At 37.0% G+C, this 142,717-nt stretch overlaps 6 protein-coding genes across 8 annotated transcripts; 4 read left to right on the top strand and 2 right to left on the bottom strand.

Moving 5' to 3' along the window:
• Positions 1–3,842: 3,842 nt before the first annotated feature.
• LOC129258909 (nephrin-like) lies at positions 3,843–8,281 on the bottom strand. The gene has a single exon (XM_054897147.2). The coding sequence runs from the start codon at positions 7,551–7,553 to the stop codon at positions 6,006–6,008; it is 1,548 nt and encodes a 515-aa protein (XP_054753122.2). The 5' UTR covers positions 7,554–8,281; the 3' UTR covers positions 3,843–6,005.
• A 3,298-nt stretch (positions 8,282–11,579) lies between these two features.
• LOC135153889 (uncharacterized) lies at positions 11,580–18,269 on the top strand. Its single transcript, XM_064098532.1, has 4 exons — positions 11,580–11,638; positions 11,954–12,446; positions 14,082–14,132; positions 15,051–18,269. Exons 1-4 carry the CDS (start codon positions 11,618–11,620, stop codon positions 15,059–15,061), a joined length of 576 nt encoding a protein of 191 aa, XP_063954602.1. The 5' UTR covers positions 11,580–11,617; the 3' UTR covers positions 15,062–18,269.
• Positions 18,270–28,611: 10,342 nt separating this feature from the next.
• LOC129258910 (kin of IRRE-like protein 2) lies at positions 28,612–48,616 on the top strand. 2 transcript variants are annotated; one of them, XM_054897148.2, is made up of 3 exons: positions 28,612–29,353; positions 38,231–40,161; positions 45,411–48,616. In XM_054897148.2, the coding sequence occupies exons 2-3, from the start codon at positions 39,601–39,603 to the stop codon at positions 46,557–46,559; spliced, it is 1,710 nt and encodes a 569-aa protein (XP_054753123.2). In that variant the 5' UTR covers positions 28,612–29,353; positions 38,231–39,600; the 3' UTR covers positions 46,560–48,616. The 2 variants fall into 2 exon arrangements, with proteins under 2 accessions (XP_054753123.2, XP_063954601.1); XM_064098531.1 differs by lacking the exon at positions 28,612–29,353 and adding an exon at positions 37,679–37,812.
• A 5,122-nt stretch (positions 48,617–53,738) lies between these two features.
• LOC129258911 (uronyl 2-sulfotransferase-like) lies at positions 53,739–70,566 on the top strand. Its single transcript, XM_054897149.2, has 8 exons — positions 53,739–54,142; positions 59,165–59,628; positions 62,187–62,339; positions 63,227–63,306; positions 64,639–64,774; positions 66,395–66,492; positions 66,964–67,121; positions 68,218–70,566. The coding sequence occupies exons 1-8, from the start codon at positions 53,920–53,922 to the stop codon at positions 68,385–68,387; spliced, it is 1,482 nt and encodes a 493-aa protein (XP_054753124.2). The 5' UTR covers positions 53,739–53,919; the 3' UTR covers positions 68,388–70,566.
• Positions 70,567–75,662: 5,096 nt separating this feature from the next.
• On the bottom strand, positions 75,663–96,963 carry LOC129258368 (peptidyl-prolyl cis-trans isomerase-like 4). Its single transcript, XM_064098529.1, has 13 exons — positions 96,585–96,963; positions 95,551–95,618; positions 93,987–94,051; positions 92,951–93,068; positions 91,718–91,860; positions 90,440–90,536; positions 85,038–85,154; positions 83,423–83,547; positions 82,247–82,313; positions 79,058–79,169; positions 77,880–77,949; positions 77,161–77,293; positions 75,663–76,547 (listed from the first exon to the last, which is right to left on the bottom strand). Exons 1-13 carry the CDS (start codon positions 96,652–96,654, stop codon positions 76,125–76,127), a joined length of 1,608 nt encoding a protein of 535 aa, XP_063954599.1. The 5' UTR covers positions 96,655–96,963; the 3' UTR covers positions 75,663–76,124.
• A 4,806-nt stretch (positions 96,964–101,769) lies between these two features.
• Positions 101,770–132,918, top strand: LOC129258912 (uncharacterized). 2 transcript variants are annotated; one of them, XM_054897150.2, is made up of 14 exons: positions 101,770–101,850; positions 105,799–105,915; positions 107,795–107,941; positions 114,619–114,729; positions 115,659–115,778; positions 117,149–117,282; positions 120,181–120,360; positions 120,817–121,192; positions 122,797–123,511; positions 124,987–125,072; positions 125,683–125,790; positions 125,974–126,015; positions 126,534–126,602; positions 129,556–132,918. In XM_054897150.2, exons 2-14 carry the CDS (start codon positions 105,808–105,810, stop codon positions 129,709–129,711), a joined length of 2,352 nt encoding a protein of 783 aa, XP_054753125.2. In that variant the 5' UTR covers positions 101,770–101,850; positions 105,799–105,807; the 3' UTR covers positions 129,712–132,918. The 2 variants fall into 2 exon arrangements, with proteins under 2 accessions (XP_054753125.2, XP_063954598.1); XM_064098528.1 differs by having other exon boundaries at positions 101,785–101,850; positions 107,779–107,941.
• Positions 132,919–142,717: the final 9,799 nt, after the last annotated feature.

Here is a 142,717-nt window from a genome sequence, read left to right as displayed (position 1 = left end):
CATATTTGTGGTAAAATTATTTATCGTTATAATATACACTGTTAACTGAATGGATATTGTAATATTTAAAGTGCATAATGTGTTTTGTTCATATTTAAGGTCAACTTCTTGCATTTCCAAATTGACACTTTACACACTTTAGTATTCAATCATTCATTCATTCAAATAAACATTTATTTTCTTCCATTTAATTACATTTTTCATAAACATAAATTAATACAAAAATCAGTTTGTTACGAAGAAGATGAATATTTACCTGTTAGGTTTAAAGAAGAAGGCGTTTACCCTAAAAGCTGAGGCTTGTGGCGGGATACGCCTATAGACAAAAATACAATACAATAACAATACAAAGGAAAGGGCAGAGAAAAGAAGAGAAGGAAAGGGAACGAGAGAGGGAGACGAGAGTGAGAAGGCGGACATGGACTACTTACTAATACATTTGTTAAGCATTCTATTTTAAAAATAGAATGCTTAACAAATGTATCAGTGGGGGCAAAATACAAATGCCGCAACAACAATTGTCTATGGTTCATAATTTATATCATGTTAACTTAAAGTCAAAAGGAAACGTATGATGGAAAATATTCATGTATAAGATGACAGAAGCTATTTTTTAAAGTATTTAAAGTAGATGTTACAATTTCTAGTTCTGTGAGAGAATAAAACAAAAATATTTGTATCATTTGCAAAGAGGATAAAAGATAGGGGCGAGGTATATGATATATTATTGACATATGATAAGAAAAGGAGCGGCCCCAAAATTGACCCCTGGGGTACTACCCATCGGACAATTTTAAAGGGTGAATCTATCCCATTGTTGTATGTGTGTGTGATAAATAATCTTCTGACCAGCGGTGTGCATGCGTTTCCGAATATTTATATGTTGTTTATGAAGTAATATTTTGTGATTAAAAGTATCGAAAGCTTTGTTCAGGTCCACAAATATTCCAACAATATGTTCTTTATTAGCCATCGCTTTCGTAATTTTGCCTTAAATATTTATACGCGCTAAGTCTGTGGACTGATTCTTTCTAAAACGGTATTAATCAGATTCGCATTCAATAAAATGCATTGTAAATTTTTTTTCAAAGGGTCAATATTGATCGCTCGCTTGGGATTTTAAAGATTTGAAAAACTTTTTTTTTTACATACGTCATTTGTGCATCTCAACTTTTTGGGCCCATTACGCTAATGCATTCATACAGGGCACCCCAATCTCTTTTGGTATGTGTGTGTGTGGGGGGGGGGGGTACAATCTCTCTGCACTAACTTTTAACATCATACCAAAACAAAAAACACCATACCTTTAGCAACCCTTTAACAGACTGCTACATTCCTTGTCCTACTAAATACATATTTCCCATCGTATCACACACACACAGTGATTTTTCTATTCTTCATTGTTCGTCACACCTTTTTGTTTGTGAATGACCCTGACTCTCACCAATGTACAACGCCCCTGACTAAACACAAATTTACCAATCTCTGGTAAACATTGATAAAAAAAAGAGCTCTCAACATAAAGGCAGGCAGGCATGCCTGTACGCCTAAAAATAACTAGGGTTTTTTGCAATCGGGACGGTAACGGATTCTACAACTTAGAAAATATATTCTCAAACCCTTCATAACAAAGCAGTCTTTGTCATAAAATTGGTAAATCTGCAGCAGTTTTGTCCTGGAATCTGGACAAAAGACATATTTGCAATTTTTCGTCAACCCAGAGTCTTACGACGATCACTCAACTGTGCCGGTTCATGAATTTGCGACAAAGACCTCTCAGCTGTTCATTGGGATTTGACGGGCATTTTCAATAGATTTTCTATGTTGCAGAATTAGGCACCATCGCAATGCAAAAAACTCTGTAATATCCAATGCCGCAGTCAGACTCCTGCATAAGTAGTTCCCCATGTTCCAAACGATCCGTCGAGCCGTAGACACATTTAAACGTGACCTAAAGACGCGTCTACTTAACGTTTCCTATTCATAATTATCAATGACTGTTTCTTGATTTTATCATCGCTTACGTATACTTTCTTTCTTTCATTGTTGATCTCAATGTTTCTGCTCTCATTGGCCCATATTCTTAACTCTGGTTTAATTGAAACCATAAACTATAAAGTCTGGTTTAAAATTATGGGAAGCTATGAGTGTCAGAAATGCTTAAAATTGAATTCTTAATGTGTTTACTGCATGGTTTAATGGTGAAGAGGTCTTTTGTAATTATCATTTCATTTTTTTTTACGATTTGAATGCCAAATGTGATGATATATTGATCATCTAAGTATAGAAGTTGATGTCACATTTGGCTTTCCATAGTTAAACCACAACTTTAGACTACGGTTTATGTTAAACCAGAGCTCAGAATACGGGCCATTAAAACCAACTTGATGGAAGACCTTCCAAGTTCTTTTGTATGACTGAACCATAGAGGTTGAGCTTATTTTATCCACCTCTATGGACTGCACAATGCTTACCCCCAAACCACGGTGTAGGCCTATTCTGTAATTAGTCAATATAGACTGAGTAAACCACCTTGAATAAATCTACATAGACAGTGAATTCCACTAGTGTAGAAGGTCCAAGCCACCCATATGTAAATATAAACAACAGTGGTTTTAATGTTTAAGAGAGAATCGGTGAGAAGTAATATTTCGTTCATAGTCAAAAACAATTTATAAGATTCCTCAAACAAGCCAGAATAAGACGGATGAATATCTACGGAAATAAACTTTATTCCAGACTTGCAAAACTGTAATCAGTTTAAAACAATGTAACAAAGTTCACGCATGGGCGTTATTTCGTCTTATATTTTGGGGGACACCACTTGCTTTCCCAAACCACCTTGTTTTAGATTTTACGAGTGAGCAGAGCAAGGGAGAAAAAAATAAGTAATTTAGAGGGAAAAGTCGCGACCTCGTAATTGATACGAGTCTAAATGCTCGTGTATTGCATATGTAATCACACGTCATAATTATGGAACTTTTGTTTTAAGGAACGAAATATGAAATGTTTATTTTTCTGAATTTTTTTCAATAGTTGATATCATTCACTTCATATTAAATTTAGTTTCATACGTCCATCCCCAACATTTTCATTGCCAGTTGATTCAGATCGGATATCGAGAACCATAGTAATTATCGTTATCATCATATTCATCCTCATCATTACCATTCTCATTATGATCATGACCACCATCATCATCACCACCACCATCATAATCATCAACATCGTCATCATTTTCAATATGATCATCATCACCATTATCTTTTTATGATCAAGATCCTTTTCACGATCATCCTCACTATCCTCCTCCTCATCATCATCATTCTCACTATAATCATCATCATCATCACCATCATCGTCATCATCATCATCATCATCGTCATCATCATCATCATCATCGTCATCATCATCTTTGTCATCATCATCACTACCATCATCATCGTCTCATCATTACCGTTATCAATCTCACCATCATAACCCTTATCAATAAAAAAAGTCATCACTCTCACTATCATCGCCATCGTCATCATCATCACCACCACCACCACCATCTTCATCATTATAATCATCATCATCAGATCATCATCATTATTATCGTCTTTATCATTCTCACCATCATTGCCGTCGTAACCATAATTATTTACATCGTCTCCGCTATTATTCTCACTAGAGTCATCATCATCATCATTACCGTTGTCATCCTGATCATCATCACCACTCCCATCACCACCACCCCTAACACCACTGCCATATTTGTTTTGTCGTCTTGACTCGCTAATCATCAGGAACGTGATTTAACAAATTGACACCTAAAAACCACAACAAATAAAAGACAAACATTTCTTCTGGACCAAACATTTACGACATTTAATGAATAATTTCTTGTAAGGCCACTTTGAAAATATGAACATAATGTATACTCAAAATATTACAAACATCAATATTGCAATTTTGAAGCATAAATTTGAGAATTAACACATTAATAAAACACGTTGAAATATACAGAATGCTTAATTCAAGCATATAAATTTTATCTACAAAACACAACGAAAATAAAAGAAAATTCTGGTGCTGAAATTGTTGTCTCTCACTGCTATCTAAAAATCACGATAATTATTTACTATGCCTTTTTACCTCGTGGTTATCTTACTGCTTTATCATCGTAGATAACAGTAAATCTTTAAGAAAATATAAATCAAATAAAATTCATATACATATATTTCAAAAAGCATATTTCATACCGTATACCATATCTGATTGTCAATATTACTCAACGAGTATTGATACAATTTTTTTCTATAGAAAATGAATGATGTACTGTGTTATTTTATTTGTAAAGCATTCAATGCTAAAATGCAATGTCTTGAAGGAGACCATTGAAGTGTTTCTTCAAGCCAAGTCATTAGTTTTTACTGACAAATTTGTTCTGAGCCAATCAGATGCAAGGATTTCAGTAGCTTATAACCGCTGTCATAAATGACCGACTATTTATTTCATGAAAATGCTCCAATGGGATTCATCAACACTTTCCAAAACTACTATCACCATTGTGACACGTGCTTGCTGTAAAAAAAGATAGATCAAAGCCCCACAGCCACGTGACAGATTATAAATTAGCTTTTTATGATTCGATCATTCTTTCTGGGTTGGTTACGTAATGAATACATTTAATATGGCAACGCATCTTTGATGTCTTGACAACAGTACATTTTTTCACCATTCAAGGTGCGTAGTATGGGATATAGGCATACATAATACGTACGTGTTGTGAGTAGTGGTAATGAAAAAAAAAACGACTTCTCACAATTTGATATTTATACATCGATGATATATATTCTTTGCAGAAACATCAATACACATGATGTTTTTAAAGACAAGCTGCCTTTATGAAACATGACTAAACAAGAATCAATCTAGACAAAGTTGAAGAAAAACACCCCCAGAAAATCGGGTTGATCGAGCTGCGTATCTGATGTCTGTGATTAATCAGATTGAAGCATTTGGAACGAAATTAATTGTAGTTGAATCGTACCCGGATATAATTTTTCTTCCGATAACTACAAAAAATCTTAACAACCCTAAATCTTGTTTTCTTTTAACGTTTCGGCAATACTGTCTAAAAAAAAACAGGGTTTGGGAATTTAATTTCGTTCAACCGAGTCTTTTGCCATGTAATTCAGTCTGATTCAACCTAACATGTCTTCTTTTGACAGAGAAACATTTTGATATTTGCGTGTTGTCTCGCTCTGTTACATTTCATTTTTCTCTTCAACCTTGTTGATAACAATAACGCGTAATCATTTTCCCATTAAAGAGATATGATTACATTATACCTATATGGTGGATAAAATCCTAAATGTTCGTAAGGCATTTAAACATTAGGTACTAAAATATAACAATGAAAGACAAGATAAAAGTGAAAGAGGACCTCAAACGGAAGGGAAAAAAAGTGCGTTAGTTGTTGCACTTTTGAGTAATCAGTTCTCTGGAATTTATACCTAACGGCTGACGCCCCCTCCCCCTCATTATGAAACATTAGGTGAATGTGAATTTTGCTTGGTGAGAATCTAGGCCAATGCTACAACCACGCGGGACCGTGTACACTATACAAACATTCTTTGTATTGTTTTGAGTTTGAAAGGAAAACAATCATGCAAATATCTCCTAATTGCAATCAATACAATGATCAATCAACTGTGATGACGAAATTCTATTGCTGCATAATTGAAATTGAACTTCAAAATAAGATAATATGGGGAGACGACAAAATGTTATATCCGAGACTAAATCAACTGCTAATTAATGCATTTTTACATTGTTATTAAACAACTTTCGTGTAACGCATCAATAGAATATATATTTTGATTTTACATAGAATTATTGTTGATTGGACACTCAAAGAATCGTCTTAACAAAACCAGTATTTGTTGGTTTATCCAAAATCATAAAAAAACAATGTTAAGGAGTGAAGAACTCCAAAATGACAAAGTAGCATTGTGACATCATTCGTCTTCGACGATTGGTATAGGTTTAGGCGGAGCTAGATCGAGAGACGGCAGAGGAGATGGGGCCAGATTCATGTCATCAGGTTTGAAGGATGATATCCTCTTTTCACCCATCAGATGCTCGTCCTCGATCATAGGAGGAAACCTGTCTTCAGCATCCGGTGACAGGTAACCATCATTGACCTCGCCGGTTTCGTGGTCATTGAACCCGGTGGTGGTGTCGGAGACGGGAGGAGGCGGGGGATACTCCGTGTAATCGTTCAAGGGCATATCATCGAAACTGTCGCCGTCGTTGTTGATGGGACGCAGGTCGGTGCCGTTCAAACCGTTGGGCTGGAACACGGATGCTGATCGAGATTCGCTGACGTCGTACCCGGCAGCCTTGAAGTCGCCGAGGTCAGGTTGGTCATCGGCTGGCTTTGGTTTGCAGCCGTTGCAGAAACAGTAGCAACAGCAGAGGGACAGCAGCAGAACTATAAGACAGGCTATGATCATAAGAACCACCAGAAGCCAGACTGGGAGAACGGGAGTGAGTTCGATCTCGAGCGTCGTAGTCGTGGTCCCCATCGCATTTGTGGCGGAGCAGTTGATGCTTTTGCCGACGTCGGAACGTTGGGAGATCCGAATGACGGCTTCAATGGCCCCTTCCTCCACGAGTGTTGTTTCAAGAAGCATGCTACGATCGGAGAAGGTGAGCTCGGGGACGTTGGAGATTAAGCCAGGGTAAGCGGTAGCTGTGCACCTGATCGTAACGTTCTTAGTCTCAAGGTAGTGGACGTCAAGACGAGGACCGAAGTCGATGATGGGGAAGTGCCTTACGATGAGCTTCGTCGAGCCCGATGGGACAGTACATGTAGCATCTGAGTTGAGGCTCGGATGCGTGAGCGAACACGCCAACTGGGACTCGTGATCTGCCGCTGTCATCGTGTACGAGCTCGACGTCGCCGTTATTGAGGGCGACGAGTCCACCTGCGTATCAAAATTCACATCAACAAGGGTTTGATCCGAGCGGAGCAAGCTCCATTTCAATTCCCCAAGAGGCCGACCCCCACTAGACCGACATCGGTAGTTTCCGAGCTCGTCTCCCTCATCCAACACGATCTCATTAGCAGTTGTATCTAGACATGACGGGCCCGCTGGCGCTTCGGCTGGATTGACGACGCTCAACGTCGCCCCCGCTTCGAAGTTCGATCCCCCACCTTGAGCATCGACCAGGCAATCGTACTGGAAAGCGTCGTCGAGCGTGACGTTTTTAATCCTCAGGTTGTAGTATCCGTTTGAGGGGTTCCCGAATATCTCGTACTTCGGCAGTGCTTTGTTCCTGTTCACGTTTGGTCCTACCGCGATGGACCGGTCAACGATCCAGTAGACGATGAGTCCCTGGCCTGTTCGCACCTTACAGTAGAAGACTGCATCTGTCCCTTCTGCGGCTTCGGTGTCCACAGGCCCCATTACAATCGGATTGATCTGCTGGAGACTGTGATGAACGAGACACAGCTCTATCAAAACTACAATATAGCACAGTGATCCAAAGCGAGGCGCCATTTTAACTTTCCAACTTTCGCTATGTCGCCAAAACCAATACTAGCGCCACGGGTTCAAAAAGCCTCTGAAGCTGATGCGGCTTCTGATATTAATAGGTCATAAAGTATCACTAAAGACGGGCTTGTCTGTCGCTGTATACGAAAACTAGTCATTGTCCATGGATGAATGCTTAATCAAATGCGATTTAAAAACAAATGGGAGTTATTCTGTGTCTATGCAATTGCATAGGAAATGCAGGTTGACTCCATAAGAAAAAAGCAAGGTATTTTCTTTTTTTCTACTGTTTACTTAAGAATGAATAACCAAACACGTTCCCTCCATCGGAATGAGAGGCGGGTTAAAGAAAGGGGAAATAAAAGACACCGGGGTGCGGTCCTTGTCAAAAATCACTCTTGCTCATCGAACTTTTGAATAAGAACATACCATTCGATATGAGGGGTGCATTCGAACTCTCTTCCGCTGAAGCAATAGCTGAGCGCACTGAGTGACCAGGTTTTCCTCGAGTTTTCAATCTATCTACCACTCTACTAAATGCAAGACTTTATGCATGCATACATACTACAGTCGTCCTTGGTATACTGATAGAATATTATACTGACTTATAGTCAAGCGTAAAATTTCACATCTTCCGCCATCAAAGCCAATCGATATCCTTCCACTTGCTAAAGACGAGGGAAGGGATCCCGAGTTAGGAATGGTTGCGTCTTTTCGTGACGAAATATCTCTCTCTCTCTCTTCAAATTGACAAATGCATCTCATGTGTGTACAGTGCGGCCAAGCAGAGGACAATCGAGGATACAATGAAAAGAGGGTTTAGAAGAAACTACTGCTGTTTTTTCTCCCTTTACTCGGTAGGATAATGAATAAAAAGGATACACACCCATCATTCGTACATGTCGGTATGTGGCATACTAAGATCACTGCCAAACAACTTCCGCGTGTCAGGTAGAATAACAATGTGAAACAAAATCATAATCGACATATCTTCTAAATTAAAGGTCAAATCCATCCCAGAAAAAATATCGATATGACTCAATTGGTTGAAATTAAACAAGCACAAAGCTGAACATTTCAGCAAGTTCGGTTGTGAAATAAGAAAGAAGTGACATTTTATATTTATTATAATTGGACAAAACGGTTATGAGCACAACTTACTAATATTCAAATAAGAGAGTCAATGATATCCCTCACTCACCATTTCCCTTTTTTCTTCACTGTTTGAATTATACAGTATTTCAATTTCTACAGATTTCACAATAATGACCAACTTGAATGAACCACGGAATGTTAAAACAATGGTAATTCCACATGTACATGGAGGAATAAAGCTTGCTTCGCATGGCAATTAGGAGAAAATTACACTATTTCGTATCATGAAATTCAAAAGAAATAGTGAGTGGGCGATGTCATCAATCCCACCATTTACATACAGACCAGGATGTGCATATAAATCATTTGTGAAAATTACTAGTAAGCGAAACTTTAAAATGTCATAACTTCCTTATTTTCCATCCGATTTTGAGAATGTTTTTATTGTTATGCTTGTTGGACTTCTCTCTTTTTATTCTAGTAAAGTTTTTGTTGGAGTGTACTTGTCCATTCAGGGTATACTCATATCTCCCTCCCTCCCACTTTTCTTTCAATAAACGTGGGCAAAAAAAATTGTGATTTTTTTGTTGCATAGTTAGCCCCCCCCCCCCCCTACTTTCAAAAATTTTCTTCGGCCCCGAGAGGTACGGCTTGGTTGCGTAAAATGTCATGGGCCTATCCGTTTAACTTAAAGAGTATTATTTAACTTATATCAAACTCCCCTTTTGGTCAAACCTCTAACACCAGAATAGATTGATCAACACCATATTGTAATCAAGAGTGTAATTATCATTATTATCACCATTATTATTATTTTATCATTATTATCATTATTATAATTTTTATTATTATTATTATTATCATTATTATTTTTATTATTATTATCATTATTATCATTATTATTATGTTAAGTTTTTTTTACGTTGACTGCTTTTGAAGGATTTTCTCGTTGGTTCTTGGATTAATATAAACTGTGGATATGCTCTTCTTCGTTCTTTTAATCAGCTGTCACGAGATGGCGCACCCACTCAGTTGTTTGGCTCATTGATTGATATCTACTGTCCTTAATTGTATATATTTCAATTCATATTTATATGCATATCAATGCAGGTTCGGAGTGAAAAAAAGGTAATTGGTATAAAATCAAGTATAAAATCGACGCTGCTCTGTTAAATAAAACAGATTATAAAAACCCAGAGTTTTACAGAAAGTAATAACAGAATCATTCTGTAAGTCGCTAAAACAGGACCTTTTCTGAAATTCAACAGAACAGGTCTATTATATAAAAAAAAGAAAATACAGTTTTATTTCAGGAAATTCCTAAAGTTTCATTCACCAAATACCAGTTTTCTGAAATATTACCAAATGAATGTAAGATTGCACAGTGCAGTAAGAATACAAGTCTTTATCCTGTAGCAACAACTAAATTAATTAACGGCTGGTTGTACACTATTAGGGCACATTATCTTGTTAATAGCACTTAATCAATTACTGCTGAAGCGCTCTACCGTAAATAAATGCAGCTTAAATGAAACTGGTATTCCTGCCTGGTTTATCCCTCACCCGGGTTGAGTGAGGCACTGTATGGATACATTTCTTGCTAAATAATTTATTCAGATTTTGAAAATGTTCACCTTTTTACTTGTTTGTCGTGTTTTCTCGCCATCTAAATGGTAACAAATATCGAAATTAGCCATAAAGAGATTGAGGGGTACAAGATGGCGCGCGTGGCAAATTATTTTTGAAGTCCCGAGAAAGCGAAGCGAGTGAGCAACAATTGTTTGATTTTTAAAACGAAAATCTAATTTTGTGATAGATATTTGACATAATATTCAGAAAATAACTCATCTTTCTTTTCTTTCATTTTGTCTTCCGAAATTTCCCCCCTTTTTTTGAGGGGGGGTCGTATTTTTTTTGGGCGGGGCATGCCCGCAAGTCCCCCATCTTTACACTGGTATTTTAGCAGCATCTCGCCCTGTGACACATCCTCCTATCTGTTTTAATAAGCCTATTACGTCACAGTTTAAACGAAACTTGTCGTTTTTTAAGGTTTGTAGAAGAGACTATTATGTCCTGGTAATACATAAAATCTTGCTGGTGACTGCCGAGTAAATATTATTCCCTAAGAAATATTCATAAGAAAATGACAACGGCTTACAGTTTCAGAAGAATTTTATTCTTATCATCTTGCCTATATATATATATATAGTTTTACTGTTAATATCTCAGTAAATATTATTCCATTCCATATCTCAATATATTGTTTACTTCACAAAAGTTTTACGTCAAGCCATTTATTGAATTTAGACTATAACATATTTTCATGAACATCATAAAATCGGATATAAAATTCAAGACATGCAGCCATAAGTTACAGGTATATAAAACGTGCAACGGGCTGCATGGAAACCTCGTACTGACTGGACTTTTTACTCTTGATCAGTTTATTTGTAATACTGTCATCGAAGATATTGGCCCAGCACAAGCAGGAGTTGAAGAAAAAAATCATTCAAAACGCTTCAATCATTCAAAAATTATCATGAATTATTGTTGACCAGGATAGATTCCGATAGATGGACAGCTGAATAATGTATAACAAAGGAAGCATGGACAGGGGCATACAAATATATGTAAAGCTGATCGTCACCCGTGTGTATAGCTGAGTTACCCCCCCCCCCTCCAAAAAAAAAAAAAAAAAAAAAAAACAACAATCAAACAGACAAACCAACAAACAAACAAACAAACAAAAAAAAAAATCGAAAATGGCAAAATTGTCCATGAAATAGAGCAACTAACATAAACCGTTTTACATAGTTATATCGTACAAGATACGTCTGGAGGATTGCCTTGGGACGATTTTTATTATTGTTTGATACCAAAGGTTCGAACATTTACGACTCCATGTTAAGTATTAAATCAGATAATAGACGCAAAGGCATTTGGTGTATTTGTGCTTACGTGAATACTATTCGGAAATGGAGGACTCACAGTTCCCGGTAATATTAATTAATTAATTACAGATTTGATAATTGCTTACTAGACAGAATTTTCTGTAAAATTACAATAATTTGACTATACATCTCTGTTATGATACATTCTGACATTGATGTCATTAAAGATTACAAGATTTGCATTTGACTGTGATGGTTACATTAGATTATATATATAAACGAAACTCTATTTTGAATCTGAAACGTCAAGTATAAGCCTTTGAATCGAGAATACACTAGGGTTTGTTTTTCTTTTTTGCAAAAATTATTTCGAAAGGTCTTCTTTTCGACATTCTGTTTTTCTGTACATTGTGATATTAGGTTTACATTCCCGATGCTGATTACGATTTGGAGGACGAAATCGGCAACGATACGTCATCGCATTTGGAAGAGGAAGAAGTGTTCGCTAATCCGACCTACGAACTCGACGTCCAAGCCGACAGAGTAGATCGAGATGAAGTGGAGAACGATGACGATGTGAACACCAATCATGTCAATGAACCCGTTGAAGTCAGTGACCACCAAGAAGAGGTAGCAGTCCTCGATGTCGTAGCCGTGGAACACAACGAGACGTCGTCCGAGAGGTCTTCGGAGGTCGAACATCGAGGTCACGATATGATGAATGGAGCCATCCCAACTATCCCTGCTCGACCGAACGGAATGGACGTCGAACGGGCGGGCGATTTCCCCACGACGAGGCACGACCTCACTGCTGAAGGAAAACGGATACGTGAAAGAGAGCTAACAATTTGCATGTCTATGTTCGTCGTCACCATTATCCTGCTCGTCGTCAGTCTCGTTATTTACTTTGCCGGTAAGTCAATATCATAAGAGGGCATCTATGAATGACATTTAATTATGTATCCATGGTTACCAATACTTTATTCTATGTGCATTTTTTTTTACATTCCCTTCCCTTTACCATTAATTTGGAGGAAAATATTGTTCTATTACCTGAACTGCTCTATTCAAACAATCATGTTTTTTTTTTTTTACATACATGATATTCCGTTGTTTAACCATGGTAACGGAATTTCCAGAAAATTTAGTTTTTTTATCGAACATAATAATTTAGTTACACCTGTGCTGATTCTCATGGTGCCATTTCTGCATGTAACTCATCGATAAAGTAATTTTAATTTTAGGGTTCGGGTATTCGTTTTTCTATCTCTATTTCTATTTCCAACAATGTATTTTTATAACGATAAGTAGACAATAAATATATTTTAAAATAAAAAGAAAGGAGAAAATACAAAATAAGCAAGATAATTATGTATATTGGGTATTTTTGTCATTCTTTATTTACTTGCTTAGTTAACATATCTACCGAGAGATGGCGTGGTTGAGTATAGGTTTCACGCGCGCGTAAAATATATCCCATAGACTCGTGTGTGAAAATGGAACTGTTAAAAAAAATCATTGAAAAAACTAAGGATGAAATTAGAGGGTCGATTGTTTACTACCGGCGGATAGGATATATATCTGGTATTCCACAATTGACCTGAAAAGGGTCCCACACCCTTTTCATTTTAAAAATAAATCTGCATTTATGAAGACATCTCTTGACGGGAACAAAATCATCACTTGAAACAGTAAAACAGCCCAAATTCTTCCGCCAGTCAAAGAGTTCCAAAAGTTAAGTAAATTTCCCATTGGGGAAAAAGAAGTTCAGTTGTTGCCCAGCCTTCATAGAATCAGTGTTACATAGCTAATCATATGCAAACACTATCGTCAATCTTCTATATCAAATTAAAATTTGGGGAATGTGTTGGTCGAATTAATATTTTTTGCCTCCCTTTTGGAATTAGGCTCGTTGCATCTATAGCATCCACAGGGACTGGCGTCCGTAGATATTATCGATCAATAAAAAACAATTTTGGTTTCTAGCCCGTCTTAGCGTCATTCATTTCTTGTTAATAATAATAATAATATTAATAATAATAATATAATAATAATAACAGCATATTTACCCAGGGTAGCCACTTCAGTTCCGAAAACTGTTCTCCCAGGTGGCCCTGCTATTATTATTATTACCCCGGCTTTAGCACGGCTACCTTGATCGGGCGCTGGAGCATTCCCACCGGTACCCATTCACCTCACCTGGGTCGAGTGCAACACAATGTGGGTAAATTTCTTGCTGAAGGAAAATACGCCATGTATGGGATTCGAACCCACGTCCCCCTGATTGGAAGACGAGAGTCTTAACCACTAGACCACAGCGCCTCCTCTCTTTACTGTTCTTTTTGATGCCACAGTCATATCAACGAAAACGATTCCAAACCGACCAAACCTTTTATGCTATTTCTGATGACAAACAATTCTGGGTTTTTATAGGATTCGGCTTCGTTGGCCACGTGACTGTAGTATAACTAACGATTTATGGATGGAGAATACAGTTGTTATTTTTCTGCTCATTCTCAGTTTTGACACCCCTTTATATTCGTTGTAGTATCATCAGCCAGAAGCCTGTCCACGACAACGGAAAGTCCCATGTCATCAGGTATGAACTGAAATCATGGTTGTATTTTGTCGTATTACCACTCTTTATTTACTATTACCTTATTCTTTATATTACAAATGATGATCTGTCATGAGACAATGATTACAACGGACACGATGAAAGCAACATTAAAACTCGACAGAATTGGGGGAAAAACAACGAATCAAATCAGATTTTAAAAATATTAATACTTTATCGATCATGAATCTTTGACTTCAAGTACATTAAAAACTACATTATCATGAAGACCTAAAAGGCATAGAAGATGTTTGCAACCATCAAATATGTTACAGTTAGTAATTTAAGTTGTATTCGATTTGTATTACTTTGTATAATGTCTGAATGTACATGAAGTAGACAGACTTGACTTGTCTTGACTCATTGGCTCGTATTCTAAAGTCAGGTTTATCTAAGACCATGGTCTCACTCTGTGCTAAAATTATGGAAAGCCAAACATTTCAAAATGTTCCTTACATTGTATATTTCGAATGTTTACCGTGCTCTTTCCTAACCTGTGAATGGTGAAGAAAGCTATCTTATCTATCCTTCCGAAACAGTTAAGAATGATTTGAGAGAGAAAAATTTGCTCATACATTGAAATTCTACTTTCGGAGATTTATGCCACTATTACAATAATGCATAAAGCATGTTTAATTCATTAACTTCAGTATGATGAAAAAAAAATCAGTACAGATAAAATAATGAGAGTGTTTAGTCTAGTGCCCTAGACCGCTCGGCCACGACGCCTCAGCCGGAACTGCAGCGTGACCCAACTGGCCCTCTCTTGAGTCCCGTCTTGAGTACGCATGCGTACTGATGAGATGTGAAAAAACATTTCCCCAGTTTTGCTAATGAAACTTTTGTTATAGATATAGATATAATAATAATTTAACTTTTAATTTATATCTTCTTTTTCAGCAACACCATAAGAACTCAACACCATGGATACGTTACACCATCCGCTGACATCTGCACTGTGATATTTACACTTGGTATAAAATAATATCACTTACTTCGAACAAACTTTACACCATTCCGGAAAGGTCAATGATTATGCAATTCAATATATTGTTCGAACGAATGCATTTTCAGACATTTATTGTTAGTGTCATAATCATGTTTAGCCACAGTTACACGAGTTTCAAATTATTTGACAATCATTGTCGAATACGAGATCCTACTCAATTCAATTGTCAATCTTTAATCACGTTAATGCATTCACCAAATCTCTTAAATTTTACATTTTCGGGTACCATAAAACACGAAGAGAAGATCCAACACCTCGTGAACCTGTCATGTTTTAGGTCCGAGAGTGCGAAAATAATTGAATCTGACATCTCTTCAACATGTTCAACCCGGCTTGTTGGGGTCCGAGAAGCTGGATGACGATATTCTGCATCTCAATGACTCAACGTTATAAAAAAATTAAGAAAGCAAAAAAGACAAGATGCGGTAACCCATCGGTTTTTCTAGCTCGGTATACACTGCAAAAACTCCGGTGTTTATTTAATACCAGTCCAGAATCTATATATATCCACACCAGTCACCAGAGAAGTGTTAAACAACACCAGTTTGGTTTTGGTCTAACACCAGATATGTGTTTATACAACACCAATTAGTATTAAAACAGCATCGCTTTGATTCCAAACTGGTGTTATTTCAATACTTCTCTGGTGTGAACATATATAGATTCCGGGCTGGTGTTAAATCAACACCGGAGTTTTTGCAGTGTAGGTGAAAGGGCGGGCTCTTACATTATGCCAATCCGACTTTTTGGATCCGTGAAGGCAGCAGCAAAATAATTTCCGATATTACGTTAACTCGACTTCCTGGATCTGCGATATTATGTAGATGGCAAGATAACTTGACCCGGCAACTCTTCAACAGTGACCTCGGAGTGGTCCTAAAACATACTCAATGAGGCGCAGGAATGAGTTCCGCCATTCCACCAACTCTATTGGCGCCCCCTATGTCGAACATCAATTCGGCGCCCCTAGATTGAACATCAATTTGGTGCCCCTACATGTATGTCGAACATCGATTCGGCGCCCCTATGTCGGACATCAATTCAGCGCCCCTAGGTCGAACATCAACTCGGCGCCTCCCGAGGTCAAACATCGATTCGGCACCCCCCCCCCCTCTTTTTTTTTCCTTCTATCCCCCTTTTTCTCTTTCTCTTCTTCTTTCTCTCCTTTTTTCTTCCCCTTTTCTTTCCTTCTCTTTGCTTCCTCTTTTTGGCACCCCCTTTACGCCTACCCGGGGGGGGGGGGCGGGCCCCTCCCCCCCCCCCCCTGAATACGCGCATGTCTATGTTTTGGCCCTTGAAGAGGACGAAGTATACAGAGTCAACCAAACAAGCTTTGTGGGGCCTGAGAAGGAGCGGTGACAGGATTCGGCAGTTGTTAACCCAACGTTACAAACACGGTATATATTCAAAATCTTTAATCCGGGACGGCAAGAAGAATGAATCCAGCACATCAAGCCATGGTCTAAATCTCTGCTACAATAATTATGGGAGGCCAAAATTGACGTAATTTTGACTTCATTGTATAATTCTGATGTTTACCGCGCTCTTTTTGTGCTTTGATGATGAAGGAAGCTGTTTTAGATACTATTTCCAGATGACTCCTGAAGACGGACAGTCAACCTGCCCGAAACGTCGAGTCTCTCTTCTACTCATCATCTCTACTCGCCGACTCAAGCCAGCATCTCCTCATTAGCTCTACTACTCAAGCTGTTCTCAACTCATCAATCTTTCCTGGTTTACAGTCCTTTTCAGGACTACTTTCAAGAAAGAATATTCTACTCTCAAATCTCCACTTTCTCGCCTATCAATTTCTTCTCTTCTTCTATCAACTGTTTCTATAACACTTCACATGGTGTACCGTAAACCACATCAGCGATTGTACATACCACCATGCAAACCTTCAAACAACATCTATTTCCAGATAGTTCTGAATTATATATTTGAATGTTTATTATGAGTTGACATTTTTAACCTGTCGTTTGGGATCAATTGTGTCACAATTGGCTATCCATTGTTAAACCTCATCTTTAAACAATAGTTAAACCTGTTTCATAATGATTTGTTATGACAAATGAACCGTTTCTATAACAAATTTAATCTCAACCAATCAGATTGAAGGATTTCAGTAGCTTTTAACTGTTATTGCAAATGTGTTATGATAAAAAGTTTTATGAAACGGATCCCATGCGGGCGGGAGGGTCTATAAAAACTTTAAAAAGTGATAAGATGAGATACGGCATCTCATCAACACGAAGTGACAGTCACTGAGCGGAATCGTCGAGTTCTCGAATCCTTTCCGCGCTATTTCAAGAATGTAAAGATTCATCGTTGACATTTTATTTGGGAATTCGTCAATGTGGCGTTACCTGATGAACAATAGTGATTTTTTTATTCCACGATATACGACGGATTTAAGAACATGGAAAATGTATTGCAAATTCCCTTCAATGGCAAGGGACAACCAAGAAGTCTTTGTCGATTCTTAGTGAATCAATACAGGAGTTTGGGCCTGGACTCTGGAATAAACGTCATATTTTTAATTTGTCATCAGCTCCGAGACTTAGGACTAAAATGCTGTTTCGGTCCACACATTTTTGACAAAGACCTCGCAGCTGTTTTTTTTTGTCATTACATGGGCAATTTCGATCCATTTACTGTTTTCTTGAATTCGTCGACGTTGCAGTTGCGAAAACTCGCGATTGTAAGGTTTCCAATTGCAGCTAAGGGAATGTATCATCTCCAAGCATATAACGCCAAGGAGTGGCATGATGTGTGAAGCGGATGAAATATATTTTATGTACATATATTAATATGAACGTTTGATTGTTGAACATAGGAGTGATTTAACATTCACAAAATCATTTTTGAATGAAAATATATTTAGGTATGTTACAGATCAATAACGATGTTGTGGTAACAGTTAAGAGGTTAAGCATCTTATCACCGATTATGATATATATTGTATAATAGCTACATTTTCTCAATTATGAGAGTGAAAAGTTAAATACATGTAAGTCAATAATGGTAAACATATAAATAGTACTTCACATCATACAGATGTTGCATTGATTAATTAATTACTCTATACAAATAAACATTTAACATAATGTAAATATCTGCTGTTATGTTTCCTCTCTTCTGCGTTATATATGACAGCTGTTTACCACCCACTAGCGCCTTGAGCACCTAACAAGGTGGATATGTGCGCAATATAAATACCCTATATTATTATTATTATTATTATAATTTTATATGACATATATACATGATATATATGTATATGTAATGATAATATGGTCCATTCATATAGCGCAGCTTCTATATACATGTATTCTACTGTGCTTGACACTTGGTATCATGTTATTATTATTATTATTATTATTATTATTATTATTATAATCATCATCATCATTATTGTCATATTGTTATCATTATTACCATTATTATCATCATCATTATCATTATCATTATTATTATTATTATTATGATTAGCAGCAGCAGTAATTATCCGTGGCAGCACAGGGAGTATAGGAGTCATTTTTCTTTATCAAGCTGTGTGTGTGAGTGGGGGGGGGGGGGTGACATTCTTGTCTGCATATAGCTATACTGCCTATTCACACTGAAAGCCAAGCAGTTTATTGATGAAATATATCTAAACAACTGATTTATAGCAGACTTCTCTTTCAATATAGATCGGAAAAATGTATTAGAACACGGTGTATTCAGTAAACAGTCAAGAGGCAATTATTGTGATATCAAGAAATTTTTGATTTTGGGCTTTGGAACTAAGCACTGAGTTGATTATCAGACTCAACCAAACAACTTCATCACATGTTGGAATTTGGATTTACAATCATTCAATATTACATTAACGTCAAAATACTAACCATGCACTGAACTGTGTACAACAGAGCACTGGCACAGTTTTATTTTGGAGCGTTGAGTAGCAGGTAGCCCAATCTGTTAAAATATAGGATTAAATACAATTTTGTAAATGAAACCGGGCAGAAACATTAGATTTAGACCCTCACCCCCATAGGCGGCGGAAGCGGGGGGCGGGGGGGGGGGACGTGTCCCCCCTAAATTTTAGGTGGGGGGACGATCCCCCCCCCCTAATTTTTTTTGTTGATTACCTTTCCCCTCCCCCAGCAAACCCCCAGTCAACACTTTTTTTCAAAAAGCCAAGTCAGAATAGGGTTAACCTCTTTGTGACAACTGCCCACATTTTGTGCTTTGACTCAATAACTTACGATTCAGAGCCTTAAAGGGATGGTCCAGGCTGGAGATATTTATATCTCAACAAATAGGGTAAAATTCACAAAGCGAAATGCTGAAAATTTGATCAAAATCGGATAACAAATAACAAAGTTATTGAATTTTATAAGATATGCATTATTCCGATGAAACAGCTCTAGGCATGTCTTTGTGAATATTCATTAGGTGGGCTGATGATCCCCACTTGTACTTTTGTATTTCATTATATGAAATTAGGTTTATTCAAAAATTTTCTTCCAAGAACTAAAACAATTTAATTGACAACTGATTAAGTGCATTAGTTATTTATTGCCGCAAATTTGACGAGCAAAAAATGTTTTATTTCGATTTTGAATGATGTAACTCTTACCATCATAAAAGACCAAAAATAGTAGGGGGACATTTGATATTGTGTCCCCCCTACTATTTTGAGTAGGGGGGACACGTCCCCCCTGGGATTTCCGCCCATGACCAAAAAAATCCAGCTCGATTGAGTGGAAAACCACGGAGAAAAGCGCCGTCAAACAAACGGAAGGACACACAAGATTAGCCAAATTATAGTAAGGATTATATTGATACACAATGATTTATAGTGGATTTATCACACTGAACATTACTTCTGACTCAAAAGCATGTAGTATACTATAACTCATCCCGATATACATAAATACCAAAATGAAAATAACTGAGTATTTTACATTTAAGAACAAAACAATTTTCTCCCCAGTACATGCATGGGTAAAACACATAAGGTAATAACTTTATCTTTAGGTTTTTTTTAATGTAATTACATAATTTGTAAGTAAAAGTATTTTTCAAGTAAAACTATTAAGGAAACATCCTCAAATCTATTTGAATAGGAACGTGTGGCTTTATTTGTATTCAACTGAACTTGTGTACCGGAAATGGCTTGATAAGTACCTATAACCTATTACGTTATTATTGTATAATGAAGGAAATGCCAACTGATAATATAATAGACACGTTACGCAATTTCTTATTTCAACTCGGTTTTGGAGTAGATACTGTCATGTCCATTTTGTGATAGAGAATTGCTTTAGAATTGAATCATTTTCTCCACCCAAAACATTTTCACAATAATTCTTGCAATCAATCTGCTTTGTATCGCTCAGAATAATCTACTCGTATTTGAATAGAAACTTATAAACCCCTGTACAGTTACTTTAAGAGACTTGTTGTAATCGGGTGCGGATCCATTGATGATATGATAAACCAAAAGTAGAATTTTGAAGACTATGCGATCCTTTATGGGCAACCAATGGAGGTCTTTAAGAACAGGAGTGATGTGATTGTGTTTATTTGTAATAATAAAACCGAATAAGTTTTGTATGACCGCAAATACCCCAAACAATGTTGCAATATGGTATGTGAGGGAGTACCAAGACATTATAAAGAAGAAAAAGAGTTTTTTGGGGTAATAAGTATTTTAATTTGGAAATTATCCCAACACCTCTGGATACGGTAGTGGTGATTTGGCGTATCATTGACGTATAATAGGAAAAGAAGCGGCCCCAAAATTGACTCCTGGGGCACACCACATTCTACAATTTAAAGGTTGAATTTATTCCATTAAATATAACATAATTGTCTAATGTCTATTTGATAAATAATCTGCTGACCATCAATGTGCGTTGCCCCGTATTCCGTATAAATCTTTTGTGATTAAGTGTATCGAACGCTTTGCTTAAGTCCAAAGATATTCCAATAACATGTTCATTGTTAGCAATCGCTTTTGTAATTTTGTAATAAATATTTACTAATGCAAGTATTATCTTGTGTATATTATTTTTTCTAAGAATTTTGATATGCTACAAAATATAGAAATTGGGCGGTAATTAATTATATAATAAGGATCATCTTTTTTTGTAGATTGGGGTAACTTTTGTAATATTGAGTAAATTCGGACAAAAAAATACGTGATGATATAGATTGATTAAAAATATAAGTTAATGGATCAACAATATCATAAATAATTTCTTTAAGCATGAGTGTACTTATCTTATCATGTCCTTGTGACCTACTAGAGTTCAACTGTTTTGTGATATTAATTATTTCAGTGGGGTCGGTGCACTCTGAATTCCAAAGATTTTAAATAAATCCAAATCGGCTGTGAATAGTGAACAGCCGAATTTAGAATTTATTTTAAATCTTAAGGATTTAATTTTAAATCTCAAAAGATTTAAATTCAAATCTTTTAAATCTATATCTAAATCAACAAGGTTTAAATCTATATCTAATATTTGGCTGGTCACTACTCACAGCCGATCTGGATTTATTTTAAATCCTTGGAAGTTGGAGTGTGGGATTTAGAAAAAGAGAATTTTCGAATGGCGTTGAAATGAAATCAGTAAAATGGGCGTTGTTGCAATTTCCTATTTGATTGTCTGGTTACGATCGTCTGCGTTTGCGGAGCGAGGATAGATCTGGGATGGCCGCACCCTTTCGAGAAAAGCTCCCCCGGTTTTTTAGGAGTTTCTTATCTATAGCTGGGAGATGTAGTTGATTTATTTTAGATGCGTCTGTTTCGGAAATGGTGAATATTGGTAAATGATCTGATACTTCTTAGTTAAGCAAGCCGCCAATAATTGTTTCATTATGAATAATATAAAAAAATGTTATCTATCAAAGTCGCAGAGGCTGAAGTGATTCTGTTTATATATGGAGAGAAAGTATAAGAATCAAGTGAATAAATCTTTCGGTATAAGAATGATTTAAAGTGAGAAAATAAGTATTAAAATTACACATGAAATAAATGTATTTATTCTCTGTAGAGAGTAACTGTTAAGCAAGACACTACTTAAAATTTGACAAAATATATCGAATTCAACATTATGTGGTTTGTATATAAGGCCAATACTGATATTTTTACCCTTTGGGATATCGATCTCAATAAACAATGTTTCAGTTAGATAAAATCTTATTTCATTTCGAATTTGGAATTTCAAATTGTCGGAAAAGTGAAAAGCAACACCACCCCCTCTCCGTCCAAGGTCAGCTCTAATCAAAGAATATTTTGGTAAATTAAACTACGGAGGAGAGTTTTCATTAAACCCGGTTTCGCTTGCACCAATAACTGAAAATAGAAATTTATTGATGGCACAAAGGAGGTGTTCGAGGTTTTCAAAATGTTTGTTGAGGCTTCTAGAGTTAATATGTAGGCCCCTAAAATGCTAAAGCTGTTTGATTTCGAAAACGTATCATTAGATTCTGCCACTGTATGATATTTACTGTCATAATAAAAATCTAAGAGAGATAATTTTAGGAGCAAGAAAAAAAAGAAACGTCTGTAAAGAAAAGAAACAATATGAGTTTTTAGGACTTTCATAAGTGATGTAAGATAAGAATGCTCGATTGTGTGTCAGTACAAGTTCATTCCCCTTTCCTGGAGTTCACAAATTTGTACGAGACCTCTTTAAAGGTTATCGACACGTATTGTACATAGATGAAAGATTAAACAAGGATTCAACCTACACGCACACTGCGATTATCCCAATCTATATCAGGCGCGGATCCAGGAGGGGGCCGAGCCGGCCCCGGCCCCCCTATTTTTTGACAACCTGCAGAAAAAGTGTACTCTTTAACTTGATAGAAACTACGAAAAACAGAAAGAAAAGTAGGAAAGAGGTAGGTACTTTACAGCCTCGTAAAAACCGGCCCGACCCCGAAAGGAAACAAGAAAAAGATAAGGGCAAGAATTGGAAAATAGACTTTATATAAAAAATTTCGCTCGCGCTTCGCGCTCGCATTGCCTGTGTAATGAATTCCATTCAAGAGGATTAAATGACACTTAATATATCTAGTTCTGAAATCAATTTGCACACAATATTTTAGCTCGCACATCAAGCTTTCATTATTTTGTTTGATTTACACAAATTGTTATATCAAAATTTTCAGCTCGCGCTGCGCGCTCGCATTGTTTAATTTGTGAGATACCTATCCTCTTTGGAAATTCTTTCAAAAATTTGTCAAAATGCTCCTTTATCATGTGAGTATATCAAAAAATCAAGCTCGTGCTTCGCGCTCGCATTTAATTGTTTGAGACACACAGCTTGTTCTTCATTTAAATAAAAACGCGCTTAGACTGTCCAGTTTTCAGGTCGGAATATCAAAAATTTTGTGCTCGCACTCTCATTATGTAATTGGTGATACTTGTATCCTCTTCATTAATCACTAAAAACAGTCCTAATTGAGTCCCTTTTCACGTTACTATATTAAAATTTCGGCTCGCGCTTCGCGCTCACATTGTTTAGTTAGATACTTATCTTTGTTCATGATTATAAAACATGCTCAGAATCTTCAGTTCTAAGGACATAAAATATACAAAAAAATTAGCTCGCACATCGCGCTCGCGTTATATATTAAGACCACATGAGATACCTTATCTTGTTTATAACAATAAAAACTAACATATACCTAAAACTTCAGTCTATTGTTAGGACTATCCCCTGAAAAACCAACAAAAAATCAGATTATAGCGGCCAATCGGGAAAAATGTTGATGAAAATATTTTTCGGCCCCCCCTATTGGCGAAAGCTGGATCCGCCCCTGTATATAGTCTCTTACATATTCCACTATCTAAAAAATCCTGGGGCGATCGAGCCTTTGCTCATCCCGGACCAGCCCTGTGGAATTCACTACCACGCCCACAGGAGCTGAAGAACTCAAACTCTGCAACATCCTTTAAGGGCAACCTAAAACTACATTTGTTCACCACCAGGTACTTGGTTTGAAGACAGACATTTTTCCTCATTTGTAATTTACCCTTTCTTGTACTTCTCTTAGTTTTCTTTACTTTTATGTTTTGCGCTCTTCTAAGCGCCTTGAGCATTTAGTCAAAATGGAAAAGACGCTATATAAATCTGTGTATTATTATTATTATTATTAAAAATAGCAGTTCGTATTTGCACAGGATCACAATATCTTGCTAGATCCAGTTCTTTATTTTTTTAATTAAGAACATTAGAAATTTCAGATATAAAAACATTCCAAGCTGCAATCTTCATGTTCAAATACAAACAACGGGATACTTACCCCTTTCTTTCAGAATATGTTCACAATCAACAACACCATCCACATATCCCACACGAAACTGCAAAATTTAAAAATCCGAAACAAATAATAGCACATAAATCAATTAGATTATTTAGATATTACGGTGCAGATTTATGGAATTATTTATCACCTGACATTAAGTTATGCTCTACACTTTATTCATTCAAAGCTGTTTTGGAGAGAAATAAACTGTTAATATAATACCTAAAATCTCTGTGTGTTTCGTACCAACCGATAATAACCTACACTCTCTCACACTTGCGCTTGCACTTTCACATTTATCAACATTATGATTATGACTTTCTCATTTGAATTTTTTTTCCCTATATCTACTTTTTGGGGGGTAATATTCCTGTTATTATGTACAATAAAAGATAAGTCTCTTTTATTGCACTGTTTGTTTGGTATTCTTACCCCTTTCCTTTCGAGGCCTTTATCAATTTCAAGCTCTAAGCTTAAGATGGAGGTCTTCCACATTTCAAAATGTATTATGTCGATATATGTATATACTTTTTCGGCTATTTGTTTAAATAATAAAAATATATCACAGGTAAATCTATATTTCAATTAGAATGTTAGAATGTATGTATGCATATGTCATTCATTATGTCATTTGCTTATTGTCATGTTATGCTGAGAAAAATTATTACACTTGTATATACTTTTGTTATTGGAATGTGAAAATAAATCAAAATCAAATCCATTTTTTTTATATACCAGATGAACTAAAGTAAAATAAAATCACAGTCACAACACTACTGCAAGAATAATAATAATAGTGTTATGAATTTTACATAATCGAATCTTTACCAACGCTTTAGCCAGGCTTTAACGATTAAGATCGTTTCTATACTTTTAGAAATACATTTTAGTCTCGCCTGTTCACTTTTTAATAGATGTGAAAAAATAAATATGAAAATCCATTACACTTGAAAAAAAAAGTCTACACTCCAAAATGAAACAAGAAACATACAACTCTAAAAATGGGATCGAATAAATTGAAGAAAAAAAATATTAAAATAAATAAATAGTGCCTAAATAACATCGGGCATATAGTCAGTTGAATCTGGTAACAAAACATATGCAAACGAATAAATAATGGAACTGAACAGACAAATTGTGAATAATGAGGCAATTTAATCAATGAATAAAGTAAAGTGATTAAAACACGAAGTGATATTAAACAAAGGCTAAACATTACACGGATGGTTGGATACTATATGGTAAGTGATAAGACCAAAAGTAGTCAAATCTCAAAGCGAATAAAGAGGAAATTACCGAGAAAAAATATATAGGAAACAAAAGAAATGCAGTTTGACCTTCACAGCCGAGAAACGATAAATCCAAGCGTTTCCATGCGCTAGCCGTAGCGTAGTCGCATGCTTTCCGAACGTTGCTTCATCGCGCATGAGTCGCCTCGCCGTTCGTCATTTCATTTGGATGAGATGAAAAGGCGCAAGCAAAGCTTTGCACTTTTAAAATGTGTGCTTTATAAGAAATCAGATATCAGTATACCCATCTAAAGCGGTAGACCCATCTCTGGCGGTACATTAGGACAAGAGGAGTTAACTTCGACTGTTGTTGGACGCTGACTGTCTGACTTTTAAAATCAGGGCCGATCTTGCGGAACAGTGATTTGAGTCGAGCATGCATCAGTCGGCGAAACTTGGCAGCGCGGTGATGCAGAAACAAGCATGCTTTGATCATTTCCATCACAAATTTGACAAAAAGAACACACCAGACTGTGTTTATTCAAGCTAATTCCTGGAATACTCACAATTCACCTAAAGCGCTTCGAGCCATTAAATGAAAAAAAAATGCGTTTTGTGTATCTTTTGTTAAAATAAAACTTAAGCAGGCCAATAATATGGTTTAACTCGATTTTGAGTATGATCATTATTATGGATAAATACAAAACTGACATTTCCATCTCACTTTTCTTATATCATACATTGGTCCCATTCAAAATTTAGCTTTAGGTGCCCGTTTAAGTACTCTCGATGTTAGATCAATTTCTCGTGTATAAAAAAAAAACCTCGAAATATTTTTTGCGCCTTACAATTTTAGATTTTTAGATACAATTTTCTAACATGTGTGCAAAAAAAGTTAAAGGGATGGAAATACTGAAACCGAAGGCTCAGCTGTGAAGCGATGAAAATTAGCGGAAGAAGGTTTCAAGTATACAACTTTTGCTTCACTAACACTTATGCAGATCACCTTTCCTACACATGATACTTTCCTTGTCTTATCAAATACAGTGTTGACGGGAGAGGGAATCTGGAGTTTCAAAACAATATTCTTTTTCCTACATGCTCTCTCTCAATACAAGAGAGCAAATCCGGGGAGTTTTTCATCCACACTTTTGTCGGACAAGTTGTCAGATCTGACAACTTTCCTTGAATCTGATTGGCGGTTACTGAGGTGACTGTCGGATAAAACGTCCGACAAGTCCTTCATGAAACACTCCCCTTGTCCCTATTCACTCTCCTCTCAGAGTGTGATGAGGGACCGGTGATGGTGGAATGAGATTTCAATCTTTCAAGAGTGAATTTTTACATTTTTTGGAGTGAAAGTGCTTTTTTTTTTTTACACTTTCACTCAAAAAAAGGTAAAAATTCACTCTTGAAAGATTGAAATCTCATTCCAAGGCCATGAAGGAAGGACTGGTCCCTCATTAGCTCATTTGCATTAACAGAGTATTTCAGTTGCTCTATGGTGTATTTCAATTTGCTCGTATCCAAACATGTGATGTTCAATAATTAAAAAACTGCTTCCAAATCTACTCAAAGGTCATTTGGCTTTACAACAAAGTATTCTAATAAAAATTATTTTGTTTATAGATGTGCACGTATGATGGAGCCTTGCCGTTGTGCAGCTGCTCTGCGGAAATCAAGTTCCAAAAGACCTAAAACATATTTCATCATTAACATGATTAAAGAGACGGAAATGGAAAAGGATTGTCGATCCAGAACATGTGGGGTCCATGAAGGGGAGGGGTCAAAAAGGGTTCAATTCTCTTTGCTTATTTTTATAAAAACAAATGTTACCGTTGGTCGGAAATGACGTATTTATCAAAGGAAAACGTTTTCCAACAAAACAGGGGGCATCACGGATTCAAGGAGCAAGGGACACCCCACCCCACTCCACATCCTGGATTCGTAACTGACTGGATATCTCATAAAGGTTTTAGAAGCAGACGTATGATGTATTTTCATCAAATCCCTTAAGACGATGCAGCAAAGAATTTTGTAAGGTTTCTTTTATTCATTAAGAAACGCCCAAGGAATGATATAAAGCAAATCATTGCATGGCATCTTTCACCTCTGAAGAAAATCTAATTTCATCCACCAACGAAGCCATACATGCAAACCAGAGATGGACTAAATGTAGACAAGTGTGGTTGTAGACGAAACGGTCTTTGTGAAATTAATCTAAACATGCTAAATGAGAATGAAGATAAAGGTATGATGACTACATGAATTCAGTCAACTGTATTTTTCTCATGTTTTGATTTGGCAAAAAGTGTTTGGTTATCATCTTCTTCTCCTCATCGTCCTTCTTCTTCTTTTCGAATAAGAATAAGTAGTTATTATTATTATCATTATTATTATTAGTAGTAGTAGTAGTAGTACTACTACTACTACTACTACTACTACTACTACTACTACTACTACTACTACTACTTCTCCTGCTACTACTACTACTACTACTAGTAGTAGTAGTAGTAGTATAGTACTACTACTACTACTACTACTACTACTACTACTACTACTACTACTACTACTACTACTACTACTACTACTTCTACTACTACTAATACTACTACTAATACTACTACTACTACTACTTCTACCACTACTACCACTAGAAGTAGTAGTAGTAGTACTACTACTACTACTAGAATACGAGTTACTACTAGAATACGAGTTCAAAATCCGGGCCATAGTTTTTATAGGGCTGCGTTTATTACCTTCTACTTATACGTCAGAACCAAGAAAATAAGACAAATCATGTCCTCATATGTGTTGAAACTAAACATATCATTAGCTCGTTGAAGGTGTGTACAATGGAAAGTAAGCTCTATTGATTATTCAATAAACCTATGTAACTGTCGGCCGCTAACCCATTCTTAAAATAGTATAATGGAATGGTGCGCACTCGATCCATTTACGGAGGGGGGGGGGGGTACAGCTAGAACAAACTGACGTCATTATAACCTTTCTTTGTCTGTATATTCTTGTGCATGTATTCTACCATAGCAAGATTTGTGGCCAGGAAAATGGCCATATAATATTATGGAGAATTTGCACCTTTTGCCATGATGTACATTACGACAAAAAGGTAGGGTTAAGTGATTCGATTGTTAGAACGCACGGCGGTGCGTGCGTACGCTGTATCGTGGTGTCACGGACGCCTCCCCTCATTTGCAAATGAAAAGCGTGAGAATTATGGATTCCACAATAGCGCGGCGGTAAGGGTTTATCGACTAAATCATTGGCAGTCCTTGCAGTATATAGATTTATATAGTCCATACCCTCTCATCTAATAAAACCACAACGATGGAGTGTCTACGAGTGCGAATTACCCTTCCTGCTCCTTCGACGGGGGTAGAAAAGACTCTGTGAGCACGTGTAGTTTCAAATGCGACGCCTGTTACCATGGTAACTTGTTATTTTATGTTCTGCTTCATGCCGATGGAATAGCACGTAAAGCGACTGAGGAGGCGCCACGAAAGAAAAAGGTTCACTCTATCCACGAGAGTTCGCTCGATGCGGTGGACGGGGTTTTTTGGAGTTTGCTCAATCAACGCGTACCCCAAAGCATCAAGTGTTATTTTCATCTTATGAACTCTTTCAAGAACAGGAAGGTACGTATACGTAGAATATTTCTTTTGTTAATATTTCAAAGGTATGACTTAAAAAATATGATGTCTTGTATTTGACATATTGTTAGTACTCTCTTCATGTTTCTCATTGTCTATTCAGTTATCTCTTTCCCACTCTGTTTTTCACCCCTCACTCTATCTCTCTTGTTCTTCTTTTACCTCTTATTTGATGTTCGCATCATTGAATGTATCCTTTTAGCAAATGTATAATTTTATGTATCTATGTATTTTTCTTGGAACATCGTTCTCATGCTCATAGAGCTAACGATGCTCCACTCATGTATATATATATAATATGAATGATTATGCTAATATGAATATTATGTAATGTTGAAAATGATGTGTATATATATATATATATATATATATATATATATATATATATATATATATATATATATATATATATATATATATATATATGAATAAAATCAATCAATCAAATCAGTCAATCAAAAGAAATACAATAGGACCCAGTGACTGTTTAAACATAATGGTGTATATGTCTTCTTAATCAAACACAAAGTAACCAATCTATTGGTTAATATGATTGTGTCGGACAGATAAAAAGGTAAATTTCAACCAAAATCCTAATTGATTCTCCTCCCTTTCACACGGTAAAAAAAATCGTAATTTGAATGATGATTCCAATGAAAAATAAGGCTAATGACAAATTTTTTAGCACGTGTGAAACCAAACCAGAACATGATTAGAAACGCGAACGCTAATCACAAACACGAATTCAAATTCTACTCCGGAGGTGAATTCCAGTTGGGTATCACTCAAATCACAGTTTTCGAGTGACATGTGAAAGGTCCGATGATTCTAAAGACGAATTACAATCATCGTCACAATGATAATTCAAGATTCACGTGTAAACAGGCCCTCTAACAAATAAATTCGTTGATTTTTACCGTTTCCGTCGTTCGGGCACATACTCACCAACATATTAATGGATATTTTGAACAATCCTTCTGAAGGGCGCCGTACAATTAATGGTTAAAAATGATTGTGTGAACATTTTAGATTTGATAGCTCAGTCGGTAGAGCGGGGGTTTCGGATTCCGGTGTCCCGGGTTCGATTCCCAAATGGTGCGCTAGTGCCCTTTGGTAAGACATTTACCCTCATTACCAGGTCCCTCGGAGAGGATCTTAAGCCGTTGGTTGCTTGCTCACAGGCATTCGTGCTTTCTTAGCAGTCAGGTAAAAAACCTCGGTATAACAAATAACAAATTTAAATATGGTGCTATCATTAGTGAATGCGATTAAATCTGTTAAGTTGGACGGATCCTCTACTAGTAAATGAATTGATTTACAGAAAACAGCATTTGAGTTTGATACTTAAGATTTTTGTGATTGGCCAAGGGTTGCAGTTATTAATTTCTACGGTATTCAGAAATCTGTACTTGATTATAGTTAAACCATGGCTAAGATCTAAAATTTAAGTCTAGTATCGTCGTAAGCCAGGTGAAAATTAAAGCCTGATACTTTTGGCTTATCTTAATTCTTTCGTTGCATCTTCACTTATCCCCTCTAATGATAATATTGCCACTATCACCATGACAACCATTACTCCTATATTGATATCATCATTATATCATCACCATCAAATTCATGATCACCGTCATATTCACCATCATCGTCGTCTTCAACGTAATCATCGTCGCCATCATAATCATCCTCACAATTACCACCATCGTGGTAATCATCACCATCGTTGTCGTAATTACCACCGTCATCATTATCGACACAATCACCGTCACACTGTAGAAATCATTGTATCCTTATACAATGATCCCATATTGCAGTGTTTTATCAATGTCCAGCAACAAGTTCATCTTTGCCAATGTTTGCCATCATCTTGATTATCGCCATTACCATCATCATCGTCATCATCATCATCATCGTCCTCATCATCATCACTATCATAATCATCCTCATCGTCATCATCTGCTGTAATAGAGATCGTCTATTCCTCACTATTGCCACATTGAAATATCTTAATCGTACAATGATCACCATAACTATCATCATCAAATTCTCATCTCTCTTCTTAAAAAAATCGAACTTTCACATTTTCATCATCATGATCATTGTCATTATCAATTTTGTACGTAACTATCTGGCTTAACTTCATTAACTTATGGTTAATCATCAAAGCTAGAATGTTTTTATCGCTATTATCATCATCAGCAGCATTATTAGAATCATGACAATCATCATTATCATCACCACTTCTACCTCCATCATCATCATCATCATCATCATCATCATCGTCGTCGTCGTCATCAGTTTTAAAATCCATTTCAACAGTATCAACCATGTCTACCATCATAATTAAAGCAATTACTAGTATTGGTATTGCCTCCCTAATCATGTCTTACTCATTCTTTCTGATTCTAAGTATTATCCTGTACCATTAGTATTTGCAATGGCTAATTGAGTGCCATTGTTCTCGCCATCATCTTAATTACCAAGCGCATTGCCGTTTTGAAAGTCGATTCTTCGCAAACAGAAAACAATATTCCAAAACTATAATGCCATAAGTTAAATGTTCAAGATAGAGAATACGCAGAACATCATGGAGTTAAGTCTGTTTCCTTATTTTCAATATATATTACCCTCCACTTAATTAAGAAATATTTTATGTGTATTTCTCCTGGCATACCGTCATTTTTCTTATTGAAAAGTCGTCCTTGTAGCCTCTCGGTTTGTTAGTTATCGGATGTGATCAGTTTATTTGATATTGTTTGTAGCGGTTTAAACAAATAAAAACACCTGCTTGAACACCCTCGTTCAACCTCTAATTTCGCATAATTTAATTTATTTTCCATATCCAAGAAATAAAGAATATGCATCCATCATCAACATAATATTTTTTTAATAATCTGATATTCAGGTGATAACTAATATACATTAATGGTAAGAAGAAGAAGGGATGTGAAATGAGGAAGACAAAGAACTATAAGCTATAGTGTATGCTTGCTTGATGAGGAGCCGTCGGGGGGGGGGGTACTGCTGCTGGAGGCGAAGCCGCAGAGGGGGGGGGGAGGATGAGCAAAAGGGGGGGGGGGCAGCACTAGATGATGGCATGGGGTTCTCTCTCTTCTACTATAATGTTACTTTATGCGAAACCTGACAACATACACACACAGGAAAATAAGAAAATGGTGCAACTTTGTAGACTTCTATCTCGTATTGAAGTCTGCAGACTTTAATCTTGTATCGTAAGTAACGTTTTTTTTATGTTTCAAGAAGATGTAGAAGAGGGGGAAGATGGGAGAGAGGAGAACACAAAAAGGAGGAATGGATATCTACGAAACGTGAAATTAAAATGAAGAGAACACTTGGATGGGTTAAAGTCGCGCATCGGAACGTATCATGCAAATAGAATGAGAGTCTCAGCAAGCCAAACAGACAAGTGACAAAGGACGACAATTACTAAGTGTGCTTAAATTGAAAAATCTCATTAAGGAGACTTTACAATGATTTTAGCAAACACTTCTTGAATCCAAGTCACACTGCCGCATCCCGATTTAACATCATCAGTAGAAGAGCTATTTCTTTAAAGAGAAATCAGATTTGTGCGTATAGTTGGGCATGATGAGGTTGGTGAAAAGGTTTCAGAATCAACCCATCAAGAGCACGAATATTAGACCTGATGTTTAATCAAATGTAGTACAAATCTTTATGTAAAGAGCCTCGGGAAGGGGAGCGAGCGGGAACGGGTCTGTTTACCACCCGTCCAAAAGTCATATAAATTATTGTAGGGGAATGAAACCTCATACCTTCATACCAGCCCGTGTAGATACACTCAAAATTTTAACATTTTAATATCAGAGGGACTTTCCATTTTAAAGAAATTGATTATTCTGTCAAGAAATGAATAGATTCTATTCGCAGAATGGCAAAATACTTTTCTTATTTACTATAAATCTGTGCCCCTGTGTTTTCATTTAAATTTTAGTAGATTGTTTGAAAATGCAAATATTAAGGTCCTTTATTTGTTACCTTGACTTTTCTTTGATTATAAATAGGCCTTCGTTGCCTATATTCAAGATATTTGTGACAGGACTATACTTGGGTGACGGAGGTGATAAAAATTTAATATCATTGTGTTCCTGATTGGTCAGAAAATCAAGTTTCGATTAATTACAATACTCTCTGTAAAGAGGCCCCTAGCCTTCCTGGTTGTACCTTCAGTTAATTAAGGAGCTTGGGGGCAAATGAACCTCTTGATGTGGCCGGGGTTATGTTTAATCTGCATTAGTGAAACTAGAAATAGAGGGCCGGGGTTGAACAAAGCGGAAGGTGAGAAACAAAGGAGACTTGAGCAGGTCATCTTCTCACCTCCATGTTAAGAAAGTCGATGGGATTACCAAGAATACCGCCGACTTTTCTCCTTCGGCCTGGTAGGTAAATCAGACGGATGCGGTGTGGGGGAACAACCGGGCTGATACCCGCGGACGGAAGTCGACCATGCGACAGAAGCTAATTATGTGGAGCGCATCCTTTAGCAGTGCGTGTCCAATTAAACAAGGACGGTTGATACTTTGTTTCTTTCAGGGGTAGATGTTGACGTTGTGGTGTCAAAAAATTTAGGAAAAGTAAGCAAACACGGATTTTCTTTTATCAAGATCCGGCTCTACACTACTGTCTTATTAATTGGAACGTTGGGAGAGTTCATGTTGGTGACAAAATAATTTAATAACAATAAAGTTTCTATCTTGCATAAGGCCTAGGGTACTATAAAATCAACTCCTCGCTCACTTGTTTAAATACAAAACAAAGCAGTAAAAAATGTTTTGATGCGGGTAACCACTGTCCACTGCCAGTTCGCCCCTTTCTCTGTTTCTTCTTTTATCTATTAGTCTCTCTTAGCCCCCTTTTATTGCCAGATTCATTTGGTATGGGCTGGGCGGTCACCCCTCCTCCTTCTGTATATGCATTCTCACATTCTGTTTAAACTAACCAACACAGGTTATTAAATGTAAACCATTCAACGACTTTTTAAATCAATAATTATCTCGACTGGTTTTACACGATAATTTGTTTTAACCAACAGTAATATGTCTTGTTAAACAATGTGTAAAACAATCCATTTTCTCGCTGTAAAGACTACATATATATTCTGTGTTATCGCTGCTTGCAGTTGCAATTATGTCTCGAATCTATATTTTCAAAAGAGTGCATATGTGATTGTCCCCCCCCCCCATCGCAAATGCTGTTTGTAAGCTCCTGTTGACCTTGTATCCTATTGTGTATCGTTATGTTCATTGTCTATCCTAACGATTCGAATTGTAGCTATCGATCAGCAGCAGCAGCTCTGATTGCACGCCGGTCGACGTCACAATCCCTCGCGATATCAGAGGGCGATTTAAAGGGATTATAGATGGATCTATAAATATGATTGAAATTACATGTCGCTGGCTTACTTAGCCTAGTTTGCGTTTTTACGATGGTATTTCCTTTAAGTTATCAAAAGGTCATTGGGAATGGTTGTCCCTGGTTAGGCATTTGTTGAAATGCATGACAATTGTTACAGATCATAAACCATGCTATTTTGTTGCCGTTGTTGTTTAAATATTTTTTATATTCTTTTGATCAATAACTTCAGACAATCTATCAACTATATATTTTGACAGTGTTTTTAAACTGGTGCAAATATATTTATATATAAAAATCATCATTATCTTATTTGTATGTGACTTTAACCCCTCCCCCCCCCCCCCCCATCGTTTCATCATGTTCATACTGCCCTTTAATATCCAATTTGATATATACATGATATCAAACTCACCATCATTGCTTTCGTATGGAAATAATCTTCATAATATTCAGTGATGGTTATTCCTGTCGTATGTACAATCCCACGTTCTAGGTCATATCTAATCATTTTATAGTAGATCGTTTTTAGAGTTTGGGAGAATGTTCCAAATATCCTGTTTCATAATGAATCTGATATTTTCTCAGGGAGGTTGTTTACTCTCAGACCCATATGTCCGCGTTCTCTCCATTGTAATTTTCACCTGCATTGCTTCCCTACAGATGTATTGGTACAAACAGACATAAATCAATCAGTGAAATATTAATGCGAAGCGCAATGCAATTCTTGTAGACAATACTAGTCCGTAATACGTAGGGCGGTGCCACAAGGATAGCAGGGGCGACCCCTTAGTTTTTTTAAAAGGAAAAGGGGTATTAAAACAGGGGGAGGGAAAAATAAAAGAAAATAGTGAAAAGGGGAAAGGGAAGAGAAATTTGTATAGTGAAAGGTGCTACTCGTTCCTACAACTATTATGATACATTTCATTGATAAAAAGAATGGTGTCACCATTAGAGCCCCCGCCCCTCTTCCCATCATACCACGGCGTCATTCCTGCTATTACGAGGAAAAGAATGTTATTTAAAAAAAACGCAGAGACGGGAGCTGTAGAGTGCATAGGCAGTTACAGGTACAGGAATTCATCAGGATGGCCGAGCTATAACATGAAAATTACTAAAGACCGACTTGAAACATGTCTCAAGTCGTTCTAGTTTTCACGTGTCCTTCTTGATATTCTTTCCTTTTCTTCCATTTTTCTTGCACTTAGAAGCATTTTATTTTTGGGAACATTACAAATAGTTTTGTTATTATCATTTATAACGATGATCGAAATATCCTTCAAATGATTTTTATCTCAATTTACAGCAAAAATTGTTTAAATTCAACACTTTTACAAGAGATCAACTACAAAAAAATAAAGTCTAAACAAAATGACCAAGAAAGCGACAAATTTTCCCGCAATCAGTGCAGGTTCTGACAATCCACCTAATCCTTTGTCTCTTTTTACGCAATGTGGTATCTGCTCTGAGACCTCGTACAGATTTCTTCGTAGAGGAAGCCATGTAAGAACACCATTACAAGGATGAAACTGTCAATCATTCAAACCTTACAACACTTTACCATTGATGTAATACTTTGATCTAAAAAAGGCCTTTCTACCGAAGATATGAAACTTCTTTGTCGTTGATGAAGATGATGGAGGGCCTATGGTGGGCTCTTAGACCATCAAGGACCGACCCAAGAGGAAGGACCAGCGGGGAGACCCCAGGTGGCAAACGCCGGTTTCGATTGTGCTTTTTAACCCGACCAGAGATTATCGGATTGTCAGTCCATACTATAGGATTGGATGCTGGTTATACCACTTTATGAGAGGATTGTACCTCTTAACATGCTTAATCGGACTAAACTCCCCAATCCCACTCTCTTTCAGATGTTAGATTGCGATACTATTCTTCGAATACCCTGCAATTTACTTTTTACTTCCTCAAGATTTGTCCTACCCTCTTCTTCTACGACTTCCCATCTGTCGCAATCTTCCATGGTGACTTAAGTAGCACTTGAATAGCCATCCCCCTTTGAATTCATCCTTTCCTCTGTAGGCTGTGTTGGAATACAGGTATACAATTTCCTGAAAAAGAGCATAAAATGCCAGGTTTTTTTTTTACATTAACATCGTTGAACCAACCATTTGCCGATTAAATCAAAGTGCACGCAAACCAAAATGGAAACATTCATTACGTTGCAAAAAAAATTTTTTTATTCCTTTTCATATTACATTAACAAAACATAAGCAAACATATAACATGACATAGTAAAACATATTACAACAATAAGACTTTAGTTTGTAGAATACATAGTAGATGCTGAGAAAACGCCCTGTTAACCGAGTTGAATATAAAAGTAAAACGGAGGAGCTTGCCAAAAAAAACCAAAGATTTCATACGAGGCTATAGCTGCTAGCAAGTCCATTTTTCTAAATATCTGCTACATTTAATTCAGTACTTCAATATTTTTAACAATTTCGCGTGCAAGAGGAGAGACCTTTGTTGCTCTGTCGAGAAATCATTCCGTCATTACCAAGTTTACCAAGCGACAACATGTAAAAAGAATGAATGTATGTAAAAGATTGTATGTAAAAGAGTAATGTAAAGTAATTTGATTCGTTATTGTTCTGTTTATATTATGAAATAAAGGTTCTTTTCATTCTCTGGAATAATTCTCTGGAATAAAAAGGAGAGAAAGAAAGAAGAAGAAAAAGTTTTCCAAGCGAGATAATCAAGCCATTTCACTTCCTCATATCGGCTTATCCACATGCTGTAATCTGTCTCATCCACTTAACTGTTGTTCGCTTAACGCACCAACATCTCCTTTTGTTGAACATTCTGATGGCTCAAGTCCTTTCAAATGAAAATAAAGGGAAGTAAATCAAAAGCTTGTCCTTGCCATCATGCGTAAAATTGACTAAAAAATAGTGGGATAGTGCGAAAATGGTGCCAGTATCATTTTTGTGCAGGTCGTTGTCTCGTTGTTGTACATTGTACTTTTTGTGGTCTCAAATCGTGTGCCTTTTGCATGTTTAACTTCTACTACTTGTCTTGTTCAGAATGTAGTCTAGGTATGCCTGTAATGCGATTGATGTAACAATTTGGATTGTGATATATTTTATTTCTTTCACACAGAAAAGTGGAATCTTACGCTAATTACTGTTTGTGTTTGATATATATATATATTGGGACAGATACAAAATGTTGTTTTATATAATTACTTCGCGATGTAATAAAGCGATGGTTTCGATCAACTTTAATATTTCATTCTCATTCGTTGAAGTGGAGTATGTTCATACTCCGCGTCACATACCATTCATGGGATCTGCTACATGTGTATCGTGGGAACAGCGTATGGTGATCAATATCATTTCCAATCAAACGTATTAATATACAGTATATTTATAAATTCAAGGTTTACTAGCGTTTGCTATTAAATAGTTAACATTACTGGGATTTATAATATATCTTCTCTCTTTTTTTCAACAGGTATTTTTCATCATCATACCCAACCCGTGTTTGCTCGATTTGGCAATCTGCATCTGATCACACATTTGTATATACCAAGCGAATCTTCCCCGCGACTCTTTGCTCCTGTGTGTGACCAATAATGCGTCTCTTTCGTGTAAACTTCAAGAGAAATATCCAGCTTCTCTTTTCCTCTCCTGCCATAAATGATTGAGCATCATCACATCGTTGGAATAAAAAAGAAAGAAAAAGCATACATCGTGAGCAAATCACTGCGTGTGGTTTAACCGACCATTCAACGCACAGTTGAACGAACACACAATACAAACGCAAACAATAATAATAATTTCATTTTTTTTTCTCTCTCCCGCTCTCTCTTATGAATGGCGTCGCGGCCATACATCGGTTGCTGGGGTGACGATTCTTTGTGTTGGAACCCCAGATAAAAGGACCATCCATTAAGGGGGTAAAAATACACTGTAGAACGTGGGAAAACGTTCCTGAGCAAACCTGTTGAAACATATTTCCACAAAGATGAAGGGGCTGCTTCATAATAGAACTACACCTGTTGAATACGCCGAGATACAATAAACTTTTCTCCCCTCGCGCCGAGGCTGTTTCCAAACCGGGTGACGATTACAATCAGTGTGTATGTTTTCGTAAATGCGACATCGAGGAATCGGCTGCGACTTTAGAAGGTCTTGCTCGGATTAGTTTACGCGGGAAAAGTACACATTTGCTTCCATTGACATCAAAGTCTAGATTACTTTCTTCTGTGCATTCGTCTTTGTGAATTTTGGACATCATTTTGTTGAAAGGAATCATATTATTAAGGCGACGCTGGAATTAGTTTCTGGACAAAACATCTTGACGCCGCACGTCATCATATCTCCGTAGTGTTGTTTTGCATTAGTTGGATAGCGTGCAGTTCTATAGCTGTTCATAGTCGCATTTAATGACAAAGCAGGAAGTTATAGAAGAAATATTGCCCCTTTAATAATTTTGGGTAGGAACTATACCCAACATTTATTAATTTAGCCCATCCCCGCCATTTGGAAATTGATGTTTTCAAGATTTTGAACTCCCATCTTTAGCAGTCGTATTATGCGTGAATCATATCGTGGGCATAAAGGCTACAGCCCAGCAATAAACCTCTTGTCTCATTTACGGACTCAAGACGCTGTTTGCAAATCCTCCTCTAGAACCGAACACAAAGGATTTATTTGAGTTTTTAGGAGAAGTTCAAACTAACTAAATACCGCTCTGCTTGGGGGTGTTTACATTCGATTGGAGAAGAACCTTCTTCAGATTGTCCGTCCGTTGAAATAATCTTTCTTATTGACACAAATTCTGTTTGGTAGATCGCTATAAAACTTCTTGAATAGATATTAATGGGAAGTAAGCTTATGAAAAATAAAATGGCGGGCAAATATGTATTGTTCATGTACTTCATTCTGATGTCATTGCTGTGCCTTTTCGGTTACGATAGTCCTTCGGCGCAGGCGGTAGGAAGTCGGCAAGAAATCACCGTCGACCCGAAGGACACGAACGCCATACGAGGAGAGCTCGCGACGCTGTACTGCACCATCGCCAACCAAGTGGGCGTGCCATCGTGGTCAAAAGACGGCGACATCATCGCCGTCAAGCCCATCGACGACACCGGGGACGCCGGCGAGCATCGATGGGCGATCTTCGGCAATGAGTCGGCGGGCGAGTTCAACCTCCAGATCGTGGACGTGGATGACTCGGACGCCGGTGTCTACACGTGTAATATTTCCCAGCCGTCGTTGCCTGGTGGGTACCTGTCTTCCCAGCCCGCAGCCCTTCACGTTCTCCCACCGCCCGAAGGTGATTTCCCAGAGTGTCTCATCAGTATTGAAGGTACTTTGGACGTCGGGGAGGCTGTAGAGTTCACCTGTGCATATAAGACAGAGAGCACACACCAAGTTCAGGTGAGTACTCCCTAGATAAAATGTCTTGTTTAGTACCGCAAAAAGGCGGTCATTGACAAAAGGAAGCGCAACTATGTGGAATAATGAGTTTCTTTGTAAAAAAAAAGAAAATGTGTCATTATTTATAAAAGCGTTGTTTAGAGTTACTTGCTTTGTATCTTCTGAATTGTCTGTATTTCAGAAATGGGAGGGGATGACTCCAATTTCCTTAGCAACATGTAGAATATAAAAAAATATCCCAAGTCAAGAAAATAAAGCAATTTTGAAAAAAAAATCATAGTTGTTTCCTGTTGTCAAAGGGAGCCGGCAGAATAGCTCTCTCACTTTTCAAAGAAACACGTTTATGTTTCATTAAAATGACGAGTTGCTTATGGTAGGCCTATTTCAAATTACGTTCATACTTTCCAAAGAGGAATTAAAATATAACAAAAAGAAAATTTTCAGCATATGCTAATAAAAGGATCCCTCATTGACCACGAAGTAAATGTCACTAAATTCTAAATAAACAAGTTTTGAACAGGGCCCTGGAAACGATATTTTTACTGGGGTGCTGATATAAATTTGAAAAGCAAACAAAATAAATTTTCACTACAAAATGGAGCTCAATCTGGTCCAGAGGAATTTGAAAAGAAAAAAAAACTACATCCCCGCTTCACAGGGCCATGGTTTTGAAATAAATTTGATTGATAATGCTTTCTTACATATTTCGTCACACTCGCGCTTCTTTTTATTGAAATATAAACAATCTTACAATTCATTATGCAAGTAATTAAGTAAACCACATTGACGTTATTTGCAAACGGACAGAAAGATCTAATAATGTTATATCGATACATTTATGTATAGTTATCGATAAAGGTATTTCTGCATACAATCTCCACCCAACGTCATCTCTTCCATCAATGACATGTAACTAATATAAGTAATCTTTATGAGTTTTTGATTACATTTACGGGCTCGAAGGAGAACAATACCCACGGCGCACTCTATTCATCCCATCGTATACAGGTATTGTGTCGAAACCTCCGCCATTGTCCGTTTGTATCATTCATCCAGTAGTTCTCTGAAGTTTAATATAGTTCCTTTCTCATTTGAACGTGACAGTTGAAAAGGGCAACCTTCAAAATCTACTCAAATATTCATTGAAGTACAAAATTAGTATGTGGAGAATGTTTTGTTGCTGTAGTTGTTTTTACAACGTGCGGATATATTCTCCACCGGATCGGCCGGCATGAGCCTTGGCTCATTTGCGCAATGAGCTAAATATTGTTTTTTTTTCGGGGGGGGGGGGGTGAGGGGCAGATATGACAGATAGAGAAAAGTTTTTAAAATATGAAAGCGAAGCAAGCAATCAAAACAAATTGACCTTTTCAAGACAAAAACATCTGAATTTTGGATTGATTCTGGCTTGATTTTCAGAAAATAATATAATATTTCCCTTTCCATTTCTTCCCTTTTCTCCTTTTTTCTTGGTCGCAATATTTTTTTTTTTTTGGGGGGGGGGGGCATGGCCCCCAAGCCCTCCCTCTATCTGTAAGTCCGCGCCGTAGCTCGTATATCGGAGGCTTTACAAGTGAAAAATGATTTGTCCAAATATCGAAGTTTTTATTCTCGAATTACTGCCAATCAATATATAGATAATCAATATTTGCTAGATCAACATTACATGCAAGGCGGCTCAGAATAATGTATATTATGTGTGATATATCACCTTGATATTTGTCCCTACAAGAATAAATTAAATAATGTATTTTCATTATTATCATTATTATTCTTGGCAAAGACTAACGATAATGTAATGCTTCATCACCACCGAATGGAAAATACGTATTTGCATATAAGCACAAAAATATTATGTGATATATGGTCTATAGCTATTGTAACAATGTTTAATTTCTCATTTCTTAAACTTTGTGTTCGCTGAATTACTTTCGAAAGGGTTTATATGAAATATGTCTCGTTTTTTCGTTAAATTTGAATTCTGTTTTATTTCTACATTTAACCAAAGGTAATGGTCATCGTTTTATAAACACGCTGAGTATTTTTTTCTCTGGTATATAGGTGAACATGATGAAGGGGGAAAACAAAATTATTAATTTTCTTTTCCCAACATTAAAATTTGCAACATTTTGCGTTTGTGCAAAAGTATTTTCATTATCATGCAATCTCATGATTATGATTGCAAGGGCGGCGGAGCAATATTGAAAGTGGGGAGGGGGGCACGGGGGAAAAAGGCACATTTTCTTTTGAAAAGGGCACTATCTTAAAACAAAGAAAAAATAATTATCCACAGTTGCGTAATGCGTAATTGTTTAGGAGGCTAATTATGTCGTATCATGTAAATTTATACGAAGCTGTGAGCGAGCGAAGAGAGCGAGCAAAATTTTCGACATTTTTATACCGGAAATCCAATTTTGTGATAGATTTTGACAACTAATATTTAAAAGATAATATCATATTTCACCCTTCTCTCTTTCCTTTTCTCTTTTTTCTTTCTTGGTCGTGGAAAATATGGGGAGGGGGCAAGAGCCCCAGTCTGTACGCCTCTGCTTATCTACCCCACTCACATGACTCATGAAGCTTAAAGGCACGTAGGATTATCCGATTATCCTTACACGATTTGTAGTAACATAGAAATAAGAATATTGTTTTATTGTTTCAAAGGGGCACTCGTTAACACGTAAAGTTGGTCCTCGGGTAAAAGAGGCATAGAACACGTTCTCGTTTAAAACTGACACTTATACGAGACGAGAAAGGGCACTTGGTAACACCTAAAACAGATCCTCATGTGAAAGGGGCACATTACACAGTCGTGAGGGGGCCTTTTTCTTGGCGTAAAAAAGGCGCTTGTTCAGTGCTTCAAAAAAATGGGGGGCATTGTGCCCTCGCCCCCAGGATCGCCGCCCCTGTATGATTGATATTATTATAATCTTTATCACTTTAATGTTATTATCATTATAATTATCATCATTATGCCTTTTATTAATAACTTAATTGTTCATCATTTATATCATTATTATCATCGTTGTCATCGTCATCATCATCACCATCATCATCATCATCAGCTTTATCTTTATTATTACTATATATTCTAATCATAATCATTTCAATATGCCTTTGCAACAGAAAAAAGGCATGGAGGGGTATTCAACTTTATTTTACACATTATCTGGTAATCATAACCATCACTATGTATCGCGGAGCAAATACAGAACGCGGATTTTAGAAAAAGACTCGGACGTTGATAGCGCTCAAGATTAATTTCTGCTCAGTCAGTATTAGAGTTGTTGAAAAGAAATTAGCCAGAGGTACAGTATATAGGATATAGGCCTATAGGCTGTTACCGAAAATGAGATATATTATATTCCAGACACAGAGCGCGAGTTCTCTATTGCAAAAATTAATTAGATGGGGTGTAGAAGATCCCAAGGGCCTTTTAAATTTCATTAAGAGATTTAAAAGGAAAGACAACGAATATAATTATTAAAGGCAATATCGCAGTCACTGTGACTAGACCCAGTCCTCATGATTATAGTTCTGAAGTATTTACACTCTTCAGAGTTCCTTTAGAATGCAATATTTTGATCAAAACACCGGGGGCAACGTCAGGGTTTCTGACGTCGCCCCCCCCCCCCTCGTCCTAAAGAGTGCATAACAAAAAGGTTCTTCAAACAAATTTTCATGAGTATGGGTTCACTGACATGACTGATATCATGCGGTCTCATTTTTTGTTAAATACCTGCCTTTCTTACTATCCTAGATTTTGATAGATAATATGAAAATGCCCCTTACACATTTCACATTTCCATGAATTCTATAAGCGCATGTTTAAAAACGAGTTGAACATTTTTTTTTTAAATAATAATTTCGCGCTTGTTCAAAGTGAACTCTTGAACATCTAAAAAGTGGAAAATCTTTGGTACCCCTCACGGATATTTTTAATAAAAAAAAATCACGTAATCCACCACGAGAGTGCGACAGCTTCTTCATGTTATATCTAAATGCATGAAAATCGACAAACCTATAATGATAAGCTGGGTCGTTTCGTTTTCTCACTTACATTTATGTCTTCAAACATTCTATCCTTCACCCTCTGAATGAAACACGGCGATTAACACACAGGCAAAGCTATAATACGGTAATTGGCGGCTTTTGGTGCCATTTCAAAGTGGGCAAACTGCGATGAGAGTACAGGAGCATCAAGGACATCGGTTTTGCCTTGATATAGCCCACTTTTTACATACGTGTGATAGCAATGACCATGAACGTTCTAATTTTTCGTCTAGATAGATAATTGAGTGAAAATAGAGTGTATTGATTAACAAGGTTAATAATAAAATGCTATCCACTAGAGTGACCTGTAGCCATGATAGACCAAAGCCCAGATATCCCAAATTGCAACCCTCATACATGTACATAATTATATTTGATTTGACGACAGCGATCAACCTATATCACATGACTACCAAACTATTTTTAAAACAATGACATTAATAAAATTGATATGAATGAGAATATTATACGGTAGGAAAAGTTGATATTAATAAGGACCTGGCAATTGTTGGTAAAAAGCGAAAGTAAATATACCCATTATTTTGTTTCTGCACGCAGCAGTCTCAAAACATGACTTGTAAAACAAACAATGTGTGTTGGCTCAGTTGGTAGATCGTCCATCTCACAACCGGGAGGTCGGGGGTTCAAGTCCCGGTCGCGTCAGACCAAACGACGTTAAAAGATGGGTGTTGCGCTACCCTGTTTGACATTCAACAATCAAGGGATAGAGCACAGTGGCCGCCGGGCCAAAGATTCGAACAATAAAATATGGATTTTCATTTTACCAGATAATAGATTCAATGGTTTTCTCTGAGAATATATAAAAAGTACGAGAAGTGTTCTTTTACGGCGGGGTTGTAGAAATCGACAATTTCTTTACATTCTTTGGATTAAGAACAGCAAGTCCCGTTTACAATTAATTCGGTTTGTTCAAAATCATCCCATCGATTTTATCTATGAACAGCCAGCGACACCATCATTTCAAAATGTTATAAAAATGCTATAAATAGTTATGCTCAGATATCTGTTTTAACCAATATTCTTCTCTTTTTGCGGGGGGGGGGGGGAGTACAAGACTATTACGTTCATCTCCGAGATGAAGAATGATATAGATGCTTTCACAACTATTTGTAAGACGACCTCCAGCTATGTTACATTACGTTAATGATTTTTCCTTTTTTTATTATTTATTTCAGCTCTACTGGACGAAACAAGACGACGCTGCGTTCGAGCCTACAAGCCCAGAAACACACATCCGTGATGGTTTTATCGTCACTCAATTCTACCACAGCATCACTCGAGATGATCACCTCTCAACCTTCCAATGTATCGCCGATAGCTCCGATCTCCCGTCCGCTCGCTCCTGCACGACGGGCTTTATCGTCGTCCGTCACGCCCCCGACGTTATGATAACGCCTGCGGCGCCGTCGGTACGCCGCGGTGACAGCGTCAACTTCACCTGCCTCATTAGGTCGTCGTATCCGGCGGATTTCGTGTACTCGTGGACATACAAAGGATTACCGCTAGATAGCTTCGGAGAGAAGATTATTGCAAGGGGGACGCAGGTATCTATCTCTGATATCGGGGATGATGATAGTGACGCCGAACTCACGTGTGAAGCGGTAAATGACGTAGGGTCAAGCCGTGCCACCGCGGTTATAGAAATCGTCACATCCTCACCGCAGAGTAACATCTATACATGGGTCATTCCCATCGCAATAATTGTGGCGATTATTTTGATCATTTTGATCATCGTATCGATAGTCTTTGAATGCAGATGCTGTTGCAAGAGGTACGTTCGTACCAAGAAACTCACAGCAAACGGGTGGTCCGCCGAACAGTTTATCATGGAAACTCGATTGCATGTCCCCGAACGACGCAACAGCGACGCAACGACGGACTTCTTCATGGCGCGGGACATTGCGACACCAGCGAGAGCGCCATCAAGAGTCAGCCAACAGCGGAACCAAAGAGCTGACATGAGGTTCATCCAAGAAACAGCCATCGACAACATCAACCAGACCCGTCCCGATTACGGTAGCTTTGGAATCGAGCAGCGGAAACAGCAACCACGCAACGCATCGACAAGCCCTTACCAACCCGTCGGTTCCAAGATGGAAGGATACACCGAAGTCGACGACCCGTCTCCCGAAAGGAACATAAGCCCAGGGTTCAGTGACTCCGGGCTCGACTACCAGTCGTCACTGGACGGAAGCGGGAGCCCAACGTCAAGGGCGGATTCGACGCCGATCTATGCCCAGGTACGGCGAGGTGGACGAGCATCGCGTATCGGAGGATCTCGGCCCAGTGTTCAAGAAAGGCAAAATATAATGGACCAACTATGATAATGGGCCTTATTTCTATATAACAAACTGTGCAATATGCACCTGTCTTTATATATGCACGACGTGCACGATTTCACTTGCTTATTGCTTTTTCGTTTTGATAACCGCATGGAAATTTTGATGCATTTTGGTGTGACTTGTTAATCATGATTGTTATTATTTTGTCTTATGGAGTTTACAGTTTTCCTGTGAAGTTTTATTTTACTGTGTAGTATTTTCGGGTCTACCATCCTTAAGGATGATCTTTCGTCCACCCCTAAGGACGTATAGCTCCAGTCAAATGATCAGTCTGATGACCCCCTCTTTTCCCCAAACAATTCTCCAGGGGCTAAATTTACCACGTTTATGCCGAATAATGATAACAAACAATATTTTTAATCAACGAACGTAGAAGGCAGCAACACTTCGCAGTCACTCTGTTTACAGTGTGTTGCTGCCCTCTAAGTTTGTTGATTTTTATTTTTATTGCACAAAGGTATATGCACGAAAGTGTAGTTAGCCCGGCGCACACTATGCGATCCGATACGACGCGATTTTTTGATAAAACGCATTTCGAATTAAATATGACTTTTCCAAGAAGCAAACTTATTTTATTTGAAGTTCGGCATATTGTTAAGAATAACAAAATCATAATTTTGCTTTGCGGCAAGCCCTGTTTTTGGAATAAAGTCCAAATCGGCTTCAAGTCGCAGGCGATTATGACGTCATTACGATTTGAAATTGAATTTACTTTTATTCCTACAAGGAGGCTCCAACTTCAATAAATTTCGCATTTCGGTAGTCTTGTCACAATTCTGAATTCTTATTGCTGCAATTTTATTGGTTAGAATGTTCTTTTTTTCAAATGTTATTGTGATTTCTTTGAAATTCGAATCGCTACGAATCGCAATGTGCGCGCACTACAGAACTCCAAAGATATTCACTGCGTACAATAGTCGGCCTGTGTGCGCTTCAAAATATTAAAAACAAAGTGAAAATCATCAAACAAGTCGTCTAGTGAAAATTATATACGTGAGTGTTTTCATCACTGATAAGTTTGTAATGTCTTCATAGCGAAGGAACGTTTTCCACTTTTACAAACGAGATCAATGATTTCATTTGAGTTCTCGATAAACGATCGGAAGGATAATTCTGTATCCATTTTTGGGTGACGTCTTCTGAAGATGTTGCCATAAACATTATTATTATTTACATTTAGGCCTATGGTTGTAGTTTGATTTTGAAATTTCAAGGTATTTTTATAGTTTTGAAAACTATGATATGAGACAGAAATTGCTATTGTGTCACATAGTGCAAATATTTCATAAGGCTGAATTTTACAATTTTTCTCGATTTTATATGATCCTGTCTGTGTGTGTTTTCAATAATGTATCCAACAATGTCCAGCCGTATTGTGCCATACTAATGTTTCTTTTACATTTCAAGAAAATATTAAGTTTTAATTTTTCATATAAACGAACGAATTTGAAAATAGTCATGCCATTCCCTATATATATTGCTTACTCGTGTATGTTAGATCGTCGTGTAATAGCCCGACCAATATCACAGTTATTCCTTCTCGTGCATAATTCAGGCAATAACGAGATAACACGAGAATTTGAAATATTAATTTATATTCAATATAATTGGAAAGTCGTGAATTCGTTGATTAGTTTGTTATCGATTTATGGCATTCCCTAACCGTTATTGGCCTTAGACACACATGTCACCCCATCGGTGCATGAAATAGCGCAATACAAAATACATTTTTATTTCTGCATACGGTTACGAGAATTCCCGTCACGATATTGATACTCTCTCTCTCTCTGTATAATTATCATTTTTTATAACCCAATACTGTTCCAATAACAAATTCATACATGTGTTTATTCGGCGTAATGTATATATACACCAGAAAGGGAAAGGTGTGTGAAATATTTGTTATATGAATATCAAATTACTCGGTTTTATCGACAAACATCTATTCGTATAAAGGTTATGTTGCCTGGGTGTATGATCTTTCACGATTTTTTTCTGAGCTGGTGCATTGGAAATAAAATTGAGTCTATTTTGAAGCACGATATTTTGGGATGTTCGTTGTGATCGAGTCCACTGCTTTTTGTAAGAGAGAAAGGGGGTGGGGAGCTAGAGAGAGAGAGAGAGAGAGAGAAAACAAGAAGATAAGGAGAAAAGGAAAGAGCGGGGTAGAGAGGGAGGGGAGACATATCGAAAGAAAATCACTTTTTCAAGGAGAAGAAATACGAGAAGAGAAGAAGAGGGAAGATGATAACGGTCCAATCAAATGCAGTAACACTTGAGTGTTGTTTAAGACTAGTCAGCAGGCACAGACCCTGATTGGAACTTTGATCAACAAGTGGGCCTCCATGCAAAGACTAGCACATACAAAAGAGAGCCTTCAGTACACAGTCATGTACACAAGGCGTGAGTAGGCTGCACATTCAGACCCTTAACTCGAGTGAAGGGTTTGCCCAGCAGACTAGTATAAGACAGGGAAGGGGGAGGGACGATGGACCAAACTGAGTGGGGAGGGGGGTAATACGTAAATATGTATACAGAAAGAATAACTGCGACGTGGGGTAAGCGAGAGAGGAAGGGGGATAGGAGACAGGAAGAGAGAGTACGGGGAGAGTGATGTATTGTGTTTGGGGGAAATGAGAACGGCGTTGAATGATTAGGAGAGAGAGAGAAAGAGAGGAATATAATGGCATGGAATGGGAGTATACTGACGTAGGGTAAGATATGGGGTGGATATCGGGAGTGAGGGGAAAAGGAAACGAAATTCGTTATTTGCCAAACGTCTAGTCACCCCCAAATGCCCCATTTCCGTTTTTAATATCGTCCAATCATGCCAATTGCTGTGCCCTTGGAATTATGCAGAGATACATATAAGTGCAAATTGGTTCATTTAAAAAAAATCAAATTTTGTGTAAAAAGTATATAGGGACAGGCTTCTCTTTCATATTTACAAAATAGGATTAGAGATTACCAATGGTTAATTTACCTGGGGAATAATACTAACGACAACAATATAACAATGTAGTATTAATATAGTAATAGTAATATAAGATGAAGTAGTAGTAGGAGGAGGCGGAGGAGAAGAAGAAGAAGAAGAAGTAGAAGTAGTAGTAGTAGAAGCAGTATAGTAGCAGCAGCAGTAATAGAAAATGTAGTAGTAGTAGTAGTAGTAGTAGTGGTAGTAGTAGTAGTAGTAGCAGTAGTAGTAGTATAGAAGTAATAGTAGTATAGAAGTAGTAGTAGTAGTATAGAAGTAATAGTAGTAGTAGTAGTAGTAGTAGTAGTAGTAGTAGTAGTAGTAGTAGTAGTATAGTAGTAGTAGTAGTAGTAGTAGTAGTATAGAAGTGGTAGTAGCAGTAGAAGTAGTAGCAGTAGTAGTAGTAGTAGTAGTAGTAGTAGTAGTAGTAGTAACAGTAGTAGTAGCAGTAGTAGTAGTATAGAAGTAATAGTAGTATAGAAGAAGTAGTAGTAGTAGTAGTAGTGGTAGTAGTAGTAGTAGTAGTAGTAGTAGTAGTAGTAGTAGTAGTAGTAGTAGTAGTAGTAGTAGTAGTAGCAGTAGTAGTAGTAGTAGTAGTATAGTAGTAGTAGTGGTAGTAGTATAGAAGTAGTAGTAGTATAGAAGTAGAAGTAGTAGTAGTAGTAGTAGTAGTAGTAGTAGTAGTAGTATAGTAGTAGTAGTAGCAGTAGTAGCAGTAGTAGCAGTAGTAGTAGTAGTAGCAGTAGTAGTAGTAGTAGCAGCAGTAGTAGTAGTAGTAGTAGTAGTAGTAGTAGTAGTAGTAGTAGTAGTAGTAGTAGTAGTAGCAGTAGTAAGTAGTAGTAGTAGTAGTAGTAGTAGTAGTAGTAGTAGTAGTAGTAGTAGTAGTAGTAGTAGTAGTAGTAGTAGTAGTAGTAGTAAATAACTTCACAATAACCACAACAATAATGAAAATAATTCCATATGCATTTTTTTAATCTGAAAGTTTAGTGCTTTTTGAACTATTTTGTTTGTTACATTGATAATCCTCTACTATCATGGATATTGAAAATGAATTATGCATTCATGTAACGCCAAACATTTCGGCGAAATTGCTCGATTGCACGGAACGATGAAAGGTCATTTAGTATGATTAATTAGCATGATTAAATTGTCGAATATTCGCTCCTCTCGTTGAGTATTATGATAAAAAATTGTAATCGAAAAGAAGATCAACTGATAATAAATACCGCTTAAAACAGCTTAGCATGGCATCAATACGATGGTGATGATAGTAACGATGGAGATGTGATGATGTTTGAGGAAAATTGGATAGTATAATGCTGATGATGACGTTGATGAAGATGACAAATGCCGAGGAGGAGTTGGTGGTGGTGCAGAGGCGGTGAGATGATGGTGACGAAGTTGATGATGATGCTGTATACTTGATGATGATGATGATGATACTGATGATGACGATGGTGGTGGTGGTGATGAAAAGGAGCGTCATAATCATGTAAATGATGATGATGATGATGAAGATGATGCCGGTATAGTGTTGGTGAAAATGAGCGTGACAATGTAAACATGGTAAATGATGATGATGATGATGATGATGATGCTGCTGCTGATGATGATGATGCAGGTGACGACGACGACGATGATATGGTGATGTTGAAGATGGTCATGATGATGATAATGGCAGCGGTGGTGGTGGTGATGATGATGATGGTAATGGTTTTGATGATGATGACGATAATTATGATGATGAATCATATAAATGGTGATGAACTTGCGGCTGCTGCTTCTAATGACGATGACAATGGCGATTTTTAATCGTCATTTCATTACATGTTCATAATTTCGTATATTTTTCACAATGTGAATAAAATGATAAACCAATAGTAGATAGAGCCATACACCAATTCACCCATATTGGCACAGTCGTAACACTGCTTCACTTAAATTGTTAACCGGCATCGAGATAAGAATAAGTATGTATTCACTGACAAAGATAATATCCCTTCAATTATTAAATAATAATTATATTGATACATCAATTCCAATAGTTTCAAATCTATTTTGTTTTGTAAAAAAAATCTCATGGTAAATGCAAAAGCTAAAGTTGTGTGCCTTGGACGATAGATGGCGCTCTAAATTAGTGTTTATTTACTACTCTGTGAGTAGCTGTTGAGCTTCGGTCATACAAAGACAAAAACAGCAGCATTTTCATAAAACGGTCAGTTATTCCTTTTTTTTGGGGGGGGGGGTCTCCATTGTGATCGAAGATCTTTTTCTATTCCATACAGGCCAAACGATTCGCTTCATTATAAACATCGGTTTAAACACGTCAGTATACCGGTACCCGGCTACACACCCAACATGTAACAATGGAAACAATGAACTAAACCAGAGGTAGAGGAATAGATCTCTCTTCATTTTTTTAATTCGTTGGATTATTTACAATTATAAAAGGACTGTACATCTAAATATAATAGGCTTAAATAAGGAAATTATCGGATTAGACATAAAAAAGACGGAAGTCAACGATAAAGAAAACAAAAGAAGAGGAAATATAACGGTAAAAAGAACACTGAGGAGAAAGAAGATGAAAAAGGAAAAAGAAGTAAAGGGGTTGAAGAAAGGAAATACAAAATGAATACAGAGAATATGAAAAAAAAAATATATAATTAAGCTAGATGACAATTTTCTATCCATTCCAAGTTGACATTAGTGGACCCCCCTCATATCCATTAGTGGACCCCCCTTATTTCCATTTATGCTCAATATTATACAGTTTTTTTTTTTGTTTTACGAAGTAAGAATGCTCGTCTGTAAAATTGTATTTGATTTGTATTACTTTATATTACTTTGTATTATGTTTTGAACGAAAATGGAATAAAGAATGGAATTGAATTGAAAATAGAATTCCACGAATGAATGAAACAAGAGAGTGAAAAAAAAACATTTGGCCAGCTAAAAAGCAATTCCCCTATCTCAAAAATACGCTCGATCAGCTAAATAAAATTAACATCAGTGCAAATTATGACTTTGACTGTCCCACTTCGCCTTGCCCCATCCCCTATGCCAGATATACAAGGGGCGGATTTTCCAGGAGGGGGCGGCTTTCCCGGGGGAAAATTTTGTCAAGCCAAAAAAAAAGGGCTTTGACTAAAAACTGAAGGCCATTTTGCATGAAGGTCAGTTTGTTTAAAGAAAAAAGTGACAAGTAAAAAAATAGGACCTCACTTCCGTATGCACGCCTCCCTTTAAAAAATTGTTTGTGCCTCTCAAGGGAGGGGGGCACGGGGCGGATGTGCCCCTACTTGGATTCACCACCAAATCCCCTCACCTGATTTAATAATTGAACATCCCCCTCCCCTCTCCTATTCATTTTCATCTTAAATCACTACGTTTTTCTGGGGTGGACTTGACCTTTAAGAAGAGTTGTGTTACATATTCACTTAAATATTAGCGAGTTGTTTGATACATATTATAGACATCGACATCGTCGCGTGAAGGATACATAATTATCTTACTTAACTTCAATATCTCAATGTTTATTTTGATACAGACCTATAAGAGTTTTGCCATTTGCCATGTTTTCCCCTTCCCCTATTTTTCATCATCCGTCTTCATCCTTATATTTTTACTTCATTTGCCCCCCCCCCCCCCCACCACCACCCGATGCGCATTTGATAAAGGCGGGAAGTAGGCCTATGTAATTTTTACTTTTACTGGGGAGGAGATGTATACGCCATATATAAAGAGTGAGCTGATGAGGTCTTGTTCTTATCTGCGTATAGGCCCTATACGATATCCAAATTGTTGCATTTTCATACGACATTGGATCCAATCTTTGTCAATTTTTTAACGAAGTTATAGAATGAAGTAAATCCTAGTTATATTCTTGAGTTCTTTGAGCGGAAGCTTTGCATATTTTTAGAAAAAGGGGGGCTGGAATATGGCATTCCCGGGTGGCATTCAAACAAACCGCTATGCTTTTTGGCCGAAATAGCAATAGCAATACTGGAAATGACTGCAAAACTTCGAACTTATTCCTTATCAATAAATCGTGAGAGCCGCGGCGGAGAAGGAGGGGGGGGGGGGGTTACCCAAATTAGATGTTACCCCTTTACGACCCATTTGAACTGGTTCCGTGGTATAGCTGAGGCAAGGATTAAGCGCGCGTTCGTACGTGGCCGTGATTTATGATGTTGCGCACGATATACCCGCTTATTTGAGATATGCTGATAGGTACACAATTAATCTTTGGGATAAAAAATTGAGAAACTTCTCCACCGGCCTACAAGGAAAATGTTACCCCTAAAACAGGGTGCACTACTCTTTTAACTCTCTGGAGGGTTGTAGTGATAAGTAAGAGCTCTCGAAATGAGTTTTGGAATGTTTCCCAGACGACCGTCCCTGTGTTCTCTATTCCTCATCTTACTTGTCCTCGCAGTTCTATTGGTCACGCTGTACAATGATGGAGCCGTACACAATCGTCACGGTTCGGCAAGTGATAATGGGCTCAATAGCAGGGTCTTGAATATTCAACAGAAAGTTTTATCAAAGTTTGAACAGGGAACATACAAAGGGAGGAAGCAGAGCAATGGTAAGTATATTTTTTATTTTTGTCGACAGTAAGGTTATAATAATTTGTGGAGAATATTATATCATGGCCGGAGTGCTGTACGCGGGTTGTACGACAGAAAGTGGAAGTGGCTGTATCGTGGCTGTAATGGTGGTACCAACTACCATACCAATACACTGACCTACATCTACACACTTGATCATGGAGCTATATAATACCAACGTATGACTTGATGTAGGATTGCTAGTTGACAGGACCGGATTATATACAGCTACAGTGTGAGTTAGAACAAACTTTACATTTCACAAATCCTCCCAAATTCAAAGAAGAAATATATCAAGAACATAAATTACCTGAAGGTGAAACAGTATTTTCCCCAAAATAATTTGACACCATAGATGCTTGGTTAATCAACTTAAATCAAGGTAATTTTGTTGAAAGAGGGCTGGGGATTGGAATGACATTTACTGAATCCCATGTAGTATTATGACACCATTACATGGCATCTAGAATTCTAGATTCATTTTTTAAGCCATGCCTTTAATGGCAAAAATCGATTTTTACATTCATCAGGAATGATTATCCAAGCATAAAATTAAAACATATGGTATGAAATTGTTGGAGAAGATACTCTTTCATGCTATATCTTGTGTTCGTGACATACATGTATTTCTTTGTGAGGTGTAAATGTTTTTTCACACTGTAAATTGCGTCTGGCTTTAAAAGCATAGGATATATAAATTCCTATAATGGCTAGTAATAATTCAAGGAGTTTAAAAAAGAATGATGCTGGAGTAGAGGGTGCCAGCACTGGAGGGTGCCTGCCAGAGGCGTCGATCCTGGGGGGGGGGCAGGGGGGGCGATCGCCCCACCAATGAAAATATTGGGGGGCAAACATATCATTTTTCTCCCCCAATAATTCCGGATATACAAAAAAAAAACAAGATTGTTTTCCTGTCAGTATGCTAAAAAAAAATCAGCTCGCGCTTCGCGCTCGCATTAATTTGTTGGTGAGATACGTGTCTGTGTCTCATGAGTCATATATATATATATATATATATATATATATGTGTGTGTGTGTGAGGGTGTGTGTGTGGGGGGGGGGGGTGTGGATGGGTGTCTTTGGAACGTTAATGATTTTGCCCCCCCAATCTGAAAAATGGATCGACGCCCCTGGTGCCTGCAACAACTGCATTGACAAGCTGAAATCCACCACATTTGAGGAGTTAAATTTCAGTACATTAAAAAAAATCAATTAAGGTGTAGCTAGTGGAGCAAGCAAGATATTGTCCACTGGAACATAGAGTGAAACAGAGTTTTCGAGCAACTGCTTAAAGTGATTGGTTAACAATGGTTTGACTTTTTAAAAATCTGAGCTAGAAGGTCACACTTGTCACCTGTGTCTGTGATATGTTACAAAAATGTAGCCCAGAAAAAATTGCGTTCGAAAATAATTATTTAGTGCTTCAAAAATTGAAATATAAAGTGACCGAAAACACCATCTTAATTTCATCCCATACACTTATGTGTACTATTTAGGCGTCTATAAGACGCCTATTTACAAAATCGGGGTTTGCCTTGTAGTTTTAGCTTTTCATTCTCAATAATGGTTGTTTTCAGGGTTTACTAGTTCTAATACATGCACTTGTACACATGTTTCATCTTGGTTTGAGAATTTTTTAAATCGGCTGCTCACAAAGTTAAACAATACCTTTAATACCTTCATCTCCAAGTAAAGTGAAAGGGGGTAGACAAAAAAGGCAGAATGGAGAGTATCAGAAAAATAAGTGTCAGGGTTATTAATATTAATTAGGTACCCTATTTTTAAATTACAAAAACCAAGAAAATATATGTCTTGCATCCTCAACCCACTGCAAAAATTCCAGGTGGATGTTTCATAAAGATGTTTGTAAGTTAAGAGGGACTTTAAGTAAGAATGACTGGTGAACCTTCCTCACTTGAATAAATGAATAAAACCCGCAACGGAAGGTACCAGAATGTTATAAAATGGAAACATATCATCTCATCTGAATAATCATCAATGAACATTTAATGAATGGTGAATATCTTTTACCACAAGAAAGAATCACCAGTCATTCATAAAGTCACCCTTAAAGGGGAATCCAACCCAAATGTAAACTTGTTTTTATAAGGAAAAGAAAAATCGGACAAGTTGATAGGTGAAAGTTTGAACAATATTGGACAAACAACAAGAAAGTTATGAAGTTTTAAAAGTTGTAAATATTGGTAATCACTATACCCATGGAGACTTCAAATTGGCCGCATATGGGATGTCATAGTGATGTAAGGCAAGGACTACTCTTTCATGTACTCAAATACATATTGCTAAAATGTTTTTTTTCCTCAAAGTTTTATTTCAAATTATATTTTTCTTTCATGAGGACATAAAACAATATACTACCTGGGTTATATTTAATTTAGATTACTGCCCCAGGGGAATGGGTACTTAGGAGAAAACCACAAATCCCTGATAATAAAGTACATGGCCTATGGGAAAGTTGTCCTTGTCCCTTGTCATAATTTACTTCCCCAGTTGCCAATTTGAAATCTACATAGTATTAGTGATCTCAATTTTAAAACAGCTATAACGTTCTTATTGCTTGTCCGATTTCTTTCAAACTTTCACCATTCTGTTTAATTTATTTTTCTCCTTCCCTACACAACATTTGATGGCCAAATCTGGATTCCCCTTTAACTTACAAAAAGCTTAAATTACGAAACGGCCCCCAGGTGTTGCTACCCCTGGGTCTCACCTTACAAGGAGTAACAATTGATCCAATCAACCTCAACTATATACAAATCCATCTGGTGTTATAATTTATTCTACCAAAAATGTGCACCGTATGTCCTTTGTAAACAAAGTACATCATATATCTATATAATATTTTTGCATGTTAAATGTTGACGTTGCTGGCCTTCCATAGTTGTGGTTGATTGGATTTAGTAATTGTAGTGCTCAAATATCTTTAAGCAATTAAATCTAATCTTGCAAATTTACTGATTGCATATCAGTAATTTCTTATTCAAAATTCTTATTTAAAGGAAATAAACATCACCAAGAGAGGGCATTAGATATCTAAAGTTTTAGTATTTTGAATTATCAGAGAAGCAGCAGAACCTTGGGGGGGGGGGAATAAATGGCTACGCATGTGAAAGATTTAGCTCCATGTGTTTACAAAGAAGATTAATGTTTCAGGAAATGTTTAAGGGAAGGAATGGGACTGATGTAACTTGATAAGGAAAGGAGGATGTACAATAATTTACATGTACATTTTGTCCAGTCAGTGGTCTTAGCACTTCTTTTAATTTGACAATTTGGATAGAAATACATGATTGTACACTGTGTTCTTTGAATAGAAACATACTGTGTTCTATGGGGGGGGCTGAACATAAAATAAAATATTTAATGGTCATTTTCCTATTTTTGTTCATGACTACTGAAAAATTAAGATGAATAACAGCATGATTTAATGGTCGTTTTCATATTTATGCTCATTGTTATTCACCATTTATTATTCAATATTCCATTGGTATACTAAATACTTTATGATTTCTTTTTTTTTTTTCATTTCTCATTTTTTTACTGTGATTGCACTATTACTTTTTCACCGTTCACTTTTGGGCTACTCATTGTTTTGCCTCTCTCAATCTCTTTCACTTTTTTGCTATTCCTTTACTTTTTAACCTTTTGCACTCACTGCTGTTCACTGCACCATTCACGATTCCCTTTTTTCACTATTTTACTCATCACTATTGCACTTGAAATCATTTTCCAATTTGGTTTATTTCCAATTCGTCTAATGTCAACTGCATGATACTCATCCCATTGCCAACTCGTCTACTATCATTGGGTCTACCGTCGGTTCATCCACTATCCACTTAGTTATCTACATGATCTAATTGCCGATTCGTCCTCTCACAATTTTGTCTAAAAACCAGTTGGTCCAATAGCCATTTTAGTCCATATACCATTACATGTGGACTAATTGGACTAAGTGTTAATTGTGCAAAATGAATGAAAATGAAATGGATATATTAGACCAAATGGTTATGAGACGAAAAGGTCATGGACTAAATGGTGATTAGATGAAGTGATGATTGGACCAAATGGTTGTTCTAAAGACGAAATGTTGATGGAAGGAATGGCATTGGACTATATGAAAGTAGACCATGTGGTAAGTGGAAGAGTTGGCAGTAGACGAACTGGCATTTTAACTATTCAATCCTCTCTTTTCATTCATCAAAATTAGGATTTCATCTTTTCATTGCCACTTTTCCCTATCAGTTCATGTGTATTCAATAATATCAAATTTCACTTTCTCCCATCTACTGCACAGTTTTACACTATTCCACTTATGCACTGTGCCAATATGCTTATTTCCACACTTGTCAATGTCATATTTCATTTTTTCATTTTCTTTACATTTTGCTTTTCAGTTTTTGCTATTCACCGTTTATTTTTGTCCTCTTCATTAACTTTTTCATTAGTTTACTTTATACTTATCACTCTTCTATGTTTCACTTCACTTTTTCACTCTATTCACTTTTAAACTTGTCACTTTTTACTTTTTCACTATGTAATTTGTCACTATACACTATTTCAATAGGAATATAGGTGCATTGTGGTCCGAGGTTCTTGCACCATAGACTTTAAACATAGACCATTCACTATTTTATTCAATATTGTTAATTTTTTCACCAATTTTTACTATATAAGTGAAAATAACTTGTCTCTATTCACCATTTCGCTTTTTCCTTTTTACAATGAACTGTTTCAGTTTTCACTATCACACTTTCATTAATTTCCATCTTTCAAAATTAACTACATGTATTTCACATTTTTCATCTTCCATCTTCATGATTCACTATTTCAGTTTTGACTCCATATTTTTTTTCACTTTTTCAGTGTTCACAATAAACGGTTTTCTGTCACCTTATTAGTTATTACACTTTTTAATTTGCACCGTTCACTTTTTCTAGATTTTGACACTTTCACTATTCACTCCTTCACTATATACCCAGACAAACCAAGCAGAACAATGGTCAAGAGCAATAGCAGCGAGGACTCCTACCTTCCGTCATCGAGCGATTTCTCGGACGCAGAGGTCAAAGAGCGACCCAGCGACCTCACGGGAGACAACGCCAGAGAGGTCAGGGTGTCCTCGGATGACAATCCTCGGGAATCTGAAGGTCACCGGGATCGTGTCCAGGAGGATGGCCCTGCTAATGTCCAGGAGGAGAGCCAGTCGGGTGCCAAGATAGATGCGCAGAAGGGTTCGTCGGAAGTAGCCAACAACCATGCCCGAGTCCTCAAGTCACACACCAAGATGCAAAAGCTTGAAGAGCTGGAGCCGAAGCAGGAGATAAATAAGTCAGCAAGACCAATGGATTATGGGAAGAAAAGAACTTTCTTGCACGAATGGAATGAATTTGATGACTCGGCATGGAAGACATTGCCATTGGTTGCCAGTCAAAATGATATAGAGGTACGTTAATTAATGTATAATCACATTTCTTGCTCTCATAGATATCTTAAATTGACTAAGCCATTCAAGTTCATCAGTATGATGTGTGCATGCTGTTCCCCCTGCCCTTCCACCCTGACAAGGAAAGATGTTATAGAGTTATTTCCCATCAGATCAGATATATATCAAGCTTAACAATAACAGTAGGGTTTGATTAGTCTGCAGGCACAGACCTTGATAGAAACTTTGATCAACAAGTGGCTCTCCACACAAAGACTAGCACATGTAAAACTTGCTGTTTAAATAGGCCTTCAGTACACAAGGCATCATATATAGGCTGCACATTCAGACCCGTAACTCAAGTGAAGGGTTTGCACAGCAGATTATGGTTTGATACCTGGTCATAGGGCTTCATAATCCCACTCATAATTCCTGGTCTTGATTGTGGTTCCCCCCCCCCCCCCCCGGGGCACTTCCATTGACGAGTGGATACCATGCGTGACTGGGGTTTCGAAAAGCACCCTTTAGAAACAAGTATTTTCCATGTTCTGAAAATGCACCCCTTAACAAGTTTTGGCGTGTGAAACCCTACCCTTAACAAGTATTGGAAACAAAACGTATACCCTTGACAAGTATTTCCTAAATTGATCCATAAACAAGTACAATGATACCTCAATTGTTATGTCACGGATGTCAGCTTATCTTTACTTTCATTGGGTTTAGTACCACCCCACACACCTCGCTCAATCGGACCCTAAACACTTAGTGTTGGGGCAAAAAGTACATCCTAAAATAATCTTGTCTTTTAATACCCTTGCTAATTTGACCGTAAACATGTAGTTTTCCTAGCGAAATATACGTATGTATACCCTTTTCTTTTCATTTCAGTGTTTTTGACACCCTTATTACATTACGTACGTAACGTGCCCTATCTTGAAAAAGAGATCCTTTTTACGTGTTTCTGGGGTCACAAATGGTATCCATTTTTCAATGGAAGTGCCCACCCCTGGGGGATTCCCCTGTTCACATATAAGAAACAGGAAAAAAATACATGTATATGAGAGGTCTGTAAACCCAGAGACTATTGCTTTGGGGTCATGTGGCAAAAGGTCAAGGGGTCATGTAAAGCTTTTCAACAACTTGATTTTTACTTATAGGAATCACAGTAACTTGAACTTCTGTGGTGCTTTCATACAGTGGAGATTAGTTTTCTATGACAAATTGGAAAAAAAAGAAGTTTGCATTGGAATGTTTTTTGTCAACAAGAGTTTAAGTCAACATCACATATTTGTAAAAAAAAAATTGTATGTTTCATGTAAACATCCTGGTGCCTTCCATTGGTTTTATTCATTTATTCATTTTGACAGGAAATTAAATATGAACGAGTCTAATTGCAACATCTGTACAGAAGTCAGTGAGGCAACATTAGACAAGATATTCATTCAGCAAATAAAGTTTGAAAAATCATCCTCCAATTGTAACACTTAATATAGGATCTCAAAGACTAGATACATGTACATATACTGTATCATCTCACATCTCTAAAAAAATATATACATGTAAATAAGTCATAATTGTATTCTATAGTACCATTTTTTTGTCTTACCTTAAAGGACAAGTCCACCCCAACAAAAAGTTGATTTGAATAAATAGAGAAAAAACAAACTAACATAATGCTGAAAATTTCATCAAAATGGGCAGTAAAACAAGAAAGTTATGGCATTTTAAATTTTCGCTTAATTTCACAAAACAGTTATATGCACATCCTGGTCAGTATGCAAATGAGGAGACTGATGATGTCATCCACTCACTGTTTCTTTTGTATTTTATTATATGAAATATTCAAGTTTTCTCCTCATTGTTAAGTGAAACAACGATTAATTCCTGCCTGAACATATTGAATTAGCATCGTTTAATAAGTATATGATTCAGTCAAGTTGGTCCTTATTTTCAAATCTGTAAAAAATGAAGTATTTTATCATTCAAACAATAAAAAACAAAAGAAATAGTGAGTGATAGACATCATCGACTGTCTCATTTGCATGTCACTGAGTTGTATACATAACTGTTTTGTGTAAGCGAAACTTTAAAATGTCATAACTTTCTTATTTTACATCCGATTTTGATGAAATTTTCAGCATTATGTTAGTTTGATTATTCTCTATTTATTCAAAGCAAAATTTTTCTGTAGTGGACTTGACCTTTAAAGATAAATACCAGTTGTGGTAACAATTTCAAAAAGAGTTTGAACATAATACATTGAAATTACCATGTGCCAAATAGCTCTGGACGAAAATGTGTAATTGCTGTTCAAATGTCGGGTATTTTTGGAAGCTGTCTCACATATATATGCTTTCCTGTGTTATCAGAATTATTGATTTTGAGCTAAGATTTCATGATTTCAGAAAGATAAGTTTACAGAACTAGATGAATGATAATATTTTTACAATTAAGCTTGATATAAAAGACCATTTCATGAAATAATTGTTTGCTGCAACTGCTGTCTTTTACCTTTAAGGGTAGCATATTTCCACTTAAATTGATTGTTTCTCAAATATTTTTTTTTGGACAATAAACAGACGCAAAAGGGAGTTGCAGTTATATATAACCGAGTTGGTAAATGCGGGAGCAGATCAGTTCTAGGGGTCTTGAGGTCGCTAGCACTGAAGAACCATTGGCATTTAGTGTCTTCCCAAGTTTTTAATAGGACTAGAATAAGTTCTACATATGAGGTAAGTTATGAATTCATCTCTCAAGTTGCCAAAATAATATGCTAATGCAGGTTTTTTTTAAATATATATCGGAGATGAAATGGATCTCAGAATGGCCTGCCCCCATTTTCTGAATTGTTCAATAATAAACATGCAATTTGCAGCATAATATGTAAAATTGTGCTACATAACATGAAAAATAGTCTGATGCAATGTTGATATATATAGATATAGATATATATATATTTATATCAACATTGCATCAGACTATTTTTCATGATATGTAGCATAATTTTACATTTTACACCAGTATATATAATAAAACACCTGCCAAACTTGTACACTATGAAAGCAAAATATATATATGGCAGAGATTATGAATGTTAGCAGGCAATTACTAATTAACATGGGATAATGTAGGAGGAGGCGGATTATAAAACAAAATTATGTAAATGTAAATATCCAAGTATAACTTCAAGTTGCAAATAGGTTTTATCCCAAAACTACATGTGTCCGGATTATGATAAATCTGGGATAAAACCTTTTATCAGATTCCGGTCAAGTTGAATTAAGGCACACTCCATGACACAAGTTCCTCTGTCACGTGACATAATACTCCACAATATATCACACAAGACACTCTACAATATATTAACACACAACACATTATATACACCAACAAAGTAGATCCATGTAAAATTACTAATACTAGTACTAAAATTATCTGAAACTCATTTATCTATAAATGATATGTAATCCTTTTTAGGAATTTCGAGTTAGGAAGATGAATCGCGATATTCTCTAAAAATATGGACTAGATGGTTTGATCATAATGAAATACATAAAAACCCATGATTGACGTTATCAAGAAGTCATAACCCTCTTTTCTATTTTTTTCCTAAATCTAGGCAAAACTAGTATCCACCTTAAATCGAGTACAAAGGCCGTACCTGTACCAAAGGCATCTTTACTTTGTGGATTTCCGTAGGTAAGTTCTTTTGTTCCAGATTTGCAAAGGTCTGTATTTATACACACAAACAGGTATACAGCAGGGGATAAATTGCCAGTTCGTCTATTGCCAAGTCGTCCACTCACCACATGGTCTACCTTCATTTAGTCTAATGCCATTCCGTCCATCAACATTTCGTCTAACAACCATTTGGTCCAATCATCACCAGTCCGTCTATGACCATTTTGTCTATTAACCATTGGTCTTAATACCCATTTTCTTTTCATTCATTTTGCCCAATTAACACTTATCCAATTAGACCAAATGGTTTATGGACTAAATGGCTATTGGCCCAACTGGTTATTAGACGAAATGGTGAGTAAACGAAATGGCGATTAGACCATGTGGATAGTGGACAAATTGATGATAGACCAAATGTTAGTAGACCAGTTGGTAATTAGACGAAATGGCATTAGACCAATTGGAAATAAACCCTGCAGGGGTGGGGGAGGGGTGGAGAGGGGTTGAAGGGGGAGAAGATGGGTAGTAATACTAGTCTATGGGTGTTGCAAGAAACTTGCAAACTTGCGATCAATCTGAAGTCTATTTTTGGTCCCTAAATCAATCATATGTCTGCAGTTAATTGCAAATTAGTGATTGATTGCTAATCTGCTCCTTGAAACAAGAAGTGTAATCCAATTTGCTAAAGTTAAAATTGCTTTATCAGTTGTAAAATTGCAACAGAATATTTGCAATTGATCGCAAATATTTTCTTGCAACACCCCCTATATGTACATGTACACTTGGCTAATTTCCCTTCTTCTTGCTATCCATATTCCACTTTTTATTTAACCCAATTACCTAATCATACAAAGCACCAAATTAACTATGTAGAGTGCTAAAAAAGGCCGCACAATAATTGGTGATCTGTTCTGAAAAAATGTTTTGCTTAAAGCGAAGATTTGACAAATATGGAAGGTCAACTTTTGCATTTTGAGTTTTGATTTTTTTTTCTAAACAATGGTGTTCAGTCATGCTTGGTCATACAAAAAGAATTCAGATGTCTTTGGAATGGTAATTGGGCAATACTTTCAATAAATAAACTTCATGATTAATTTTTCTCATGATCAGGAAAGTTTGGTGTCATCTATTGATACACTCAGTAGAAATTTTCAGACACTTTTTTTCAGTTGCACGTAATTGGCATCATGAGAAGACTAGTAAGGGAGCGGATCATCGAGAGCAAAATCTCTTATGGAGATCGATGTCAGTGGTTACCCCTGTATTGAGATTGTATTGACCACAGATAATTAATTTTAAATTGGGTGTTCAGAATATGGACCTATAAAACTTAATGTCCCTTTCTTGCAGATACGGAGCAGCGCAACCAAAGTACATTAACATCATACGCGATCCCCTGTCACGGATGGTGTCTCAGTATTATTTTCAGCGTTTCGGAGATGGGAAGAGCGAAGACCGGAATTACCAGGGAGATGCTATGCATCAGGTACATCAGTGTCATGTATAACAAGGGAGTGTGTTACAACAGAGCTCCTAAGTAGTACAGATTTTCAGTATTTAGCACTATAATATGAGAAGAATACTGATGGTTTCATGCAAAATACTGATTTCTAAAGTTCTAGTATTTTGTGTTCTGTGGTATTTCTTTTTTTCATAAGTTCATAAAATTTATTTTTTTCATTCTGCTTTGTATTCTGATGTTATATTTTGGTATTTCTTTGAAAATACTGACTTCCTCACCAAAATACTGATTTTCAGTTTTTATAATACTGAAATGCTCTTGTTAAGGTTCACTACAGCTCTGATATAATCAATTACGACTCTGGAAAGCCATCATCCAGAATGCATTTTTTAAAACTACTGTACAATGTTCGAGGCACTTATAATGTAAGGGTATCGCCACTCACTTTGAGCATTTTCCTGTTCAAATTTTTCAAGCCTTAGATATTTCCACCTAAAGCCCTGTTAATAGTGTTTGAATGGACCCTGTCCGGGTCAAAGTCAGTAAAATTTGAGGAGGAATAAAACAATAGGTGATCCGCCCAGTGCACCATCTTAACAGACACACATTGAAATCCTACAGATAATGCCCAAATCATGTCTGATTCCAGCTCAAAACTAGTTAATGCTTCTTAAATTGGAAGGCAATATTCATAATATACCATTCACTATCAAGCAGGCCTTTTGCCTTGATATCTAAAAATATTCCATCTGTATGTGAATTCGGACATAAATGTGAATTAATATCAAAATCTTGGAATTACTGAATGAAAACTAATACCGGTATGCAGATTCGCCTTTATCTTATGAAAAAAAAATTCTTGAATGACATTTCCCATTTTTCAGTAGGGCGAGCACTAACACTTTCAAAATGAAGATGTTGTGAAAGGTTTCCTGACATATCATTCTATGGTATTCAAATTCTGAGAGAGACATGATATAGACCAGGGGTGTTTCATAAAGAGTTGAGTATGACTGAAGCCTGCATTGTGTGTAAACAGCTCCCCGTATTCCGTAGACGCAGGTTATGTTAAAATACAGTGGAAAACACTGTCCCTCGGATAGGATGTTGGATGGAGGCCCCCGTGTAGAGGAGAGTCACTACCTTTGCATATTAAAAACCCACTGCACTATTCATATGTAAAGGTGTAGGGGAAACCTCGGTGTAGTGGTCCACCTGCACTTCCCTACATCGGGAGGCGAGACCTGCGGGTCACAGTGATTCAGTTCGCTTTTCGCCTCCCAGGCACAGGTGATGCCAAACAATGTAGTAATTTGTGGTAGGCCTACTCAGTTCTGTCAAATACCATTGATGATGAACACACTGTTATACAGTGGATGGGATGAAAAAAAATATTTCAAAAGAAACAGCCTATATTTCACATTGAATTTGAAAACCACCTTGATGGTTAATCTTGAATGACCTTTTAGAAGTTTTACTGCTCATGCGCAGATGGACTTTCTTAATGGCTCATTAGTAATGGATACTTTACGTTTCATGATATCCATAATCGTTTTCTGCATGTTAAACAAGAAAGAGTTTCCCTGTTACCATTTGTGCAAGAGAATCACCTTTATACTATTATTGTTTTTCCAATCACTGCAGACGTTTGACGAATGTGTATTGCAGAACAAAGTTGAATGCTACGGACCCAGAACCTTTTACATCGTGCCATACTTCTGTGGGCAGGATTCTAGATGCAGGTATGAAGTAGTGCTTTATCCGAAGGTTGATTGTCTTGAAGCTGACAGTTGAACCGGTTGAACTTGCAAACTGTGTTCGGCAGGTCACACTTTAGTACTTAGCCTCTCTAACTTTGTAGGGCAGATCAGAACTGTTGAACTCTGACACTGTGTAGGGCAGACTACACTTAAACTCCAAATTATGTCAGGAAGGACAGACTAATTCTGACACTCGAATCCCAAACTGCAGAGCAGATCAGACTTTAACAATGACTCAATTTCTATTTAAATCCTGATAACATTTTGACAAATAAAACGCTTTGCTTCCAAATGCGTACCAACAAGTATTTTATTCCTATAAAAAGAAATTATATTCCAACCTTTAATGTGCTGATGGGAATCAAAATACCGGTAGGTCATTTATAAAATCTTTCAAAACTTACAAACTGCTTTGTGAAACTTTACCCGTGTCTCAAAATGTTGATTTTGTAGAGAGAAAACAATGTGGGCCGTGGAAGAAGCGATACGCAACGTCAAGGACAACTACGTGGCAGTGGGACTTCTGGAAGAACTTGAAGATACTTTGAAGGTCTTTGAGAAGTTAGTCCCTGAATTCTTTGATGGTGTATTAGATATCTACAAGACTTCAGGTATTTTAGACACTTTAACCCTAAAACCGCAAGAGGGGGGGGGGTTGAATCACCCCCCCTTTGACATATTCAGCGACCATTCCGCTGTGCGAAATTTTTCGACCGCGCCACTCTCTGTCTTTTTACTTTTAAGTCTTGCGCATCTTTTAAGACCAAATTTATGATGCCCGGGTATGTGGTTGAAAAATTACGCAACATTACGTAAGTGCATGTCAGTCCCAAAATTGCTCCAAAATGTGATTTTGTGTACAAAGTAAATGTAAATTGAGTTTGCTCATCTTATTCATAAAAGTATGATTATTTTTACTTTCATCAGATGAAAGTAATTGAGTTTAGCATAACTATGCTTCAAAAGGGTTCTGCTAGAACAAATCATTGTATACTGTTAAAATATAGTACATGATGAGACTTAGTGAATTTTATCTCTGAATTCTTTGATGTTGTCATGGAAATCTACTAATCAAACCAAGTAAGGTTCGAAGGCAATAAGGATCATTTGAAAGACATGGAATGGCAACACCAAAGGTTTGTACCAAGCATCAGAAAAAAGCCCATCTGATTGCTATAGTAAAGAAGAAAGGGATAAAAAGCAATTAACTGTATCCAATTAGTTTAGATGGTGTGCGGTCTTACCAAATATCTGGTTAGGTCTTTTACAATGGTTTGGATATAATTCCCTCTGAAATGTAATATTTTAAAAGGTCAATACAAAAACAAACTGATATTTTCATCTTTTCACCATCAAACTTGTTGACAGCTTTTGCTTCTAGTTACTGGTGGCTTCTTCAGACTAGCGCTGACTCACCATAGATGGGGTATTGGCAGTATACAAACTATCTCCTAGGTTCATTCCCATTCTGTTGGACTGTCACACTACCGATACCCATCTACGGCAAGTCAGTGCTAGTCTGAAGAAGCCTGCAGAAATCAGTAGGCAAAAGCTAACAAAGTAATTGTGAAAAAATGAAAATCTCTGTTTGAAAGAACATTACCATTCTGACGAATCTCTCTACCCAGAGGAATGCGATGTTCGTCCTAAGATTTGACAATTGCATAAGAGTAATAACAGCTCGTGTTTTCCTCCTTTCTTTCTCAGTGTTAGGGGAAGCACGGTACAACATTACAGCAATGACAACAAAACACAAGGTTCCGCCATCTCCACAGGTCGTCAAGAAAATGAAAAGCGTCTTGAAGTTGGAATACATCTTTTACGACTTTATCAAGACGAGATTTCACATGCAGAAGAGGGAACTCGGGATTTCGTAGTACAGCTTGAAGCACACAGCGGTGGGTTGTCACATAGTTATTCGTAATTGGTTGGGAACCATGATCAACTGCCATGGCCTCGTTTCATAGAGCGCTGCAACAGGGCTGAGCAGCCAATCACAATCCAGGTTTCCATGGAACTTACAATCATTGTAAGTCTCTAGGAAGTGAGCCCCTGGGGAACTTCTCAATACATTCTTAAGTCGGGTTTAATTTAAACTCTGGTTTAAAGTTGTGGTTTTAACTATGGAAAGCCGACTGTGACATAAATATCTGACAATAGAAGTTCAATGAATCAGCTAATTCGACTCTCAAATCATTCTAAACTCTCTGGAAAATATTAAAAACATAATTGTCTTCATCATGAAAGAATTAGGGAAGACCACAGTAGACATGAGAAACATGCAATATAAACAGAATTTTTACATTTTTGGCTTCCCATAATTGTAGCACAGAGTAAGACCATGGTAAACCCGATTTCAGAATACGGGCTTATGTATTTGTTTCCAAAAGTTGAAAGATTAAAATTATTTTTTATAAGAATCAATCACTCTACAATTTAAAACAAGAATGAATATGCAGGTCGTAAGTATTCTTAACTTTCCAAAGAACTTGATGAGTGCCAAAAAAGATGAACATGCATTGCAGAGCATTTTATTTTGTTAAATAAAAAACAAAAAACAGGAGTGTTTATACATGTACCCTTTTTACTGGAGGTTAATTGTCCATTGCTTGTAAACTGACTGATCAGTACTTGAGACTGCATTTTTTAATTAGTAAAAATAAATCATAATACTGACTATACTGATGTTCTACTTATAATTCTCTACTTTAAAACTTTACAATAGGCACCTTTATATTGGGAAAGATGAAAAGCAATCAAGCTCAGTGCTGTAATTGCAACAAAATCGGATGTATAATAAAGGAAAGTTATCACATTTATATTTTTTGCTTAATTTCACAAAGCAGTTATATGCACATCCTGATTTGTTTGTAAATGACAGAACCAATGTCATGTTGGCAAAACTTGAAATATAGTTATTTAAACATTGACATACAAAAGAGACCGTGAGTGACATCAAATCTCTCATCAGCATAACACTTTTCTGTGCATATGATTCTCACTGAAAAATCAGCGAAACTTCAAACTGTCATAACTTTCTTATTACATGTATTTCAAATCCAATTTTGTTTAAATTTAAATGTGTTTTTTCTCTTTTTCTTCAAATCAACTTTTTGTTAGGATGGACTGGCCCTTATAGCGCAGTCACATTTCGCCAACGATGACCGTATGGCGAGTTGAAACACAGCCTTTTTTTATAATTTTTGTACCAGCTTTCTGTTTGTGGTTCATATAGAGATCCGCACAACGGCTGTTTTCAACTCACCATGCGGACACTGTACGGGCAATGTGACTGTTGCATTAGCAAATAGGGGATATAGAACTGGAGTGATAGAGAGAGCTGGGGAGTATTTCGGGAAACAAATAGTAATTTTCACCTGTTGTAAGCTACTGAAATTCTTGCACCTCATTGGCTCAGAATAGTCAGGTGACAATCGCAGATTATTGGCTTCATGAAACGCCCCCAGAATCTCCACTCTAAGATATGGTGCAGACTTTAAAGATAAATTCCAGTTGTGGGGACGATCTCAAAATGACTTTTTACAGAATTTAATATAATGATCACCAAAGTGTCTGTTTGTATGGATAAAAAATATATAAAGGATTCTGGAAGAAATCGTGTAATTGCTGAGAAATAAGCAAAATAAGCGCGGATTCTGTCACTTCCGTCGGGTCTTTATTCCAGCAATAATAATACACTGTCCCACGTGTGCCTATCTGTGTTGGCGATCTTCAGTGTGATCGTTTTTAGCTTAGATATTATGATTTCACAAAGTTCAGTTTATGTAACTGTACCAGATCTAGATCCACGATGATATAGTAATACTTAACCTTGGTTTTACAGACTTTTCTCACGAAATCAGTATTTTACTGCAACTACTGTCATTTAGCTTTAAGGGTGCCTCATTCATACTGTGTACTTAATTTTCCTATACATTTAATTATATATTTTTTATATTGTATATATATTCTCATACCCCCTATACTTAATCTTACATGCTCAGTGGTACATATAATTGGTATCTACTTTAAAAATGCGCAAGAAAATGATGATGCAAAAAAAGGGAGAAAACATCTGGTATGTACATGTATGATGATAATTCAAATTGTTACAAAAGATATTTTTATTGTTCTTTTATTTGGAGTTAGGTCAGACAAGTCATAGGGCTGCAACTCTGCATATCGACTCACATCCAGTATTAATTAGCTTGTGCTAGAAGATATTGAATTACAGGTACATGTAGCTTTGCCTTTTAAAGTTAATTCCTTTAACTTGCAAGATATATGTATTTGATTTTGAAGAGGAATACAACGTTTAGGCATGGTCTGGTCCAAAACTGTTTCCAAAGAGGCAAATACACTTGCAGTATTATTACCATTGACTCACACTTCAATCTTGCTATAATGCAATATTTTCTAAGGCATTATGATATTAAGTTTTACCTGTATTGCTTTTTAAAAGTAACATTTGACCGGGTTTACAGCCCTCTATCTTGCCATAATGAAAGGTCTTCTTTTAGAGCTTTTCATGATTTTGTTTATATTATATGTGTACATGTAAAGTACAGGTGAATCTGCCTGTAAGTCAAATTTCTTGGTATCACAGAAATTTGTTCAAATTAGGCAAAAGTAACATAATAAGAAGATGCTATTAATGCATGTTTTGCAGATTCAGGGGGGTGCTTCATAAAGAGCTAGGTACGACTCTGAGTCATGCATTATACCTCGGTCACATTTGCTCTACGGCGGCCGTACGGCGAGTCGAAAACAGCTGTTTTAACATTTTGTAATAGCTACATACATACCGGTATACATGTACATGGTCGGTCTGAATAAAAATAGATAAAACAGCTGTTTTAGACTCGCCGTAGAGCCGATGTGCACATGATAAGTAATGTACTATCGTGTTGATCTATACACAGTAGTTAGCATACTCTTACCATGATTTTGAACAATGTAGTGGTGTCTTTTATGCCACACACAACTAGGAATACGAATGCAACTCTAAGGGGGGGGGGGTGTTGCAAGAAAATAATTATAGGCAATCAATTGCAAATATTCTGTTCCAATTTTACAACTGACAGATCAATTTTAACTGTAGCAAATCTGATTACGCTGCTTGTTTACAGAAGCAGACTACTGGCAATCAAACGCAAATTTGCAATCAATTTCAGAACTTATAACTGATTTAGGGATCGAAAAACAGACTTGCAACTGATTGCAAGTTTCATGCAATGCCCCATAAGTCACACTTATCTCTTTGTGAAAATGCCCCCAGGGGGGTGTTTCACAAAGATTTAAGTATGACTTAAAGTCGCACTTAAATACCAAGTTGCGGTATGAAAGGGTTGACAGCATTGGTCAGATCGTGTCATGAGGACGTGCACTACTGCATGTCTTATCAATGAGATCGCGCGTTCCATATCATGTACGCGTAGGCATTTAAGTGCGACTTAAGTCATACTTAAATCTTTGTGAAACACCCCCTGGTCTGATAAAACGCTTCAATTTAGCGATTATTCAAACTGAGTAAGATTGACTTATGCAGGGTATTTTTTTTCCAAATCCAACTTCCATTCTTGCTGTAATGAAATGTTCTCTACAGCTCAAGTCAATACCTCATTTGTAATATTAGTATTATAAAAAAGTCTAAATTTTGTTTTACTCGTTTTATTTATTAAGCCTTGCCTTTATATTAAACGAAATGTCTACTAAAGCTGAAATAAATGGTTATAAATGAAGGTGTAAGAAATCGGTCAGCAATCATGTACAGAGATGTATTTTAAAAGTGAAGCATTATTGTGACTCACACCTCCTACAGTATCTTGCCTTTAAAACCGTCTTCCAATGGTGAATCAGTCATTCTTTTATAATTAAAAAATAATTATCTTTTTTGAAAATCGAATATTGAGTCTTGTTTCATTTTGTGCTTCATAGATAGTGAAAGATGTAGGGGTAGATTAGTGGTTTTCTTTCAGAAAGATGGGATATTTCTTATAACTCTTTGGTAAGCATTGCACAATATTTCACAGCTTTGACAGTGAGGGTGAGTGGGGAGTCAAAGAAACTGTGAAGTGAGATGTAGTGTTTGAGTGATAATGTGATGAGGATTCTTACTAAGTACCAAGAAAGATGGAGGTGTAGGTTTTTATTTCATTTTTATTTTTTTAGAAAGATTGGGTATTTCTTCTATTATTAAACTTATTACGAATTACACAAGATTTCACAGCTACCACTATGATGTGGGTGTCTGTGGAGTTGTGATGTTTGAATAAATACTTTAAAAGATGGAAGGAGCTTCCGGCAATTGTATATGGGAGCGAGACTGAACATTTTTTTTTTTAGAGTGAAAATGTGATGAAGATTCTGAGTAAGAACCAAGATGTTTATAGTGAGAGGTAAGGCCCCTACATGGTTGCTTCATAAGACTTGTTTCCCCAACGGAGGGGAAGGGGGAGGGACAACCTCCCATTGATTGCTGTACAAAATTTGAAATTAAAGGGTGGGACATATCTCCCTGCCCCCCCCCCCCACCTCAAAGCATTACATTTCATAAATTTCATAGCTGAATTTGGCCTCATATATTTCCTTATGCTGCCTTGGACCTAGTTACACAAGGCCGAGCTGTTTTAAAATTTTTGAGGGATACTCATCAAAATACATATTTAAGCAAAAAATTGCGCCCCCCAAAAAAAAAAAAAAAAAATCCAACAAACATGTCACATTTCATTTCATTCACACCATAACAAAGGTTGAGGACATACCTGTACATAATTGCCAAATGTAGTAAAGAGCTGGAACAATGACAACCACTTTCGGGGGACTTACCAAAATTTAAGACAGACCTTAAAAATTAACTACATACACTTACGCACTCTGAAGTGCATGTGCAGTGTCCTATGTGAAATAACCCCCCCCCCCCCCAAAAAAAAAAAAAAAAATACTATAAAAATATCAGCCAGACATGTACTTTTATAGAAATATGCCAATTTGTGACTACAGAACATATCTCACGCATGATTGAACAAAACTTTAGGGCCCTGAACCATAAACCTTAGTAATAGATCATAAGACTGACTTTTAAAACTGAGCATACAAAAGAACCAATGCAAGCAATCATAGAAATAAAAGTTGTGATCAATAAGTTGTGAACAAAAAGGTTTATGTAACCTGGCCCCAAAATGGATATAAAAATAAATACTTTTCCTTTAATAGGAATCATGAGTTCCATTAGAAGAATTTTTGAGTATGTACTTTTTCACTTAATGTAGTAAGTCTTTTTCTTCTTCTTCTCTTGCTCTTACTGTCTCCAAGCATTCAATGTATCAAGTTATGAAAAACACTCTAAATATTTAAAAAATTACACTGAACTACACAGGTATAGGAAAAATTTGCACATTAGCATATTCATGTATTTAATAATAGGAAATTTTGAAACTGTACAGGCCATGAAAAAAAATTTGAGAAAGTTACATCTTCAATATCATATCAGCATTTTTATTTTGTTTGTTGTGTTCCCATCAGCATATTTGTGTTTGGAAAACCACGCCCATGTTGTTTCTTACCCAACTTTTTCTACATCAGCTCGTGTGTAATGTAATTGGGGTCCTCCGTGAGGTGACCGCGAGCAAACTGATATATAACAAGGACACAATGGACCCCCCCCCCCCCCTCTCCAAACTTCTGTCAAAGAACATGACCTTATGGAGGCCAAACCGTATGAAATTTTTGTCTGATTCATCTACACTGTTAGAAAATTTATCCTAAAAATAAAAGAAGTTCCTGCAGCAGAGTCTCGAGAACACCTGTAATCTTACCAGATTGTGTAATCTTACAGGAAATTGGTATTTGGTGTATGGAACCTTACAAATTTCCTTAAAGAAAACACCCTTTTCCCATTTTAAACAGACCTGTTCTGTTAAGTTGCAGAAAAATTCCTGTTCTTTGAATTTACAGAATGATTCTGTTATTGTTTTCTGCAAATCTTCTTTTTTTCCCTGTAAAATCAGGGTTGTTTTAACAGGGTAATTATTTTCTGTGATATATTTTGGACACATATTTTTTGTATGGGATATCGATATTCCAATCATGGTTGTCACATGTGAATGTATTGCTCAAAACTAACATAAGCTCAACCAAAATGAAAAGTTAAGGGAGTTTTTCATACTGATACGGCCCAGAGTTAAGAATTTCATGTCACTGTAATCAAGCTCGGGTTATTCGCTCTTCATAGATCTATTTGTTTATCTGAATTTAAAATGTACAGGCTGTTTGTTATTCCCAGGGGGGTTAAGTTCATACAAAATGGGAATGACCTTAAAATCAAATGCTACTTCCTTTTTAACAAGTTGTACCAGCATTTACATTTTCACATGGATCATTCAGTTGTCCCACCTCTTTCATGTATTCTACTCCTTTGTCAAGTCCATGTGATTATCCTTTGTTTACAACTTAATTGTTATTAAGCTTCCTGTTATCAAGGGATAGCAATTGGATGCATTGTTCCTTATATCCACTCTTGCAACTATGATCTCTGTGAGAACAGATCTGCCAATGGGATACTATTATTCCAGTGATGATATTGATAGTGACCTGTTTTATCTTATACTAGTACTAGTGCACACAACAGATTTGAAGTCAGTCATCATTTTCAAGTCAACAAGAGAACATCATTAATTGTGCTGCATTTATCAGCCACGCTGCCTTGGTGAAACAAAGCCGATACATGTGTGAATTACATGATTTTGTGAAGAGTCAGTACTTCAACATGTTGCCCTTTTAAGGTTAGAAATGATATAGAACTTGACACAAGTGATCAGCTTAAGCCAAATAAAATTGTTTATCTAGTATAGAAATTGAAGAAGAAATTCGAGGAACAAGAAATTCGAGGAACAAGGCAGAATCAAGGGTCTTATTCTGAGGTTCACTCAATGAGATGTGCACATTGTGCAAGTTATGTTGGACCACTCAGGTGTCATGATTAAAAGATGTCAATAAAGAAATTCATGTTTCGTTAAATTCCATAACTCCATCAGAGAGGAGATGCACAAAGAGTTTCTACATTTCAGAAAGCCATCTTTATTCATTCTGATTTCTCACTGACCTAGGCAACAACATCAATTGTCACAAAAACATGACCAACCCGATCAAAATTGTCGTTGTTCATTCCATTTTGACCTAATATTTGTCTGTCAATCTTTATTTTTATTTTACAAAGAAATAAGTTAACAAAGCTGGCAAATACCATGGCCTGGATGACGCATGTTCTCTATGTGATGTCTATCATGGAGGCACAAAGCTGTATGAGAAATGTGAAGAATACTACATGTATGGGAGGAGTTTGCTATCATATCTAAAAAAATAAGTGATTTTTTTCAACTGATCAACAGACCCTGTATTTCATAGTGTGTAGGGGGTGGTTACTGTAGGTTTTGACCTGAATGATCAAGTGCTACAGTGTATTTAATATATGACCAATATTAAAAAAGCAGTATTCTTATTTTCAATCATCAATAAGCTTTTGAATAATTTGGATATTCAAATATTCCCAGGTCTAGGGTTGAGAAAAAAACACACAAAAACACTATAAAATAACCAAAAAATGCTGTGATTAATCACCTATCCCTATTTCTTTCTCTATATTTTTCCCTGTTTTGCTCCCTGTACCTGTCATCTCTGTCTCCACCCCTTCCGCTGTATCTATCCTTCTCCCTTCTTCCATCTTTCCTTCTTCTTTCTTCATCTCTCTCTCGACCATCCTCCCTGGATCTATCTTCTCTGGATCTATCGCGACCCGTCCTCCGTCTTGAATACCTCTCATCGTCCGATGACCCCGACGCCGCCTTATGATGCCTTGCTTTAGACCGTTCTTTTCTCCTGTCATCCTCGCTCTCTGAGTCGTCCCTTGCTCTTTTCTCCTTTCTTCTCCGTTTTCTGTCATCTTCCGAGGAACTTGAGTCTCCTCTCCTATCTTTCTGTCTCTTCCGTCTGGAAGATTCTTCAGAGGAACTGTCCCGCTTTGTATCTCTCTTCTCCTTCTGTGGGAAGATGAGCAGCAAAAAGTTTAACATTTTACAATAGAGTAAATCTTCAAAATATAGTGATCTATCAGGAGTCTTTCAGGGATCTCTGAGAAACAAAAAAACTGAGAGACTGTCAAAGAGATCATCAAAAGAATAAACAAGACCTTTAAAAGTTAATTGAGAGACTGCTGAAAGACCACCGAAAGACCATTATACAGAGAAACCGGTGAAAGACCATTTTGAATCTGTTTCAAAAAGTTTTGGGACCCATGGATACCACAAGGACCATTGAAAGATTGGTACTGAATCATCTAAGATCTCAGAGAACATTGAAAGTTCATGGAAACTCTGCCAATTCCTTGCTTGAGAATGTTTTATATAATCAAGACAAAAAATATTTACATATATTATTCTGATGTAAATGTAAAATGCGTAAATCTATCCTGTAAAACACATCTATATACCCTTCACAACTGTTTTGGGGTGCATGTATTAAATAAATCAAGTAATGAAATGGAAAAGTGACATGCACTTTTGGGCGGATTTTCCAAAACTTGAAACAGGCTTCAATAGGCTTCATCTCTTTAGATGCTACATGTACACCGACTTATGAATGAATCTTGCAAACCTTTTTGGATTTATTTCTGTGCCTTTCATTTTCACTGTCACTTTCAGATGAATATCTCCTTTGCTTCTTTTGATAAGACCTCTTTTGACCTCCATAATTGTCGTCCTCATCAAGCACTAAACCATACTTCTGTCTGTTTATTGCAAATTTATTAAGGTTAAGGGAAATATAATATAAAGGACTGTATATTAAATAACACTTGTCTTGTCAAGTCACCATCATCCTCACCATCATCCTTTCTGTGGCTTTTCTTCCATTTGCCCTCTACCACTTGCACTTTAAATCATCATCTTTCATCAACATCATCGTAATCACCATCTTCATCACCATCAATATCATCACCACCGCCATTTTTATACTTTTCATCATTACCATCCTCGTCATCATCAGCATAATCATCACCTTTATCATTATCAACATCATCATAGTCATCATCATCATTATCATTACCATCATCATCACCTTCATCGTAACATCACCTTAAACATCATCATCATCCACATCATCATCATCCACATCATCATCACCTTCATCATTACATCACCTTCATCATTACATCATCATTATCATCATCATCATCACCATCACCATCATCATCATCTTCATCACCATCATCATCACCCTCACAATCACATCCCTATCAACTCCAACATCACAATTATTACCATCATCATCATCAGAATAACCACCCTAATCCACATCTAACATGGTAAGGATACGATTGCTTGCTCTTTGAGTCCTTTATGGCATATTTAGAGCTTTCTCCGCCTGTCTGAGGTATCACTGGACCTGCATCAGGATACAAAAAGAATATCAATTCGATGTAATTCAAATAGTTTGAAGGGTAGTCTAATTCAACCATAATACTACAAGGGTTTTTCTGTTAATTAATCAATTAATTTATTTATTTATTCTTTTTTTTTTGCAAATTTGCATGATGGAACAAAACTGTTTTTATATCATTTTTGTCTATAATGTACATGTATGGATCAAATGAAATGCATGCTGAACTAAAGCTAAACCCTAATCTGCATCTTCACATTCTAAGCCAAAAACCAAAGCAAATTCTTCCAAGAACTTTAGACACTTGCAACTGTCACAAGAGCAGAAGACGGGTCACTATTTTTTTCAAACCAGGGGTGTGTTTCACATTGGTGATTACACAACAACACACCTCACACAAGTATGGTCTAACCAATAGGGTAATGTGTTGAATACCACATGCAACAGAGAATTTATAGGGATACGTCGTCCGCGATTCATGTACGTTAAATACGATTCGCTTGCCCTATTAGGCACGCATCTGTATCACAATCATTTTGGAGCAGCGAAAAAAAATGTTGCTGAGGGTGGGGTACATGTAGGTTATTCTGTTGGATCGCTGATCGTTATTCTTTGGTTCTGCAGCTCTGCATGTACACACATAGTCGCATTACATGAACGCGGACTATTATCATAATGACACAATTTTACTTCCCATGACCCAGCTCAGAGAAAATCTTGAAAGATTATAAATCATATTATATATTCAAGGCAACACAACATTGTTACGAATAAATGTTTGTCGATAAAACCGAGTAATTTGATATTCATAAAACAAATATTTCACACACCTATCCCTCTTGGTGTATATATGCATTATGCCGGGCAAACACACGTATGAATTTGTTATTGGAACAGCATTGGGTGTAGAAAAAATAATAATTATACAGGGAGAGAGAGAGTGTGTTTATTGTGATGGGAATACTAGTATGGAATCCATAATCTTTTATTGGCTGCTAAACTATGTAACCATGGTAATAACAATTAATAGCAAAGTTAAATCGCCATTAATGGAAGTTCTTATGCAGCAGTGGGATCGTGAAACGTTCTCTGAGCCACATATCATACTATGTACCTGATGGTCCCATTTTGAGTTTGGCTACAGACTGGCTGAAGTCGACATGAATCCGACGATCATCGATGAGAACATTATCCATCTTGAAGTATGCTTCTTCACAGTCTTCCTCCTATCAAATCAAAGGAGGTCATGAAAACAGAGGTCATGAAAACAGGTGATAAATGTAAACGTGACAAATGTATATGTACGAAGCTAAAGGTATAGGGAACTGCTTCAGAAAGTTGTTCGTAAAGTTATGTGTGACTTTTAATACGAGAAAGTAGTACATAATCTTGTAGTAATAATAATAATAATAATACATTGTATTTATATAGCGCTTAATACATGATGTTTCTAAGCGCTTTACAAAACGATTAAATAGCATACATATATATAATTGAACATTTAACAAACAAGAAAGGACATGTACAGTGTAAAGTATTATCATATTACAAATTACAAATTAGGTAAGAAAACGGCCTACTCAAGTTGGGAAATACAAAATAATGATAACAATAAAAGCAATGACGTTAATTAATTAAATAGTTCGAATACAATAAGTTCAACAAAATGAATTATCAGAAATACAATGACATATGAATTATGTTCAAATAATGAAGCAGTGCAATAGCTATACATAAAACAAGAAATAAAGGAATATTCTTTTGATATTGACAAGATTAAACTTAAAACTTAAAGGAAGAATTGTAAAGGTAAGTTTTGAGGGATGCTTTGAATCCAGGTTTTTAGTTTGGTTTAATCCCCAACTACGGAGGTTGCTGGATTTCTAAATTACATTTTCAGCCTTTTTTTATTTGCATCAGCTAAAATTGAAAAAAAGTTTTTAGATTAAAGCTGTTAACATCGTTATTATCATTACCATTACCGTCATTCCCATTATTATCATCATATTTCTGTTATTATTATAATTTTTATGGTCCTCACATTTTTAGTACATGTTGTATTAGTATTGTTAACAAGCACTATGAGGAAAAGTTTTTAGCAAATTCAATACCATTCATTATGTGAACAAGGCAAACGCCAAGTGTTGTCTCGCCTGCATATTGCAGTCATGAAGAGACTGCATGTCAAAACTACATGTATGCTATATGACTTAGATGGACCTCTGTTACGAGTTTGGCGATCCCACCTCGAAGCTATAGAAAGTTATTGTGTGTACAACACAGCACAGTGCCAGTCATGGAAAGTTCATTGACCTTTGACCTTATTCAAATTCGACTCATATTCAAACTTGACCTGTGCCTTCAGGAGATGGACCTCTCCTATGAATTTGGTGATCCCACCTCGAAGATATAGAAAGTTATTATGTGTACAACACAGCACAGTGCCAGTCATGGAAAGTTCATTGACCTTTGAACTTATTCAAATTCGACTCATATTCTAACTTGACCTGTGCCTTCAGGAGATGGACCTCTGCTATGAATTTGGTGATCCCACCTCGAAGATATAGAAAGTTATTATGTGTACAACACAGCACAGTGCCAGTCATGGAAAGTTCATTGACCTTTGACCTTATTCAAATTCGACTCATATTCGAACTTGACCTGTGCCTTCAGGAGATGGACCTCTGGTATGAATTTGGTGATCCCACCTCAAAGATATAGAAAGTTATTATTTGTACAACACAGCACAGTGCCAGTCATGGAGTTCATTGACCTTTGACCTTTGACCTTATTCAAATTCAACTCATATTCGAACTTGACCTGTGCCTTCAGGAGATGGACCTCTGGTATGAATTTGGTGATCCCACTTCGAAGCTATAGAAAGTTATTGGGTGTACAACACAATTGTTGATGACGACGCCGACGCCGACACCGGAAATAGTGATACCTATGTCTCGCTCCGCTATGCAGGCGAGACAAAAATGGCATATATAAGGTCTGATCACTTTTAAAAGAACAGCTGAATAAAAACATTGCAAGTTTCTTTGTTCTTTTAATGTTATTTAGGAAGAATATTACCCAGTTTCATTTATGTTTCTGTGAGCACTGCGGCCCGTCTTATAAAGAGATACAAATGATCTAATTAATCGTAACTCTATTGAAATCCAAAAGTGTCATACTGTACATGTAACTTTCTACAGGAAATTAGCAAAATGTCCGTTGTAAACAAAGGAGAACACACCAAATTGTCAAGAAATCGATGAATTTATATATATATATCATATCTAGAAAAATTTGCTTTAACAAACATGCATTTTATTTGTTGACGTTGCTGGCTTTCCATAGTTGCAATTGATCACATCAATCACAAATCTTTGTAAGACGGGCCCCTGGTCTCTTTTGTAAAGTGTATTAAGATGTGTCCAAAGTCGGCTTCCAAATTTAAATGGCAACATGAATCACGATTAAAAACGTGATAACAAAACGCATATATAATCAGAAACAAAGGGTGTGTTCAATGTCCTCCATTCCTGATCGTAAAAGTAAACATCTTTCAAAACACGATTCAACAGAAAATTTAAACGTCGAAAAAGGTGAGATTGCAATCGCGATCACCTCAGATTTCACGACCTTCAGCATCGCGAATGCGACATTGAACACGATTGAGTCTTGAAACGTCTTTGAATTTGCTCTCGCAGTGGAAGCCTACATAAGCAGGTGCCAGAAATGACCTTTCTTGTGATGGGTCAAACTGTGCAACAAAGCTGCGATAACGAAAGCGGGAATTTAAACAAATTGACAATAATCAGCTAAATGTTTTCAACACTGAACAGTGCACCATTGATCGTGTTTGTGTTCTGTGTTTTGTTAATTGAGTTTTCAATCATGATTCATGTTGCTGATTGAATTTGAAAATCGACATTGAACACACCCTTAAAACAAAGTTGTGGAGGATATGGGTTTCATACCGCAACCACCACCATGGCCTAGCGTCCTTTGGCAAGGCGTCAATCCACAATTTGCCACTCTCCACCCAGGTGTTAAATGGGTACCCGGTAGGATGCGAAAGCCTATGTAGTATGCCTAGCAATTGAGTCTTGGAACTCTTGTTGGAATGCTCCCCATGGAGTGGAGAAGGTGCATACATTGTATGCGGCATGCAAGGATCCGATGACCGGGGTAATAATATATCTGTAAAGCGCTTAGAGACGTCGTTCTGATGTGTTAAGCGCTATATAAATGCGGAATATTATTATTATTATTAACTCTACAACTTTTCAATGTTCATTATCAATACACTTACCCTTTCAAATTCAATGAAGGCATAGCTGAGTGAGTCTCCAGTCACCTTGTCTTTGATCACTTCACAACTGTATAATAAATAGAAAGAGCAAGGAATACAGGAAAGCAATATAATGTTCAATCAATTTGAATAACTTAATATTGGTTTTTATCAAAATCTTTCTAGAGTTGCCCCAAGATCTGTCGCAAACAATATTTAATATTTAAAGGGGAATCCAGCCTTGACCATTAAATGTTGTGTTGGGAAGGAGAAAAATAAATTAAACAGAATGGTGAAAGTCTGAAAGAAATCGGACAAGCAATAAGAAAGTTATAGCTGCTTTAAAATTGAGATCACTAATAGTATGTAGATTTCAAATTGGCAACTGGGTAAGTAAATTATGACAAGGGGCAAGGACAACTTTCCCATAGACCATGTACTTTATTATCAGGGATTTGTGGTTTTCTCCTAAGTACCCATTCCCCTGGGGCAGTAATCTAAATATAACCCAGGTAGTATATTGTTTTATGTCCTCATGAAAGAAAAATATAATTTGAAATAAAACTTTTGGGAAAAATTACATTCTAGCCATAATATGTATTGGAGTACATGGAAGAGTAGTCCTTGCCTTACATCACTATGACATCACATATGCGGCCAATTTGAAGTCTCCATGGGTATAGTGATTACCAATATTTACAACTTTAAAAAAAATTGTAACTTTCTTTTTGTTTGTCCGATATTGTTAAAACTTTCACCTATCAACTTGTCTGATTTTTCTTTTTCTTATAACAAGTTTTTATTTGGGTTGGATTCCCCTATAATATGTGATATTTGATATTTAATATATTTAATAATTAATTCAAGATTATGTCGAAAATCAATATTTTATGGCAAAATAATGATATTTGCTTTTTGCTGCATACCCGGTAATTGCTCGTCACCCCTAAAAAGTAGGCATATTTGTACAGGGAAAATGCAAACCACTCAGAAATTAAGAGCATGTAGCTCTTTTGCGATATTTTCTCTGATTCTTGGTTTTGTGTAAAAAAATAAAGATACCAATATCAAGCAATTGTCTTGGTCTTGCCAACCATGTGTTTTTTTTAGCAATGAAACTCTTGTAAAGGTTTGGTAACAAAACGTATTGCACAAAACTGGTTCTTGCTTTAATAAAAGAAATGAGTCTTCGGTTACCTGGAGATTTTTCCAAATCTGGAGAAAATGATTTCCAGATCTTCTGATGTCGTAAGGGGATTCAGCTTACAAACAAAGAGGACATTTTCTGGAGGCTTCATGTCTGCATCAGGCAAATCACCGATCTATCAGAGAGGTAGAGATGCAAGCAAGTTTGATATGGTGTTTGTTAACAACCCTAAAAGGGAGAGGGGCAATCCACCGCCCTAGACATTTGGACTGATAAAACCACAACATACAGAATTGTCACTTCAAAAATCCAGAACTCCTTAATTCTTTGACAGATTTTTGCCAAAACTTCATAAATATGTTTCTCTCGTTTTCTGCTTTTATCAAAATCAATCTTTCATGAACATCAGGGTGAATTTCCCTTTTAAAACTTTAAGAAAGATTAATTTGAAACCTTTAATCAACCAAGCTGGAATGCAGATAAAGCAGGTTACTGATCAGAATTGATCAATTCTCTTGATTACATCTATTGGCTCGTAACGTTATGATATTGTCACTTTTTGTACCACCCCAAGGGTGAAGGTGCTAATATGAAACAAGGCAAACGCCAAGCGTTGTCTCGCCTGCATATTGCAGTCATGAAGAGACTGCATGTCAAAACTACATGTATGCTATATGACTTAGATGGACCTCTGTTACGAGTTTGGCGATCCCACCTCGAAGCTATAGAAAGTTATTGTGTGTACAACACAGCAGTGCCAGTCATGGAAAGTTCATTGACCTTTGACCTTAATCAAATTCAACTCACATTCGAACTTGACCTGCACCTTCAAGAGATGGACCTCTTGTTTGAATTTGGCAATCCTACCTCGAAGATATAAAAATTTATTATGTGTACAACACAGTACAGTGCCAGTCATGGAATGTTCATTGACCTTTGACCTTATTCAAATTCGACTCATATTCGAACTTGACCTGTACCTTCAAGAGATGGACGTCTGTTTTGAATTTGGCGATCTCACCTCGAAGCTATAGAAAGTTATTGTGTGTACAACACAGCACAGTGCCAGTCATGGAAGTTCATTGACCTTTGACCTTATTCAAATTCAACTTATATTCGAACTTGACCGGTGCCTTCAGGAGATTGACCTCTGGTATGAATTTGGTGATCCCACCTCAAAGATATAGAAAGTTATTATGTGTACAACACAGCAGTGCCAGTCATGGAAAGTTCATTAACCTTTGACCTTTGACCTTATTCAAATTCGACTCATATTCGAACTTGACCTGTGCCTTCAGGAGATGGACCTCTGGTATGAATTTGGTGATCCCACCTCGAAGCTATAGAAAGTTATTGGGTGTACAACACAATTGTTGACGACGACGACGACGGAAATAGTGATACATATGTCTTGCTCCGCTACGCAGGCGAGACAAAAAACTAAATATTAGGATGATATAGTATTTATTTGACAAATTGAAAGTCACAACATATACGTCTTCCCACACCGGCAAATCAACAATTTATGATGTACATAAGTCTGTAATCACAGACCATGGGATCGGAGGGGAGTTCACCCCAGCTCCTAAGCATGCTTTTACGGACAAGGCTATTTCATTTTTCAAGAACCCTTAAGGCTTTACAATTTTGGTCTGCTTAACTCACCATTTCTAGGATCTGCGCATTGGCTTTGGCATCTTTCTTTTTCTCTTCGCCTTCCACCTCTTCCTTGCTCTTTCCTTTGTCGTCTTCGATCTCTTCGTCCGCACCGATGCGTACACTCTGCAAAAAATCATCAAAAATAAATCCTCCTTATCTAATTTGTCTTGTTTTATCCATATATGTTTGATTTTCTGTATTTGTATTTGTATTTTAGTGTTTTCTTGTTTACTTTCCTTCCATAGTTAAACTTGCATAACTTTTTTTTTTTTTTTCTGGTATCTTTGTCTGGTCGATTTTACTTTTCAGCTTGATTCAATTAACTTTGTGTATTCTTATCATCATTCTGTTTTAGGTCCAGTTCAAATCTACTTGACTTTTCTAATTCTTTATATTTGATTTGTTTTGAATTTCCATTTTCTTTGTTTTACACCTTTTTTATTTTTTTTATTCTAGGTCACTTTCAGCTTGATTTAATTAACTTTGTGTATTCTTATCATCATTCTGTTTTAGGTCCAGTTCAAATCTACTCGACTTTTCTCCTTCTTTATATTTTGATTTGTTATGAATATCCATTTTCTTTGTTTTACACTTTTTTTTATTCTAGGTCTCTTTTCTACCATGACTAACCATCTATCTTTATTTCACCAGCTCAGGAAGATCAAGCTGAAAGCCCTCAAGACCTCTTTTCACCAGAACAATTACAGATTTTATTCCCTCAATCGCATTATACCCACAGGCCTCCAACTTCATTGCACTCCCGGTCTCGGTACGCTCACACCTGAACTTCGCAAACGATGGAACCAGACCTTACTTGGAGCTTCAGTTCGATTAATTAACATCCTCTCTGAACAGTGTATCGCTTCTCTTGATTCTTTTTCAGCTGACATCAGTAGCCTGGAAGACGAACTACGTTCTTGCTGTACCCAAACCCAATGGCTTCAGTATAATGATGAAATTGAATCTGATCTCTCTAAACACAGGTCTCTCCTCACTGAACGCAGGAACAAGAAAATAGGCAGCCTCACAAAGAAGCGACAACGGTCAAACAGATTTAGACGACATACCAACAACAATGATGTATCCCCCCATTTGGTTGTTAATCTCTCATCCTCCCCTCTCTCCCAAGCAGAAACCTCTCTTCTCTCTAAAGGTCTCAAGTTTTGCCCCACGCCACCAGAAGTTGAACAGATAGCTCTCAGCCAAGACCTCTCTACATTCTATCGCAGGATACGTCTCAAAGAGTTCTTTTTAGATGCACCCCCTTCTGATCCCGAACCCTTCTACAAGAAAAGCACATGGATTCCACCTAAGAATAGAGTTCCTTCCCTTGAAACTTACATCCAAGCTGTCTCATCCCAAGTTCGCTCCACAGATACCCTCGACACCAGAGCACATGACAACCTTCCTCGAGAAGAACGCCAGGCTCTCTCATCACTCAAAAACAGGTCCGACATCATCATCAAGCCTGCAGACAAAGGATCAGCCGTCGTTGTTATGGACCGCCAGCAGTACATCGATGAAGCCATGAAACATCTCAATAATCGATCTCACTATGCACTCCTCGATTCTGACCCTACTTGTAATTTCTCCCTACAGATCCAATCGACACTGAATGACAAGAACACGAGCATCTCTCTGAGAAGGCCCACAAATTTCTCTCCCCTACTAACGCTAAACCTGCCCGCTTCTATCTCCTCCCGAAGATCCACAAACCTGGCAACCCCGGTCGACCCATCCTCTCAGGAAATGGTTCCTCAACAGAGAACATCTCCCTTTTTGTTGATTACCACATTAAGCCCCTTTTCTCACGTGCACCCTCTTTCATCCACGACACTCCAGACTTTCTCAGGAAACTAAATGACATCAAGGACCAGATACCCGAGACTGCGATCATCGGCACTTTCGATGTTTCTTCACTGTACACCAGCATTCCCCACGACGAAGGTATTCAAGCATCATGTGAAGCCTTGGCCGCCAGTGGCCATTCCAGTCCCCCCATATCCGATATCAAATCTCTGATGTCTCATGTACTAACAAAAAACAACTTCACATTCATGGGCAAGCACTACCTACAGATATTCGGTACAGCAATGGGCACCCGAATGGCTCCTTCATTCGCCTGTCTCTTCATGACGAAGCTGGAACAGCAGATGTTAGATTCAGCCCCCTGTCGCCCATGGATTTGGTGGCGTTACATAGACGACATTTTCTTCATCTGGACCAGGGATGAAGACAGCCTCCATACATTCATTGACCACATCAATTCCTTCCACAGGACCATCAAATTCACTTCTGATTTCTCCCAACAGGAAACCCACTTCCTTGATGTTACAGTCCAGAAAAAGTCTAATGGTATCACCACTACCCTATACTCTAAACCCACAGATACCCACCAGTACCTCCACTCATCCAGCTGCCACCCCCGTCACTGCAAAACCGGCATCGCTTACAGTCAAGCCCTCAGACTTCGCCGTATCTGCTCCGAGGACCCTGATTTTTCCTTCCATGCCAGGAATTTGCAGAAACATCTCTGTGCCAGGGGCCACGGGGCCAGGGCAGTCCAACTGGCAATTAACAAAGTTCGTTCTCTCCCCAGATCTGAAGTTCTCAAACCAAAAAGTGACAAGGAGACCACCGACAGAATACCGCTTGTGACCACCTTCCATCCCAATCTACCCCCTCTCCGCAAAATCCTGTTTGATAACCACCACATTTTACACACTTCTGATCGTCTCCAACAGGCCGTTCCCGATACTCCCCTTCTAGCATACCGACGCCCATCGAATCTCAGGGACCTCATTGTTCGTGCTGAAGTGCCCTCCCTCACTAACCATTCTTCTCCCATACAGCATGGCACCTTCAAATGCACCAGCAACAGGTGCATCATATGTGAAATACACCTTCACGAGGGCGATACTTTCACCAGCAACTCTACCAGCCTGTCTCACCAAATCAAGGGCAACATCACATGCACTACCACTAATGTTGTATATCTCATCACTTGCAGAGTTTGTAGGGTACAATACATAGGGGAAACCAAGACCACACTCAAGAAACGATTCTACGGGCACAGATCCACCGTCAACACAGCAAAGCTGGACACTCCAGTTGGCCGCCATTTTAACCTCCCCAACCACTCCATCACTGACATGATGCTACAGGGCATCGAATCTTTAGGTACCCGTCCTGACTCAGTCCGTACTAGCAGGGAGAAGCTCTGGATGAGACGACTTCGCACCACCCAACCTCATGGCCTGAACATCCAAGAGGGGAACGACTGATTTTTCTTTCCTATCCACTTTCAATTTATATATACATATACTTTTTCCCCTTAGCTCTTTTGAATAGTTACATTATAGTTTCTTACTCTACTTTCCTCCCATATCTCATACAAGCTCAGCTCCAATTTTTCCTTCCTTATTCAGGCGATATAATAATTATTATATATATATATATATATATATATTTGTTTTTTCTCCACTCACCTCTTTTAGATTTACATTTGCTTATTTACATGTATACTATGGTTTCTTCATAATACACCCCCTCTCTTCTATATTTGCTTTTACCTTTTTAGGCAATTTGCTTCCTCATTTTCACATATACAGGTTTTTTTTTTTTTTTTTTTTTTTCCTACTATATAGTCTTATGGTTTTTTTTCCCGTCACACCTAGCGGATTACAATATCAGTTACACCATATGTGTATTTATATATTTTTTTCATATACATTTCTTTTTTGGATATATTTATATACATATCACTTATAGATACATATTTTACACTTACCTTCTTCTCTTAGTTTGTTTTATGCTTTATCATATATACTTATATGTCTTTTGCACATTATCAGTTGTTCCCCATTCTTTTTCTTTTTTCCCCCCACTCTTATGCACCAGTTTATTAAGCCTTTCTTTGTAACCTGTTTGACCCACCTCTCACTAATTCTCTTGTTTTTCATCCCATTATCACTGTTTTGTTCCAGATCCTGTTTGATGTTGCCTGCCTCATTATTTTAATCCCTCTTGGCTTGAGGTCTTTTACTGGCCTTACTTACACTAACTTCCCTTTGTGTCTGCCTACTCCTTTTCTTTCATCCCCTTCACTAACCTGATTGGTCTTCTCTACTAACTAATGCCCCTTTTGTCTCCTTGTTTCTAGTGTTGCTGTAGCTTGTTTGTGGTCTATATTATGGTTGTTCCACTTTATATGTTTGTCATTTTGCCTCCGACGAAGATTCTGCTAGGATCGAAAGCTTAGGCCCCTTTTTGACTTTCAAAAATAAATAAAACAGGAAAGATGCCGATAAAACAAATGCAAGTACATGTATTTGCAGAAACTTGTAATGTAATTGTTGGTGACTATTTGTTTTCTGAAATAGTCCAAAGTTAGTGAAAATCATCACCGCAAAGAAAAAAATGATTTACATTTGAATGATTGTTTACAACTGTACAAAGATTGTTATCTACGAAGAAAATATTTCACCACCTTGAAGGGTAAAAAATCTGATTGAGCACACAGCAACATGTTCCAGTCATATGTAAAATCACATGAAGCTAACAAACAGATTTATGAACTCACTTTGATACTTGGTATCACATTACCGGGCTGTAGCTGAGTCCCTATATTAATAGGTGCTAAAACGTTCAAGGAATAAATGCTATCGGGTACCCATTCACCTCACCTGGGTCCAGTGCAGCACAATGTGGATAAATTCTATGCCAAAGGAAATTACGTCATGGCTGGGATTCGAACCCACAGCTGATACAAAAAATATGTCCAATGGAAACGTTGGTTTGGCATAAAAATAAAGAAATTCATGACCTGGGATTGTAATATTCGGATATCTACTATTCACAGGCAAATTCTATTGAGTATAGCTTGGTAACTTTAGACTTAATGGCCCGCATTCTGACGTCCTGTTTAACTGAATAAAAGGCAATGATTTCACTCTGTGCTAAAATTATGGGATGCCGAAATTGTAAAATTTTGTTTACATCATATTTATAACGTTCATTATGCTCTATCTCAAGCCATCATTTCAAGGTATTATTATGAATGATTATCAAATGAGCTGAAAACTAAATCTGTACTAGAGGTCTTAAAATAGCCTTAAAAACTGACATACTGAAGCTTTTCTACATGCACTCATCAGAGTAAAATCGCATGAATGACTAGAACACTAGAGTGAGACAATATATAATAGAGCCGAAAGAGACAATGGACGCTAAACGGCGAGCTGTGATCGGCTGTCAAGGTAAACAATTTGGGCTTAGTACCAGCCGTAAATTGAAGTGAAGCAACTAAAACAACGCAAGGGTTAGAGGTCTGCATCACAGATTTGGCTATCCATGGAATAAGCCAGAGTTCAGAATACGAGTCTAAGACTTCTGAGATGTCTACATACCGCCAGCTGTTCTTTAGTGGGCTCAGGTGATCGGTCTGGTATCTCAAGTCCTTCCGGATCATCAAATGGGTCGTCTAACACTATGGTGTGACTGATTCTAAAGATAGAGGGACAGATATCAAGAGATAAAAGAGATAAAGAGAGTCACCCAGAGAGAGCATGGGGGGTACCATCATCTGACAAATCAATTTGATACACTATAATTATTCAAATTATTCAATCAAACTGAACTTTATTATTATCCGCTTACAAGAAATTTGCCTTTCACTTGTGCATTATAAAATAAATATAAATACAAAATATGAATTTAAAGGAAATGAAGCTTGCAAAAGAGATGGCAAACATTGATGAGCATGAAAGCAGAAATAATCGACCTAATTTAAACAAAATTTTACAGTTTGATAAAGATTTTATCACATTCAGCATTAGAAATAATGTGTGATGAAATTTTCAAGATTAATTTTGGTTACGTTAGTAAGGTTCACTTTATTTTGTCCTTCCACGAAAATGTGCAACAACTTCTAAAAATTCCTCCGACACTCATAACATCACCATCATCTTATCTCGTCTCTTTGTCTTCTTTACTCTGAGTTATTCTTTATTCTTTATAGTTCTTGTTCTCCTCCTTCCGGATTTCCTTTCCTCTTTTCTGGTAGTTGTTCTTCTTCTGATCATTGTATTCTTTCCCTTTCACTTCCAATCATCAGCATCACCATCTCCATCAATATCATCACTACGGTTACCATTATCATGATCATAATTAATATCAAGAACAACATCATCATCATCATCATCATCGCCATCATCATCGTCATCATCATCATCACTATCATCAGCGTCATTATAATCATCACCATCAGCATCAATGTCATCATCATCATCATCTTCATGATCATTATCCATATCATCATCTCTATCATCTCCATCACGTTTGTCACCGACATCATCACTTTGAAATACCATCATTTTCACCATCTTCCATTTCCTATTCCTCCTTCTCCTCCTCCCCCTCCTCCTGCTCATCCTCACCATCATCACAATCAAAAGTCGGCCTTACCATTTATTCTTATAAAAATATTTTACACAAAATTCGGCAGGGACCACAAGCATCTCGGGACCGAACTGATGTCTTTGTCCCATCACTATCATCATCATCATCAAAATATTGACTGTTTACACTCATCATCGCCAACACCATCCCCATGGGATGTTTTCCTCATCACCATCATCACCTTTAACATAAAATTTGGCAAGGACAATACACATCTCAGGACTTACCTGATATCTTGGTAAGGTCGATTCTCCTTGTCACAGAATGCTTCATTGATCTTCTCTAGAACATCAAACCCTTCCGTTACCTCGCCGAACACTGTGTGTTGGCCGTCAAGGTAGTCCAGGTCCTCAGCCAGTGTGAAGAAAAACTAAAGTTGAGAAAAAAATGAATCTCAATCAAATTAAAAGTCAATCTATTTTGAGATTCTTATGGAGACATTAATAATTTGCTGACACCAATCTTTGTGAAAAGTAATAGAAATCCCTGTAGTACAGCTGCCTGGGTCTTTCAAACTCAGCTAATTAAGCTCATGGGCACTTTTTATACCTAATTTGAGAAAGTGGAAGATTTAAATAACATAGCCTTAAAAAAACATGAAATGTGGAAAATAAGTGGATACTAACACATGCAAATGAAAATGTTTTATAAAGCTTAATCTATACATTGTGTAGGTGAACAATTTCTACTTTCATTTATTAATTAGATTTGATGCCATATTTCAAAATGCAAACTAATATAGGTACATGTACCTGTATGTACATGTACACAGTCTAAGACTGAATAATTACCCACGTGTATAGTATAAATATCGTATCTACATGTATTTTCATAATCGCTGTAGAATAATAATAATCATCTTGTGGTATGAAACATATCATTCTTAATTTGGATTACAAAGTATGATGCAGAGCTGCCAAGTTGTATTTTGCATTTTCAGTATTCTTATCCCCCAAAATCAGTATTTTGACAAAAAAATCAGTATTTTTACCGTGTGAGATAAATATTTGTATTTTTCCCCAAAAAAGTGTATTTCATAATAAAATGCTTGGCGCACTCGCCCATCACGGCGCTCAAGCTTCATGCAAGCTAAAATGCGCACTGCTCTTGCAGATGAAAAAAAAAAAAACATTGAAACTTGAGTATATCTCACCCTGGTTTTTACAAAATGATTGAAAAAAAAACAAGTTACCTGAAATTACATTGATCTAATAACCATATTTGTGTACGTTTTATGAAATAGAGACATATAGAGATGATTTTTCTCAATAAATTACGATTTTGTAAAAAAAAAAAAAAAAAAAGATTTAAAGAAAAAACGTACTGCCGTATTTTGGTTGCTAAAACGTACTTAATACGGCTAAAACATACTGGTTGGCAGGTCTGATGATGCCATTCAGCGGAGGATGAGATGTGATAACAAATTCCTGAGTTGAACTGATATTGATGTTTAAACTTACCTGTGATCCGTGCATGTTTTCTCCATTGTTGACCATGGATAAGGCCCCTTTCTTCTTATGTTTGATCCTTGGGTTGTTCTCCATTTCAAAGTACTTGGCCTGATCCCCATACAGCTTACTGAGATGATGTAGAAAAGAGGGAATTTCTTTTACTACCATAGTTCGTGTAGGCTAACCATGCTGGGAGAAAGAGTGTCTCATAATGTGTTCACATTGTGCAACAATGTGAACATTAACTAAAATCATCTCTATGCTTACAAGTTTGAACATTTTAATAGTGTAAATCATTACATGTATGTGAACGCACTGTGAAAATGCTCATATTGCAGAGGTGTCCACATTGTGAATTTGTCTCAACAAAAAACATTTCAACAATGTGAATCACAATGCGAACACACTGAATTGAAAACACTCAAAGTGCAGAGGTGTCCACATCATGAATTCGTCTTAACACTGTTAAATTCAAACATTTCAACAATGTGAATCACAATGTGAACACACTGTGACCCCTCAAACTGTTGATGTGTTAACAGTGTGCAATTATCGTCACGGTGTGAACCACTATATAAACACATTGTGAACACTCATTGTGTATCTATATGTGGCATTGTGACAGAAATCGTCTTCACACAGTTAAATTTGAGCATTTTGACAATGTGAACACACTGTGAACACTAATAGCACAAAGGTGACTACTGTGTGAATGTATGAACATGTTAATAGACTGTGGACACTCACTCTATAGTTGTCCAACTATTCACTAAAACATTTGAGCATAGCAGTGGGAGTCACTATGTGAACACACTTCATTAGAACCTCTCGACAGAATTTTCAATTCTTTTAGGTGATCCCCAGGCATTGGCTGGTGCTAAATTTTACATTTCTTTTGTAATGTTTCTATTGCTGTCATGTTTTCTTGCCTGGAAATGAAATAAATATAAAAAAAATAAAAATAAAATGTATGAACACCCTTTCCTAAGCTAAATAGTCTTGTTAAATGTGAACATTTTAATAGTGTGAATTCACTGTACGTTACCTGAAGATAGAAGCACCACCTTTCCCAGTTCCTGTTGGATCTCCAGTCTGAGCCATGAAGTTCCTCTAAAGAGAAAAAGTCAAAGGTCAAAATATGTGAGTGTACAGAGGCATTATGTGCGCATGAATGCAATTTCCCCCCTTTTTCGCCTTCCTCCACATAGTGTACACCAACATCACCAAGCACTGTACTTGTAATCATCATTGCAAGATCAGTCGATCAATCACTGTTACACACAAAAGTGCGCCGCATGTATCTCATCTCCCTGGGGGGCAACTGTTTTTAACCTGACCCACATATGCCAATCTAATCACATTGATGTTAGCATCCTACCATTTAACACCTGGGCCCCATCTTACAAAGAGTTGCAATGGAAAGCCAGCAACATCAACATCTATTATGCATGTTTGTTCAAAATATTTTCTAACTATGATGTATATTCATGCATTCATTGTTTTCTTGAAAATTCGCTGAGCTTCTCTTTGTTTAAAACAGATAATTGTGCAAATTTCCTGGAGAAAAAATTATGACACCGACGGATTTCCATAGAGTTACGATTGATTGGATCAATCGTAACTCTTTGTGAGACAGGGCCCTGGGTGGCCGGTGGTGAGTGTCAAATGTGAATACTTGAACCTTGCCATTTGAAAGAGTCAAGTGACTAAAGCACATCATTATTACAAACTTCATTCATAGAAAGTCCATTCCACCTAAATTAAATAAGATTTTTAATATTCCCAAATTTATAGATATGATGTAATTGACATCACTAAAATATGAACAGCAAAATATTTATAAAAAAAATTTAACTTAAGAGAAGGAAAATGTTCATAAACTTCCATTTTTCATCCGCCACTTTAAAGAACCATGTACAACCTTTCCGATGAACATAAACCCCAAATTTTATTTTAAGTATATTTGTCTACCATGATGTGACACTTTGTGTGTGGTACACAACAATTGCACACTATTATAAATCAAAATGATCTACAATGCGTAGCACAATTCTATCTTAATCATTTGAAAAGAATCAATCACCATGTTTAATGCCAGGTGTGAGTAAAGATTTAATGTCATAAATATTGCAAGATTTGTATCTGATTGTTTATTTACAGAATAATGAATGCTACATGTTAACATGTACATACATTTTAAGAAATTCAGTTAAAGAAAAAGTTCATCCATATCAATATTCATAAAAATATCAGTTAGGAATCTCTAAAGTAAAGATTTTCTTACATCACACGCTTGTACTAGTTGCAGCTGCTCCATGTCATGGCATATAAACTACACAAATTCCCATTTTTTTAAGGTTTGTGATGACCGATGTCTGAAAATATTTTTCTCATAGAATCATATGAAATAATAAGTCAGATGATATATCAAGAGAGGAAGTGAAATCGTTCCAAATGTTCTAAGAAAGTGGCATTCATAAGACATCATAATTCTCTTGTTCTTCAATGGAGTTTTGCCAAACGTCTGTCTTTTCAATTTTCTGCTTTTATCATTGAATGAAAATAACATCAGGGTGATTTTAACTTTTGATTTAAAATGAAAGCTTTACCTGAATGGAGTGAAGCAAACTAAAGTTGAAATACTTGATCTTGCAAAGCTTCAAGAAGTTTAAGCAACCTATGGATTATAAAGAAGACAAAATTCAATCAATGAAATAACTCTGAGAAATCACTGACAGATATTTTAACTCCAATTACTCCTGAAAAATTAAACAAGAGGGGTTTTATTAATGACCACATTTGTTGGATGGCTTCGATCTCCGCGTTATCGTTCAAATTGTCAGTCAGACATAGCTTCACTTGGATTCACTGTAAATTTGAGAAAGACTGAATTTAGCGACCAACATTATGGGTTAGGCGAACAAACTGGTGAGCTGCCGCAGACAGATTTTTGGGTTGCTAACCTCGGTCTATATCAAAACGATGTTGCGGCAAGGTGACTTGGTCTCCGCCAACATTACGGACACATGCGTCCGTAACGTTGGCAATGAACAATGAGAAACAAAATGGCGGCGTAAGCATCGAGCAAGTCTCCCCGTCTTTTAATTTTATAATATTTTTCGCTTTTTTAATGAATTCTTGTTTAACATGAAATCGATAGCGTAGAAATGTCGGAAATGAAGTTATATCCAATTTACATGATTTAGGGCTAGAAAGGAAAGTAGATATCTCATTCTCGGGCATGCGCATGTCGGGGGCGAAAGTTTGAGGTTTTTTCATTTTTTGCGGTAGCGGTAGTCGGTACCGTACACGCAGATGAATGGCAGAATGGGATGGAATCCCCCTGGCTCTGTGGTCTTGTGGAGGGTAAGCATACGCTAGTAAATTATTTTTACTCTCTAGGCGCCTCCTGGCTAGCATGATCCAATGCCATGGCCATGGGCATGGGGTCTCCGTCTGAATCTTTTGGCTGGGCTGGCCTGCCTGCGCCTGAGCGATCGGGCCAACTCCCGCCATGCCCGCTCCGGCCGTGTCGGCGAGACTCAACTGCGGCGTGACGTGAATGACTGAGTCTGAGTCTGAGACTGAGTCGTGACGCCGTGAGCCTTAAATTAAATAAGTTAAAGAAGTTGAAACAACTTACATCTTGGTCTTTCTTCCGGATATAAATCAACAACGAGATCACCAACTGTTGTTTCCAACAGAACTGCCATTTTTAAAGTAAATTCAATTTAACATTTGATTTGCTTCTGTTCTGGATCTGAGAAAGTTGAATTCGTAACTTTTAGTATTTATGGGCCACCAAGTATGGGTATCCCTAATTTATAATAATAATATGAAAGGCGGGTTATTCACGAAAATCTGAGTACAATATCAGTTTTATGATGAATATTTAAAAAAAAATATTTTCCATGAATCGTAAAACTTTGATAAACAATAACGGAATTATGATTATTCTTGAAAAAACAATTGGACGCACACACAGATAGCGACCCATATCTTTGGTACCGGACTACTGACGTGATTGTTTGTTCGAGCGAGAGCTATATACAGTGCGTATAAAAAAAACGGGACAGATTTGAAAAGTCTATAAAATTTTTGTTTCAAATTATGATCTCTATATTTTGGTGTCAATAGGTGCTCTGAGGTCTTATCCTTCAAATGCCATCAAAATAATTTAGTTTCGTTCATGCTTGAGCGAACACGGTATGTTTTTGTCTGGGGTTAAAAAGGAGGCTTGCGCCAAAATGGCATAAAATGATACATATGATGGTCGGACTTCTTGCTATTAATCAGCAGACTTCCTCTTAACCTTTTCATTATCTTTGCTATAATTTTCTAATTATGCGGTCGAAATTCGTTTCCAAATCTACTTATTTGCTTGAATAGTTCTGTTGTTCGTTTTTAATATGTTCTCTTTCAGCTTTGAATATTCCTTCTCTAAGCAAAAACATTTTTTTTTTCAACCGAAGTATGGGAGATCGAGCGTCAAGTTTTTTTTCAAATCCTTTCATTGTGTGCTACAAAGGTTATGTTGCCTTTGAACAATGGCATACTGATGGGTGGGGGATCGGGGTGCCCACCCCCCCCCCCCCAAAAAAAAATCATGACCAAGAAAAAAAGTGAAAAGGAAAATCACAGAAAACATAGAAAGTGAAATATGATATCATTTTCTGAATATTATGTCAAAATCACAAAATTTGATATTTAAAAAGTGGATGTTTTGCTTGCTCGCTTCACAACTTTTTAATACATTTTACCCGATCTGCCTTATCTTGCTCCTTCAAAATCGACTCAATAGGCTACACCATTGCCATTGAAAGACATGAATCCTTTCCTGTTTGTCCTAGGCACATAATTAAACTTGAAGGATTCAATAACCCCTTGAAAATAGGATTCATGTCTTTAGGTACCAAAACATAATTTGTTTCACATAATAAAAGGATTTGAATAATTACAAATTCTCCCAGTTAATAATGCAAATCTTCTTACTTGGGTTGACAAAAAGTCTTCTTTTCTTACTTATGAAGGAAAATGCATTAAGGTAAAAGAAGTTTAAATGAAAAACAAAATAATTCAGGTAAATAAATAAATTTGTAAATGAAATTTGACAGCATAATTTGAAAATTATAAAATGGCAAAGATAATCAAAAGATTAAGAGGAAGTCTGCTGATTGGCCAAAAGTCTAATCATCAAATTTCTGCCAAAGTTGGCGCAAGCCTCTTTTTGAACCCCCGACAAAAACGTCCCATGTTCGCTCAAGCATGAACAAAATATATTTTTTTAATTGCATTTCAAAGATAAGATATCAGAGCATCTATTAACATCAAAATATGGATATAATGATTTGAAATAAATTTTTGTAGACTTTTCAAAACTGTCCCTTTTTTTTTATACGCACTGTATAGGTGTGGTTTAAGGTTTTTTCCGGTTTTTTTTTTTATCAAAATGTTTGGATGGAAAAAGAATAAAATTGTATTTTGAAATTCAAGGGCGGCGCTATGTGGGGGAAAGCCGGGCGCGGGGGCAGGGGCGTGATTTGGTGCACCCCCAGGTGCCCCCCTACTATCCTGGGAGAAAAAAAATTCACCCCCGGCTACTTTTGGCGAAAGGTGGATCCGCCCCTCTCACATACACACACAGAAAAAATGCCCCCCCCCCCCATTAAAAAGTAAGGAACCCCCAGTACCCCCCATATATTTTTAAAATATTATTTTGATCTATAGGACCGGGACATTATAATCAAATGACATTTTGTCATTTAAAAAAAATGACTATTTTCCTATCATTCCTATAAGTGCGAGATGAAACTTGTCGATATTCCATTCTGCAAAAGGGCCGGCCATAATTAGGAATTCATGGAAATTTTGTTTTTATTTATCAATCTAATATATGCTGAAAACCGGATGTTTCAAGCATTTTGTGATTATGAATAGGACGCATGGGTTAATACGTTTTTTATGATTACTGCGAGTGCAAATTGCTAGCTGAATTTTTTTTTAAAACTGTAATCATGGTAATGAAAAGGGGATTTTAAGTAGCTTGTTATAAATAGAGAGGGAAAGATAACTAACCAATCAAAATGCGCCCCAGGACAAAATTCCAATTGAAACCCATTAAATTTTCAATTTTTTTAAAACTGCATGGCTTCAATTTGGATTCGATTGATATGTGTTTAAATAGGTCCAAATTAGATGCAAATTGAGGTCCTATTGTAGGGTAAATTGGGCCAACTGGTCCCATTAGAATTCATTGTGCGGACCAATTGAAGTCCAATACCCATTGAATTTTCAATTGATTTCAATTTGGATTCAATAAGTATCAATGGGTTTCAATAGGTCCAATGGGTCCAAATTATTAAATACCAATCGAGGTCCTATTGTAGGGTAAATTGGTCTCAATAGGTCAAACTCGCCACATTAGAAATCAATGGGGACAAATTGAAGACCAAATATGGGGCCAGTTGGTCGCAATGTGTCTTCATTGGTCCCCACTGGACCCTGCAAATGCCCAATTGGTTTCTGACTGGATCCACTGGGCCACTTGGTCCCCGAATTGGTTTTTAGTAGGGACCAATATATATATATATATATATATATATATATATATATATATATATATATATATATATATATATTCGGTAGATATTCCACGTGTTGGAGTAATATTAAGAGAAACAAGGTTGAAACTTTCATGCTTTAATCCAACAATTCAATACATTTTGGATTTCAATAAATTTTGTTGGATTAAAGCATGAAAGTTTCAACCTTGTTTCTCTTATAATATATTATATATATTGTGAAAGAAATGGAAGAAGAGAACAATGGCAGGCGTAGCTTAAATCAAGGTTCCCCAGAGCTATACCCTTTGGAAAAATTGGTGATGCCGAAAAATGTCTCTGCCGGGAATCGAACCCGGGACCCCAGCTTTGAACGCCGGTGCCTTAACCACTTCCAGTTCAGTGTCCCAACCGCGTAGCCAGGATTTCATTTTGGAGGGGGCGGTAAATGCACACGAAGCGTGCCAACACTTACAGAGCGCGCGAAGCGCGCTCCCTAGGGTGTGGGTGCGGGGAGGGGGAGCTTTTGGTGTTTCATAAATTAAAATGAAAAGGAGTCGTCTATCTTGTCTCTAGTATCTATATCAGCTCCAATTCAGTTGACTATATTGTGATTTTGAACCTGGTTTTCATGAACCTTGTTTTCAAAAAAGATTGTGAACGCACAAAAAAGGAATACAATGGAGGGAATTAAAATGATAATAACCCCGCGCGAAGTGCGGAAGCTAAAGCGTTTTATCAATTTTTTTGCCATGAAAAGGGTCCCGAGAAAAGGAAGTTCTCAAACATATATTGAATACTTCCTTTGGAAAGATCAGATTTGATTACAAACAATTTAGCGACAGTGCATATCTTTAACTCGCAAAACAGAGGAGAAGAAGTGTATATGCCAGGAGGAAGATAATCCTCCCCGCGCAGAGCAACAAAACTCTGAAATTTCAAAGGGCGGATGTTTTATCAAAATAATGCAGATATCTACAATACCCCATCGGCTCTAATTCAATTAATTTTCTAAGATTATTGAACTTCATTAAAAGGAAAATAGGGCGCAAAAAGTTGAATCTTCTGTGATTTATTGAAATTATATAAAAAGAATGGCTAATTTCTTTGACTTATCCTGAAGCGCTTCATTTTGAATTATAAAGAAACTTAAAGAGTCATTCAAAATTTCAAACTGAGGGCACAAAACAGGACAGGAGATGAATGTACAAGGAAATGACATGAAGTTTAATAGAATTTGATAAAAAATATTGTATAAGGGTATTAAATAAATTTTTTTTATTTAATACCCTTATACGATACGATTTTTATACCTTCCTCTTTTTGGATTAGGAACCTGTTTGCCCCCAAAATTATGGTTGTTTAGTAATGAGCTGAAAAGCGGGAGAAGTTGACTTTATGGAGGTGACGGCAGAAATTGATATAAAGATTTTACCCGCCCGGAGCCGACCCGACCAGAAGTTGCGCGATCAATTAAAAAAAAGATAACTTCATATACCTCGGCCAAACCTTACTCTAATTCCATGCCCTAATGTATACATTCAGTGGCGTACCTAGGATTTTCCACAGGGGGGCAAAACCGTCCGCCAAAAAAAAAAGGTCTTCGATCACAAATAAAGGATTTCGTACCAGAAAAAAATTGACAAGCAAAAAAAAAAAAAAAAAAAGGTCTTCAAGTTCGTCAGGGGGGCATTGAAGGTCTTAAAGCTCGTCAGGGGGGGCAAAAAAGGTTTTTCAAGTCCGTCAGGGGGGGGGGGGGCAAAGATACGTTTTTGCGTGGGTTGTGACTCGTCAGGGGGGGCAGAGTGCCCCCCCTGCCCCCCCCCCCGTAGGTACGCTAGTGTATACATTTGAACTTTAACTGGCAATAAACACATATAGCTGAGGTAGAAAAACAGGGTTAGAGAAAGGGTGGGGGAAACAATGGAGATCTTCAGTATTGTCATTTAACCGCGCGCAGCGCGGAAGCAAAATTCATATAGGCCTATAAATTTAGAGCAAGAGTGAAGGAGTTTCTCTTTTGAGAAAAAAAAAAGAATTAAAAAAAAAAAAAAAAAGCTACCTTTCTTCCCTTTCCTCCCTTCCCTTTTCCTTTTCTCCTCTCTCTTTTCCCATCTTTTTTTTTCTTTTTTGGAACGTTTTTTTTTTTTTTGGGGGGGGGGGGCGACCGCCCCCACCGCCCCCCCCCCCTGGCTACGCGCCTGCCCCCTCCTTCGATCTCCTCCTCCTCCTCCCTCCCCTCCTCCTCTTCATTTTTCGATTTTGATTACACATTTTAACGACACCGTACCAATCTACATGCGCGCGAGATTCGACTTCAATTGACTGACCGAAATTCTAAAGTTAAAGGTAAGCCTTTACTTTTCGGTTGTGTTTTACTCTCCATTTTTTGCACAAAATACTCCCGCTAATACTAGCAGTGGTTTATCACTGCACAAAAGTATGAAGTTACGACCAAACTGAATTAAATGTCAACTTGTGATGAAGCACGTCCGCGTTTCTGACTCTGCCTGGGCTCTGGCCTGGGATTCGCCGCGTCGGCCAGCGCACGGATAGCTAGCTCCCGGGGCAATGCGGGGCGGCGCGGCACGGGCTTCTCTCCCCGTGACACGCGCCGCGCCGGTAGTATGGCAACTATTGCGGCCTATATGCGGACACCTTTATTTCAGAGTGCTTTAAAAATGACAACTAGCATGACTAGAGAATACAATCAAGGAAAATTCACACTTGCTATTCGAAATATTATGAAAGTTCTGAATACAGTCATGATGTATGTACGGTACCGACTACCGCCGGGTATGAGGAAATAAAAAAAAAAGTGTGAGAAAATTCCTTCCCTATATTTGCCAAAATGTTGGAAAAATTCACATTTCATATTAATGAAATGCCTTCCCAAAGTATTTACTTTCTCAAGAGTTGTTTAAGAAGTCATTTATAAACAAGAAAGAAAGTAACTGTCTGTTTATTTTTGGCTAGAAAAGACCGAAAAAGACACAGCTTCGAAAGAAACCAAGTAACAACATACATACAAATGCACACGTGGGACTGTGATGTACTCGCCTATGTGTTTTTATGTGTATTATTTTCATTTGGAAATCGGTCTTTTTTAGTCAAAAGAGAGGTCATGATTCCTCTTTTTAATGCTTGCAAATAATCAGGATACACCAGATTTTAGCAACAAGGTCTGTAGAAGGGCATTTTATTGGTGTAAAATGTGACTTTGACTTGGATTTTCACAGTTCTGTGGAAGATTTCTTAGCAGCAACATTTCATATTGCAGCTCCCTGACTCACAGCTGCTTGAAGCATACAAAGCTCACGCCAGCCGGCCGGCACGGCCGGCTGGATAAAAGCTACTTGATGCTATAGCGGTAGGCCAATTTTGTGTGTGTGTGTTTGTGTGTAGATCAACAAAAAGGGCGCATGACGAATTGGCTTGCAATTTGAACTGTAGAAAGTTGATAAATGCGTGCAAAATGGGGAGAAAAATTGCGCTATTCTGAAAATTATTGGTTGCCCAATTCGGGCCACCAAAACTTAATATTTTTTCAATAATGGTTGCCCGAGGTGAATTTCTGGTGGCCCCGGGCCACCGGGCCACCGCTAATGTCGAGCCTTGCAGTAGAGGCGCACGGCCAATATGGGAGACTCTCCAATAGGGGAGACAATCTCCCACATTGGAGACTTGCTTTGCAAAAGGACAAAAGAAACAACACCAACAAAAGCATGATTTTTTCCACCCAAAATTTTGTCTCACTGAGGTCAGAAGCCCATTTGTTTTGTGTGTGATTGACAACAAAAATCCTTATCAAAACAAAAGTAGACGGTGAATATTTAAAGTAGACAGTGAAAAGGGGTAATTTTTCATGAGGAATCTGCTTATCACATTTTTATTTGCCGCCAAGGTAATCCTTTTGCAGCAAATGTAAACAAAGGAAATTGGACTCCTAAACTGGAGACTGTCTCTGAAATTGGATACCCAAATTCTTTACAAAAGTCTCTGATATTGGAGATAATCTCCCACATTGGAGACAGTCTCCAATATTGGCCGTGCGCCTCTACTGTAAACCAGGGAAGTGAAGTTGCGCGACAGCCGAAGTAAGTCACTGTTTTTTGTCCTCTTGACTTAAGTTAATTTTTTCCTATTTTGGTGCATTTCAGGCCAAAACGGAATAATAATCTTTATTTCGGTCCAGTTCTTTTCATATATTTTTATGAAATAAGACAAAAATCGATGAGACCTATTATTGGGGTATTTGCATTTTCAACCCCCTAATGGCGGCTGCACGATCGCGAGCCGTCTGTGTACTACTAGGCCTACTTTTTTACTAGGAGAAATTTAAAAAAATGTTTAAAAACTCCTCGAAGAAGATGGCTGCCAGCTGTCTAGCTTTTTTAGAATCAAATCTGAGCAGAAAATTTGTGTTTGCTATGCTAGGCCCTACATTTATTTTTTTCTTTTTAACTGCATGTTCCATGGCACTTTCCAGTATTATGCTCGTTTGTATTGTGATGCTCATCAAGTTCTATCGATGCACTGTCTATTGATGACGGCTCTAATCACGGTAAACCTCTCGCACGGATATATGTACCTTGAGAACTAGCTGTCGACGATCACCCACAATACACCTCTACATCCGATCGAAGGAGTGGACGAGATTGATATTCAGCAAATCAGGCCCATATTTCCGTCAGAAAATATATCAATTGTTAATGCAACCATAAATGAAACCAATATATTATATTAAATAAAGCATTTTCTGTCATTTTAGAGATAAATAAGATAAAAGTTGGATTTTTTTTCTCTCCTTCAGTCCTTGTTTTTGCAATCCTGTTCTATGTATTGCTCTGTGAAATTTGAACTGCGGAAGTCTTACGGTACAAAATTGTTTTTGTACGCAGTAATATGGAATCATGATAGTGTCCGGCGATACAATATGTGACTATACTTCGTTCTTCGACTTCGAACGCTATTCATTGCCTTGGCTGTCGCGCTATACTTTGGTCTTTGCCAAGACCAAGTAGACTAAGTAAAAGTAAAACAGTAAACTTAAGCCTTTGGTTAACTGTTTTACTTTTACTAAATTAGACTCTAGTCTACTTGGTCTTGGTCATGGGCCGACCTTAGCATGCCAAAGACTGGCAGAGTATTCTGTGATGATATTTTTTTATGAATTTGATATTGTCATTACATCACGGAGCCTAGACACCCATATGGGACTGTGCCTAGTGAACTATCAAAACAAGAAGGGAATTCCCTTCATATATAACATTGGAACTACCGATCCTATTTTTGACTAAAATTTTATTAAATTATAGTCTAGGCCTATAACCCTTTAGGCCTAATAGCCTATAAAGGTATGACCATTTCGCAAAAAAAAATGAAAAATGAGAGGACAGAGGTTTCTTACCAGACCGATGTCGTGTATCCACTGCAAATACAATAGGCTTGAACCGCTTCGATATGACGTAGCTTCGATGAGCTATGTTACGAAGTGCCGTTTTGAAGAATGATTCATTTGCCTAGATTAAATTATTATGTAGTAAATAATAAAATTTGAATATTGATTGTAGATCTAAATAATTGTTATAAGAGTAATAATTAATTAATTAATAATGACCTTGTATAGCTTGCCTTGAGCCATCCTTTCTCTTTTAATGCTGTTTTGGTTTATAATAGATATCCATGCAAATTCTAGTTTCTACAATATTCATTTTCAGTCCAGCGCAGCACTTCTACTGATACCTCATGGTCAAATAAAATTTGTATATACCGGTAGCACTCTCTCATTTTTTAATTGCAAAAGAACTTCCACCAAATTGATTTGATATTAATAAAGAATGTTAACAAGTTGATACACAGATAGCTGACATGGCAAAATGTGCACTATTATAGAATTTGTTTTTGCACAATTTTGTTAGATCCAATTGCAAAATGTGTAGCAATCCTTCAGCCAAACCTCAGAATGCCTTCACCTTGGAGAGGACCAGATTCAATTGGTGATTTCAAGTTCAGTGTTGACCTTTTGGTGTTGGTGGTAGGCCATTTTTTACACGATTATAACACCAAAAATAACATGATGGTCCCGAAAAGTCACTCACTAGTTGTTGAGATGTCAATCATGTGATCTGGATAAGTTTTACAAAATCTGAATTAGTCTTGGAGCTAGGGGAAGCAATCCAAATTTCAACACTAACACCAACACCAAGGCCAACACCGTACTTGAAATCACCCAATGTATAAAGTAATCCTTATCATGCATGGTATTTATTTTGATTTTTAATATTTTCTTTGCAGGATGATAAAATGGGTGTTACCTGCGATGGTGTGAAGGCATGGTTGAAATCTTGTCATATCTCTGTACTGGGAGAATGGGTAGAAGCCTGTGTTGAATGGATACAACAAGAACACCAGGTAATTTTACTCGATCTTCAAAGGAGTATAAACAGACCTGCCAACCAGTACGTTTTAGCCGTATTTAGTACGTTTTTGCAACCAAAATACGGCAGTACGTTTTTTCTTTGAAAAATACTTTTTTTGTAAAAAAATTTCATAAGACGTGCACAAATATGGTTATTAGATCAATGTAATTTCAGGTAACTTGTTTTTTTTTTCAATCATTTTGTTCAAACCAGGGTGAAGATATACACATGTTTTAATGGTTTTTTTTTCATCTGCAAGAGCAGTGCGCATTTTAGCTTGCATGCAGCTTGAGCGCCGCGATGAGCGAGTGCGCCAAGCATTTTATTATGAAATACACTTTTTTGGGGAAAAATACAGTTTTTTTTATCACAGAATACAGTTTTTCATTCCCAGAGGTTGGCAGGTCTGCATAAAACCCTTGGAACAATTTAGCCTTCATGGATTGAAAACAGGAAAAATAAGATCAGTAAATTGGACAATTTTGACAAATCATATATAATAAGAAAATTATGAGCATTGGATGTCAAAATAACTAGATTTAGATCCTCCCATCAGTAATGCGAACAAGTACATGGTCATTCTGTTAAAACCTGGAGCCCGTTTTTCAACACCTGGACAATTTAGTCATATATTTACCCACCAATCACAGAAGTAGTTCCAATCTTAAAACCTGTTTCATGAAAGGCTTCCTAACTAGAATCCCTTGATATCGTTGCTATTGGTAGAAAGAGCAGACAAGACGTAGCCTTAAGTAGTAAAAAATAGCATAATTTTCAGAAAGCAGATTGATAAAACTGCAATTATTGTGATGAATGAAAATAAATCTAATCAAAATAATAGAGGCAAAATATGCATCATACATACTTAAACAATGTAGACTGGAGCATTTATTTGCTGAGAAAATGAAATTATGAATAATTTATTTCATGACTAAATTAAAAGATCACATTTGGATATTGAGATGGGTAGCCTACCCCCGGGATATCAAATTTCAATAGTTTACGGAAGTAAACCATAAAGGTTTTCTTTGTAAAATGATGATAATTATACAGTATCTTATGATTCCAAACATCATCAAATATAGTGTAACATAAATTGATTAAATCTTTTGATACAGGAACATGCAATTTGACAAATTCTACATGTATGCATAAATTATGGATAACATTTATTAAAATGTTGATAAGGGTCTGAAAACTACAAATACGAGTCCAGTTATGGATGGCCTGACGTTGTAGAATCTTTATCGATTCAATTATTTTACTATTTCAAAATGAATGGTTTTGTGGCATTTTACCAAGTTTTCATAGTTTCTGTACATTACAATTATTATTGAATGATCTTTTCCACTTGTTTTGCAATGTAATTTCAGCTTCTATGATAGATCATTACGTAAGATTATAATTTCAAATTTCGAGGCACTTTTGCATGTCATACTCTATCCACTTGATGCCCCCATGTCATTATTAAAAAGAAAAAAGTTGTGACAGGAGTGGAGCCGTCATAAAAATTTAGTCAGGTTGTTGTCACTGATCTTGAAACGGTTAGCGGACAAGTAGCTCACTATCTCTGATTTAGTCAAGAAGTTGGACTTCTGACGGTGTTGAGAAACGAACCCAGGGGTTTAATCCTTGTATCTATTATGTACAAAATGACTTAAAGTAAGCAAAGGATCCAGTGTTATTTTCTGATTTCCAGTGAATCTGTTTTACATCCATCTGCAATTTCAGAATACTTCTAAAACAACACATGATCTTGGTTTTGCAAGGAATTGGGGAACTTAAAATCATTTTTACATAAAGTTTCTTGAAACGCTCTGTCATTGTACATGTGTCTTCTCATTCATATTGCCAGACTTTTTTTTGTATAGGGTACAGTATTTTCTGGGAGTCAGCTGTGTAAGATGGTGTATGAGCAATGGTTAGATTCAGACTTAAGTGAGATTGCCACCCCATGCCTGCCAGCTGGGATCAAACAAGCCAAGAAAACACAACTCAAAGGAAACTATGCCCTACAGGTGAGAAACATGTCACAACTCAATAACTTTGGGCCGTTTTCATACTGGAGGCGAAGTGGAGTTGACACGCTTGTACTGAGGACCGACATTACACCCCATTTCAAACTGGCAAGCTCCCCAGCGGTGTATCTGTAGTCGTTTCTGTGGTTTCCAAGCATGTGACGCGGAATCCCTTCATGCGGAAATGAATGAAGTTACGCGTGAGAAAGGTGATACCGCACTTTACGCGTGAGAAAGGTGATACCGCACTTCCGGTGCGGACTAACTCCAGTTGTGTTGTAACCCTCTTCTTGAAGTGGGTTGAGTACTCCGCTTTAACCCTAAATAGACTGGGCTATTTTGATGCCTATGAAGACTGGGGGGGGGGGGGGGTGTGGAGCCGTGATATGTGCAAACGCCGGGATATGTGCAAACAACGGTATATGTGCAAAATTTCGCCGGGATTTGTGCAAACAACGGAATTTGTGCAAACGCCACGCCGGGAAATGTGCAAATCTGTCAAAATTTATCAACGGCATCTGTTCAAACGTGATGACGGGATATGTGCAAATGAACAATTTTCACGGGAAAAGTGCAAACCTCCGGGATATGTGCAAATTACTGTTTTTATCCATATTAAGGATATTTCTCATGAAATGTTTCATAACATTACTGTTAAAATGAGAAACATGCCTGCATAAGGGAGAAGCTACAGTTAGTGTCATCGGCAATGAAACGCTTTTCAGAGAGGCAGTGGGGGGGGGGGGGGGGACCACGTTCAGTGGACATTTGCTCTGGTGACAATTGCTCCGATGGAAATTCTAAACATTAAGCGAAACATAAAAGCTAACCTCCAAAACTAAATACACCCTAATCGTAATCATGACAATATTCTGAACCAAAAACTCTATCACAATCCTAACACTAATCCTATGCCTTCTGAGATATTAATTGTCGCAATTTTCGCAGGAGTATATGTCGTGTCACCTTAAAGGGACATTTAGTACTGTTTCGAACACTGCATGGGGCAATTATTAAAGGGGGTGGGAGAGGCAAGCATGATTTCCACTGATACACACATTGAACTTGATCTGTTGATTTCATTTCCAGATTTCATCAGAAGTTGTCGAATTTCTTTAAAATTTAATAATAAACCCAAAATGTCTTGATTACTATGCCATTTGATATCATTTTTTTATGAATCTATGAACATTCAAACAAGACATTGTTTCCTATCTCTTTTAACACACCCAAAGTGACGCCAGCTTGTGTAATATCAGCCACATGTGTAAAAACACTGTACCCACTAACGTATATAAAAATATTTCCCACACAATCATGTCATACTAGAGCACTTTACCAACAAGAGGCATTAATTTTGAACTATATACCCACAAATGCAATGCACTTTACTCTCTAAATGAAATATTTTTAGGTTGCAATTCATACACCTCGATTTTACAACGAATGTTCCATATGATATGAATGCAGGGGCTGCGATCCGGGGGGGGGGGGGCAGGGGGTTCACAGTGCCCCCACTTTTTGAAGCACTAAACAGTTTTCCCTTTTAACCCAAGAACTTTGCCCCTTTCATCTTAGAAGGACCTGTTTTATGTGTTAAAGTGTGCCCCTTTACCTTTTTATAAATATAAGTGCCCATTCTCGTATCAGATAAGTTTCCATTCCTTAAAACCGCTCTTTTCATGCCCTGTCATTGCCCGTTTTCCTCATTTCGCGTTCTTATCCCTTCTAAAAGTGCATATTTAAATAATAAAAATCCTTTTAAAATGTTCCTCTCGCCCCTTTAACCCTATCTAGGCCGGGGGGTCTCGGAGGCCCCATCCCCCGGCCATATGAATTCCAAAAATACCCCGACCTAGATAGGGTTAAGTTGCCCCTTTTCAGAGTAAAATTTTTCTTCTGTAGTGTGTACATTTTCACCTTTGATCAAGTGCCCCATATGAATATTCTGATAAATGCCCCTTCTCTTCTGGTTTGTTCAAATGTCCAATTTGTTAATATATAGTATATGTATTTGCAATTAGCGTCCTTTCTTTTATGCAGGGGCATCTGATCAGAGGGAGAGGGGGGGGGCACTTGCCCCCTTAAGAAATGGATCTCGTTCCATGGACCCCAAAAGTTTTCAATACGAAGAATAATAAAAAAAGAAAAGGAAAGAAAAGTGGTGAAATATGATAGTGTTCTCTATGTCAAAATCTATCACAAATGTTTTTTTTTTCATTAAAAGTTTCAAAATTTTGCTCGCTCGCTCGCAGCTTTAAAGAAATTTTGCCCCACACGCCATGTTTGCCCCACTCAATCATTTTGCTCATTACCCTACTAGGGTATATTATGCTATTTTGTTTTTAAAAAAGTTTTTTGTTTCAAGTGCCCTTTTCAAAACAGGAAGTGCCCTTTTTCGCTGTGCCCTCCCCTCCCCTATCAATTTTGCTCTGCCGACCCATGCTGGTAGTCTCCTTTTCCAGACCCAATGCGACCTTACCCTACAAGATGAAGGTTATTAGTTTACTTTTTAATACTAAGTCTTGGCCATTTATTCTTCCAAACAACAGGATTAACGCTATACCTGGACTAGCTAAGCGTAGTCTTTACTCAAAACCCGGTGGTTAAAAAGAGAAATAAACTTTACAATTTAAACCTCACCATCTTCTAAACCATTGCCATGTCATCAAGCATATGGATATAGAGTTATTATTTTCTCCAGACCCAGTCATTTGAAGAAAAAAAATCAAGAATCTTCGAAACTTCAATCCCGTCATCTTCAATACTAAGAACCTGTAATGTAGCACATGGGTATACAGCGTAACTATACAGTGGGTGTACAGTGTAGTTTTTTAAATAAATGGATATGGAGTAAAGGCTATGCTATAGGTACCCGTGCTTTGTTATACTTATAGACTATTAGTTTGGAAGATGATGGGGTCTTACTATTTAAGTTTTTTTTTAATCACCAGGTTTGGAGTAAAGACTACACTCTATATCCATTTTTTCCCACATATATGAGACGGTGGGGTCGTCAAATTGAAGATCTTATAATTTTTTTAATAACAGCGTCTGGAGTAAAGACTGTGCTCTTATATCCATGCTTTCTTACAGGGTCTTATTTTTGAAGATTATAACATAATTTTTTAAACGGGTCTGGAGTAAAGACTACGATATATACCCTTGCTTTATAACGGAGTCTTAGTCTTGGGTCTTAATTCTGATGGTTTTTAATCAAAGGTCTGGAGAAAAGACAATGCTTTATATCCATCTTTTTCACAGGAATGAGACTGTGGGGTCTTGAAAATTTGTTTAAATAAACGGGTCTGGAGAATTGAGAATACGTTATATACACGTTCTTTATAACAGAGTCTTAGTAGTGGAAGATGGCGGGGCTTAAATAGTTTTGAATTTGTTTAATCACCCGGTCTGGAGCAAAAACTACACTTTAAACCCAGTAACCACCGATTAGATAGCTCAGTTGGTAGAGCGGAAGACTGTAGATGATTGATGATTAACCTTATGTCGCTGGTTCGAATCCGGCTCGGTGGATGTGGTTTTTTTGGCGCAAATATTCACTACTGAATGACACGCGCCGTATAAGCTAAAACAACAACAACAACAACTTATTCGATAGGAATTAGACGGTGAGGTATTAAATTTGATTTTTTTTAATTGATACAACAAGGTCTAGGGTAAAGACTACATTCAATATTCATTTCTACAAGGTCTTAATTTGGTAGACGGTGAGGTGTTGCAGTTTTTTAACATTATTTTTGAATGGCTATGCTCCTTATGTATGCTTTAGTACAGGATCTTAGTTCAGAAGGATCTTCAAATGATTAAATGACCGGGTCTGGAGCATTAAAAGACTACACCCTACATCCATGTTATTCCAAACGATAGTGGGTCTTCAATTTAAGGTTGGTGTCCCCCCCCCCTTGCCGCCTCTCTGAAAAGCGTTTCATTGCCGATGTCATTGTAGCTTCTCCCTTAGGCATGTTTCTCATTTTTAACAGTAATTTTATGACTGAAACATTTCATGAGAAATAGCCTTTATATGGATAAATGCAGTGATTTGCACATATCCCGGAGGTTTGCACTTTTCCCGTGAAAATTGTTCATTTGCACATATCCCGTCGTCACGTTTGCACAGATGCCGTTGATAAATTTTGACAGATTTGCACATTTCCCGGCTTGGCGTTTGCACAAATTCCGTTGTTTGTACAAATCCCGGCGAAATTTTGCACATATACCGTTGTTTGCACATATCCCGGCGTTTGCACATATCACGGCTCCACAGGGGGGCTGATTCAGCCCCCCCCCCTATGATCTGGTCCGTCGACCGCGCGATCGCGACGAGAATTGGCACGTGCGTTACAAATGGCATAATCCCCAAGACTGTAGGATCAAATTTTCCGAAAAATCTCATAATTCATTAATTATGCTAATTTATGCGTAAAATCAAAGATTTGCTCTTATTAACTAAATAAGGCCTCTAAACTGCTAATTTTTTTATTCAGAGACTCTTTGTAGGATTCTGATCAAATGTATATTAAAAAAAATTAAATATCACAATTCTTTTCTTATGTATTTTATTGTTTTTAAAATTTCTTATGTATTTCTTTGTTTTTCGACTTTTTGTTTTATATTGTTTTTTTAATTGAAATTGTCTGGGACTTTATTCTGACCATAAACAAGATGAAATTAATTGAGTTTGATTAGTATAATTGAAAATAATGATACATTTATGAATTTTGGCTAAAAACACAGTTTGCATTGGATTTGTACACAAATTCGCGTTTTTGAGCAATTTCAGGTCGACATGCACTTACGAAATGTTGCGTAATTTCGGAACCACGTACCCGGGCATCGCAAATTTGGTCTCAAAAGTTGCGCAAGATTTGAAAGAAAAAAGTCATGGAACAGCGCGGCGCCAGCTTTTCGACGTTACAGATATATCGCGAAAAATGTCGAGGGGGGGCTGAATCAGCCCCCACCAGTCTTTTTAGGGTTAAATCTGGATCGAAATAATTCTAGAATTTTCATGCTGCCTTCCAGAGTGGAGTAACTTCTTCTGGACTCTGGAGTAACTCCATTTTGGCTGTCATTATGAAAGTGGTTAGTGACATCAAACAAATGAGCTCACTTATGCTTTTAAGGATAGGGGGTGTTCCACAAAGATGTAAGTGTGACCAAAATGAATCATATTGAAGGCACCTCCACATCAGATATGGTCCCGGGGGGTGTTTCACAAAGATTAAGTCGCACTTGTGGAAGAGCCGTGGTGTAGTGTTTCTGACTCTCGCCTTGTAAACAGAGGGTCGTGTGTTCGAATCCCACCGCGGTCTAGCGTCCTTTGGCAAGGCGTTAATCCACACTTTGCCACTCTGGACCCAGGTGCTAAATGGGTACCCGGTAGGATGCGAAAGATATTGTACGTTTGATTTTGCCAGCGCCATAATGTGGCTGCGACGAATGCAAGGAATGCTCCCCAGGGAGTGGAAATTGTGCACTTTTCGTGCTTGATTGAAATGAATCCAATGACCGGGGTAATAATATGCTGTAACGCGCTTTGGGCCATTCTGGGAAAAGCGCTTTACAAAAAATTGGCTATATTATTATTATTATTACTTAAATTCAGACGTGTACATGATATGCAACTCACAATCTTATTGATTGATACGCAGTAGTGCGTGTCCTCATAACACGATCTGACCAATGCAGTCATGCCTTTCATACGGCACGCAACTAGGTATATAAGTGCGATTGTAAGTCATACTTAAATCTTTGTGAAACACCCCCCAGATAGAAGAAAACTTCATAGAAAAGTGGAAATGAAAGTGTTTGGCTTAATTAAGCATCCTATTCAAAAGAGACTAGTTATTCATGCGATATTACTCCAATGACTGCATGTCGAACTGCTTCAGTATGTCAGTTTTTAAGGCTATTTTACGATTTTGCGGTATCAAAAGAGACTTATTGTTAAATCCAGTTATTAAAGCATCTCTGATAAGCAAAAGCATTCCCTGAACAGTTATTATTATGCACTTGTTCTACGATTGATTTGATATGATTTGGGGCACTTGCTTCCAGGACTGTATTTGATGTGCTTGCACCTGTACAGTGTAGCGTACTTTTGTTATCAGTTGTGTGGTAAAATACAAATCACATTGTCAGATCACACTCAAAGGACCTGCTTTATCTATTAATCTACGAGAATGAATTACACATTCATACTTCAGCATGAATTTGGTCCGACTTTACTCTGTGTAGCATTGCTAGAGATGCTATTTTTCTTCCAGATTTTTTTCAGACAAAAGTAGAAGTTCATGATTATTCAAAGTTTTGCCTTAGAAAAATCTTTTTTCATACAAAATGGCACATGAATTATTCAAAACTGTTTCATGTTTTAATGTTTGTATAGCTGCATACGTACATGTTTGTTTTAGTAGATTTTTTGATTATTTTTATTTGTAATGATTTAACTCTGTATACATTTTTTTGTTCTCTATCTTTAAAAAAAATTTGAAGATGAATGTTTTATAATAAATTTCCAATCATGCATATGCTCTAATCATGTTGCTTCAGTGCATGCAAGCATGTTTTTTTTTTTTTACTTTTTCAATGTTCATTCTCATGTAATACTCTCACTAATGTAAACATTGTATTTATTTTGAATGAATGTGTTTTAGGTGAATTGTATTCAAGATATTTCCAGCCCAGCATATGCTCAACTCACCAAGCTGCAGGGTCGAGTAAATGAGAATGCCTTGATCACAGCAGCACCACCTACTCAGGGAAAGGTATGTGTACAGTGATAGGGAAATGTGGGAGGGGGAGGAGGTGTTTGAGGAGGATTCCTGAATAAAAAGAGAAAAATCTAACAAGCATAACACTGAAAATTTCATCAAAATCGGATGTAAAATAAGAAAGTTATGACATTTTAAAGTTTTGCTTAATTTCAGAAAAAGGTTATGTTCACACACTGGACAGTATGCAAATTAAGGGACTGATGACATCACTATTTCTTTTTTACTTTATTAAATGAAATATTCCAGTTTTCTTCCCCATGTCCTGTGAAACAAAGTTTTATTTCTCCCTGAACATGTGGTATTACCATTGTTTTAACATTTTATGGTTCAGTCAAGTTGGTCCTTATTGTTAAATCTGTAAAAATTGAAAAGTTGTATAATTCAAACGATAAAAAAAAAGAAATAGTGAGTGACATCATCGAACCTCTCATTTGCATATCACTGAGTTGTGTATATAACTGTTTTGTGAAAAATAAGCAAAACTTTAAATTGTAACTTTCTTATTTTACATCTGATTGTGATGACATTTTCAACATTATGCTTATTGTTTTATGTTTTATGTTTTATGTTATTGTTCATTGTTTTCTCTATTGATTAAAATCAACAATTTTTCTGGGGTGGACTTGACCTTTAAAAAAAATGTTAAAGCTGCCCAGAGTCTTGATAGTGTGATTCTAGACTTGATTCCTTATATTTAATTATTAAAAATTTGTACAAACACATTCTTAATCTTATTTCATTTGAACATCATAGTTGTCTTAAGTGCCAATATCATCTAAAATTTATTACCCTTTTGAACCTAGAGTAAGTGCGTTTTTGTGTGTGTGTATTTCTGAAATCATTGTTGAATTCTTGCATTCCATTCCATGTGTAGATAGTTAACAAAGTCAATGATCTGTCCTTCTCATTTTCTTGTTCAGTTTGAGCCGCCAGCCAGCCGATTGTTGATGCTGTCTTTGACTGATGGACAAGAGACTATCCAGGCCATGGAATACAGGCCAGTGCCATGCTTGACCTCTAACATCAATCCAGGGGCAAAGGTCAGTATGTCAAAGTTGATTCAGGGTCATCCTTTGGAATAATGATTCAGCAATTTTCAACGTGAATTTTGAAAAATATGACATGTATAATTTATGTTAAAAATACATTTTTCTTACTTCAATACTGAGATTATTACAGTTTTTCATAAACTAGTAAAAAGAGACAAATCTTTTTAGGAAGGAACCACAAAAGAAATTTACGTATGTTACCTACATGCATGTACCAATTCTCACGTTTTAGGCATGAGACTGCCGCCTTTGAAACTTGTGCTCATCCCCCGAAATCTCTTTCTCACGGCTGTATCACAGTCTATCCCCATATACATTATACACAAGGCCTATCATCTCACACATAGCTTGACCCCGTCTTGCAAAGAGTTACGATTTATCTAATCAATCTCAACTGTATGGAAATCCATCAACACCATCATTTTTTCTTCAGGAAATTTGCACAATGTCCTTTATAAACAAAGAGAAGGACACTGAATTCTCAAAGAAATGATGAATGTATGAATATACATCACATCTAAAAAAATATTTTGAACAAATTTGCATTTTATATTTTATATGTTGACGTAGCTGGCCATCTAGAGCTGTGGTTGATCGGATCAATCGCAACACTTTGTAAGACGGGGCCCATGTCTTTGAACTTGGCACCTCTGATTTTATGGAATTGCATAACCTACTTTGTTCTAAGATGTATGATGCATAACATGACAGTGCACATACCTCAGATTCTCTCTCTTTGATTCACTCTTGTTCTTTTTCTTTTATTTCCTCCATTCTCATTTACATTTATGTTTTTCATTATATTTTGATATAATATTAAAATATGGGCCTATGATATTTTGTATTCAATTTGAAAGTCTGCAAGTAACTCATTTTAATGACATCGCAGCTCTGGACAGTCAGGGGAAGTGTCCAGTACTGAAATGGCTGAAACACTGGTGATCGGTAGTTTGCTTATAAAGAAGCAATTGACATTGGCGGAAACAAGATCTTTCTCTATTTTGTTTTGTGGTAAATGTCCATGGTCACTGTTCTCAATTGCTGTAGAAAATGCGTAATAAACATCTTTCTTTTTGACTGAGTGGAATTTGTCCAGTGCCCTTGTAAAATTTGATCCCCTCCAGGATGTAGCTTAGAATTTCCAGTGGGGGATGCAAAACTGTACTATTAGTAATTCAAGATTTTTTTTTTCTAATTCATTTACTTTTATATTTGTAGTTGTTATATGTATTTATGTATATCCAAAGGAACTGTTGCTGCGCTAGCGCCCAGAGCGTCTCTGGACGGTGTGTGCGCGCGCTCGATAAGACACCACTATTATTATTATCATTCTGTCTTTCTTTTAACTATACCCATAATAGATCATATTGTCAGGTGATATGCAGTGTAGACTTGGTGTAATCCTAGTGACACCTACCCATGTCAAGGTTCTTGGTGGTGAGGTAGAGGCACTCAAAGAGGCCAACACTCAAGAGAAGATACTAGCAAGAGCGATGTAAGTAACCAATGGTCCAACAGCCAATCAGTCCAGGGGTCCGTCTTACAAAGATTTGCGATTGATCCGATCAATCTCAACTATGGAAAGCCAGCAAAGTCAACGTATAAAATGCATGTTTGTTCAAAAGATTTTCTAGACATGAATTCATTGATTTCTTGACAATTTGGTGTGTTCTCCTTTGTTTACAAAGGACGTTTTGCAAATTTCCTGTAGAAAAAATTATGGCACTGATGGATTTCCATAGAATTACTATTGATTGGATCAATTGTAACTCTTTGTAAGAAGGGGCCCAGTTGAGCGTATAATCAAATTTGTCATCTGAAAACTTTCCTTGATTTTGATTGGCTGAGAAGTACTATTATAAACTGTCTGACTTTGCTGGATGAAATGTCCCAACAAGTCATTTCATGGTATGTGCCCCTGGACCCCTGTGAAATAAAAGCATAAATTGCCAATTCGTCTCCTGCCAACTCGTCCACTACCACATGGTCTACTTTCATTTAGTCTAATGCCATTCCGTCCATCAACATTTCGTCTAACAACCATTTGGTCCAATCATCACTTCGTCTAATCACCATTTCGTCTCATAACCAGTTGGTCTAATATCCATTTCATTTTCATTCATTTTGAACAATTTAACACTTAGTCCAATTAGACCAAATGGTATATGGACTAAATGGCTATTGGACCAACTGGTTATTAGATGGAATGGCATTAGATAAATGAGAGTAGACCATGTGGTGAGTGGACGAACTGATGGTAGACCAAATGATAGTAGACGAGTTGGCAATTAGACGAATTGGCATTAGACGAATTGGAAATAAACCAAATAAAATTTTCTATATGGTAACTTTGCCATCCATTGATAACTTCTGAAGAATCTTTAATTTTTTATTGGCTGCACCATTGCCAATGTAGTTACAATTGGATGGTAAAGTTTATTACCACAATAGTAACTTTTATGCAACAGGATCAAGGATTTATAAAGTGCCAGTATCTAGTTGCTTAATCAAATGCATTGACGAGACCGAATATGTAAGTTCATGATTATAACTTTAAAAAAAATATATACATGTACCGCAAAGCCCGGTGTATAAACCACACTTTTTCCCGCGGAAAAAATATCAGAACTTCAGAAGTCGGGGGTGCGGTTAATACATCGATACAGATATATTAGGTACACAAAATTACACACACGGGTAAGGAAAATCGCTGCCAAAGGGACAATGCCTTGCTATATTCCCTAGGATCTGAAGTATTAATCATTGTAACATTCGGCTTTAACCCTAAAAGGACTAAAAAGCCAAAATTTGGCACGCACATTCTTTACCACATAAACTACAAGCTAGTATTAAAAAATTCTGAAAATAATTATTTCTTAATTATTATGAATAAAATATGCAAATTTATTCATGAAAACATTTGCATATTTTACACCCTATTTCACTTCAAATTTTCTTCTTTTCTTGCAGACGTCATCTTTGTAATCTAATTTAAAGGTTTCCGCCAAGAAAAATTGTGAAAGCCAATTTTTTCCTTATGTATTTCTTTGTTTTTAGAATTTCTTATGTATTTCTTTGTTTTTTCATATTTTGTTTTTCATTGTCTTTTTCAATGGAAATTATTTCAGACCATTTAACAACTAAATTAAACCCTAAATTAATTAAGCAGACCAACTAGAACGAAAAATAATCACCCTTTTATGAATTTTATCTCCCATAGACTTTGTACACAAAGTATAAAAATGAGCCATTTTCGGCATGACATTGCCTCGTAAAAGGTCACGTGACGTCGCGATGGTATACCCGTATGTCGTGAATTTGGTCTCAAAAGTTGCGTGAGACTTCAAAGAAAAAAGTCATAAAATTTTGCAGTGCTATCTTTTTGCGTTTCGGAAATATCACGCAAAGTGTCGAGGGGGGCATCAAGGCCCCCCAGTCCTTTTAGGGTTAAGTGTCGGGTGTTTGCATTTGCTTGTGGAACTAAGTTAAGGTAATCAGCCTCGTATAACGCTAAAATAAATCTCAGAATTGTTTCATATCTTATGAAGATAGTATGGGCAACATCAGGAGAATCATCTGTCCGTCTGTTTTTTTTTTTTTTTGAGGCGGCTGTAAGTTGGGGTGTGGTTTATACACGAGGGCGGTTAATACACCGCAATTTATGTTATATATTGATGGTTTGTAAACAATCTGTCTTCGGTCAAATAGTTCTTAAAGTGGAATAAAGGGCATTATTTCATTAAGATTGTAGGCACTGGCAAGTCTCGTTTTCTGAAAGTTACCATAGAAACAGTGTGAGACCAGTGCTTCCCAGCAAAACTAAACCAAGGATTTCACCAAACTTTTCGGAGCAAAAAAATCGGTCAGTGCTGACAACTATCATGAAACAATCCGTGGCTACAAGAGAGCAGATCTTACCACAGAAAAACATCCACTCAGTGATCAACATTCAGCACATAAGACTAGAAGTTTTTTATTAAAAATCTTAGTTTATAATGATACTTGAAACCTGGAGCCCATTCCATAAATAGTTGCAACTATGGTAATTTTGCTATTATGGCAACTACCATGGTAACAGGAATAAAAAATCAATCAATTTTTCCATGGCAGTTACAATAATGGCAAAATTAATGTAGGAACTTGTTATTAAATGGGAACCAGAACACGGTGTTACCATGGACTTTCAGGGGAGCGTTTCATGAAAGGACTTGTCAGACGTTTTATCCAACAAGTCCCATTTTATCCGACAGTTACCATAGGAACAGTGCCTCCCAGCCAATCAACATAAGGGATAGATGTCAGATCTGACAACTTGTCGGTTGAAAATGTTGATGAAACGATCCCCTGATAGTCGTTTCATCTCTATTTTATCTTGTCTCTCTTTCGTGAACAGCGGAGTGACTGCCCCTGACAGACCGACTGATAGCATCAACCAGGAAGCAACCGGCAACGCTACCACTGCTACGACCACAACAGGACAGGCCACCTTCTCCGCAGCTGCTGCTGTACCACATCAACCAACCCCCAGTGATAACCAGCAACAGGCACATCATCAACGCAATGCACTTCCGAGGTGAGATTTCTGTGGCAAATTGCCGGAAATCACCCATGAAGAATGAACATCAGTTCCTAGCCATGCTAATTTATATATTTTCACCATATTCTGAAAATAACAGTTAAATAAATCATTATATTGAATTTGGATTAACAATCTCAATAAAGATTTGTCATGTTCTACTCTTGACCGTCACTTTCATATGATAGGATCACTGCCAGTTGCCACCTAAAGTGATATTCATTAATTAATTTGTATTTGACTACAGCAAGGTTATGATGATAGATCGTTCAATGACGTCTACACATGTATTGGCATTAGTACCCATTGGTGACTGAGCTTGCATTTATCCAGCTGGAGTCTATGGAGAACGTGTGTTATAGCAAAATGAATGAATGAGTCTCCTACGGGTCAATACTGTAATGTATAAGTATGAGCGCATGGCAATGTTCATGAATATACATGTACTTTCAGTTGGCACAGCAAGGCTCCAGTAAAGCAGGAGCCACGAACCAACGCTTCCACTCAACAGAGATGGAACCAGGGGCACGACGGGTCAGTCACTGACAGGAAACCGACCATTCATCAAGGATCAAATCAAAGTCACTCCATGACAAACCAAGACATCGACCCTGCCGGTCAACAGGGTTGCAGTCACGGTCACCCAAGGTCAGTGCAAGATTCCAGACAAGCTGGTCATCACCGAAGCCATCAAGGTCAGTCGCGGTCGAACCAAGACATCAAGACTGCAGGGTTCCAAGATGCTTTCCTTGAGGATGATTTTGATGAGGGATTGGATGAACTCATGCTAGAGGAACTGGAGAATTTGGAGAAGAAGGAAGCACAGAAGGTATGTTTGTGTACTTCAGTCTATTCAACAAATCTATACAACAAGATATTTCACATTAACGTACTTGCTTATCTCGCACTTATTACTTCCCAGTGCTCTTCAGAGGTGTGAGAATTTGTTAGATGACTTAGCCAAAGTATATCATGTTCTTGTTGTATACTGGGTGCAATGCATCAGATTTGTCATGTAATGGTTGACCATTCAGCTCTTGAAAATTAGGAGATTGAAATTAAGGTAGGAGAATCAGGTTCAGACGGTTTGAAAACGATTCTTAACCCTAACTAGGCCGGGCTTTTTTGGCTGTTCTGTGGCCGGGGTGGGGGGGGGGGGGTTGATTCAACCCCCCCTGAGATCTCGGCCGCCGATCGCGCTAGCGCCGTAAAAATTTGCACGCTGGTAGTGTGCGATGTAATTTACAAGGCTGTATGGTAAAATTTTCCAAATTAATGAGATTTTATTTTATATGAATTAATTATGCTAATTTATGCATAAATCATACTTTTTGCTCTAATTCACTAAATAAAGCTCCTAGAATGCTAATTTTTTGTAAAAATATTCTTTGTAGCATTCTCAACAATCGCAATTGAAAAAAACTTCGGTTTGGAAATCAAATTCTTATGTACTTTATTGTTTTATGAATTTCTTATGTACTTCTTTGTTTTTCAAGCTTTTGTTTTTCTTTGTTTTTTTCACCAGATTTATTGCACAACCTTTTTGAAGCATAATTATGCTAAGATCAATTGATTTCAGCTGTTTAAAGTAAAAATAATCATATCTTTATGAATAAGATGAGAAAACTCAATTTGCATTGATTTTGTACACAAAATCACGTTTTGGAACAATTTTGGGTCTGACATGCACTTACAAAATGTTGCGTAATTTCGGAACCGCGTACCCGGGTGCCGTAAATTTGGTTTCAAAAGATGCGCGAGACTTAAAAGTATAAACTCTGAGTGGCGCGGTCAAAAATTTTCGCGCAGCGGAATGATCGCAGAAAATGTTGAGGGGGGGGGGTTGATTCAACCCCCCCCGGCCATTTTAGGGTTAACGGATGGACTGCTAATTTCTGTTATTCCCATAGTCTTTTAACAGGCACCACCCGATTTCAGGAGTTTATGGGTTGATCCATGTATCAGAGGTTTGTTTGTATCCACTTGGTCTAATAGCAGATGGTCTAGTTCTCTGATCACCCAACAACATGGCTGAACCCTGCCTATAGGAGGATCTACATTACAATAATGATCTAAAGTTTAAGTGCTCATAACTTCCTTATTTATTCAATTTTTCTCAAACTTTTTCTGTTTTCGCACAAGCTATCTTATTCAAAAGGTTTCATTTTCCTTTTAAATAGAGACTAAGCAGTGATAGACCAAGTGGGTTAAATATGAAATAATTTTATCCTAACTGGAAATGAGACAAAATGGTAATTTGGCGTACCGGGTAGTGGTAATTAGCAAAATGGTTATTAGATAAACTGGTTGTAGATGAACAAAGAGTAGACCATGTGGGATGAGACATTAAATTGGAAAGCAGAATAACGTGGGTACTAACTAAGGGGCATCTTGCTGTATCAGACACTGACCGTCTTATTTTATTATTTGTAGATTAAGACGGAACCTAAGATTGCTCATCACGATTGGGAAGTGGAGGATATTGATGAAGATGAACTCTTAGCCATGGAATGGGAGAGCAGTAATAAACCAGTCCCGAACAGACAAAGACAGAACAATCCTACTGAAGATCCTTCCCATAGACGTACTACTGCCATCGGAGCAACTGACTTTGGTCAAACTAATAGACAATCAAGCTCAGTAAAACCTGTATCAAATGTTGGCAAAGTATTTCAGGACAGTGATAGGACTAGTAAACCCCTTGGCAAGTCCCAGCTTGCTACAGCACCAAAAACATCTCCTATATTTGCATCGAATGTTGTACCCCTCTTTAAGCGGGAGGTAAAGCCACCTGATCCTGCAAGGGACAACGCTTCAAGAATGGTGCAAGGGCCTCAAAGGACAGTATCACCTGAAGTCCAAGCCATGAACTTGCCAAGAACACAACATACAAAGCATGTTGGTGAGCATGCATTTGATAGAGGTGCAAAGCAGTCTGTGAATCCTAAGATGGCCGTTGCTACACGGATCATCAAAACAGAATCGGTCTCCCAGCATGGCCTGGGTGATGCTACCCGAAGGACTCTAGGGAAGACCAGTGTTGATCCACTGCCAGGAGGTCCAGAGGGAAGTGACTTTGTTTCAGCTCAAAGTCTTGTGAAGTCTGAAGAGGCGGAGAATGCACCCAAGAGAATGAGAATGTACTCTGGTGAGCTACAAAGTACATTCAAGCCAGGGCTGTTTCATAAAACATGTTATACTAACAAATACTGTATGCAATAACCTTCTTAAAGCTTCAGAAACCCTTCAGTTTGATTGGCTGATAGCAAAAATTTGTCATCAATATTGTTCATTTGTTATCATGACAAGTCTTTGTGAAACAGGACCAAGAACACATTGCTTGCAGGAATCGCTAACCTTTGTGTTCCGGGACACAGGTAAAAAATGATATAATGTGAACAGACAAAGAAAAATCAGACAAACAGAACACTGAAAATTTGGTCAAAATCGGACAAGGAATAACAAAGCTATGGCATTTTAAAGATTTCATTATTCTGGTGAAAAAGTTCTAGGCATGTCTTCATGAATATTCAATGAGCAAACTGATAATGTCCTATCCACACTTGTTTTTTTGTATTTTATTACATGAAAGTAGAGGTTTATTATTTTTTTTCTACCAAGAACTAAAAAGAAAAATTGACAACTGATTTAGTGCATTAGATATTTGTTGCTGCAGCTTATTTCATTATAAGGGAGACATATATCATTCACGCATGTATAAAATAATGAAATAATTATGATTTAATGCAATAACGTACTAAGTGGGGATGTGACATCATCAGCACACCTAATGAATATATCCTGACGACGTGGATATAAGTGTTTTCACAAAATATAGCTAGAAACTTTAAAATTCCATAACTTAGTCTATTTTAATCAGATTTTGATGAAATTTTCTGCTATTTGCTCTGAATTTTGCTCTATTTATTTACATAGTATAATAATATTTTCAGCATGGAGTACCCCTTTAAAAAAGAAATTCACCACGAAAAAAGGTTTGTTGTAAAAATACCAGAAAAAATGAAAAAAATATCGGTGAAGGTTTGAGGAAAATCCATTGAAGATTAAGAAAGTTATTAGAATTTTAAGTTTTGGATTTGTGACGTCATAAACGAGCAGCTGCCTCATATGTTATGTAATATAAAATTCATGAATTTCATTTTTATAATGGTTACTGATGACTTATTTTTATTTTCTTTTCATGATCAGGTGTGAAATGATTTATATATTAATATACAAAAGATACAGTAAAATCCATTTTTAGATTTCTGAGAAAATGACATTTCACTGATTTTTTTACCATTCGCTATGTAGGAATGCTGTTCGCATATGACGTCACAAATCAAATAATTGAAATTCTTATAATTTTTTTATTCTTTGATGGATTTATCTCATACCTTTGGCAATATTTTTTATTATTTTTTCTGCTATTTTTACAATAAACTTTTTGTCAGGGTGAACTTCCCCTGTAAAACATTGGTTTATGCTTTTCAAGATTACATTTTACTAGACTTATACATGTAGATGGTGTAAATGTATAACTGTTATAAATCAGTGCCTGTGGACATGCTCAGCATATTGTATGGAAAACATATATTATAATCATTACATTTCTTTATCCAGGTCCTCAGTGTGCCCGTCCTTTTGTCTATCTCATCAAGATGGCCGACCAGCTGGAGAGGAAAGAAGCCTGTCGATTTGATGTCAAGGTACACGTACATTGTCACTAAAATTCTGATTTTATCTAAAAATAACTTTATCATAGTATCATTAGTAGGGTTGACAACCATTAGCTTTGTAGTGATAATTGGAAAGACGCCTGACACCTTGTCATTTGCCAGGGGGTTCAAGGCAATGTGTACAATCGCCGCTGCACGCGCCTTTCACAGCGTAAGCTGGGTGCCTGAACTGCTGCGCTAGAAGCCACAGACGGTGCGATCTCCGGGCGGCTTGCGGACGTCGGGGAGATCCCGTCGGCTGCCAGTGGCGTGGAAAGCGGGCGAATCACAGACGTTGAGGAGTCACTGGCGGTAGCATTTTCATATCATGTTCTTTGTCAGTGCGGAAAGTGGCGATCGCCACATATGGAACAAAAATCTAAAATCATCTTTGAATATGTTAATTTGCCATTTGCATTTTGCAATTGCAGAAAGACGGACTGTCAATGGGAGCCAAAATGTGCTTGAAGACAACAGCTCTGTTATAAGTGAAGAATGGGGAAAACATGGGGCCAGCCACACAAAAATTTGAATATTCTATGAAAATGCCCAGAAACTCTTGGTAATTAATCTATATTTTTTAATAAACATTTGTTTACAGGGTTTCATAATGACTCTTGTATCAAGCCTGTCTCATAACCCAACCTGGAGTCTAGCTGCTAAGATCAACGATGGCACCATGTCCTTGGATATAGATATCTCGGACAAGGTAAATGCTGATGATATTTTATTTTTTTATACTGAATATTCACAATGTCATTTTGTGATATTAATAGTAAGACAAAACACTGAAAGCACCTGTCACAATTTCTTTTTATGCTAGGGTAATGCCCAGGTTCATTAAAAATTCAAATAAAACATTCTTTATCTCTTATTCTCTTTCGTTTTCAAGGTTTTGTCTGACATGATTGGTTTTACTGTCCCTGAAATGATGGTAAGTTAACTGAAATCTCATTATTTCCAATGCCAATTAGATTAGTTTACATTAAAATTTTTTACAATGTTTTATAATACTTTTTTCTGTTATAGTCCCATCACTACTGACTTCCTACAAACTGTTACCATGTACATGTAGTCCTGTTTCCTTATAATCTGTATGATATTGGTTTTTTTTTATATAATATATAATTGAAATAATTATAGCAGCCAAAGTCTGAATTGCAGTTTTATTTCTAAAATGTAAGATACAAAGTGTATGTACAATATATCTATTCCAAAAAGTATTTGTAAGAATAGAAACATGATTGGTGAAAAATTTTGCTTGGTAAAATCAAATGAAAATAGGTTATAAAGGTAACAATAAAATTCGCTTAGAGATTTATAACCATTATATAATTCTGTGATACATTTTTAAAATGGAAATCACTCAACTTATGAAATTGGTGTGATCAGTTTCTGTTTCATTAAATAATTCTTGATCCTATTTTGATGTTTTTTTTTTTGTTTCTAAAGGAGATGAAAGCCAGAATGAAGAAGTGCGGAAAGGAACAGGTCATTGAAATAAAGGAAACTATTAAACAGGTGAGCACACATTGAACAGTGTATTTATATTTCTTGGAAAAAGACCCAGCATCCGCTTGGAATACCATGCATATTTTGACTGTTGCTCGCCAATTATGCATCGTACATTTTCTACCCAGATCATTTCATCATCTTCTCTTTCCTCTTTTACTTTTTGTCTTACCTGCATAGCAGAGTGAGACTATAGGCGCTGCATTTCCGCCGGTGGCATTGTCAACATTGAAATCTTAATCTAAGGTCACATGACCACGGTCAAAGGTCAATTAGGGTCAATAAACTTTGGCCATGTTGGGGGTATTTGTTAATTTCCAGCATAGCTGAAAGTTTATGGATCTAGTTCATGAAACTTGGACATAAGAGTAATCAAGTATTACTGAACATCCTGTGTGAGTTTCAGGTCACAAGACCATGGTCAAAGGTCATTTTGGGTCAATGAACTTAGACCATGTTGGGGGAATTAAAATGAAATCTTAACCAAGGTTAAGTTTTTTAATTTTCGTAACTTTGAAAGTATATAGATCTAGTTCATGAAACTTGGACATGCAAGTAATCAAGTATCAGTGAACATCCTGTGTGATTATCAGGTCACATGACTGAGGTCAAAGAACTTTGGCTGTGTTGGGGGTATTTGTTGAATTGCCATCATAACTTTGAAAGTTCATAGATCTAGTTCATGAAATGCGGACATACAGGTATTCAAGTATCACTGATTGTCTAGCACAAGTCTTCGGTCACATGATCAAGGTCAAATGTCGTTTAGGGTTAATGAACATAGTATTTTATTATTTGTGAATAATTGTTCGAGATTATCAAAGTCGGCACTGCTGCTATATTGAATCGCGTAATGCACGCGAGACTGCCAGAGGCATTCCACCTGTATATTGTTACCACATCCGGTATTTATCTTTAAGTAGTTGTGATGGTTGAATTACACCTTAACATATTCATTGCTGTATAACTTATCTATAGTTGAAAGAAAAACAACGAATGAAATTATGAATTAATTCCTTAAAGTTGAATTAAGAAGACGATTCCAAATATTGAGATATTTACATTAATAGCAACCTTACAACCCCCCAAACACTAAGAGGTGATTCGACCCCCCATTTTCTTTTGTCAAAATAGTGAATTTGAACGATTTATCCCTACCCATTTTCCCTGAGTTCGCTCCTGCAATGCCTACCGAGACGGGTGTTCTTTGAGTGTGACGTCACCGGGGGGTATTCGGTCTCGGTGTAGTAAACAAGGCAGTGCCGCTTTGTGTACTATGCACGTACGCCTTCATATGGAATAACTGCAGTTGAAGTTGTATCTGCGAGCCATAGAACTTGCAAAGAGGAAATGATTAAAATATTTGTGGCCGTACTATTATTCCAAATATGTAAATTCCCTCAGAATGATACCATAGACCCTAAAGGAATAATTTCAAGGTGAATAATATGAAATTTGATCGAGATCTTCTCACCAGTCGATAACGTAGCAGACGTGTTATTATGACATATTTATCCGCGTGTGACGCGGCTCTTGCAAAAAAACACAGTTGGTTGCGGAATTGCTTTGTGCCGACCGGCCGCCCGCTCCGGCGCAGCTAGCTGTCGAGCTACCGTACCGCATACCTTTCTTGTTGTCTTCAACCATAGATATGTATACTAATTACTATAATATCCCTCTGTCTTCAACTCACTTGCGAATTGCGTTTGTATGTGTGACGGTGACCCCTAGCGTAATTAAATATAGAAAACAACTCAGAAGGCCGAGAAAGAATAATACGTTTGGTTCAAGATTGTTCTGTGGAATGAGCTATGAGTGGAAATGATCCAGAGGATATAAAAGTGGAGTCAAAGACAAAAGAAAAGAAGAAAAAACGCCAGGGGATCGCTGCACGGCCACGAACTAAGTCGACGTACCAGACCATAACAGTACACTCAATGCCTGGGTGTTGTGTCTAGTATTATGCGTTCAGCGCGCGCTGAGCGAGAGCTGAGCTAGCCGCCGGAATTACTTTCCAGCTATTCACTTGATTGAACATCGTGATAAAATAAATGAGAAATAGTGAAAATATCATTCAATAACTCACTGTTTGCTATCTTACATCATGATTGAAGAGTTCATGATGGTTATTCATACTGTTTTTTATACAGGAAAAGTAAAGATTTGTACATATCAGTCCTATTTGTTTGATTTGAGTTGCTTTGAAAAAAAATTGTAAAATATCTTTCTCTCTCTGCATAGCATTTCTGTATGACATTCAGGCACCTCTTATACTAAATTCCCCCCGGTGACGTCACACTCCGAGTGGCTTTTCTGTACACTCGTCTCTCGGGCTCTGACAGGTGGCTAATTTCATAGACTTTCAAAGCAAAATATCGAGAAGGCAGAGGATTTTTGTGACATGCTATCTGTTTGAACAACTTATATATACTATATATTGTGTGTAGAACCTATATTTATGGAAACTCACCCCCTTCTTAATTCAACTTTAAAGTCCCTAGTACAAGTTATTAGTTATTCCCACACCATATCACAATAATGGTATAGGCTTGTATTTGGTTACTCTGTAAAAGGGTGTTATGAGCTTCCCCGATCAGCAAAAGGGAATAGGTCGACTTCCAAATAAAAAAATATTTAAGTTTATTTCAGAACAAATATCTTTCCATCACAATCCCTCTGAGGCTGATCGGGGTTTCTTATAGGGGGAATTTACCCCAGGTGGTAAAAGGGTGATTTTGATGGAAGCAGAATATCAAAAGAAACTCATTGATGAAGATTTGGTGAAAATTCATCCAAAATTAATTGATTTATGGATTTTTAAAAATTTTGGATTTGTGATGTCATTGTTTAAATCAAAATGAGATCATGTTTGATAAGGGGATCATTTGAATATGACATTTTTGTCTAACATGTTGTTCCAAAATTGTTTTATGTTATTCCTTCGTATTGTCTCATCTCTTAGGGTATTGGCCGATGCCAGCAAACGCTGATAGATCTATCTTGTATCATGACAATTGAGGTGAGGCCAGAATGTCCTAGGCCCTTGCTGATTGCCGTAAGACAACCTACCATGGATGATTGCAATGCCCTCCGTCGGTGCCTTGAGGAAAGCTCGTGACGTCTCCTATAGCCCCTGATAGATATTTACTGCATTATGACAATTGAGGTGAGGCCAGATCCAGCCAATTCATATCTGTGTTCCCAAGTCACTAGGATCATCACAAGACAGAAAAATACTACAAGAATAAACACATATGTCTCAACCTCCAAAGGTTCCAATGGCGAGCCACACCCATGGAACATTTCCAAGAGGTCTCCAACATGTACCACATAAAAAAGGGAAAAAAGGGAAAATTATAGTTCCTAACCCTTGACTTTCTTGACCATAATTGGATAATGGCCAACAAAAAGTCCATATAGAAAAATATGTTAGACATATTTCCAAAATTTCCATCATGAAGTCTTTGAAACAATCGGACTGCATTTGCAGTGGTGTTAACCGCAAAACTTCCACTATGCATTTGCTCTTTTGGCCTAATTACAAAATAGACATCACATTTATTTTGTTTTCAAGTTTATTTTTACCCCATTGTTTAGAAATTGAGTTTCATTATCAGACACCAATTCATCAACACATTCTTTGCAAATGAAAATGAATATGTCACTTTGAAAACGGGTGTAGCAGACCTGCCAACCTCTGGGAATGAAAAACTGTATTCTGTGATAAAAAACTGTATTTTTCCCCCAAAAAATGTATTTCATAATAAAGTACTTGGTACACTCGCTCATCACGACGCTCAAGCTGCATGCAAGCTAAAATGCGCACTGCTCTTGCAGATGAAAAAAAAAAACATTGAAACATATGTATATCTCACACTGGTTTTAACAAAATGATTAAAAAAAACAAGTTACCTGAGATGACATTGATCAAATAACCATATTTGTGTACGCTTTATGAAATAGAGACATATAGAGATGATTTCTCTCAATAAATTACGATTAAAAAAACCCCCATATTTTCAAAGAAAAAACGTACTGCCGAATTTCGGTTGCAAAAACATACTAAATACGCCTAAACGTACTGGTTGGCAGGTCTGGTGTATATGTCATGAACAATCTCTTTCAAGACCTGCAAGCAGTCCAACATTCTCATTCTCAAAATATGGCATGCTGCATTTAGCACAAAATGTTTCATCAATAATAATAATAGTGTATATTTGAAGAGTGCGCACACCGTCAGTAGACGCTCATGGCGCTAGCCGAGCAACAGTTCTCTTTTACAATGGAAAAATGAGATTTTATAGAAATTTATATAAATACTACACAATGCCTGCTTCATGATCAGCATCTGAAGAATCTTGTTCATTTTGCACATAATCAGCTTCCGAGCTTTGGTGGATTCTGATATCCATTTCATGAACATGGTTCCACGATCACCAAGATCTACTCACAATCCATTTATGTGTGAGAATTGTCTTGTCTTCAACGAGTTCAGAGAGAGATTTCTGAATCACATCTTCATGAGCTATGATTTCGGAAACCACCTCTTCCTGGGTAAAATTATCTCGTTTCTGCTGGAAAACCACCATGATTACTCCAAACAATTTTATACAGCTTCTTGAAAATCCATTCTCCTTTTGATCATGTTTTTTTTCCCCAGTGCATCCATATCAACCACATATCTATTAGCTACACAGAGGATGTGCTTGCGCCCATGTTACTTTGAGATGAAAAATTGTTGGGAAATTGATCGAATGTGTTGATGGTTTGAGTGTTACTCCCAGGCCTATTAACAGCTATCTCAGCGCGCGACAATGGCGACGGTCCCAGACCAGTAAAAATTGCTGTTGGACCAGTAACTTTTCAGAAATAGCCAGATTTACTGGTCCGACATGACTAGTAAAAAAATATATCAAATTGATACAAATGATATTTTCTCCTCTTTTGTCTCCTCTTTTGTTAATTACAAAAATGGCTCTGGCATCTTAAGAAATGACTTACTAAAATTGAGAAATGGCTCTCATGAATTATGTTGTGTGTGTGTACTGGTTTTTGTCTCGCCTGCATAGCAGAGCGAGACTATAAGCTTTTTTGACGGCGGCGGCGTCGTCAACATTGAAATCTTAACCAAGGTTAAGTTTTTGAAATGTTGTCATAACTTCAAAAGTATATGGACCTAGTTCTTAAAACGTAGACATAAGGGTAATAGTGTATCACTGAATATCCTGCCTGAGTTTCACATCACATGATTAAGGTCAAAGGTCACTTAGGGTCAATAAACTTTGGCCATGTTGGGGTTATTTTAGGAATTGTCATCATAACTTTAAAAGTTTATGGATCTAGTTCATGAAACTTTGACATAAGAGCAACCATGTATTCGTGAATATCATGGGTGAGTTTCACATCGCATGAACAAGGTCAAAGGTCACTTAGGGTCAATGAACTTTGGCCATATTGGGGGTATTTGAGGAATTGTCATCATAACGTTGAAATTTTATGGATCTAGTTCATAAAACTTGGACATAAGAGCAATCGAGTATCTTGAACATCTTGTGCTAGATTCAGGTCACATGATCAAGGTCATTTAGGGTCAGTAAACTTTGGTAATGTTGGGGGTATTTGTGGAATTGTCATCATAACTTTAAAAGTCTATGGATTTAGTTCATGAAACTTGGACATAAGAGCAGCAATGTATCCCTGAATACCCTGTGTGTGTTTCAGGAACATGGCCAAGATCAAAGGTCAATTAAAGGTCAATGAACTCTGGCAGTGTTGGGAGTATGTGTTGCATTGGCATCATAACTTAGGAAGTTTATGGCAATTGCTCATGAAACATCGACATAAGGGTAATCAAGTATGAATGATTGTTTTGCACATGTCTTAGGTCACATGATCATGGTCAAAGGTCATTTTTGGTCAATGGACATAATATTTTATTATCATATTAGTGTTTTCTTCTGTGAATAATTATTCATTAGCTGTTTTTCAAAGGAAGCACTGCTGCTATATCGAATTGTGTAATGCAGGCGAGACTGCCAGAGGCGTTCCACTTGTTTTTCTTCTTGAGGGGGGAGGGTGTAGCGGCGGATTTGGGGAAATCGTTCTAAATGGCCGATATCGTTTTTAATTGGAACCATGTCCGCCGGGCTTGATGTGGCTTGATGTTTGCAGATTGGTTCTATTGACTATACGTGTAATATTGATTTGGACAGACAACCTCGGCATATAACAGTAGATCTAACGTTAGGCCTAATACTAGTAATAGCACTTGCCCTCTGCAACCACCTCGCATTGGATAACAAAATCAATTTCCATGTTTACAATCAAAAATTTAAAAAACAAATGTTTAAAAACTAACGTTAGAGGAGACCCTACTCCAAAAAAGAGACGTGGTACAGTACGGTACTGTGTCAACTGTCCAGGCAGTCCAGTGCTGCACGTGCGCAAAAAAGGTACTGGTATATCGCATCGTGTACCGAGGGTAACGTCCGTAACGTACGAGGCTAAAATAACTTTTATCTACATGTAGATCTACCTAGACCAACATTTTTTATTTTAGTCCGAATTATAGAAATAATTGTGATGAAATTACATTAAGAATCACACCAATATATATATTAAAACATTTCACCAAAGCAGATATTTATAGAATATATTTACTACATTCGAACCTTCTGACGAATACGGAACCAAACGGCGGCTTTCCGTTCGTATCGGCAAAAATTTCAACCAGTCTTTTGGATCTAGCAGCCCCGATCGGCTAGCCGTTTGGTACTGGCAGCCCAAATATACTAGCCGTTTTGGACTGGCGGGTCCCGGTCCAAATTTTCTACCATACCGGCGAGCTCCTATTTGGTATCAAACAGGCCGGATGCCTTCATACGCTCTTCAGTCCAGCCAATCTTGAATAGGTCATCTGGTGATTCAACGATTTGTCTAGAACCATCCTTCAGCAAGCAGTTGATCCGTCCATCAATAGACCATGCTCTCTGGACTGTTGAAGCATCTGCTCTTATAACCCTCAGCAGCTTGGCTCTTAAGGGGGTCAAATCCTCCACAATGAACACCGGCTGGTTCCTCTCCTTCAACACTTTCTTCTTTCTCATCACCTCCACCTTGCGCCCTCGCCTCACAAACTTTGCAATTATCCCTGCAGGCTTCTCCTTAGTGCCACCGGAAGTCGATGAGCAATACTTATATCTGATCGCTCCAGGTTGACGCCAAGTTGGTTTCCTAGCTTGACGACGACATCCGCCGTGTCTTCATTGGCGCTCTCCAGGATCCCTTACACCTTGATATTCTCCCGTCGTCCGTATTGCTCCAACTTATCTAATTCGTAACAAAGAGATCTTATAGTACTCTGGTCAGCGCCGGGAGCAGCAGGTGTAGGTTGAACAAACTTTATTTCTTCCATCACCGCTTTCATTGCCGAAGAGACAGCGGCCACAACTGATTGAGTTATGACCGGTTGGATCGCTTCCATCACAAGCCTGACGATGTTGGCCAGCTGCTCATTGTTGAGACCAGTATTAGATTGTGGCTTGAAGTTTTCTTTCTTCACTTGTTTTATTTTCGGTTGGGCACCAGAGGCAGCAACGGCATACGAAACTACTTCCGTGATTGACACATCCATGGACTTAGCGGAAACATCATCATCCAAACGGGTGAACCTATTAGTGGCTATCGATGATGTTCATTAGTGACGTCTCAATGTAAAACTTTTCTCGTAATCAGGAGCAGGGAGAATCGTGTCCCCGACCCACCATTCAGAAACTTGTTAGAGTAAAGTCAGATGAACAGGTGATCAGTTATTGTGACGTCATCAGAAGATGATGCGCGATGGGCTCCTAGAGTTCGGTGATGACGCGAGAACCGTTGGCGTTGCTATCAGTAAAAGAAGATATGGTACGCAACGACTACAAACTTTACACATCTACATAGCAAGATAATCATTCAAAAATCTGACTCAAAATGGTGGAAAAATAATGAATTTTGGGCATTTCAAATTTTCATGTGACGGCCTCAAAGTGCAGCTTTTCTCATCAAACTCCCCGAATCGTGTGTAAAGTTAATGGTGTGCAGATATGGGACACCATTTTTTTGTTCAATCTGAAAATGACAGGCTGAGCCTTTTCCAAGAAAATCATCTTTCTTTCAAATTTTTATGACATTTTTGGCACACTTACTCATAAGAATATAAGAAACATGATCGACTGATACCAGCATTTCATTCAACAGTGAGTTCAACCATTCATGAATGTTTTCAAAGCAGTTTTTGCCCATTGTTAATCTACTCTGTACTGGATAAATCTGTAACACTAACAGCACAGTCTTTAACCAGGCGGCCTTCCTCACTAGGTCAATATATTAAACTAGCCAGCCTTATACTAGGCAGCCTGCTAATTAATAATTCTATGTTCTAACTGTTAGTGAGGAAGGCCGCCTGGTTAACTCTTTTCTAGAGATTAGAGAAATGAGCTGGGCTTGTGTACATGTACTTCGGCATGTTAAGACTAGATCTAGAGACAGAAAAGTCTAGATATACAGATAGATCTACCTGAATGGCTGCAGGAATTGTTAGCCCTTCACCACATTCACAGTTTCTCGACGTAGACGTCATCATGGCTACGACAAGCTTCAAGTGATAATCGTAGGCCTACTGATCGAAGACGTAGACGTAGTCGAACTCGAAGATAGGCCTACATGTAGCTAGCTATTAAAGGTACTTTTGTATAGCGCGCGCGCGAGATTGAGATAGCTGAGGCATTCGTAGACAGATAACGGCCTATGCTCAAGTCGCTCTTTGGCATTAAATTAGAAAATATGACACGTTAGCGGTACGGAAAGAAACACGCGTCCTGGATGTTCAGCGAGATATGACGCACACTGGGTGTTGTAGTGCTGCTTCCTTGGACGGAAGCAACCAATGGCTAAAGGTTGAAGGTGGACGTGTGGGTTCTAGGAGGAAGAGAATGGCGTTGTTCCTCTGCGTCTTGATGAGTTTTACACGGATGCCATCATAGTAGGATGGCATACTCTGCACCCCTCTCTTGGGCTCTAAGCTAGGGAGAAACTGGGTTGAGAAAAACTCTTGGAAAAAAGCACCATTAAATGATTAGAATCCAGTTACAATCATCTTATGGTCCAAAATTCAATAGCATTGACAATGATTGTACCTCTTTCTGAGCTGGCCGGATAAGGGCTGATGATATTGATGCACATACATGTATAACCCTGCCGGACAGAGGGTAGCAAGCCACGATGTTACAGTGCTATTGCTCCACCCTGTCTCTTTACCGAGTAACTGACTACCTGGTAAACATACAGTCTTTATGTCAGCAGACACTTCTCGTTTTCCTTTGAACACAAAGAAGGGCAGAAGAATATTGAATCCCATTGTGTCTCATGGCAGCTTCATTTGATTTCAGTCAGCATTTCCCTCTTACCCAAGGGTTGCTGACTCTTTTACCATGATGACACTCCATCCTTGCACTTCTTTCTATCTTCAGCATACTCCTTGTTCAGACCAACCTTCCTGCTTTCTTTCTTCACCATATTTACCATGTAATACTTGGTCTACCTCTTCCTTTTGTGGCAACCCCTTCCAAATCCCATGCCTTTCGCAGGTTCATCATATAACCTCAGCATATGGTCTCATGTTTTTCTTGAGCTTGATTAGTGTGAAATCTAACATTTTTGGCCTGTTTTGAAAACAAAAATTTTGATGTCATTATCTATAATTCGTTACCATTCATTATCAGCTTTGTCGATGTCACCTTCAACTTCATCCTTGGGCATTTGTTGCCAGGGTATTGCACCCGAGTCATCATCATATTGGTTGGATAGTTGCAAAAGTCACTGGGAACAATTTCTTTTATGAGGATTGTCGAATCACTTATCTGTGTAGGAGGCCCACCTCCTGTCTTGTGGGTGTTCCTTTTCCACTCGCCATACTTTCGCTACACACCGCATCTTCTTCCATTTCTCCTTGATCTGAGGAAGTGTCCATTCCTGACCAAATTTTTGCTCAATCGAACATCGCACTTCCACCCATGTTGCTATTCCTTTTCTTGTTTGAGTTAATATCAGTACAGGTAGTTGTTTCATAAAGCTGTTCGTAACTTCAGAGCGACTTTAAGAACGACTGGTGATCCTTTCTTGTGTATATTCATTGGCGATGGTTAAGTGCTTAAGAAAGGATCACCAGTCGTATTTAAAGGCGCTCTTAACTTACGAACAGCTTTATGAAACGGCCCGAGTTGTAGGCAAAAATGTGCGAATGGTCAGGAATAAGCTCTAGCAAATAAACTTATCTTATTGTCTTGCCAGTTTCCACTTTTCCTCTTTGCACACTCCATTCTACTGCTACGTTACGTTTTCTTGGAAGTTGCGCATTTTCTTACCCCACGGTCAATCTATATGTCATATTCCCTTTACAAATCCTGCTAATTGGCTGCCGTGCCCTTACAGAATTGGTTGCTTTCCTTTGATAAAATTATTTACTCTTGTCCTCATTTGCATGAGGGTTCTGCTTGCTATTTTTTTGTTCTCGCTAACTTCTTCCAGCAAATTTGTGGGAGACATCAACTTAATGTAGTATTTCAGCATGTTGTAAATGATTTCATTTTTCCTTCTCTGACCAGCACTTCCAGTTGCGTTTTACATGCAACTCATACGCAAGTCCTAAATGGGTGCTCCTGATTCGTTGAAAAGCAAGATGCGCTTGATTTTCTAGAATTGCTTTTGATTGAGATTACTTTGGGAGATTGTGCATTTGCCTGCGCAGCCCCAAAATTATTTTGATTCATTAAGCATTGTGTAATTCTTGAATTCATTATCGTGTATTGTACTTGTAAATGATTTTGTAAATTTGTAAATTCAGCCTTAGGCTGCAAATGAATGCTTGAATAATCCTTTACCATTACCATAGCTTGCCATATGAAATTAGATCTTCTCCATCATTAGAAATGTTCAAACTTAGACTAAAGACTTGTCTTTTCTGTTAATTTCTAAACATTTTTCCCCCTTTGAATAAACTTTTTTGAAGTGTTTCAGTAGCTCCTACAGCACATAGATGTATGCTCATAATTTTGCGCTAAATCAGTCTATTATTATTTAATTCTAACTCTTTCAGTGGTAACAACAAAATGTACATGTAAGTCTGAATTTTTACATAGTCAGACTTTGCAGATCTCAATGGAGTCATGTCTTGTAATGTAATTTTTACCTGAACATGTCTCCTATTAAAGGTATTGTTTAACTTTGTGAGCAGCCGATTAAAAAAAATCTCAAACCACGATGAAACATGTGTACAAGTGCATGTATTAGAACTAATAAACCCTGAAAACAATCATTATTGAGAATGAAAAGCTAAAACTACAAGGCAAACCCCGATTTTGTAAATAGGCGTCTTATAGGCGGCTAAATAGTACACATAAGTGTATGGGATGAAATTAAGATGGTGTTTTCGGTCACTTTATATTTCAATTTTTGAAGCACTAAATAATTATTTTCGAACGCAATTTTTTGTGGGCTTTATTTTTGTAACATATCACAGACACAGGTGACAAGTGTGACCTTCTAGCTCAGATTTTTTTAAAGTCAAACCAATGTTAACCATTCACTTTAAAAGACATTAATGCCTTTTCTCATATGCAGTTTTCAGGGTTACATAAACCTATTGTATGTCTCCCAAGCCTGTTATTCCTTGTGTATTCCAATCACTTGTAAAATTTAATTATACGTAGCATCCCCTGTTACACTCCCACCCATTGGGTGCTCAATAACATATATATTAATGTCACCTCTTTGTCCAGTATATTATGACACACATAGCTGGAGGATTATGGTCATAGGGGATCTGGCTTAACATAATGTCAAGGTAATCTACTTTGAATATAAAATTAAAATTGTGTATCAATGCACGGCATAAGATTTAGAGCGTGAATGCAATCAATACAATTGAATCTACAGGCACTCTATGTTTTGTTTATGTCGAGTGTTGACTACCGGTAGGTTGACTGGAGCGAACTAGTGATGATGATGGTGATGATGATAGTGATGATGATGATAAAGATGATGGTGATGATGATGATGATGGTGATGATGATGATGATGGAGGTGGACCGTAGTGGGTAGTAATTGATAACTGAGATCACATTATTCTGGCATTGTAAATCTCATCGATGATAAATATCTCATATTAAGTAAAGAAAATAATCCTGTGAAAATGTCAACTATTTCAAAAAATATCTTTTGCAGTAATGTTGAGATTGGGTTCTAGAAATTCCAGCTGATTTTGCATATGCATTTCTCATATTTTTTTGTGATAATGACAATAACAATATTGTTATTTTTTTTTAGGTAAAGTACTTCAAGTAGCTGCAATTCATGGTTGTTTTTTCTTCAATTTGTCAAAATCTGTTTTAATGACAAGCTCTTTCAGGTCCATTGATTGGTAGTTATTGTTATTTAAGCTCTGGAAAATGATATCACTTCAATCTGACTGCCTCATTGTGAAGCAAATGAATATATTGATATGTTTGATAGACTTAACTTTCAATAGTACAATAATACATATATTTTAATTATTACTCCGTAGGTGTTTGATAGTGCAATTCACCCTTAATTGTGATAGTGTATTGCACATTATTTTTGTGATCTTGATATTACCAAACAATTTGTTATTTGTTTCTTGATAAAGTACTACTGGTGGTGCAGGCCATGTTTTTCGTTTTGTAATTTCAGCTATATTAAACCGGAGGGGGGTGGTAGTGATCATTTGTAAGCTTTCAGGAAAATGATATTACTACACTTCAAAGTCTTTGGCTGCCTCATTGTGGAACAATTGTAAACATGATATATTTGATATCCTATCTTTCAATCAGGGTTTGCCACAAGAACAAAAAAGATCATGATAAATGCAACAATGCATGCTGTGTACGTACTGTATTGTACTGTAATTATATCCGATACTTCTGTAAAGATTGTTGACACAGATTGAAAATTGACTAGTTTGGATTATTATTAACAATATGATTTGAAAATTTTATTGGTTTGGTGATACTATAGAACATATGACCTTTTGAACTTTGGCATGCCTTCTTTGTGAACAAGGTAATCACTGCTTGAAACTGGGGAATATTAAAGCTTGTCCACTTTCCCCTCTGAGATTCGCCAGAGAATTTATTTGAAAAAAATTATCAAGTTGCTATAAACCCACTTGTAGGTTAACGGGTTGAAAAACTGATGAAAGTTGCCAAATTAATACCCGATTCTGAAATTTGCAGAGGAGGTATTTTAAAGGGAGGATTAATAATACTATTCCTAAGATAACCATGCTATTAAAAGATGTGCAGCATATTTTTATTTGATTGATGTATTAAATTTATATGAAATATCCAAAGGTTGACATTGTATAAGCATACATGTAGTACTGAATAACGGATTTATTATACAATAAGATTAGAAGAAAATATTGATGTACTGTATTTTGTAGTTTTTATAGAGTTATAATTAGTGTCGAGAATATATATAAGAGGATATATGTATTTCTGGTTTTCTAATAAAAACAAGTATAACCTATTTTTCTGTATCATTGTATTTTCTGTATCATTCCGTCATTAATGGCTATATATGCATTCAAGGTTACCATAAGTTGAATAAAATTATTCAAAGTACATTTCACCTTAGATTAGTAACTTCATGCAGAGAGGTTTTGCCTTATTCATAATAGGCATTTGAAAGTGCAGGAGGGTTGTTAGACACATTGAGCATCATTTGTGAAAAGAATTTTCTCAATGGAAAAGAAGCATTCTGATATAGAGGAACTTGAATAGCGGGGTACTCTATTTAGATCAGGGACGTCACGTCCCCGTTTAGATCAAGAAGCATGTTGATTATTTTGAAGAAAAAAACCCTAGAAGATATCAAGAGTTGAGCAAGAGGTAACAAAATGGATATACAAGCTTCGTTTTGAAAAGGAAGTGATGTGTACTTATTGAAAAAAAAATAAGTGGGTCAAACAAGAATACAAGTCTTATGTGAATATCACGTGATGTATTATATATTATAGTACACTCAAACGTGAACAGGAGTGAGTTGTGAGGGGGGGGGGACAGAATATTTTCTCAATATTAAAGCTGATTCTTCATGTTTTGGCACAAAATTTTACACAAGTAGTACATTGTGATGTATAGAACCCCACCTTTTAGAAAAGCGGAAAAGTCTTCTTTGTGTGAAAATGGTTATTGAACTTCTTGTCAATTTTTGTTTTGAGAGAGAAAATGTGAACATGGTTCTAGACTTCTGAAAAAAGGGTCTGCCTTCCTCCGCCCCTTTCCATTCTGAAATCCTTGAACTTTCTCTGAGTTGGAATCATAGACCCTACTATAATAGATTCCTGTAACCATGGTAACAAAAGTTCAATCAATACTATATCTCTTCATTTACTCTCCCCCGTAGAGATTTGACCTAATTTTTGGATATTCTCTTTCTTGGCAAAAAAAAAACACATTAAAATCAATATCAAAAGTATTTCTTAAGAAATGGAATCGTAGGCGAAAAAGAAAGAAAATTGTATGTAAAGATGGTAGGGATTTATACTCAAATACTCTGAACGGTTTCTGAAACGAAAATGTACGCACACTTATTAAAAGATCACAGCTTTGGTAGTTATTTCTCATTGTAACCTGATTATAATGTAAGAGGGACTTAATCTGTAGATCCTCCAGGAACTCATTACATACTACTAATACTGCAAATATCAATAATAGTACACCATGTAGGCGAAGGTTACCTCTGTATTTTATAATGGAGAATATACAGCTAAAGAAGAAAAAGGACAGAAACTGGGTTGGGGGGATAAGGAGTGTGGGAGTTATTTGGAGTGGGAAGAATAAAAGAAGTTAAAGGGGAATCCAGCCTTGGCCATAAAATGTTGTGTTGGGAGGAAAAAGTAATTCAAACAGAATGGTGAAAGTTTGAAAGAAATCGGACAAGCAATAAGAAAGTTATAGCCGTTTTAAAATTGAGATCATTAATTAATAGTATGTAGTATGCAGATTTCAAATTATGACAAGAGGCAAGGACAACTTTCCCATAGGCCATGTACTTTATTATCAGGGATTTGTGGTTTTCTCCTAAGTACCCATTCCCCTGGGGCAGTAATCTAAATATTCACCAGGTAGTATATTGTTTTATGTCCTCATAAAAGAAAAATATAATTTGAAATAAAACTTTTGGGGAAAATGACATTTTAGCCATAATATGTATTGGAGTACATGGAAGAGTAGTCCTTGCCTTACATCACTGTGACATCCCATATACGGCCAATTTGAAGTCTCCATGAGTATTATGATTACCAATATGTACAACTTTAAAAAATTCATAACTTTCTTGTTGTTTGTCCAATATTGTTCAAACTTTCACCTATCAACTTGTCAGATTTTTATTTTTCTTATAAAAACAAGTTTTTATTTGGGTTGGATTCCCCTTTAAAGAATGATTCTGCAAGAGGATAGAGATCGCGCATATGTTTGGTGTTCCGTCCCTTAAAATGGTAAATATTGGCTTAAAATTATAATATTTAGCTGAAAAAGACCGAAATTCACCGAGCAAAATGCTTAACATTCCATCAAAACCTGATAAGTGATGAAGTTATTTGATTTTAATAATTTGAATATTTTGTGAAAACAGTTATATGCACGTCATCGTGAATATTCATTTGGTGGGCTGATGATGTCACATCCCCACTTTCCTTTTTCTTATGTTATTAAATGAAATCTTTCATAATTTCATAAAAGTGTGTATAATACATGTAAGTCTCCCTTTTCATGAGATTACATGTAGATGCAGCAGTGCATTTCTAATGCATTAAATCAGATGTTGATCCACTTTATTTTAGTTCTTAGAAAACGAAATTTAAATAAACTTAATTTCATGTAATAAAATACAAACGAACAAGTGGAGGTATGACATCTGTTTGCTCATCGAATCTTCATGAAGACATAAAACTGTTTAACCGAAATAATGCATTCTTAAATGTCTAACTTTGTTATTGTCCGATTTTGATGAGATTTTCAGTGTTATGTTTGTATGATGTTTCCTTTTCTGTTTGAATCATT

This window comes from Lytechinus pictus, chromosome 4 (genome assembly GCF_037042905.1).
Source record: "Lytechinus pictus isolate F3 Inbred chromosome 4, Lp3.0, whole genome shotgun sequence".
NCBI classification, from domain to species: domain Eukaryota; kingdom Metazoa; phylum Echinodermata; class Echinoidea; order Temnopleuroida; family Toxopneustidae; genus Lytechinus; species Lytechinus pictus.
This window is presented reverse-complemented; position numbering and strand designations above follow the sequence as displayed.

Coding starts and splice junctions, on each gene's coding strand:
- LOC129258909 (XM_054897147.2), bottom strand. CDS start 7,553: ATGGCGCCTCGCTTTGGATCACTGTGCTATATTGTAGTTTTGATAGAG.
- LOC135153889 (XM_064098532.1), top strand. CDS start 11,618: ATGGAGGACTCACAGTTCCCG. Junction 11,639..11,953: donor TGGAGGACTCACAGTTCCCG/GTAATATTAATT, acceptor TTGTGATATTAG/GTTTACATTCCCGATGCTGA. Junction 12,447..14,081: donor TCTCGTTATTTACTTTGCCG/GTAAGTCAATAT, acceptor TATTCGTTGTAG/TATCATCAGCCAGAAGCCTG.
- LOC129258910 (XM_054897148.2), top strand. CDS start 39,601: ATGGGAAGTAAGCTTATGAAAAATAAAATGGCGGGCAAATATGTATTG. Junction 40,162..45,410: donor AGAGCACACACCAAGTTCAG/GTGAGTACTCCC, acceptor TATTTATTTCAG/CTCTACTGGACGAAACAAGA.
- LOC129258911 (XM_054897149.2), top strand. CDS start 53,920: ATGAGTTTTGGAATGTTTCCCAGACGACCGTCCCTGTGTTCTCTATTC. Junction 63,307..64,638: donor TACTTTGTGGATTTCCGTAG/GTAAGTTCTTTT, acceptor CCTTTCTTGCAG/ATACGGAGCAGCGCAACCAA. Junction 67,122..68,217: donor AGATATCTACAAGACTTCAG/GTATTTTAGACA, acceptor TTTCTTTCTCAG/TGTTAGGGGAAGCACGGTAC.
- LOC129258368 (XM_064098529.1), bottom strand. CDS start 96,654: ATGGCAGTTCTGTTGGAAACAACAGTTGGTGATCTCGTTGTTGATTTA. Junction 91,861..92,950: donor AAAACATGCACGGATCACAG/GTAAGTTTAAAC, acceptor TCTCAACTTTAG/TTTTTCTTCACACTGGCTGA. Junction 82,314..83,422: donor AGATTTGGAAAAATCTCCAG/GTAACCGAAGAC, acceptor TTTATTATACAG/TTGTGAAGTGATCAAAGACA.
- LOC129258912 (XM_054897150.2), top strand. CDS start 105,808: ATGGGTGTTACCTGCGATGGTGTGAAGGCATGGTTGAAATCTTGTCAT. Junction 121,193..122,796: donor AGAAGAAGGAAGCACAGAAG/GTATGTTTGTGT, acceptor TATTATTTGTAG/ATTAAGACGGAACCTAAGAT. Junction 123,512..124,986: donor GAGAATGAGAATGTACTCTG/GTGAGCTACAAA, acceptor TTCTTTATCCAG/GTCCTCAGTGTGCCCGTCCT.